Here is a 123,813-nt window from a genome sequence, read left to right on the forward strand (position 1 = left end):
GATCGGCTGTAGTTTCAGGTGGATGAGACAGACTGCAAAACACTGCTGATGTGGCTCAAACGTTACTAAAGCTCTTCAGCTAAATGTGTTTTACATCAGCCCGGTCAAGATTTAATCCAGTTAAATAACTTTAACCAACCGCTTAAACATAAAGTGGCCACAACTGATAGTGAACGCAACAGCGTTAAATCTCAGGGCAGCCAATCACGGTGATGCTCCAAAGAATTATCGCCTGTGTTTTTCACTGTTCGTGTCTTTGTTTTCAGCTGCAGTGGGCAGCGGTTTACACAGAAAGCTGCTGTAAACAACCTGCTCAACATAGCTAAACGTAAGGTAATGAACAGCTGGAGGAGTTAGCAGCTAAACAGAAGATGGTGGAGACCAAAACTGAGCTAAAAAAGGCTGAATATTGGACTTTAGTTCATTACACACTTAAATGTGTCACCTTGCTCTCTGGGTTTCAAGTATTAAAGCACCTACATGCTTGGAAAAGGTTAGCTTTTTATGTAACAGTGTATTTACAGCAGCACTGAATGAAAACTTTGAAAGCCAGTTTCCTCCTTTGTCTCTGTTTGATCTCATCTCAAAAGGAGGAAGAAGGTAGTTGTTCACAGTGTTTATTGCCACAGTGAGAACACTTCAGTCTCCTGACTCATGCCACAGGAAGGGATGAGCAATTGGACTGAACTGAACTCTGAAATCCAAGAAGACATGCAGTCTAATCTGTTTTCTGTGAAAGCTCGAGGTCCAAACACAGATCCACCGGGTGACCTCACAGACAAGGTCACTGTCAATAGGAAGGATATTGATCACTCCCTGGAAATCCCAGAGTGAGACTGAGTCCAGGCCAAGATGAATTCATGAGAATACAGGGCATCGATCACCGGGGTAGACCTCGCTGAAAATAAATTGTCTCATTATGAGTCCTCCTTGTTTCTAATGGAAACAAATAACCTACTTCCAGCTCATCTGCAGCTAATTTATTTGTATTACTTATGCCAACAACACAACACCCACTGATGTATATCCAACCTCGCTGCAGTGTTTAAAAGCTCTTATGCAATGCTGCACTGTCATTAACAGAGAAGGTCACGCAGTCAGCTTGTTTGTACGCACTTAAAAATGCAGGTCCTCCTTGAGATGAAGCATTACTATCATCAAGCCCCATTAGGCCCAGGGGCAGCACAGAAATATGCATCTAATGTACGATATCCTCCAAGGACTGACACTGTGCTGTACCTCACTTAGTGCCAAACAAGAGGTTTATGTCACCATTTGGAGGCTGCATGAGCACAGCATGCATCACCGACAGTGCAGGAGGTCTGAGGAGAACTCAAAGTTCTTTTTCTTCTTCCCAAATATGCAAATATGTCACATTTTAAGATGCATAGATCAATAATTTCGTATTTGCAGTGGCTCAAATGACTAAATGTCAAGTGAGAGGGCTCAGTGAAGACATAAGCCAAAGAACTTGATGAAGATTTTTAGCATCTTTCAGCTTTGTTTTGGTTTAACAGCTTGTAATTTTGCTGTTTCTGAATCCCTGCCTCTCCTGCCGTGTCGATCAGGTAGACTTTGCTTAAAGCCGCACACAGTGACCGACTAAAGGAGGACAGGGTGATGGCTCATGAGCTGGATGAGCTACTACATCACCAGGATGAATGTATGTAAACTTTGACTGCACCATACATACAATACTTTTAGATTTAGTAAGTTTAGTAATCAGTATTGAAGTTTTCTCATTTACATGCAATGGTTTTTTCATCACAAGAATTTATCTGCCTATAAAAGCAGACCACAATATAACAGTAAGAATGTATAATACTTTCTTGGATTATATGCCCCTCTACAACGTGGAGATCTGGGGCGGTGCCTCTGGATTGGCAGACTGGGGTAGTGTTCCCATCTTTAAGAGAGGGGACCCGCGTACATTCCTCAGGCTCCTCTCTACGCCAGGGTACTGGAGAGGAGAGAGAGCTGAGCGTAAAAGCTAAGCTGTCAAATTATCGGTCGATCTACGTCCCTGCCCTCACCCATGGTCACGAGCTCTGGGTAGACACCGAAAAAACAAGAGCATGAGCAGTGGAAATAGAGCTGCCACTCCTCCACCTCAAAAGGAGCCAGTTGAGGTGTTTCGGGCATCTGAAAATGACGCGTTTTGGGCATGTCCCACTGGGAGGAGGCCCCGAGGCACACCCAGGACATGCTAAAGAGATTACATCTCTCAGCTGGCCTGGGAACGCCTCGGCGTTCCCTCGGATAAGCTGGAGAAGGTGGCTGAGAAAAGGGAGGTCTGGGAATTCTTGCTCAGGTGACCAGGTCAGGATAAGAGAAAATAAGAGAAAGTGGATGGATGGATAAAGGACTGAGATGGAGTAACAAATGTTTATTTGCATCATTTAATGGGGTTTATTATAGTAGTATTAAGTATTTATGGGAAATATGTTTAAAGAAAGGAAATGACATCAGGGAATAAAACATCATTGATTCAGATCATCAGAAAATATTTACAAAGAAGGTTTAACATTTGATTCGCCCACAGATCCTGTTTACAGCATTTAAGAATTTATGAAAGCTTCATGTATTTTTAAAGAAGTTTCTCCTGACAGAGAAGAAGTTGGATTTTCAGCAACATGTTTCCCACACCGGGCTTCAGCAGATCAGCTCCCAGAGTCTCCTGGCTCTGCGTGAAATGTCAGGTAAATATCAGGAACATCAGTTTCCACTGACCGTAATACTTCCTCAGAGAGCTGCGTCTCATAAGAGCGGTGATGAAGCGCATGCAGCAAACAGAGCGGGCAACAGCTGGCGGGCAGATATTACAGCGATCTGTTTTCCAGCCCTGAGAGAGGAGAGACTGCTGAGCCGAGATATCACCCACCGGGCAGCCTCGGAGCTGCAGGGTGCCGTGATAAATTATTTGGGTGAAAGTAGTCTGAGCAAACAAATAACCGTCGGAGGGATTGCAGTGCGGAAAATAAACAGCTTCATCTCAGGAGATTTCCCACAAATGAACTTTTACTGACATCTTATGGTGAATTGTCGTCACTGCAACCACCTCTAAAATCATCTTTAAATCGTCAGCTGCTGAAATCTTTTCAAGTTAAAGATCACATTTGAAACCATTGCCTAAATCAAGCCTCCAAGTATTAAACTTTAAAGAAGAATCTCTGAAAAAACAATTATTTGAGCTGTAGGAAAAAAACACAAGAAAAGATAAGTGCAAGTCCCACACAGATGCACTTACTTTCACAGTTTATGATTCACGTTCACAGATTTATTTAATTTTCATTCAATGTTTGGCACCAACACTGTTCAACTGCAACTATAGTGGCTATTGCTCACATTCAAACTGAAAAACCACCATTTAAAAGGACACTGATGCATGATGAGCAAATATGTATGTATAAGTATGCAGGAAAAAGAACTCAAATAAAATCAGTGGAATTTATGGTTTATTTCATCCTTTGCACTGCTAAATAAATGGATTCTTTAGTGCATGCTGGTCCTGTACCTCTCTACCTTCTCAAAAACAACTAAACAACCAAAAGAAAAATAAGACTAAATAACAAGCTAAATAAAAATAACCTAATCAAAACACATAAACGTGTATAAATACTTAAACCTTCAACATATTCTAATCATTCAGCTACAAACTCCTACAGCAGCAGCTGCCTTGTTTTTTAAAGCTCTGAGGTGGTTTGGAAACAGACGTGCTGCAGACTCGTGCAACACTGAAGGTTAAAAACCAAAGTAAAACATGTCAGTTTATGCACACATTTTGTCAGGAGACAGAGATCCACCGAGATAACCACTTCTAGCATGAGCTGATAACTCGACAGCTCTAAGCTTTTATTCAAATACCAAGATGACGATGACAAAGGCTTCAAAAAGGTAGTCTTATAGACCAGGGGTGGGGAACTGTCCTGGGCCGGTGTCCTGCTGGTTTTAGATCTCACCCTGGGTCATTAGCAGGCCTCTGGAGAACCTCAGGACATGTTGACGAGGTCATTTAGCCATTTCAACTAGCTGTGTTGGATCAAGGACACATCTAAAACCTGCAGGACACCGGCCCTCGAGCCCAAGAGTTCCTCCACCCATGTTATAGACTGTACATAAAAGATGGACACAGCCACTATGACGTCAAGCACGGGTTTGGAGAAGTTCTATTTTGAACCTCCAGGTGAGTATCGCTGTGTTTTCAGACCACGATGATGACAAGAGACAGATCTGAGTGCAATTACCGACGTAACTGCGCTCTCAGACAGGCCGCGGCTGAACGGGACAAACTGGCAGGTGTTCCAAATTAAGGCTGTCCAAATCTCAAGGAGGAAGATGTCGGACCGTTCACAGAGTCGCAGCCCAAAGTAGGTCTGATTGGATGGTCACGGCATTATCACTCATAATCCAAATGGGATTGGTTCTCTCAATTTACAGCACACTATAAGGCTACGTTCACTCTGCAGGTCTTAATGCTCAACTCCGATTTTTTGATCAAATCCGATTTCTTTGTCTGCTCGTTCACACTACAGATAAAATGCGACAGCAAACGTGCTCTAGTGTGAACGCTCAAAGCAGCCGCATGCGCAAAAGAAGACGTCACACACAACGCGCTCTGTTTAGACCCAGACCGAACAGTATTGTTTGACTGATGGCCTTAATATAAAGACTTCGGACTTTACGTTTCCCAATTTTTGCTTTAAGTTATTTTGTTATTTACATAATAATGTAAATAACCTAATAATGATCCTTATTGCTGTTTTAGAGGAGCGGTGCTTCAAAGGATAGTTGCAGATTTCTGTCAGAATCTGCAGATTATACAGTACAAAGAAAATGTTCACGTTGTCTTCCCAACAGTTTCACTGGATGGCCAGGAAGCGTTCACGATGTCTTCTCCGGCGCTGATAATTAGCGTCTGTCTTGTGTCAGTGACGTAAAAGACGGATATATACCATAACCTTTCTGTCAAAGGTTATGGTATATGGTATGGTAGATCGGGTCACATTAGGATCTCCACAACATCCAATATTAAAGTTTCAACAATGCCATAAAAGAAATGATCATTAGGAGAGGTACTAGTGACGTTCTTATTATAGCCAGCGCTGAAGGGCATTATTGATACTCGGATACTTGGATTTTGAGTGGAGGATCACTTTAGAGTCACTTAAGAGTGACTTACTCTCACAATCTGGGTTTGAGAGGTTAAAGAGTGTTTGTAGGCGATGGGCTTCTGTGCGCTTTGAAAACTTTAACCAAATTAGCTCAAGTCAACAGTCAGCAGGACTCTTCTTATCCTATTATGGTCGGCCCTTCTCCACTGGACATTTGGAATTTGAATATCCACACAGGCTTCACATCACATTATGTAATGCTGTTTGAAGCAAACTGCTGTGTACGCTGTGTCTGACACCAGTATCAGTCTAACACTCCAAACACAATCAGATTATTCTTATTTACATAAAAAATCTGATTAAAACTACAAAACACGCCTCATCTGTTCTCTGTGTGAAGATAATTAGCAGATATAGTTTCTTATGACCCAGCAGCTCATCAGCAGAATAAATGGGTTTTATTTTTGTCCGTGACATTTAGGAATATTTTTAGAAAGCAGAGGTTGTTACCTTTCCAATAAAGAGTGCGTTTTAAATTTTAAATAAAACCTGGTAAGACTTAGATCATACAAGCTTATAAAACTTGTAAAAGTGTGTGGCATGTCTCTTCAATGAAAGGGATGCTGTTGGGTGGAAATATCTATATTCTTCAAAATTCTTCAAACAGCAGTGGATGTTAATCGAACACTCACCCCCTAAACTTAGATGGGCTGCTGGTGACTACTCAAAAATATTTTGGCCTATAAAGCATCGTCTTTGCATATAAATGTAATGTGGTTCATTTTTTTAGTTAAACAAAAAAGAAACATTTTAATGACCAGATATACTTTAAAATGTTATCAGCCCAGTGAATTAAAGAGGTCCCAGAATGGATCCCTGAGGAACACCTGTAATAGAACAGAAGACATGACCTGAACCATTTAATTAGGATAGCAGCTTTTATTGCATAATGTAATGTTATTAAATATTATATAACTATATTTACAGAAGTGCATTCTTTAGAAAAAGAAACAGGAAACTGGTCTCCCTCATTTAAGTTTTAACCACTTTAGTCCCATTTTTTGTGACTTCCGGTTGTTCTACAGGATCGTCAGCAGATCAGTATTTAAAATATTATTTAGTCGCCACCAGAGCTGTTTGGCTCCCCTTTATAATACTTTTTTTACACTGCTTTACATATCTGTTTTTCCCACAGTGTGCCCATACTGAAGCAGTCATATGGATAAACTGGTTTTGATATATTAAGGCAGTGTGTGTGAGAGACGTTTTGTTGTCTGAACACTAAACTAATCCTGCAGTTTATCTCAAACACACCTGCTCCTCTCTACACTCCCAGTTTCCTCCTACTGAAGCTGCCTGACCAGCTCCCTGTCCTCCTCAGAGTCCTCCTCAGGCTTTTCTTTTCCTTTCTTTTCTCTGCCGACCTTCCCTTTGGGCTTGAAGGCCACAGAGAGCAGCTCCTTCTGGATCCTCCGCTCCCTCTGCCTCCTCAGCAGAGCCAGGATCTCCTTCCTCTGGTCCCCCATGGCCGCGTACCGCTGCCTCTCCTCCTGCCTCTGCCGGGGATCGGGGACTCTTTGCGGCTCCGGAGCGGGACCGGCGGCGGTGCTGCCGCTGCGCTGCGGCCGAGACACCGGCAGCCTCTGGCGGATATCCGCCGACACCAGCCGCGACTCCAGCGGCGGCAGCAGGGACAGGGAGCTCCACAGCTGCCTGGCGTGGGACACATCCTCCGGGGAGGATCCTTCAAACACGATGAAGAGCAGATCAGTCTCCTCCTGCTCCGGAGGATCCGCCTGAACGGACATTTGAGCCTTCGGGCCAGAAACAGAGAAACAGAGAAACTTTTAATCTTGTTTACTGTTGTCACCATGGAAATAGACTACGGCAAGCCAGCAGGAGTCAAGATTTTCTTGACGCGCGTAAGCCTTCAAAATAAATGCAAAAGCAGGATTAATGTTATCATTTCAGTCGCTTTTGTCTGTCAGTGCCAATTTTTAGAAGAGGAAAAAACACAGTGACAGCCCCATCACTTAATCTCATAGATTTAAGCTGTGATCGAGTAAAATTCCCAAAACTGTTTCAGTCTGTGCTGCAGACTACAGGGAGTGCAGAATTATTAGGCAAGTTGTATTTTTGAGGAATAATTTTATTATTGAACAACAACCATGTTCTCAATGAACCCAAAAAACTCATTAATATCAAAGCTGAATGTTTTTGGAAGTAGTTTTTAGTTTGTTTTTAGTTTTAGCTATTTTAGGGGGATATCTGTGTGTGCAGGTGACTATTACTGTGCATAATTATTAGGCAACTTAACAAAAAACAAATATATACCCATTTCAATTATTTATTTTTACCAGTGGAACCAATATAACATCTCCACATTCACAAATATACATTTCTGACATTCAAAAACAAAACAAAAACAAATCAGCGACCAATATAGCCACCTTTCTTTGCAAAGACACTCAAAAGCCTGCCATCCATGGATTCTGTCAGTGTTTTGATCTGTTCACCATCAACATTGCGTGCAGCAGCAGCCACAGCCTCCCAGACACTGTTCAGAGAGGTGTACTGTTTTCCCTCCTTGTAAATCTCACATTTGATGATGGACCACAGGTTCTCAATGGGGTTCAGATCAGGTGAACAAGGAGGCCATGTCATTAGTTTTTCTTCTTTTATACCCTTTCTTGCCAGCCACGCTGTGGAGTACTTGGACGCGTGTGATGGAGCATTGTCCTGCATGAAAATCATGTTTTTCTTGAAGGATGCAGACTTCTTCCTGTACCACTGCTTGAAGAAGGTGTCTTCCAGAAACTGGCAGTAGGACTGGGAGTTGAGCTTGACTCCATCCTCAACCCGAAAAGGCCCCACAAGCTCATCTTTGATGATAGCAGCCCAAACCAGTACTCCACCTCCACCTTGCTGGCGTCTGAGTCGGACTGGAGCTCTCTGCCCTTTACCAATCCAGCCACGGGCCCATCCATCTGGCCCATCAAGACTCACTCTCATTTCATCAGTCCATAAAACCTTAGAAAAACCAGTCTTGAGATATTTCTTGGCCCAGTCTTGACGTTTCAGCTTGTGTGTCTTGTTCAGTGGTGGTCGTCTTTCAGCCTTTCTTACCTTGGCCATGTCTCTGAGTATTGCACACCTTGTGCTTTTGGGCACTCCAGTGATGTTGCAGCTCTGAAATATGGCCAAACTGGTGGCAAGTGGCATCTTGGCAGCTGCACGCTTGACTTTTCTCAGTTCATGGGCAGTTATTTTGCGCCTTGGTTTTTCCACATGCTTCTTGCGACCCTGTTGACTATTTTGAATGAAACGCTTGATTGTTCGATGATCACGCTTCGGAAGCTTTGCAATTTTGAGACTGCTGCATCCCTCTGCAAGATATCTCACTATTTTTGACTTTTCTGAGCCTGTCAAGTCCTTCTTTTGACCCATTTTGCCAAAGGAAAGGACGTTGCCTAATAATTATGCACACCTGATATAGGGTGTTGATGTCATTAGACCACACCCCTTCTCATTACAGAGATGCACATCACCTAATATGCTTAATTGGTAGTAGGCTTTCGAGCCTATACAGCTTGGAGTAAGACAACATGCATGAAGAGGATGATGTGGACAAAATACTCATTTGCCTAATAATTCTGCACTCCCTGTAGAGTTGACTGTGCACATAAACCTTCCTGATCACATACAGTAGCCTAATTATTATTATGTTTTGGCGCTCTCTTTTGAGCCGTTCTTAATGTTTCTGACCATCTGATAAACAAAAATGTCAATTAAGCTTAATTAAATGAAACCCCAGTTAATAAAACTGGTTAAAAATAAGGCTTGCCAAAGGATGGATATCCAGGAAAAATCCAGGAATCTGTCTTTTTCATAAAGGGGATTTCCTTAAACTATGATCACAATGAAAATAAATGATCTAAATAAATGAATAAGAACTGAAATAGTGTGGCAAGGATTGAATTTGGACTTTCATGAAGCAAAGAAAAAGCAAAGAAAAGTAAAATGATGGCATTACTGAGAAACAGATTCGGACACAATAATCGTTTTATTTTAGTTGTTTTGTTTTAAGAACAAAGATGGAGACTTGTTTTTTATGTCTGCACGTCCGGGTCACACTACGATTGCTGTAACCTGTAGTTATTCTCTCCTCGTGACCTTTGACACTTGTCTGGACTACATGACATGTAACTGAGCCATCAGTGCTAAAACTAGCCCAGATGTGTCTGCTATTTAAATTTGAGACACTGTTTAAAACGTCAATAAAACTTAATGATTTGCATGATTTTAAACTGTGTGAATGACCTAAGTTTACACAGAGAAGGGTTTCAGGTGTGGAGCCAGTTTAAAATATTTTATGGACTTTTATTCAGTTTGATCTAATAAGGTGTTTTTAAATTTGTGATTCTCATAAAAGCTTAATCTCGGAGTTTCTGACAAAAAGAGTGGGATGAAAACATGTTTTTTTAAGAAGATGAAACCTGCAGTTCCTCTAATGTCCACTGGAGACTCCTGAGTTCCTGCAGACTCATGTGTTGAAACTTTACAACAGAAATAAAAATGTTTACTGCCTGAAATAAAACAATTTTGGTCTCTATCTTAACCGATATACAAGGAAGAATGTTTGTATAACTCACCTGCTTGAATTGCATGAAGGTTTAAAGTTTGCATTATTGGAGGCGTGGCCTATCTGTGACATGAAGGAGTTCAAAACCAATGGGTGAAGCAGAGGCGGAGGCAGACATTTGACACACCCGGGCTTCTGAAAAAACAACCCAGGCGTCATAGAGACCATGTCCATCTTTTATGTACAGTCAGTGTAAAAGAAGCCTGTCACGTACAAGAAAATGCAGGTAGAGGAGCAGAGTTAGAGGATCATTTAATAACACTGGTTATTGGTCATGTGTGCAACATACTAATGTGAAGCCAAGTTTCTATACTTTATATATTGTTAGTTTTAACAGCTTAATTTATGGATTCCCAGTGTGTTGTCGGCACAAAACAAGGAAGTGCTGAAAAATCCTGAAATGTAGGCACTTTCCAGCACCTCTGTCTAATAACCAACTCAATTTTGTTATCACTTTAGCAGATACATGTCATCAAGCTGAGCCAGAACAACCGTGGGCTCTTAATTTGAAGGCAGACTGACTGAACCTCGTTTGATTGGCTGAATGAAGACCTGCTGCTAACTTTGGATAGGAGGTAGGCAGGAGCCCAAGGGCTCCACCCCCAGGTATCGCGGCTGATTTAAATGCCAGGGGAGGAGGAAGGACATCATCATCATCTTCATCCTCATCACTTCATTTACCTGACATGAGAGTCTCATTTCCCTGGAGCTCAGCCTGCATCCTGCACTGAGGACTGAAGCCCTGAACGGTGAGTACGGCGCTTTAATTTTCATTTTAATACTCCCACAGTTTTGATGCCAACCTACAGCTGCTGCCTTGCTCAGTGAGTTACAGCCTGTGTGGATGCATCTAAACTTGCAGAAATGTGTAATGTTCAGTAGATGAATCTCCAACAGGTGGCTATTTTGTGTCAAGACAAAAGAAATGTTCTATTTTATGAGGTGTAATTAGGAACTAATGGCCTTCTGCATGACCCTGAATCTGTTATTCGTAATTAACAATAATTCCAGGCTGACCTGTTCTCAGTTTAAACTGTGAAAAGTGTCAGAAATGATGCAGGATGCTGATTTCACCTGCTCTGCATAGCCCGTGTGCCAGTAGCCACACATGGATGCTCCCCCCTGACATGTCACCATTTTGGTGTAAACGGTAAGCTTGGCTGGACACATGAGCTGCACCTTATAAGGTAGTATGCCTGCTAAGTCCCTAGCATCCCTCTTTGGGCTACCAAGCTACCAGGAGCAAAGGGTTAGCCAAACATGGGCATTCCAGCATGGCAGCTCACTTGTTTGATACTCGGGGTTATCTGTGTGCTGCTTTTCATGTTTTATTGCCTGCTGTTCAATGGGAGGTCAAAGCAGCCTTGTGACCTGCACGCAGAGGCACAGACGAGGATAAGTGAGTAAGTAGCTGTATGCAAACTTTAGGGAAATATGGCATTTATTTATCAGATGTAATCTGTGAGACAGTTCACTGAAAGTGGATGTAAATGAGCTGTGAGATGCAAAGGCAGCAGTTGGAGCACAGATGGAGGAAGCGTGAGGCAGAAAAATGAGCTAATGAGTCAGTTTTATTGATGCTGGCATGTCTTCATCACTTCTTAGCCTTTATGTGCCCCTGCAAGGTTTCAGAAGTCTGTGAGAAAGATGCTTTTATTTGTCCTCCTCTGCTTGATGCTGTGTGAGACTGTGCTACAAAATAGTTTGGTCTTTAAATCAAGTTGCGCTGAAGGCGTAGGCGTAGTTTTTTCCTTCAGAAAACTGAACAAGTTATGCATTTGTCCTGTTCAGTAAAGGCATGAAAAAAACAAAAACACATCAACAGTAGTCCGTATGGGGAAAAAATGCCTCCAACAAGGTCTTTTTCTTTAAAAATTGGTCTTTTTTACTCCCAAAATATAAAATATGAATCTTGTGTTGGAAACATAATTATCTGCAACGCACACACTGCTGTGAGTCCTGGTGCTGGCAGGTGGAAAACTATGGAGAAACCAGGAGATGGATTTATTAATTTTTTTTTAAGTTGTGAGCTGCTGTTTTTGAATTTGGGAGTTTGAAACTCATTTTTCTTTTATAGAGCACCAGTTCTTTATGCTATGACTCTGGGCTGTTAGTGGGATGCACTGGGCTCAACAAAACCACCATATTAGCCTCTATATATAAAATAATTCACTCTAATTACAGTTTTATAAGATTCCACACAAGCCTGTATATGACAGCTACTCATCATCTGATGTAATAAAACCAAGAGCATCCTGATATAAAAACAAAAATAATGAGCTCAGGGGGTGTGTAGGAAGTTTCAGGGAAACAAAATAAATGTTGTAATTTACATGTACTAAACTGTCCAACCTTCTGGGATGAAACTGGATGCCGATAAAAGCTTTCCTTTAGAGTGTCGTAACACTGACTTTGGGCTCGATTGAAGACGATCTCAGTTATGGGTGAATGGATACACAGAACTCTACTGAAACTGTTTTCAGCATCAGCTTTTCCTTTTTTTCTGTAATGCATTAGATAGCTTGTTGGCATGCAGGTGAGCACAGGTACGATCCTGTAAGCAAAGTGCAGGATGGAAGAAAATTTGCAAAAGGCCAATGATATGAAGCATGTGCTGTAAGGTAAGTACCATGTAATATTACAGAGAAAACTCCAGCAATTAGATCAACCCCTTATGAGCAGCACTTGGCAACTGCGGGAAAGAAGAACTCCTTTTTAACAGGAAGATACTTCCAGCAGAACCAGGCTCAGGGAGGGGTCTGAGAAGAGGAACAGAGAGACACAGAAACAATCATGGGAGCAAAGACATAAGCTAATAGATATAAAAATGTGAACACGTGGGGAGTGAAAAGAGGTCCTCAGTGCATCATGGGAAATCATCCTGCAGCCTGAACCTGTAGCAGCATAAAAATAGATAAATGGCAGGTTTATGAGTACAATAAGGCAAAATTAAAACTGCAGTGAATATAAAAAAGCAGAGAAAGAAAAAGTGTCTTTTTTAATTCAAATTTTTGATTTGTCAGCAGGTCAGAGGTCAAATCAACTCACATATCAGAGGCTGAGCCGGTCCCAATCGACGATTCAAACGTCAGCGTCACTGCCTCCGAACCACCAGCGTTAGACTCCGATCCCGCCGCTGCTGACCCGCAGGTCGATCCGACCGCCAACATGGCCGACACCGACGACAAGTACCTCTTCCTGGAAAACGACTTCCGCAACAGCGGCGTGGCCCAGGCCGACTGGGCAGCTAAAAAGATGGTGTGGGTGCCGTCAGAGAGGGAGGGCTTCGAGCCGGCGAGCATCAAGGAGGAGAAGGGTGACCAGGTATGCATGGAAACAAGAATGATTGACAGGAGCCATCAGGAAACACAAATATGATGTTGATTAAGTCAGAAACGGCGTGAAAAGAAGGAGCTGAAGCAGAGTGGGGTTGCAAAGCAGCTTGCAGACAAACATTTACACCAACTGTTTGTCTTTGTTACTTTGTTACTTTATGAAGAGATTAACAGTGATTCTGGTGTTTTAACAGAGTTTTACCCTTAAACTCTTTAATTAAATTTAACCTGGCACTACAGTACCAGGACCGCTTTCTGCAAACTGAGTAAACACAAGAACAAATGGAAAAGCTTCCACATTTTCCAGAATACTCTATGGGAATTGTTTTGTTATGGACGAACATGAGACACAGCGGTTACAGACATTTCTTCCTCGCGTGTAAAACTTCAGAAATTACTTTTCAAAGATTAGAAAATAAACTTGAGATAAATTAAATGTAGAATTTCAACATTTTTAATTTTCATGTGAGATTTTCTTCTCTTCGTTGTCTTTTTTAGTTTTCTCTCACCTGTTCTCAAACCTGTTTCCTCTGAATGACACAGATGTGCAGGACACCAACATGGTTGTTTGGTTTGTCAGGCGATGTGATGTTTGAATTTTTGTGCTGAATACCTGCCGCTGCTCTGCAGGTGCTGGTGGAGCTCTCCAACGGTCAGAAGGTGACGGTGAACAAAGACGACATCCAGAAGATGAACCCGCCCAAATTCAGCAAGGTGGAGGACATGGCCGCCCTCACCTTCCTCAACGAAGCCTCCGTCCTGCACAACCTGCGCGAGAGATACTTCTCCAGCCTGATCTATGTGAGGAAAACACTCAATGATCACCTGGCGCCTGATTTATCTGGTGCTCAAGTCAAACTTACAACCATGATTTTAAGTCTCTTTGTTATAAACTGTATTTAAATTACATTAAAAAGGAAGTTTGTTCTATAAAAAACACACAGGTCTGTGTTTATAGAATTAAAGTGAAAACTCTGCCCCCCTATGTTGAAGACAAATTGAAAGAATCAGCTGTTAACCTGAATGTGCTGTAAGGTTTTACGTAAAGAAAACTGCAGTAAAGACAAAGTCAGCAGGAGACGGGAGAGCTGAGGGCCCCTCATAAACTCAGAGGCTGAAGAGACTTAACGTTCAGGTGGAAAGTCCTCGTCTAAGGACCGATGTACTGGAAAGATCAGCAGCTTATGTTTGTATTATTTTAGTCAGTCTTTCAAAGACTAATAAGGTACTGCATGTAAAAAAAATTTAAATCCGAGCTCATGCATCTCATACAGACCACCGTGCAGATCCCCGAGAGTTAGGAGGTCCAGTTCCTCCAGTCCTTATATGAGCAGAGGACTTCAGAGCAGCTAAAACCATCTCTGACGTTAACTCGAGCCACCGCTATTGTTCAACCTAAAGTTGGATTATTAAGAGAACGAGCTGCAGGGCCTGTGCAGTTTGAATTAATGCAGCAATGTGAAGTTTTCTCTATAATGTTGTGGTTAGAAAGGAAGCGTGTGATTAGGTTTAAATATATTCAGAAGCAAAATAATCTTGTTTTAATCATTAAAGCCATCAGATTAGACAAAACAGGGCATTGATTCACACAGATTACATTCATTCTTACCATGTATCAGTATAATTAATCCCATCATTTGACTCTAAGGCTGCTTTATTATTTTGTCTCTACTTGCTGTAAAACAAACTGAATGAAACTTTATTGTTATAAAAGACGAAGCAGCAACAAGAAGCAGTCAGGAAACAGTTTATAACGAAAATTAATTTATAGTCTTGACTTTTAAACATGTCAACGAGGTGGAAGTTCTTATAGTCACAGGTTAATAAAGCACATGAACCTGCTCGTGCATGAAAAGAGCGAGGCGCCAGTTCAACAGTTCACACTGTTTTGATCTTGAATGCACCCAGTCGAGGTGTGGCCAGTCCCTTAAGAAGGTGGGAGGAGTCAAACAATCAGACAGGAGCTGGAAGAAGGAAGCAGAACACACCTGAAACTGAGCCACAGCTGAAACAACACTTTTACTTTGGAAGTGTGACCTGCCAAACACGATGACTCCCATTATTAGGAGCACACACCTGTTCATGAACTATTACAGGAGTACTAAAATCTGCATGTACAGCATAAGATAACCTTCCTTATTCCTGCTGTGCGTGAGTAATCAGATATCAAAGCACCAGTTTACTGGGCGATGTCTTAACATTTTAAAAACTCGAGTAGAAAACAGACGTCAGAATGAGCTGGCAGCTCCGACGTGGTGATAAAGTGATGTTTCGTCCCTCCACAGACGTACTCGGGGCTCTTCTGCGTGGTGGTGAACCCCTACAAGATGCTGCCCATCTACTCTGAGAAGATCATCGAGATGTACAAGGGCAAGAAACGCCACGAGGTTCCACCGCACATCTACTCCATCACGGACAACGCCTACAGGAACATGATGCAGGGTAACTGTCTGCATGCACAGACAACAGATCACACGGTAAAACGCACACGACTGTTGTTCTTATCAAGAGTCCAAGAAAAGCAGCTACACACTTTGTGTTTGATACAGAAAGTATTTAAATACTTTTTTATCTCAAACCAACAAACATGTCCATCAGCATCACTGGAAATATCAAAGATGTTCCCAGATGACTGAAAATCAAAGAATTTAGTCAAGTTTATATTAAAGTTAGACCATCGAGAAGTAAACGACAGGTGGGAAATGCACTCAGGTAAATAAATGACAATATTTCACATCGTAGAAAACTTTTTTTTAACCAAAATTACCTTTAAAATTTGTAAATAAGATGCTGAATTATGAATATTTCAATATTTTAGCACATAAGTGACCAGTTTTATAGTAAATATAAAGATACAGATCTCCTTAGAGGCTCTGTGATGATAACAAAAACATTTTTATCCATCCAACTGTTCTTCACCTGTCCCAACAACCGTTAACCTGAGCCACTTCAAACCTGGAAGGTGTTTCACTGCTGGTGACCTGAACAGGTGCACCAGTGAGTCCAAAGCACATATTTTGAGTCCAGGTGTGCCACGGGACTTTAGGAGGCATGGAAACTGTAAGCAAAGAGAGAGATGAGGGTGAAAGTAAAGCTGAGGATCCATCTTCTTGCCTTCACCTGTGAGCAGGACCTCTGTGTCGTGACTAAAAGAATGAGATCACAGATATAAGATGTAAGCAGCACTTGCAAAGGAATCAGATGAGGTGGTTTGGGCGTGTGACCAGAAGAGTGTGAGGAAGTTGGGGACCTGCAGATAATGTGTGGATGGCACTCCCCCTGTTTACCTGTGCATCGCACTGATAAACGGTGTGTTATAGAGCTCTGTCCATGCTCTCTCATATGATATATTACTTGATAAGATTTCTTGAAATTTTTTACAAGGTCAACTTTGACCTTGGGAGCTAACAGTGAAAGTCAAGGTCAAATGCTCAGCCACTCTAGGTACTCATGTCCCCCAAGCTCCAGTATGTTGTTGTAAAGTTGGAAGATGTGAAATAATTACTGATTTTTCACATTTGGTGTGACTTTGACCAGATTTTCACCTAAATTAAATCCACTCCAGCTGTTATTGGTCGATACCATCACATGGAATATGACAGTTACATCTAGACTGCTAACAACCAGACAAATGGAGCGGTGACATACTCCCTCCCTTTGGGGAGAAACAGCGTGTCTCTGTTTTCCCACCTTCATTGAACCTACCGTTCCCGTACAGTTTACAGCATCTATGAAGGCACAAAACCTTCATGTGCAAAGAACTTTTCACTTTCTTTGTGTTTTCATTCCTGTGTAGAAACGTTACCCTCAGAATAATGACTGTCGTAAAATTTCCACACTTTCAACCCTCCAGTGTGGGTTGGATTGGACTCTGTGGTTCTGCATGTTTGGCACCCCCAGTCAGCAGCACTGAGAAAGCCCACCTGGCTTCACCTGGCTTCACCTGGACCGGGGAAGTCAGAGGAGCTGGATCATGCTAACATGCTTTCTTTGAAACACTTGTCAGATTCAGAAGCGTGCTGGTCTCTGTGTCCAGAGACGTGACTTTTGATTGGGTGTAAATGTGAGATCGTGTGGTTGGTTTCACATCTGGGATGTACAACACCTTTTACCCTGTGGCACCTGGGATAGGCACCATCCCACCCCCATGACCCCGAGCTGGATGAGCGGATAAGTCCTGCTCATCCACTCTGCATCATCAGCCAACACACAAACGGACTTTTAAATCGCAGCACGCTGGTCGGACGTTTGACTCCCGGGCAGACCTCTCACAGGATTTTGCACGGCCACCCTTTTCTCTAGTGACATACTCTCTCCACTAAATGCTGCATTTATCATGTGTTTTATGACTTTTGATGTAAGAGTGTTTAAGTTTTCAAGACACATGAGGCTGGTGTGTATCAGATGAATACACAAACACTCATCCTGTCCCCTCAGATCGACCATCACTATCCCCAGATGCCCCCATCTCCCCCCACAAATATGAAAACACATTCAGTCCCATAAGTCCTGCTGCTTCTGACGCTGCTGTACAAAACATGAAGCAGCCACAAACAGTCACATCACAGCTCTTTCTCAGAGGTGAGCGATGGCGTTGAGCAACCTCGACTGAAGCCTCGGAGCGTGCCGTCTGGCCTCCGTTTGGTCCGCCGGTGACCTCAGAGCAGCTCCATACTTTCCACTGAGCTCCAGGATGGCCATACATGGAGCAGTGAGACGAGATTACAGTGACGGAGTCCTGCATCCACCTGCTATTTTTAGAGGATATGAGTGATGGAGGCTAATCTCCCAGTGAGCGAGATCTCTTTCGCTCTCGTGTCCGAGTGTTTGGAGTTTGACGAGTTCAGTGTCACATTATGTCTCTCTCTCTCTCTCTCTCCACAGACCGCGAGGATCAGTCTATTCTCTGCACGTGAGTCAAAACAGACAGCACTTGACCTTTTTCCATCACAGACACATACCACCAGTTTGTTACCCAAACCTTTAACTGGACCAGTTCACCTCATTTCCAGCTACATCTATTTAGACCAGAGCAGCTTTGCATGACTCAGAGTTCAAAATAAGCTTAATTATTCTTACACTGGCCCACAGTGATGCGGTCAGATCAGATGTTCTGTCTGAAACAAGCTGTTTAAGCTTCTTATCTTTTCTCCTGATTGGCTGCCCCTCGCAAGCAAAGTTTAAACGGCAGGTGGGCGGGGCCTCTGTGCCAGAGATGGCCGTTTTAGGGATGTCATAAAAGTCCACTTTACACTAAGAAAAACAAATCAAACGACTTTGTCCTGTTTAATATTCTCACTATTTTCTTGTTTACCGTTTTAATTTTGGGGGCCCATAAAACATTATCAGAACAGTAGTTTCAAAATGTCATTTATTTACACAAAGACAAAGAAAACAACAGGTATTTACATCTGAGAGGGTGGTTCTGGTCAAAAATGGGATCTTTTGCTGTAAAACAATGTAAAAACATAAAAATGGGGAGTCTAAGGAGCTTGGAAAGAAAAGCATCTGGATGTCTTTAGACATGCTCTGAGAGCACTCCCGTCGGGCTTAAAGTCTGTGACTCTCCACCAGTCGCTCTTAGAACTGAAGAAGCTTCTCGGACGAAAGGTGAAACATCTTCAAGTAACCTAAAGACATCCAGATGCTTTTCTTTCCAAGCTCCTTAGACTACAATGACCTGGATATCTAAGAACCTTCACAGAACTTTTATTTTACGATCCCTGTTATTATCGACTTAGTTTCATTTACTCCAAAACATGTGTCCACTTTGGTGCCTGCTTTTAAAAGAGAAGCACTTTTTTATTTTAAATGTAAATAATAACACGACCGATGGGAATATTCATCATAAATCTTTTATAATCTTTAATTGATTATCGCTAGTGTTCAAATATTGTGTTACTTAATCCAAGTTTATCATTTTAAAAGAGCTGCAGCTGAAAACTCTCTTTAAAGAAGCGTTACAGCTGACTAGCAGGCTAACGCTAAAACTAGCAGCTGGGTGTTAGGAGGTTAATCAGTCTCTGCTGCGTCACCCAGAGGTGAGTCTGGAGCCGGGAAGACAGAAAACACCAAGAAGGTGATTCAGTACCTCGCCGTCATCGCCTCCTCGCACAAGGGCAAGAACCCCGTCAACCCTGTGAGTACCAGCGCCTCAAGCTTTCTGACTCTTTTAAAGAAAATAAAACCCAAAGCAGCCAAATAATCAGACAAAAGCTAAAAGTTTTATAAGGTTTCAGGATCCAGACTGAAAGTTCAGACATTATGAAATCAGAAAGAGCTTTAAGTTTGAAAAAACTGCTATAAAATATTAAAGTGCAAACTCTGCTGTGTACGACAGGATTCAGTCGCTGGCGCCGTGGCCAAGGTGAGGACAGATTGCTGCTGTTTGCTGCTGGGGGCGGGGCTTTTAATTCTTTATCTTTGATGATTTAAAAGAAAAATCAAAGAAAAGTCTCCATGTTTCTCACGATCCTCCATAACGAACCTGAGCGTTACATCTGCTCTTCGCTCCGCTGCATTTAATCCAGTCATGAACCATCTTTGGTTTGTTTAGTCAGGATTTATCAGTGCTTGACCTCTGACCCCTGCTGCTCCGCTGCTGCGTTTCAGGCCAATTTTGGAGAAAATGCAAATATTTTATGATTTCTAACCGGCGTGTTTCTCTTGCAGCAGCAGCAGGCGGGATCTTTGGCCTACGTGAGTATAAAATCTCATAAAGACTCGTTTTTACTTCAGTATTAATGTAACAGGAAAGCTTTGTGAGCCTTACATCATGGCCTCTGTTCTGTTTAAAAGCAGAGATGTTTTTAGCTGTTTAACCTCATTTTTGCTGCAGGGGGAGCTGGAAAAGCAGCTGCTGCAGGCGAACCCAATCCTGGAGGCCTTTGGAAACGCCAAAACCATCAAGAACGACAACTCTTCGCGATTTGTAAGAACTTCATTCAGTCTGTCAACGCAGAGATGGAAAAATACCTGTGATATAAAGTTAAAGCTGCTGTCGTCCTCTCTGCTCGCAGGGAAAGTTCATCAAACTCAACTTTGATGTGACCGGCTACATCGTCGGGGCGAATATCGACACCTGTATCCTACTTTGAGTTAAAGTTTTCCTTTTTTAATGTAAGCATTAAATAAGTGGGTCATTCTTCTTAATCCTGGTCAGACCTGCTGGAGAAGTCTCGCTGTATTCGACAGGCACACACCGAGAGAGCCTTTCACATCTTCTACTACATGGTGGCTGGAGCCAAAGACAAGATGAGAGGTGAGCAGCTCAAACCACAGGAAAAAATCCTTCATTTAAAGGGACAAGCTGACATTTTTAAACCATCCTGGGGTCAGATGGGAGCTGTCATAACATAGTAATAACTATAATTTATTGGTAAATATGAATTTTAAGCTCATCATGCTGCAAAACAGATGCTGCAGATCAGAGCCTGACTGAGAAAATCATAACAGATGTTTTTTGTTAAATTGCGAGTCATGTCTCAGTCAAATGAGACTGTGTATAAATGATGGCCGCCGTGACATCATCCATCAGCTTTTGGTGTTTTGAAGGGTGAAGTTCGGTGCTGCTTTTCAGGAGCTGCAAGCAGCAAGAGTGCAGAGTAGATCTACAGACTGTATGATTCAGATACTTGATCATCTCTGAAAGACTGTGAAAACATCCTATTACGTTTCAAGTTTACTATCCAACGACTGAGACAGAGTTTGCATGCAGATGAACATAAATGAATCTGTGTAGGTCGACAGTGTGTTCAAGTCAGCTGTTAGTCAAAAAGAAAGATGCCTTCATTCATTTCCTTCAGTCAATAATATCACCAGCAATCAAATGTTGTAGCTGGACCATCTTTGTCCACTCTGCAGTTTTTACCCATCATAGCACGACGACAGGCAGATGTGATGTCACAGTTTTAACCATGTTTGGACTCCGTGTCCGCACAGCTGGCACTTAAAGCAGCCACACCCCAAACTTTAGGCCTCAGTAAAATCCAGATGGATCAGTTATTTAAAAATATATACTCCTGGAGATGTTATAAAAGAGGAAACTATCCATAGAGGCCAAAACTGTTTTTATATTAGGATGTAAACGTGTTTATTTCTGCTGTAAAGATGGACATTTTAACATGGAACAGCAGTTTTTGCTTCATTTTCAGCCCTATTGATGTCAGCGTAGATATGAAATTATGTGAATGATGCTGGAAACCAGCTGCTTCCTCTGTAGCGACTGCACGGATTAAACTCAGTCAGCGTAACGTCTTCTCTCTCTGTTTGTAGAGGAGCTGCTGCTGGAGGACTTCAGCAGCTATCGTTTCCTGATAGAGGGTCACGTGGAGATCCCCGGGCAGGAGGACAACGAGATGTTTGATGAAACTCTGGAGGCCATGGACATCATGGGTTTCACTGAGGAGGAGCGATTAGGTACAGAGACCACGTAATGACAAGATTCCCAACGATTTATGCAAGACTTCCTATTCAAGCCTACAAAATAAAAGGACTGAAATTATACTTTAGGATATTTTTAAATGAGGAAAAGTTGGGGTTTGGGGGTATTTTTATAAGAAAGTAGACAGAAATCACCTCCAAATTTAATTCTGAGGTGTTGGGGCAACCCAGGTTCATGCTTCTGATGCCCCTTTTTAGTTAAAGAAGTACCCTACTCATCAAAGAATAAGTGGAACATAAGAAGTTATATTTGATCTGAATCAGTTTGATGCTCCTGCTCTTCCTTTTCCTGTCTGCAGGCATGTTGAAGGTGGTGTCCAGTGTGCTCCAGCTGGGTAACATCAAGTTTGAGAAGGAGAGGAACAACGAGCAGGCGACGATGCCCGACAACACCGGTAACTTGAAAACAAAAAAGCACCATCACCAGTTCTGTAAATGAGCATCTTCACCTCTCTGACCTCCTCTCTGCCTCGACTCACAGCTGCGCAGAAGGTGTGTCACCTGCAGGGCATCAATGTGACCGACTTCACCCGCGCCATCCTCACGCCCAGGATCAAAGTGGGCAGGGAGGTGGTGCAGAAGGCTCAGACCAAGCAGCAGGTACCCGAGAAGCAAACCAAACCTCCTTAATTAAACACAGAAGACGGCAGCCTTCAATCTCATGTCCTTTCGATCTCCCTTCCTAGGCTGATTTCGCCATCGAGGCTCTGGCTAAAGCCATGTACGAGCGTCTGTTTCGCTGGATCCTCGCCAGAGTCAACAAGACTCTGGACAAGAGTAAGAGGCAGGCGTCATCCTTCCTCGGCATCCTGGACATCGCCGGCTTTGAGATTTTTGAGGTAACTGATTCCTAAAAACTAACTTTTAGTGTGTGTCATAGGAATGACATGAAACATTTCACTGTTTCATGTCATTCCTATGAGTCAGTCGAACTAATCATTCAAGAAGAACAGCCAGGTTTGCAGTTGCGTAAAAGTGGACCGGCTCTTTATCCTGTTGAGGATATTTGAGGGTATGCATCCCTCGAGGTCCATTGCCGAGAGCACCTCAGGCCCCGTACGACCTGTTGATACGTTTTTCGGAGTAATGTAAGCTGGAAGTCACTGTTTCATTTAGCTGGTTTTCAGTCAACTGAGAAGTGGTGGAAATGAGAATTAAGACCTCTGTCTGTGGGTCTTAGCCAGATACGGGTGGAGAGCCCACTCCTGGTGGAGGACTAAGGAGAAACAATGAGATTTTCGTTCTGTGGAACGCCGGTCCAGCTCTTTATCTTCTCGAGGAAATTCAGTCGTGTTTTATAGACTTGGAGAAGTCCCGTGTCCCCTTCTATGGGTGTTTTAGTGTGTGCACAACCATAATGAGGCCCCACCCTGTCACGTGTCCTCTTCATAATGAAAGACGAAGAGAAGAGGGTTGGTTGGTCTCTGGTTCTTCTGGCTTCAAGCTCCAAGCAGCCTCCTTTGTAGTGGCCAAAATGAGATATAGCATTTCTATCGCTGGTTCTTAACTGGAAAATGGTGGATTGACCACACTGGTTGGGAATGAGCTTCAGAGTCTTGGGGTCTTTTTTCCCCAGTTACCTGGATCGTTGTGCAGACTCACTGGTCTGTTCTACAAAATCGAGGGCTGAGGGTGACAAGTTTTTCTGATAGAACTTTCTGGAGTCAACAGGGCGTTTGCAAAAAAAAAAAAAAGAATCATTGTGTGATCATCATCGTTCTCGAAAATCATCCTCCGTATTGAAAGAAGACAGTTGAGATGGTTCAGGCATCTGACATTATGCCGGTTTACTTGGGACTGCCCCCAGAAGCACCTGAGGGAGTCTCTCCTTAGACTGAAGCCCTTGTGACCTGGTTAAGTTGGGAAAATGGATGTATGAAAGTTTAATTGTGTTTCTGTCAGTTTTTAATCATGAATTTCGATCCCACAGGACAACTCATTCGAGCAGCTCTGCATCAACTACACCAACGAACGTTTGCAGCAGCTCTTCAACCACACCATGTTCATCCTGGAGCAGGAGGAGTACAAGAGGGAGGGCATCGAGTGGAACTTCATCGACTTCGGCCTCGACCTGCAGCCCTGCATCGAGCTCATCGAGAGGCCGGTCAGACAGCTACACACACAAGCAACTTAACATGTATAACAATAAAGTCTACGCCGGTGTTGCACAACTGATAAATGCAAAAGAAGAAAATATGGCATCTAAGTTAACGAAGGATTAATTGAAAGATAACTCAAAGTTTGCCTTTATTTTATGAACAGGACAAAAGCAATTTGATGAATTAAGATAACATTCACGGTCTTTAACAAATGAAGAGTGAGCAAAGAGATCTTTCTGTAAGATTGTTAACAGATCAATTTCAAGAAGGTTTAAATTTAACAAGATTATCTAATTAAGATTATTCTGGACAGATAAAACAAAATGATAAGAGAAGATTTGGACCAAGAAAGTGTGTGTTTTAAATGCCCTTAAAATATGTTTCCATCATGTTATTCCCAAACATCCAACAATAACCCATATGGAAAAGATATATATAAATCTTATAAAGTTTGTATCTGTCTTGTGTGAAACTTGTATGAAAAGCATATAAGTGTGAAAACAGATCCCTTGAAAAATTATATAATGAAACCTGTATGTTTTGGATATTTACTAAAACAATATATGAAAGTAATGAGAAAGTGGCCACTTTCATGAGTAATCACATATAAGTTTTTACTATTTCTTTTCCATATGGGGATAATTTTAGGTTAATTTTTCGAGGTCTTTGAGGAAGGGACTGCGTTCTCTTTGCTCCTATCAGGACTGCTATAAAGGATGTTTGCCTGTATAGGAATGACTTTCAAACATCCCTGTACTCGACACTGATCAAAAAGTAACTGTTTGTAAAAATGTTCTCCTAAACTGAGCCGTGGATCCGACGCTCTCTTCCAGAACAACCCTCCGGGTATCCTGGCCCTGCTGGACGAGGAGTGCTGGTTCCCCAAAGCCACTGATATTTCTTTCGTGGACAAGCTGCTGAACACCCACACTGGTCACGTTAAATTCTCCAAACCCAAACAGCACAAAGACAAACTGATGTTCAGTGTTCTGCACTACGCTGGAAAGGTGAGGACAGCTTCCCGAGACGGACAGTCATCTGTAAAACTTTGCATTTGTGAAAAATATTTAAACACTTAAGAAAAAATGACTCGCAGTGAAACAGAGTGGGTCTGTTTGGTTCTGTTGCTCTTGACTATGATGTGATTTTAATTTCTCTCATGCAATTTTTCTGCAAACAACAACCAATTCAATGGTCTAGATCCAGGGAAGTACTGTGTATATTTGTGAGGTATATGATAAACCAATGGACTCTATGATTTTGAACACGGTGATTTAAATATTTTGAGATTTCTTTTAAAAATTGTGACTCCAGGTTGACTATAATGCCGCCAACTGGTTGACAAAGAACATGGACCCTCTGAATGACAACGTAACAGCTCTGCTCAACAACTCCTCCAGTGCCTTCATTCAGGATCTGTGGAAAGACGGTGAGTCGTCATCACAGTAGAGCAATAACATAAAGCAGGGCATTAAAAGTTGTCATAAATCTTTCCTGTTTTATTTTCCATGTCAGTGGATCGAGTTGTAGGTCTGGAGACCATGACCAAGATGTCTGAGAGCTCAGCGCCCAGTTCCACCAAATCCAAGAAGGGCATGTTTCGCACTGTGGGTCAGCTGTACAAAGAGTCTTTGGGCAAACTGATGACCACGTTACACAACACCCAGCCCAACTTCGTCCGCTGCATCATTCCAAACCACGAGAAGCGGGTAGGTTATTATAGCTGACTCTAGGGCTGCCACGATTAGTCGACTAGTCACGATTACGTCGACTATCAAAATCGTCGACGACTGATTTAATAGTCGACGCGTCGTTTGAAGCTTTGCAAGATCCCAAAAGACGCAGGAATAAGTAGTAGGATTTAAGAGTGTAATAACGGACTGAAACAGAAGATGGCAGCACTGCATGTACAAGGATGCCAGCTGCCGTTAAACACCGAAGAAGAAGAAACTGTGTCCCAGAATTCATAGCGCAGCCCTGCAGAAATTATGCACAAAAGGAATTACTAACGTAAAAAAAAGTGGTTTTATTTGTATATGTTTATATATAAATATATGCGGTGGCCCCTAGAGACAAAACACGTACAAACTCCAAAACACATTTCTAGCATGAACTGAACTTCCAAATCAGAGCTACTAGATCACTTAAATTACACAATTGAAAGCATGTGTGTATTGTTTGTGTATTTATACACAGGCACTCATATATATTCAAATAATTTAAAAAAAAAAGTTCATTTACCTGTTACTACCACACACCAAATCCGGTCGTTGGTACTTGCTGGCTTGTGTAGCCACTAGGTAACAAAAGCTCAACACTGCGCCCAGCATCCTGGAGCACTTCTGTTATCTTTTGTACGTGTTTTGAGTTTTTATGTGCTTCTGAGTTTTTTGTACGTGTTTTGGAGTTTTTACGTGTTTTGGAGTTTGTACGTGTTTTTACGTGTTTTGGAGTTTGTACGTGCTTCAGAGTTCGTACGTGATTTGAAGTTTGTATGTGCTTTGTCTGTAGGGGCCACTGTAAATATACTTTTATTTTTTCACTCAACATAAAATGTAATAAATAAATCATATAATACAAAAATCAACTATTCACATTTCAACTTTTAACTATTTAAATTTTCAGCTTTTTCCTTTTACAAATTTAAAGTGAAAACAACACAAAACACTGCAAACCACAACACAATGAAATATAAATTATAATATGAAAACAAAAAGAAGATGCATATTCTCTGTCATATGGGCCTGCATGAATAAACTTTCTGAATCCTTTATCATCTGCAACCGAAAATAGTTGTGGATGATTACTATACCTTTCTAATGTGACGTTGTTGTCCCTGGCTCTCTTTCTCTCTCTCTCCCTCTGGCTCTGTTCCTGTGCTACTGAGTGTAACTACCGCCCCTCCCCCCTCTGCCCAGCATAAAGCACAAGGCTCAGGTGCGAAGTGAAGCGGAAAAAAAAGTGCAAGAGGGGGGGAGAGAAAGAAAAAAAAAAACTAGTTTCCAACAATGGCGGCAGCTAGTTAGTTTTAATATTACTCTTATTATTCTTTCTGGGTCACAAAATAAACGTTTAACATATTTTCAGGCGAGAATGTAGCTGTGGAAACCTCAAATATCTGCTCAGTTTATCAAGACACCACATATTTTCAAAAGCGCTCCGACGTTTTCGGAGAGGTCTGTTAGCTCGTTAGCTAGCTCGACTAGCTAACGGCTAGCTAACGAGCTCCACTAGCTCGTTAGCTAGCGGGGGGGCAAGGCTCACTAGAGCCCGTGAGAACACCGGACTCCCGGCAAATCGTTTTCAAACCCACCGCCGTCTTTCGTTACTCAGGTTAAACATGATATATAAGTCACTTAGATAACTTGAAATGTTATTGTTTGGCTTTTTTCAGTATTTTATTTGTTCCTGAGTAAATCGGTTTGGCTGAGATTAAAGTTATAGTTTTTACACAGCTGAATAAAGGTCAAGCAGACAGCTGATTATCAGAAGTGTGAGATGCTGGAGAATATACTACAGTGTCCCGTTATATTTTAGATAGCAAGGAGCAGACAGCTGAGTTTATTAAACTTCACTGAAACAATCTGCAAACTTCATTAAAATTTAATAAACTATCATCTTGTCTTTATTTTTAGTTAGCACATACCTTAAATGCTGGTGCAATAAGCTGTACGTTTTACTTTCAATGGATGCATGATCTGATTAGTCGAATAATCGCAAAAATAATCGGTGACTAGTCAACTATCAAAATAATCGTTTGTGGCAGCCTTAGCTGACTCTAACCCCGAGATAAAAGACAGAGTCTGTTAATTCATTGAGGAGTTGTTGGCTTTTTGCTGTGGTGCAGGCTGGAAAGATGGATTCCAACCTGGTGCTGGAGCAGCTGAGGTGTAACGGAGTGTTGGAGGGGATTCGAATCTGCAGGCAGGGATTTCCAAACCGGATTGTGTTCCAGGAGTTCAGGCAGAGGTGAGGGAAATGTCTGAGATCATTTATACTGATAACAGTATCATAGTTCCTTTATAATAATACTAAGTTTGAATGCTAACGACTTTAAAGATTTTTGCTTCCACTGTATGCAGATGATGTTCAATTCTGTATCTCACTTGAGACTAAAACATTGTTTCTTCAGAATGTTTTTATTTCTGTAAAAGTTTGATGGGAGATGCTACCAACTGTGAGCCTTAAGTGTCATATAAATGCTTTTGTTTGTTCCTTTTTTGCGTTACTGATTAACTTCCTCTAAGTAGTAAATAACGTTTATAAATCAGTGTAAGCTGTTTGGTCTCAAAGGTCCATGAATGTCTACTTAATGATATCTTTGGGAATCTACACACGGAATAAGTCAATTATGTGCGGCTCTAAATGTATTTGTAGTTTCAGGTCAGGCACATGCATAAAGTCCACTGTTACTGTCTGTCATGTTACATCAAATGAAACACATTTGTGACGCTAAAATAACTTAAAAATACTTGTCAGCTGTGGAATATTATTAGCTGCTGTGTAAAGTTGGCATGTCAAAAGAATTCCTGCATAAAAAAGTTACTCATGCAGCTGCAGTGAGAGCCCACAGCAGACACACATCTCACAAACCCACAGCTACCTGCATGTACCGATGGCTATTACTAAATATTCAAATAAGTCCATGGACACCTGCCCACAGTCTGAGGCCCTGTGATCAGGTTTCGTTGGTTGTTCCTCACTCTGGACTGAAGGCAGATGCTTCTTCCTCTTTTAGAAAAGTTCCTTCAGATCAAAAATTGGATGAGTTTAAAACACAAGTGTTTTTTCTATTTCTTTATCTTATTTTGTTTTTCTTCATTGCTAGCTTATTGCTATATTTTGCAGTTACGTGAAGGTGATCTGCATCTAAACTAAATTTTAATGGGTTTGCCCCTTACCCACGAGAAAGGAAATGAATAAGCTTGGTACGGGAATAAAGTTTCAAGCAGATTGTGTTTGATATTAGAGTGAATTGGGACCTCATATCTTCCAATTTAGAATATTCTTTGACCGCTTTGCAGTTATACTTCGATCGATAACCCTTTTAAGGAACGAGTACTTTATGTAGTAGTAGGTTTGGTCTCACCGGTAATGTGCTGTTTGCAGGTACGAGATCCTGGCTGCCAACGCCATCCCTAAAGGCTTCATGGATGGAAAACAGGCCTGCAGTTTAATGGTGAGCTCGATGGAGTAAAACGTTTAATGCTTACAAATTTATGCTATTTGAATATTAATTTACTGTGAAAAGGAAGAAGCAGGGTTCATTCCTCTGCTCGTCTCCAGGTAAAGCACCTGGATCTGGACCCTAACTTGTATCGTATCGGTCAAAGCAAAATGTTCTTCAGGACGGGAGTTTTGGCTCAGCTGGAAGAGGAGCGAGACCTCAAACTGACTGTCGTCATCATCGCCTTCCAGGCGCAAGCAAGAGGCTTCCTGGGCCGCAAGTAGGTGGAGCATTAAGACCCAGAAGTCATTTCCTCTACTTTTCGTTGCCCATGATAGATGCAGTCATCAGGAAATAGCAGAGAAGTCCTGTTGGAAGCTTCAAGTTTGATGTTTTGCCACAATCTTTGTTTGGTTTAAAGAACAGAAGGCTCCATGCCCTAAAGCATGACCAGTTTTATTATTTGACTCTAAATGGGACCAGAATTTTTTTTAAGAAACCTTATGTCATATTAAAGAAGACTCTAAACTAGTGATTAAGATCATAAACTCATCAATTCAATTCAATTCAATTTTATTCATATAGCGCCAAATCACAACATAAGTCGCCTCAAGGCGCTTCATAGATACAGAGAAAAACCCAACAATCATATGACCCCCTATGAGCAGCACTTTGGCAACAGTGGGAAGGAAAAACTCCCCTTTAACAGGAAGAAACCTCCGGCAGAACCAGGCTCAGGGAGGGGCGGGGCCATCTGCTGTGATTGGTTGGTGTGAGAGAAGGAAGACAGGATAAAGACATGCTGTGGAAGAGAGACAGAGGTTAATAACAGATATGATTCAATGCAGAGAGGTCTGTTAACACATAGTGAGTGAGAAAGGTGACTGGAAAGGAAAAACTCAATGCATCATGGGAATCCCCCGGCAGCCTATGTCTATTGCAGCATAACTAAGGGAGGATTCAGGGTCACCTGGTCCAGCCCTAACTATATGCTTTAGCATATAGGAAAATGTTTTTCAAAGTCATAAATCCAGTGAGCAGTAGAGTCATTATCCCATAGACTTTGAAAGGCAGTGCCCCCTGCTGGCCATTAGAAAGAATACGTGTGTAGGCTGCTTCCACTTTGTCTTCTGTTATGCATCATTTCTTTACAGTCTGTGATCTCTGCAGGTCTGATTCTTCTTCATGTGTTTTCAGGGCTTTCAGCAAACGTCAGCAGCAGCTCACCGCCATGAAGGTCATCCAGAGGAACTGCGCCTGCTACCTCAAGCTCAAGAACTGGCAGTGGTGGAGGCTTTTCACTAAGGTGATTCAAACAGTTCACACCACCATCCAACCAGAGGCCATATTTGTTCTTAAATGTCTCTCAAATACATTTTTATTTAGGTCAGATGAACAAACTTTGCTTCATCTGTCTGTGGTTCAGGTCAAGCCGCTGCTGCAGGTGACCAGACAAGAGGAAGAGATGGGTCAGAAAGAGGAGGAGCTGAAGGCCGCCAAAGAGGTGGCGGCCAAAACTGAGGCTGAACTGAAGGACATTACCCAGAAGCACACCCAGGTGACACAAACTCGGGTTTTTATCTGGGTTTTATCTGAGCGTTAAGTCATTTTGAGTAAATGTTCTCGCTGTGGTGTTTATAGCTGATGGAGGAGCGGGCACAGCTGGAGTTGAAGCTTCAGGCGGAGACGGAGCTGTGCGCTGAGGCAGAGGAGATAAGGGTGCGACTGGAGGCCAAGAAGCAGGAGCTGGAGGAGGTGCTGCACGAGATGGAGGCCCGGCTGGAGGAAGAGGAGGACCGCAGTAACGCCCTGCAGCAGGAGAAGAAGGAGATGGAGCAGCAGCTACAGGTTTGTCTCGTTATCATTACAAAAACAAGACATGCAACGCTTTTTGTATCACCAATGTAAGGCACAGACACGTATGGTTAGTTTATCTTGTTGTTAATTAAAATACTATCTTTCAAGTCCAGCAAATAAGAAGAGATTACAGGTATAAACTTACTCAATGATGGATAATAACTCTGGTCTTACACTGAAAGCTTGTCCTCCTACTGCATCCTTATATTTTCTGTCCGTTAACTTTGCGTCGTCTTTTCCTGCAGCTGATGGAGGCCCACATAGCACAGGAAGAAGACGCCAAGCAGACGCTGCAGCTGGAGAAAGCAGCTGTGGAGGGAAAGGTGAAGAAGCTGGAGGAGGACATTCTGCTGATGGAGGACCAGAACAACAAGCTGCAGAAGGTATGAAGAGGCAGCTTCACGCTCTGCTCTAAGAGAGCGCTTCGTTCAGCGTGAACGCTGCACTGCACGCGCTCACATGCGTCTGTTTTTAGGAGCGAAAGCTGCTGGAGGAGAGGATGGCTGACATGAGCTCCAACCTGGCCGAGGAGGAGGAGAAGTCTAAGAATCTAACCAAACTCAAGGCCAAGCACGAGTCCATGATCTCTGACCTCGAAGGTCAGTCAGCACTTTGTCTTTGTTTGTTTGGCTCATGAGCTGAATACAAATCTGTGGTGCATGTTCAGTTTACAGCACGGTGCAGACGTTGCAGCAATCACATGTTGGACCGAGGAAATGTTTAAAGCTTTAAACCTGGGGAAGATTTCAGCTGTTACAGTAAATTTCAACTCACAGTGTGAAGTTGGAGTTAAAGGAGTTATTTCAGGAGTGATAACTGACCTTACAGTCAGTACAGAGAGCAAATGTCTCTTTATTGCATTACATCATATTTCATCTCAAGATTAAAATAATATGACAACCCGAATATCAAGTATTTCATTCTGCTGCTTTAGTATGGAGTAACTCGTGTCTGTAACATCTAAAGAAATTTGGTTTTTTTGTGTCCAGTGCGTCTGAAGAAGGAAGAGAAGAGTCGCCAAGATGTGGAAAAGGCGAAGAGGAAGGTGGAGGCGGAGCTTGCTGAACTGCACGAGCAGCACGCCGACCTGCAGGCGCAGTTAGCTGAGCTGCGGGCCCAGCTCGCTGCCAAGGAGGAGGAGCTGCAGGCCACACAGGAGCGGTGAGAAGGACTAACATGAACAGATGATGCATTATGAATGCTGAAGATGTCCTGACAGGTGGAAGCTTGAAGCGAGGCCATCAAACATGGCTTGATATGATCCAGGAGGGAACCAGTGCATCCAGTTTTGAACTTTATGAATGTAGCTGTTTGGAGAACTTAATCGTACCAGGTCAGATGATCTAAAGGGGAAGTGTTTGTGTTTTATTAGCATAAACTTGAAAAGAGACATCATGAATTATGTGGCTAAGCACATACAAAGGAAATCAAATGGGTCTCAAAAATGATCCCTGTGGCACACCATGCCCAAGAGATGCAGATACAGAGTTGTTTAAATTCTCTCCTATTTGAACAGTGTGAATGAAACCATATAAAACTGTGACATTTCTCCAACCTTCATGATTTCCTTTCCAACAAATTTGTGTCCACAGCCTGGAGGAGGAGAGCAGTCAGCGTGGGGCGGCGGTGAAACGCATTCGGGAGTTGGAGGCTTTGCTCTCAGAGCTGCAGGAGGATTTAGAGGCTGAACGGGCGGCGAGAGGGAAGGCTGAGGCAGCGCGACGGGACCTCGGGGAGGAGCTTAATGCTCTACGTACCGAGCTGGAGGACAGTCTGGACACGACTGCTGCCCAGCAGGAATTACGGTCCGTGTCGTCCATATACATCCTCGAAATGAACCACATAATTTGATAAGCAAGCTCATTTTTCCATTATTCATATTCTGTAGGACAAAATTAATGAATCACAAATTGAATGTTTTTCATTTAATTTTACTTTTAGCATGAGACTAGCCCTAATCTGTGTCTGTGAAAATATATATATACAGCAATTCTTCATCCCTGGAATTAGATAATCCAAAGAAAGATACCCAAAAGATGAGGAAATTGGTCCGGCGTTTAAAAATTGCTTATATTTTATCCAGTTACATAAGAATGAGCTTCAGAGCAGGTGTTTCTGCACAGGTATCGGTTAAACATCCATAACAGTTAATGGGACACAAATCTGAAACGTTGCAGTAAATAAGAGTATCATCTGCATAGAAGAGCAGCTTTTAAGTTGTTTTAATCAGGCCTCTGCACCATCTTACCAGATGTTTTGTGTTTATGGTTGGCAGGGCGAAACGTGAGCAGGAAGTGGCCATGTTGAAGAGAGCCATGGAGGAAGAGGGGCGGAGCCATGAGGCCCAAATCCAGGAACTGAGACAGAAACACAGTCAGGCTGTGGAGGAGCTGAATGAGCACCTGGAGCAGGCCAAGCGGGTCAGTTCACCAAAATCAGACACTTTCATTCATCCGAGGTGCAGATATACTTTTGTTTAATATGAGGTACATATAACTAATGGACTGGCACGTCCTTATAAGAACAGTGAGACAGATGGATATTTTCACTCATTCAGCATCTGTTCCTTCTGTCCAGGTAAGAGCTGGTCTTGAGAAAGCCAAGCAAGGTCTGGAGAAGGAGTCAGCAGACCTGAGTGCTGACCTGCGTTCCCTCACCAGCGCCAAACAGGACGTTGAGCACAAAAAGAAGAAGTTGGAGGGTCAGCTGAATGATCTAAATTCTCGCTTCAATGAGAGCGAGCGGCAGAAGAACGAGCTGTCGGAGCGAGTCTCAAAGATGACGGTGAGCCATACAAACAATGGCAGAAGTGAGTCAGATAGGAAGATATCAGTCGGCTATTTATAATTACAAGTTGGCTTTTTTTCTACTCTTTTCCATCTTCATGTTTTAATTCTGAGATTTCTCCAAATTAGCTTTGAATGACTGAGAGTACAAGTCCCCGAGTCTGTCCTCTGAAACAAGCTCGTCACCTTCCTTTAAAGGCCACTGTCCTCTGATTAGCTACCAGTTTGCTTTACTTACACAAACGCAGTCAATAAATGGGAAGCTCCGCCTCCTATGAGGAGTGACTGTGGGTGTTTCTTATGACCATATAAGGAAATCAGTGGCAATCTGACATAAAAGTGCCTGAAACATAATTCAAATATTGACCTAAATCATAATAGTTCCTCTTTAAATGTGATTAAGTAACTAATTGGAAATGTTTTAGATCCTAATTACAGATAAATGAGAAACTAGTACATCTAAAATGCACAAATCAACAAATATTGATTTATAAACTGGTTATTAAAGCAAAGATGAAGCATTGTAAACAAACATATTTAGAAGTCAAAGAATATTTTGAGGTAGAAATAAATTATAGTTACCAACAAGTCTCTGGGTTTAAAGGATAAAGGCTCATCAGGAGGACAGTACGTGAACAGAGTTTTAAATATCCAGGCTGTGTTTGTGTTAGCTGGTTCAACAAGACCTAAACTCCAATCAGAGATAAAGAGGTTGGCAGCAGTAGCTGTAAGCTTTCTCAGTTAACTTTAAACTTTCTGCTTCTTCTACTTAAAGAGAACAAATGGATCTTCATGAAAAGTCACACTCAGATTTAAAGAGACACGCATCTGCGCTTGACTTTAGCCTTTGTGTTTACAGTTCTCGTCTCTTCTTCTCTGTTAGTTGGAGCTGGACAGCGTGACGGGTCTGCTGAACGAGGCCGAGGGAAAGAACATCAAGCTGGGTAAAGACGTCTCCAGCCTGTCCTCTCAGCTGCACGACGCACAGGTGAGGAGCACCCTGACTGCTAAATGCTGTGATGCATGAAGCCAGGTTTCTAAACAGCGTCCTCCTCCCCCCAACTCTTTCAGGAGCTGCTGTCAGAGGAGACGCGTCAGAAGCTGAATCTGTCTGGGCGTCTGCGCCAGATGGAGGACGACAGGAACAGCCTCATGGAGCAGCTGGAGGAGGAGACTGAGGTCAAACGGGCCGTGGAGAGGCAGGTGTCCAGCCTCAACATGCAGGTCAGCTCTGCTCCGGGTCTGGGATTTTTCCGAATGTTTGAGTTTATCCTCTCTCACACTGAAGTTCTCATTCTTCTGACTTTTCTCAGCTGTCCGACTACAAGAAGAAGCTGGACGAGATGTCGGGGACGGTGGAGCTGCTGGAGGAAGGGAAGAAGCGTCTGCAGCGTGAGCTGGAGGCGACCAACACAGAGTACGAGGAGAAGGCCTCCGCATACGACAAGCTGGAGAAGAGCCGGAGCCGGCTGCAGCAGGAGCTGGAGGACGTCCTCATGGACCTGGACAGCCAGCGGCAGCTCGTCTCCAACCTGGAGAAGAAGCAGAAGAAGTTCGATCAGGTCTGGCAGCTCCACAATGGCTGCTTCAGTTACCTACCCACTGATCAGTTTTTCAGATTTTCCAGTTTTGTTTCCACACGTATTAAAGACGGGAGAGTTTGTCCCAGGAACCAGATGTTCCACAAAAGCTTCTCTCAGTGCTTTTTTTTGAGCCTGCAATGATCTGTGATCTCTAATGTCCTCCATGTCCATCAGATGCTGGCCGAGGAGCGCACTGTGTCCTGCAAGTATGCGGAGGAGCGGGATCGAGCGGAGGCAGAGGTGCGGGACAAGGAGACAAAGGTGCTGGCTCTTACCCGAGGGCTGGAAGAAAGCCACGAGGCTCTGGAGGAGGCGGAGAAGACGGTGAAGGCGCTCCGAGCCGAGATGGAAGATCTCATCAGCTCCAAGGACGACGTGGGAAAGAATGTAAAACACTGAACCTGGACACGAGCGACTCCTACTATCCGTGGTCAGTATTTCCGATGAAGGTGGATGTGTTTCTGGTTATATTTCAGGTGCATGACCTGGAGAAGGCGAAGCGCGGCCTGGAGGCCATCGTGGAGGAGATGAGGACGCAGATGGAGGAGCTGGAGGACGAGCTGCAGGTGGCCGAGGATGCCAAGCTGCGTCTGGAGGTCAACAGTCAGGCTCTGAAAGCTCAGCATGAGAGGGAGCTGCAGGCCCGCGATGAGCTGGGAGAGGAGAAGAGGAAGCAGCTCCTGAAACAGGTCGGGAAACCTCGCCACCGCTGCTTTTTACTTCATCTCATTTTGTAAACACTCGCACCTCGTCACAGTTTTAGAATTTATCATCATAATTTAGGTCCTTTAAGAGTTGAGAAGGAGAAGAAGTTTGAATTCTCTGAACTGGCTTCCTCCTTAAACTCGATGATGTTTCTCCACTTTGAGGTCTTCCTGCTTTTTGCTTTAGTGGTGCAGACTTCTCTCTCCCGAATACTGTGAGGTTTATCTGTTTCCTTATCTGGAGAAATAGACCTGGTGGGATGGAGACTGCAGGTAGTGGTTTAGAAAGATTCTGATCCGCTATCATTGATGTAACAGTAAGAACAAAACTGGCCAGTGCGCTTACTGAGAACATTTCTAAGCACATGTTAGGAAAAAAGCGCGAGTTTTCAGACAGCTAATGTTTTCCTCTCGGCGTCCGTCAGGTCCGAGAGCTGGAGTCAGAGCTGGAGGAGGAGAAGAAGCAGCGAAGTCAGGCTTCAGCCGGGAAGAAGAAGCTGGAGGGGGAGCTGAAGGACGCGGAGGATCAGCTGGAGGCCAGCAGCAGGGGGCGTGACGAGGCGCTCAAACAGCTCCGCAAAATCCAGGTCAGCAAACTCTTTTATTGACTTCTTATTTCTTTGAACTCGTCGTTTCTGAAGCCGAGTTGTCCTAACAAAGTCCTAAACATAACCACGTTTGATGTATTTTCACATTTTGCCTGAGCAGGTTGGGTAACTATAAGAGCTGAAGTATTTAGAAACCAGTTCAAAACCCCACATGAGCCTCCTTGCTCTCCTCACAGGGCCAGATGAAAGATCTCCAGAGGGAGCTGGAGGACTCCCGTGCAGCCCAGAAGGAGGTCCTTGCCTCAGCCAGAGAGTCTGAGCGCAGGTCCAAGGCCATGGAGGCCGACATCATGCATCTGAATGAGGTAAGGCCGTAGGAGCTGCCTGCTCTAAACGTTGAATTTTTAGTCTTTAGTTTGTATGAAATCACAGAGAGGTGGATCGACCCAATATGGCCACCTGAGGAGGGGCGGTCAGAAGAAATGTGGTTTAAAGGGCGTGCCTGGAGAGCTAAAGCTGATTTTTATACAGCGAGTTCAATCAGTCAGACGCAGATACTCATTATCGTTATGCGATTAATCACACCAGTCCACAGAATCCGTTTCTTCCAAGTGTTTTTTAGCACTTTTTGGAACGATAAAGGTTTCAGGCTTCACCAGCATTGCACAGGTTGTCCTCTGGAAATCGTTTCTTACACTGCTGTCTCCATCTGTCCAGGCGTTGGCAGCTGCCGAGAGAGCTCGTAAGCAGGCGGAGACGGAGAGAGACGAGCTGTCAGAGGAACTGGCCAGTAACTCATCTGGAAAGTAGGTGTCTTACATTATTGATGCATTTAAAATGAGGAGCATGAGTCTCGTCAAGCTTCAACTTCACTTCCTGGAATTTCAGTCTTTACTTTGGGACGGGAAAAACCCAAGAGATCAATAAATTCACTGGAATTTGTCATCTAGGGATCATTAACATCCACTAAAGGTCGTCCCAGCTGGCTGTCACTGAGATTTTAAGGTTAAATGAAAACATTTCTGAATGTAAATGAATTAATCAGGAATCGGCAAGTACACTGATCATGTTTTTAGATTTAGTTAAATATCTGAGTAATTTATATCTCTAGTCTTCTGATGGCGAAATCAAACTCTGACTTGAATGTCCTCGCTCAGGTCACTGCTGTCCGATGAAAAACGTCGTCTGGAGACGAAGATCAGCCAGTTGGAGGAGGAGCTGGAGGAGGAGCAGGCCAACATGGAGGGCCTCAACGACCGGCTGAGGAAGAGCCAGCAGCTGGTAGGTTCATGATCGTCTCTAATCTCATTTCATTACAGCAGGCCTGACCAGTGAAGCTGATGCTCAAGTTCAGTTCCTCTAACAGCCACTGAAACTGATTTTCCTACAGGTGGATCAGCTCGGAGCAGAGCTGGCCACGGAGAGGTCTTCTGCTCAGAGCAGGGAGGGATCCAGGCAGCAGCTGGAGAGGCAGAACCGAGAGCTGAAGGCCAAGCTGCAGGAGCTGGAGGACCAGGGCCGCTCCAAACTCAAGTCCTCCATCACTGCTCTGGAGGCCAAACTCCGAGAGGCCGAGGAGCAGCTGGAGGTGGAGAGCAGGTGAGGGCGCACGGTGGGAAGAGGAGTGTCGATCCCAAACTCAACATGTGCCGAGCACTGAGGAGATGATTTTGTGCCACTTTGTTGTGCAGAGAGCGGCAGGCCAACGCTAAGAATCTGCGCCAGAAAGAGAAGAAACTGAAAGATTTAACGATCCAGATGGAGGACGAGAGGAAGCAGGCGCAGCAGTACAAAGATCAGGTGACGCAAGATCAAAGGATGAATGACAGTTCAGAGTTTTGCTCATTTACAAACTGTAAATAAAACCGTGTCTGCCCCCTGCAGGTGGAGAAGAGCAACGTGCGGGTGAAGCAGCTGAAGCATCAGCTGGAGGAAGCAGAGGAGGAGGCGCAGCGCGTGGTGGCAGCCCGCAGGAAGCTGCAGAGGGAGCTGGAAGAGGCGACAGAGTCCAACGACGCCCTGAACAGAGAGGTTGCTTCGCTCAGGAGCAAACTCAGGTAACGAAGGTCTCGAGCACAGAGACGTTCGATAAATACGTCACACCCACCGCGAAGCAAAACTAGAACAATGTGAGCAAAGGTCACCTCAGCGCCTTTTCTGCTCTGAAGTTTGAAACAAGACAAATGACAATTGTTTCCTCTCGTATCTGCTGTTCCACAGTAGGCGGGCATAATAAGCATTGCTGCATTTTCTTATCGTGCGATGAGTACACACCAATCAGGCGTGACATCATAAACACCTGTTTGATATTGCGTTGGTCGCCTTTTCCTGCCAAAACAGCCCTGAGGCTGTGCTGTGGTAGCTGCACCATCAACACAGTCCTGTAAGCTCTGAGGCGGGGCCTTCATGGAGCAGACGTCTTTGTCCAGCACATCCCACAAACCCTCGATTGGATTGAGATCTGGGGAATTCGATGGCCAGGTCAACACCTCAAACCATTCCTGAACCATTTCTGCAGCTTTAGCCTGCTGAGAGAGACCACAGCCCTCAGGGAGCATCGCCTCCATGAAAGGCTGTACATGGTCTGCAACGATGCTTCAGTAGGTGTAACATCCACGCGGATGCTAGGGCTCCATGTTCTGGTCTGCAGCTCTGCAAAAAGGACAAGATGTTCACCTGCTCTCTGATATATCCCGCCCACTAACAGCTGGCGCCATGAAGAGAATCAGTGTTACTCCTCTCACCTGTGTGTGGTCATAACGTTGTGCCTGATCAGTGTATGAACAGCAATCCCTCAGTTACTGTTTTGTCCTCTCTTGAATCTGAATGTCGTCACAGAGAGAGGATCTCGCTAATATGGTCACACGGCACAGAAGCCCCGCCTACCTTCTGGTTAAACCTAGTCTTTAAGATAGACAGCCAATCAGAAGAAAGGTGGAGGAGAGTTCGTAACAGACAAATTTGGACGCATTAGCTACTCTAGCAGAAAAACTACCTGTCGAGGTGTAGTCAATAAAATCTTCCTGTTTAGGTGGAGATGCCAAAAGTTACTTGACCAAATTAAATGCTGGAAACTAGTTGGTTAGATTTGGTAAGTTAATAACTCTGCTTTAAAACACTGGTGGAGTCACCACAGCAGGTACGCCAACTAGTTTTTTTTCACTGGATGCCCCAAACAGATGTGTGTCCTCCGGGTGTTAAGGTGGGGCTCTTTGGTTAATCCTGCGCTCTGACAGGCTGGAAGCATCGGCTCCCTCTCAGTAACCAATCAGAGCTCAGCTTTAACAGGACGCTTCCCTCATAAATGAGCCTCAGTGACAGTCTCCACAAATCAAAGTGTTTTGTTGTTGAATGTATCGAACGCTCTCGTGTAGCGGCTGAGCGTCGAAGACGAGCTCACTTGTGATTTTAAATTTCCTTTTCCTCCTTTCATGTCTCGCTGCTCTTGTTTCACGCTCGTCTTCAGGCGCCTCTGATCTGCAAACTCAAAGCCTTCTGGGAATGTTCTCCTCTTCCTCAGCGGGCTTTTTCCCCCCTCACTGCTCTGCCTCCAGTTTACTCCTGCTTCAGGATTTCAGGCCCTACCTCTTAATTATTTTGCTTTGCAGAAAGCCATTTCCTCTTCCTCTGCCGCCTTTCCTCTCTTTCTGACCCTCCTCTTCCTCCCGATGTGTCGGGTGTTCCCAGGCGTGGCAGCAGCGGTGCTGGTGGGGAGATGTTGTACAGCAGCTCCACTCCTCGCAGCAGTGGTGGCGGCAGCATGAGGAGTTTGGGGCTCGGAGGGAGCATCAACCGGAGGAGCAACATCAAAGAGAACTCGGTGGAGCTGCACGAGGAAGAGCCTCCCTCACCTTCCTCACCCGCCCGCACCCCACCTCTGGAGCCCCGTGCCGAGGTCTACACCTGCTCCCCCAACGAGTAGACGACCAGGAGCAGATAAAGAAGTGTTTTAGGAAACAACCAAGCGTAGAGTCACAGGAGGAGCTGGATATTTAATCAATATATGGATTTGTGTTTGAAGCAAATAGTTTTGTTTTTAAGTTATTCCAAACACACTGAGGGACAAACTGTGGACGGACCAAATTTATCCCCAACAAAACAAAACAAAACAAAAAAAAAAAAGTCATTTAATAGCCTGAAGCTACAATTTAATGTCCCAAATATTAGAAATATTAGCGCAAGTATTTCATACTTCATCCATACAATGCTACCAACCTGTTAGTCTGATCATTTATTTATTTGTTAATTATTCTGACACTAAAAGTCAGTAAAATGTTATTTTACGAGCAAAAACTCTCCAAATGTTCCACTTTCACTTCCTCAGTGTGAGAATTTGTTTTACTGTCACATCTGAGAGCATTTTAAAGCCTCTGTGCCTACGCTTTTACATTTTATACATAATCTGTTTCTATAGGAAATAATCTGTGAGATTTGAGACCAATTTAATTTATGATTCTTTGTGGATGAATTTCCCTTCTTTTGTTGTTCCATAAATATGCACATATCTCCAATGTAATGTAAAACACCACAGTAAGGTTCCTAAATTCACCCAAGAACTCTTAAAGCTGATTTTAATGAGTTTCAGATTTTGGGTCCCATTATCCCCCCAAAGCTGCAGCTCCATTAGTCCCTCTAATCCACTGCCGCTCTAGTTTATAGAAATATAGAAATTAATTTCATTGAATTTGTAAAATTTAATTGGCATCTTCTGTCCAAATAACCTCCCACCACATGCTGGAGTTAAAAACAAACAACATGAACTTCAGTTCCAGAGCTCCACAAATATCTGCAGCTTTGCATCTGAGCCTGTTCATCCCTGTCCTGACAGCAGCTCCACAGGAGAAGAATTATTAATAATTAACTGGTGGAAAACATTTAAATCTTCTCACTGTTCCAGCAGTCTACGCTCATATAGGGTTTCTAATAATGAGATGATTATGTACAAGAGTCCCTGTGAGCCCAGAGCTCCGGCTGCTCTAAACGCTGTTTATCACAGTTTGCTCATCTCAGGCACACAAGCCACACACACCTGCTGATGGGCAGCCAATCAGAAGATAGGTGGACAAATGGGACATGAATCATGCAAAGCTCCTCAGGTGGAGTCTAAGAATCATAACGTGGAGACAAACATGAGCAGGATGTGTCTACAGTGCAACACTGCAGCAGTTTTCAGACCAACAAAGAAGGTTTAAGATGAATAAATTAGCTCAATAGTTCTCCTTTAAAGTGCTGTTAGGAGCATTCTAACCAGCAGATGGCAGCATCACCCTTTATTAAAGGTCTACTCAGCCAATCAGATGCAGTGAAACTGCACAAACCCAAAAACCAAACCTAGCAGTTTTGGATTATCTTCATTTTCATTTACAGTAAACTGTACAACAGGTGGATAAAAGCAGTTTTTAAAACCATCTGTGTACCTGTGGGGAGGATCCTGGCTTCACAATGTCAAACTGAATAAAGCGAGGTTCAGACAACAGCTGAAGAGCTGCCAGCTCCAGTCCTGCTGTCACACTTTAACAATCTGCGCTGCTTTAACACACAGGAGGAATTTAGGCTGCAGACTTTAGATGAACATTTGCCGTTTCAGCTTTTGTTACGTGGAGTGTTATTAAGCTAAATAACTCTTATATAAGAAGTCGGCCTTGCTCGCCTCGGTTTGTGTCATCAGTGTGATTTTCCTGTCAAAATATTACCTGTAGATCTCTTGTTTTGTCTAAACAACCTTCTGGCTTTGCCAGGATTCGGGAGATCATATGCAACTCTTCAGCGCACAAACTGAGGCGATCCTTTCTGGACTTCCTTTGAGGGTTTCAGGAATATTTAGAGAAAATCTGTATGTATCCAACCGGGTCCACATTCATTCCTGACACACTTGGTTTTAAATCTCACAGATACGAACGCCAAGGCTCAAAGCCCCACACACTTGGCGAAGGGTGAAGCAGGAGTCTGCGCTCTGTAAACCACAGAAATGATGTCAGACTGAAACCAAACTCTTACAAATGTTTTCTGTTTCCACTTCCTGTGATAAATAAAAATGAAAAAGGACAATCCTTCTGTGCGTTTCAAGTTTTATTGCTTTTTCAGAAGCAGCGCTGAAGGTAAAAAAACAACAAAGGCCAGAACAGGTCTTCAGCACTTCATGTGAGCATGCAAGCACTTCATTTTACAGAGTCACATAAGGCAAAAGAAAAACACCAGAGCCTGTTGCTTTACACCCACCCTGAGCAGCTACTTATAACAGGTCCTGACTCAAGATTTGAGCAACCCAACCTACACATCCTCATCCTACATTTTAGTGACCCTACAGTGAGTAGACAACACTACGACATACTTTTTTAACATAAAACATGAGTAGCCTTCACTGAAGTAATCGAATCTCCTCAGAAACAGAAGATGTTTCAGATTTCACTCCTGGAAAGACAGAAGTAGCCCTGCAGAGGGATCTAACAAACGTCTCCACAGACTAAAAAGTGCCTAAACTACCCGTCTGCCACGCAGATCTCACAAATCTCCATCATTAGAATCATCTAACATCTACACGTTAGCTCTAACATCAAACTTTTGGACGGAACAAATATTTTTATAAGCATAAAAGCTCATCTGAAATATCCTGAGGGTCGCCAGAGGTACTTTTTGTAACTACCGTTTGCAATCTTTAACCAGCAGGGGGCAGTGTTTCACCAGATGTTGCAGCTGCTATCCCAGACCTGCTGCACTGTATCCTGGTACAATTTGGGCACAAATTTATAGCAGTTATTTACATTCTGTTGGTAGCTTTGGTTCGTTTTGGAAGGTTAAAAAGTAATTTTTGTTTTGTTTTTTAATGCAGGAATTTACAATAACTTAAAGTTTCACCCTGTTAGAGGCATTAATGTTACCTGTAAATTTCACGTCAAGCTGGTGATTTAAGTGAAACATTTTAAGTATAAAACTGAACTTTGGTCTGAAGGGAAGTCTCCAGAATCATTAGTAATCATCATCCAGGAACGATGAATATCCACGGCTAATCTTTCCTAATGTTTCCACCACACAGAGAAATAAAACCGGTTTTATCGGGTTCATCTTCTTCACCTGAGCGTTATGGTGCGTTCACAGAAAAAAGAATCAAAGTTTATGCAAAGAAGGAGACTAAATTTTGAGCTGGTGACATGAATGGAGGTAAAAATATTTCAGGCGATCAGCTGAGATTCTCCTGACACCCGCGCTGTTTGAATCTCGAGGCATTACTCAAGTTAACTTGGAGAACGTGGAGAAAAGGAAGACTTCCTGTGAAACTCTGAAAATATGCTACTGAAACGTTATTCCAGCTGTGGGCTGGACTCTTCCTCGTCTCGTTGGCTGTCACGATTGAATAACTGTGGATTTTCATATGACGATTCTTCGATTCTTTAGTGTGAACGCGCCATCTTTCGCTCTGATTTTGAAAGAAATCATTCAGCTGCTTCTTCAGAAAGTTTCATCCTGCAGTCGGACTGCGAGTTAAAAACAGCAAAGTGGTGAAGAGCTGGTTTACGCTGCACTACACTGAGAACAAAGACTACCAGTTACAATCCAGGAGGGCGGAGTCAGACCAGCTCATTATGTCCATAGGTTAGTCTTCGTGAAATAATTGTAGATGACAGAATTATGAACGCCACGTGTGGACGGACAGCCACAAACTTAAACTGTGAGAAAGCCTCCTTCCTCTACAATCAGGTTATTGATGACAAACTGAGCTGAACTCCATAATTAAGACAATAACACTAATAAACCCAAACAAAACCGTTTACTGTGTTCGGCCCACCTCAATCTAGGTTTTAGCCTGACTTTGACAAACTAAAATGAAATTCATGGAGAACTGCCCGAGAACCAGAAGGCAAAGAGTGAACCACAGAACGAGGCCAAAGGGCCACATGGAGCTGCAGAGGAGCCAACTTCTCACATTCAATTAATCATTATAAACACATTTAGACACCTTTGACAGATACATCCCAAAATGGTCACCTGGTGTCGCAAGATCCTTCAAAAATAGTCACAGACAGCGCGTCACCTTTCCGTGACCGTGCCGTCTGTGACTTCCTTATAAAAGGTCAAAGGTAACAACACTATTTCTTCTGAGCTTTGCTGCCTCAGCAGTAAAATCTTCAGTCATGTTAGAGCTGGGCGATATAGACAAAAACATTAATACACATTACATCCTGAGCGGTCACGTGACCGCTCACCAACAGTCTGCGTCCACCTTTCGTTCTGCTGTTGAACATAAACGCTGCTTGTTTGAGGTTCAGTCACTGCGAGTTTAAGTGGAAGCTCTGTGTCAAAGACTTTTCACAGTTGCTCTTTGTGGTAAAACAAGAAGCTGCAACGCTCCACCAGACTCCATTCACAAAAACAGGAAGTTTACCTGCCAGAGCAGAAGCTGCTCATCATTAGTTCGTGTTACTGCACGGCGGTGGTTACTGGCAGAGTTAGTCGTTCAATAGTTTCGGTTGGTGCTAATAAACGTGGTGGCGTGGAAGTTTGGGAAACACCTCTGGGGTATTTCCTGGCTCAAGATGGGCCTTTAGTAGTTGACTTGCCACGCCGCCCTTTTAGTTTAGCTTTAGTTACTATGATAAAGGTGGTTACAGAGGTTTTGCTAGGAAAAGCCATTAATCCCAGCAGCTTGGGGCAGGGTTGTAGCACAGCGGCAGAAACCCTGCAGTCAGTTTGGATCTGAAGTGACGGGTAAATCCGGCTTCCTGCGAGGTAAAAATGTGTTTTTGTTAACGAAGTCTGATTCCCCTCTCCTCAAGTTTTCTGCTACCACAGACATTAAGTTAACATGTACCGTTACATTTCAAGTCATTATTCACACTACACGGATTTTTTGAAAATATATCGACGTATTTACCAAATCGACACATTGCCCAGCCCTAAGTAACGTAGTCAAAGTCTCTGCTCAGTCTGTAAGAATGTGTAAACATATCGTCTTGCTAGGCCACCACGTGTGCTTATCATCTCCTCTCTGTGTGAAATCAGAGACACTCCTGACGGTGGAAGCTTTTTGACTGTCGGGAGGTTTAAAGGCAGTTTTACCCCCCAGTGTGTGCATAAAGGTGCCCGTCCAGTGCTCAGCCATCAGACGTCTCTCAAGCTCACTTTGTGTTTAATCTGAACAAAACTTTAGAGGGAGAGGGGAAAACAAGAAGATCCAAACAAAAGGAGCTGAGAGGGTCCAGTAGATCAGTTCAAAGCCAAGTGCGAGTGCTGAAAAGAGTCCTGTTAACGAACAAACAAAAACATCCCGACGTGTCTGGAGTAACGTGTCCTCAGAGCTTCGGTAGTCTGTGTCCTGAAGAGGCGACAAGGGCGATACCTGTGTCACGTTCGGGAGACCCGGGGTGGACGGAGACGACGGGCCCAGCAGCATTTTTACTTTCACAGCAGCAGCTTGGATCCAGCTCCTAAATCCAACCTCTTAACGAGCCTGGAAACAACAAGTAAACAGTCACAACCTCTGAACGTCTTTCAGTGTCATCTCTGACCAGACAACAGAGTGAGTATTTCCACTTCACAGGACGGACTTTAATAAAGATCAGTAAATCTGCAGAACAACCCGGGGCTGCAGCATCGTACGTTACAGCAAGAAAATCAGTCGTTCATCTCACTAATGCGCTCGATGCTGACCGGCGAGGAAAGCAACAGTGGAAAGTTTAGATGACCAAACACATGCATCCAAATTTTTAGGCCTCTCTCAGTAATATGAAGGTTCCCCTGATAAGCAGGAGACTTACAGTGAGTCTTACGCTGCCTTTCACGGCTGCACAGAAGCTCACCCCTTGTTGTAGAGGCCGTTGGTTGGATGGCTCTCTGAGGAGCTGCTCTGACCCGCCGCTGCCCCCTGTCCACCAGCGTGGGCTCTGCGATTCACCGCCTGCTCTTGGACATATTCCCGACACGATGCCAGCCTGGACTCCAGACTCTGAACGGAGAAGAAAAAACGAAAGGTTCAAATCTCTGATTTGTAGGTACCACTAAGTACCTTCTGGTTTACTTGGGGTGTAATTTTTAAGGCTTTTCTTGCTTTGCTCCCATCTTACTATTGTTTATCTAAAAATATGCCAAGTTACTGTCTTCACTCTGTACCGGTGATTTAAAAACAGAAAGAAAGAAAAATCACTGGCTGTGTTATTCTTCCCAAAAGTCAAAGATAAGTCTGTGTAATGTTTAATGGACTCTGAGAAACTGCCTGCAGCATCACATGACGGTAAGTCAGATGATGAAAAACACGAGCCGAGCTTCTTACCCCGACTTTCCTCAGCAGCTCTCCGACAATGTTCAAAGCAGAGATCCTCGCCGACGTGGTGAGCGGGGTCCCAGACAGGCTTTCACCTGAGAAACAGACACGCAGCTCAGTGATAACGAAAACAGACGAGCAGGATGACCGATTTACACTCGATAAAGCAGTTAGTTAAAGAAAACATTCACAAATAATCAGATTCATGAATATGATCATCATCTGTACCCAACTCAAACTTATCAACAATCATCACACTCTTATTGTGAAAGTTCACTGTTGGCGAGTCCGCTCCGTCCTTTCCTGCCTCGTGTTTCTCTGGTGGAAGGGTCGCCCGTCGACAGAGTCGGACTCCACCGGTGATGTCAGGCTAACCAGAACCTGCAGCAGGATGAGACCCGACTCACGGACCCACACGGACCTAAACTGAAGCTGCAGAACTGAGACTACTGCTGCAAAACCCACTCCACAGGATCAGGGTAACCCATGCAGGACAGCTGACACATACAAATAAAGTAAAATAAAAGCTGAACATTAAGGGTCTTTACTGAGCTCGACCTGTTTCTCCTTCAGGACCCACAGAAAATAAACACCAAAGGGGATTTTCTATATTAAAAGTGCTGCTGCAGCCTTTCCACTGGCGGTTTTGTTCAGAAAAGACAAACAAAAAACATTTTTCTTTCTTCCTGGATACTGTTGCCAAGTACAAAATGAGCCCCCCAGTATTTTCGGTGTAGTTTCCACCACGGGGCAGCTCAGCAACCAATCAGGATCGCCGCTGATCCTTTCCCAGCAGCAGTAAACTGCTGTTTGGTTGGATTTCAGCCGAGCAGTTTGAGCGCTTATCGCGGGCAAATCCATAATTAGCAGCAAGAAAAGAACAGCATTGTTTTTTATGATGCCAGAAGCTTTTATAGTTGTTTTAGTGTCACTAAGGAGAGTTTATCTGTAGGGATCTGAAACTTTATGCCTGATTCTTCTTAAATCAGGCATAAAGTTTGTTCTTGGAATCGCTGTGGCTCAGATACGACTGATTATAGAAGAGCTCAGGTTGTGTTTCAAGCACATTTTGAGAAAGTCACACTTCATAAACAGAGCTGGATGGTAAAAAGGTTAACACCACCACAGAACATAGACTGACCTCTGCTGACGGGGGGCTGCGGGGTGCTGAAGGGCTCTGCGGAGGCGGGGGGTCTGGGCGGCGTGGCGGCGGAGGGAAGGGGCTGGTTAGAGGACGAAGACGCGGGTTTGTCTTCTGTTCTTTTGTCTAATGGGGTGAGAGGAGGGGTGGGCAGCCCAGCCGAGGAGGACGACGCTGATGAAGAAGGCTCTTTGGCTGCACTGCTGAAGGACGGCTTTCCTCTCCTGTACCTGCTGTTTTTGCTGCACGGCGAGCTCCTGCCTCAGGTCTGTGCAGACACACAAAGAAATGATGAAGACGAGCAAAAACAAACACGAACGAAACTGCCGAAGAAAGAGATCTCGCTGCACCTCTGGCTTCGTCCTTCAGTCTCTGGACGGACTCTAACAGGTTCTCCTTCTCGTCCAGCTCGCTCTCGAGGAAGGCGTTCCTCTCTATGACCTGATTCATCCTCTGCTCGAAGTCCTCCAGTGACATGATCGTCGCCCTGAAAGGCACCGAACCAGAAACGTCACAAAACAGACCGTTTACAGGGTCACTGCATTACATACATTGTTCATATTTTATCAATGTTTTATTTCTGTATATTTAATATTTTGTTTTTTGAAAAATATCTTAAGGCTCATTTTTATATTTTAATTGGACGATATCAAAGAACTGATTGGGCGCTGTGATTTAAGGTGGTCCCACAATCATCTGATTTAAGAGCATGTATGTTTTAAATGTCATTTATTTAATAAATCAGTAAACCTGGAGCTCTGCAGCTTTTTGTTGTTGTTTCTTTACATTTGTCTTCTGCTGGTTTCGAGCCCGTTTTGGTGGACAGATGTACAATTTTCCAGTTTCTTTTACCTCCACTTAACTTAAATTTCTTCATTTATTTCTGGAAATTCAATAAAACCATGCTCATGCTGCTCCTGACCTCTTGGCCCTCTCCAGGTCGTCGTTGGCCTGCTCCAGCTCTCTGATGTATTTGTGAAGCTGGTCTCGGACGGCAGTGGTTTCAGCCAGGTCTCCCTCCAGGCTGGAGATCTGCCGACAGGCCTCAGAGTGCTGCGTCTCATACTTATCCTGGCAGGAGGGACGAAAATACAAGAAAAATACAGTCAGAGAGAGAATGAGAAGCAAAATAAAGACAGACCTCGGCGGCTGGAGTGGAGCAGATCTTCAGGAACTCGGCTTAAACCTCAACAAATATTCAAGAGGATTGATTTCAGCTTTAAAAGCAGAAATAAATGAATAAACTTTTAGTAAAAACAAACCGTTTCAAGAATCAAATTCACCAGAGAACCTTTCAAATGCCTCACAAATGAAGAAACCACGACTGAAGGCATAATATTCAACCTTTATAAACCAATGTCAGACTTAAAGAGCTTTTTTCCCTCGTTTTCAATCCAGCCTTTAGACCCGAGCTCTGTCAGAACCTTTTGTTTGTCAAGCTGCTTCACACCGACCTACGAATCATTCAAGCATAAAAGGCTCCAAAGCTAAAGCGACGAGTCAGTCGTGTCTCCATATAAACAATTTAGCAAAGAACCAAATTTCATTTGCATCTTCAGGCACTTGGTTGCACCCAGTCTGTCACAAAAACACTTCACATGTTCACATTTCTTTAGTCGAATCTTTTATGCCAGGTTGAAAGTTTGGGCTCAAATGTTTGATTCAGCAAAGTGTCGCCATGTTTAAGCTCAGTTCTTCAAAGTCTGGTCCTTCGCTTACTTTACTGGAGTTATTTTGGCCTTGTGAGAAAATAAATAAATAAATTCTCATCCAGCACAGCAAAAATCCTTCCAAGATGAAGCCTTTTCTGTGCCGCGAGACCATCTGAACTCTGTCTCTTATTTCGTACACCCGGAAGGTTTTTTTGTGGCAGGGTTCGCCTCCAGGGTGTCAACATTTTCTCATATTTCTTGTGAACGACAGAGCAGCCAGTGTTCAGCATTTATTTCAAAACCTTAGTCATGAATCGTGCTGCATATTTAGATATTAATATAAAAAACAACATCTAAAAGTAAATTATTCTGCATTTCTCTCTCCAACGTTTTGGTGACACCACCGTCCCCATCGATGCTGCTCACACAGGCGGCAACGCCGGAGCCGTCTGCACAGACGCTCCACAGAAGTCTGGGTCCAGCGTCAGGCTGCTGCGTTCTGTATGACGAGGAGAAAACGGCACCGTCATCATTACAAGCAAGCGTCAGGGTTGATGCTGGCTCTGAGCAGTGAGAGCAACAGCAGATACAGCTGTTAAACCGTCTTATCACTGCAGCGTGTGGGGACAGTTCACCATCAAACACAATGCCATGACGTCATTTTCACTGTGCCTGGCACCGGGGGCGCGGCGCCCACCATGAACAAACTCTGCGCCATCGTCCCCTTTTTGCTTTTTAACCGAGCTCCTCAAAATGCCGGCGCACACCCGGCTCTGTGCACAGCAGCGGGACAAACTAATGAGATTTGTATCAAGGATCTTCTGGAGGTACTGCCATCCCCTCCAGACACAGAGGGAGCGCAGGAGGCGTCAGCTGCCTCTCTCTGGCCTGAATCGACCCTCTGTGAGAGCGAAGAGCGCGCTGCTTACGCTGAGCAGCGGCTCCTCTTCACTGCAGGCAAACCGGAGCCAGAAAACCCGACTCGCAATCAGCTGAGCGATATGAAAATCCTCATCAAAGCCGCTTCAACGGTCAGTCGGCTGAATGCAAATTCAAAGACGGCTGAACACTTTAGTTCAAGTTTAGATACGGACTTGCATCACAGAAGCTCCTTTCAGAGTTTCTGCAGGATTTTAAAAGACAAAATTTATGCTTTTTAAACATCAAACACTGTGAAAAATTAGCCATATATCCGAGCCTAATACAGGTTCGGGCACCAGTGCATTAACCCTTTCAACATTTACTTTGTGTGAATAAAGTAAACAGAAAACTGAGGAAAGACAGTGAATTGAACAGAACCTGTCTCATTTGTGGTTTTCACTACTTTTTCTTTATAAATGATGAAACTGACTCCCATAGCATGGCAGCTCAGAGTAAAGCTGCTGCTATTCCACATCAGGATGAGCCAGGTGAGGTGGTGCAGGTATTTGATTAGGTGGAGATTTCTCTTCATTTTGCTTCGTCAAAGATTCTCATATTTGAAATCTGCCCATTATTTTTCTGTGTTTGAAGCGCTGCATTTCCTCAGCACATTAACATATTCACGTTGACTAAAAAAATGATGTGCATGTCTGGAAAATAAGCAAATGATCCTGCAGCAACTACATCACTATTTGTGGAGGAATTTTGAATCGAAAGGACTCTGAAAGCTAGTTGTTAATGTGAATCTCAGTGTACACGGCTCCAGATTTGCACTTTTTGCTGATTTTCCATCTCGTTCAGCTGCACGCTGGTAGCAGACTGACTGTCTTGTTGCTACTGTTATGCACCAAAGTCACTTTGAAGATTGTAAATGTCTGCAGCTGGTCGCAGACCTGCTTCCTGTGCTGAAGTTCATTGCACACAGTTGCAATAATTTTGGTCATGCTGTGGTCTCCCACCACCGTTTCCCCCACTGTGACTGTAGCTTTAGAGAACCAAAGGGAGTATATCTTGAAAATCAGGGCTCTGTTGGAGGTCTTCTCTGCTGCTGAATGCTGGAAAGTCTCATTTCTCCATTGGTGGAGTCTCAGTTTTCAGAGTCTTGAGTTAGCTTGGAGAGCTGAGATGCAGAATACTGAGAACTCCTTGCGTCTCCCGTACCTTATAGTTTTCCAGTTCCATGCGCAACCGGTTGTTGGCAGTCAGAAGCTCGCGGTTTCGCGTCTCATACTGCTTCAGCTCCGTCTCCAGCTCCACCTCGTAGTCCCGACTCATCTGCTGGAACTCCTGCAATTCCTCCTGAGCTTCCTCTGCACTGAAAACACAGAACATGCCCCGCATGTTTGTTACCATTGGATATTTTCACTGCAAATCAATCCCAACTCATAAATGAATACAGCTCGGGTTGTGAGTTTGGTTCTTCCAGTGAAAACAATCAGACCAAGACGATGTTTAAGACAAAGATCTGGATCAATTTAAACCAGATGCAGCTGGACCCAACTTGACCAACATAACCACAGTCAGCATTATGGGAAGCTGTTTAACTGGGGGGGGTACAAGCATGTTGGGATGCTGTGTAAAATAAAAATAAAAAGGCGGCGGCCTTCATTTGCAGACCTCCCTAATTACAAATAAATGTTTAGTCTTTGACAAATCTATTTTCACTTTTCATTTGATTACAGCAACATGTGTCATGTATCAGTAAACTGCAAGAAGACCTGCATCAGCGATGGTCTGGCGGAGCATCAGTGCATGTTAGATTGGTAATATGAACATCTGTGAAGGCCCCACTAATGCTGAACGACATATGCCCCGAACCCTAACTCAGGCTGCAGAGAAACATACAACCTGTTATTATTTGTGTGTTGCTCAGACTCCAACACACAGCTCCAGATTAAAACAGCCCGCCTGCCGTCTGAAAGCTCGTACTAGCAGGCAGCTTTAGGACCCAGGGACGCAGTATTACACATGCGGTTCATCACCATGGTAACTTACGCTCCAGACCTAACCTACTCAGAAGCGAGAACACAAATCAACAGGTATGAAATCACTTTCTACTGGCCAATCAGCTCTCTGGAAATGTGCATCAGCATTGCTTGAAGACAAACAAGGCCGCAGCACCCAGATAGTAAGAGCGTCTGAAGTTTATAAGAGCACCAGTAACAAACAAAGATCCTCTGAAGTAACGTCACTGCTGCTTTTCGTTCCGTTAGGTACGATTTAAAAACCATTTTATTGTTCTATGAGCCTAAACGTGTAAACTTCAAACAGCGTTCTTACTTATTGATAACCCAAATTTGAATTTTGCTTTTGTGTTCTTTGCTCTCAGAGCGTTAAAAACTCCTAATGATGGAGCAGAAATGATACAAAATAAAAATACAGTGAGATTAACAGAAGACTTAACTTGTACAGTCATGCTTTTAGTCAGCTTTCCTTCTGGGCTTCAAATAAACTTTATGAACATAGCAACAGTTTTCTAGCCCGACTGAATAAACCTCATAAAGCCAACTCTCATTCACACGTGTCCACATGCCCTAAAAACCAGCTGCTGCCAGCAGACCTCTCAGTGTTTCTGCTTGGTCAGATGCTGCAAACCCTGCCTCGGCTACGCTGTTAGACCCCAGGTTGATTTATTTGTGGATGTTCGAGTGAAGGCAGATAAGGAAAAAATATCCGGGGTATGTTAAACGTGCTTTAGCGGCCCCTGACCGATCACCTGTCGAAAACATTTGGCACATTATGAAACAAAAACCTACGACAGCTGGAAGTGCTGAAATCCAATATCCCCTGAGAACAGAGAAACATTTGGTTTTCTAAACACTCCGAGCGCTGATAAAAGAAGAACGTGATGCAACACAGTGATAAACATGTCTCACTCCCAACTATTTTTAAACACGCCACCAGCGGTGAATTTAACGTGAGATTAAGATACACATCTACTTCATTCTATATACAGCTTAGGGTTTATAAATTAATAAAATTATAAGAAGATCACCAGGGGCCATACCTCTGTTGGTGCTTGGCAGCCTGCTCCTTCCAGTACTCCAGCTCTTCCTCCAGGGACCCAAACACTGGAGGCTCCCGGTCCCCCATCTCTAGGGCAGGCTCTTCTCTCACACACCAACACTAGTCTGTGGGCAATTTCAATAAAGAGCTGAACTACTGTTTGAAAGCGGCCAGTTTATCTTCATTGTTACACAGGCTTGTGAAAAAACAGGACCTGATGTAGGAAAAAAATTTAGATGATTCTTGTGAGTTTTCGCAATAATCCGGCACGAAAAGAAGCAGAATTTATACAAAATAAATCTGAACTTTCAGAGTTTGCTCGTCGCAGCTATCCGTGGTGTAACGGCGTGCTTGGAGAACATCGTTCAGTTTTAAGTGCAGTTTATCGAACACCTGAGTGTATGCCGAATTAAGGAGCATACCGTGTTGCGTCCAAGAACGTAATAATATTTCCAACTTCCACAAATATTGTAAGCAATTGAAGTAATGTAAAGGATTTTAAATGAAAAACTTACACGGAGTCTGGTCACACTGTGAGCGAGACCAAAAAAGGGAACTTAATGAGCATGCGTTACAGTAAGACTTGCATCAAAACCTAGAACTTAGTTTATCTTTTTTTAAATACTAGTAACACATTCCTTTAGAGTCGTATTGGTTTTTAACTCGTATACAACAAAGTTAGATGACTGCAAACAAGCCACCGCTAGCCACCTAGTTGGGCTAACGGAGTTTAACCATTTAAATCCCGCTGAGACTAACATATGACTTCAGCTACTTACGCTCAACAGTTGTCTCCGTTCGACGACAAATTAACCAGATTGAACACTTCTCTAAATCTTCTCCATGTCTTCTTTAACTTCTGGCGCTTTTGACGATGAAATTTCAAACAGAATCGTTCAAACAAACCAATTTAACGGACTCGCCTTAAGTTGGAGAACCGCAAAGTTGCTGCTCTTTGGGAAGACGTCGAACAATACACTTTGCCATTCATATTGTCCAGACCAATCCACCAATCAGAGGTTACAAGGGAGCCTCGTTGCCTCTCGCTATTGGTGAACTGTCTGTCAATCAAGGACTGGCAGGCGGGGTTTATAATTATTGTCCAATCACAGTAATGATATCAATGTAGAATGGGGGAATCTACCAAAAGGGATCTTAACAGTCCCAAGAGTCTAGACGTTTTTGATGGATTACCAGAGGATGCTGCCTTTAAGTGCTGTTGGAAATGTGTCGAAAAAACAAATATTAAAAAGAAGTTCTAGAATATAGGCATGTAAAAGTTATTAACAAGACCATTATTATTTTTAATTGCAAAATAAAAACATATGTAAATATATTTATGTTTATATTTATTTAATATTTTTTTTTTGTTTCATAAATAGCTGCCAGCCATAAAGAAAAGTGATAAATTTAGATAGATCAAATTTTGTTTGTTTTTGAAAGGGTGGTAAATTACTTTTGCAAAAAAGTTCAGGAAAGCTTTTTTTTATTATTTACTTGTTGTTTATTTTGTGTGTGCGTTCTACTTTAAAGAGCACCTGCTCACGACAGTCCTGTGTTTGTATTGCATATTGTTAAAAGATGGCATTTAAATTATTTTTGTATTCTCTTGGAGTGCACCTTAAGTTTTCTTAATGTTAAAGAAAAAAGTACATTCATGAGAAATAATATTGTTTGGAGAAGATAATAATGTACCATCCATCCAGCATTTGTCCAAGGCATCCTGGTCAGATGTTGAGCCAATACTGAAGGATGCAGCTGTCACTTTTAGAAGATGCTTATTTCTGCTACTGGTATCTTGGTTCTTATTCTTTCAGTCACTACCAGTAATGACGAGGATACTGGTGAGGTCACAAATGTAGCTCAGCTCAGAATCTGTAAAACAAAGGGCTGGTGTGACAGGACAGGATGGTAGTAACGGGGTGAGACAGAAGCCAGACAGCTAAAGGAAGATTCGTTCATTCTTATACTTTTTTGCAAATGTATATGTGCATGTTTTTTTGTTTTGTTTTTTAGTAGAGCCATTCATTTATTTATGACCTCATTATTTTGGCAGTGCTGGTCCCCCCTAGTTGCCTTTGCAGCTTCGGTCTCCCTTCATCTGTCTGCAGGCATCCCTGGCTCTGTGGCCAATTAGACCACAGGACGAGTGTTGTCACCAAGTACTTGCTCAAAAGAAACCTCAGGGTTTCTCAGTGGAAATAAACCACTTGTTGTTTTCACATAACCAGACAAGGAGCTGTGTGATAAAGCTGAAACTGTGTGGATGTGTGATTTAAAAAGAGATCAAGAAGCATGTTAAATATTCAACTTCTTTGTCTGCTTACTTCAAGTTACTTTTATTTCTGCCAACCCAAATGTGAGTTTCAGCTTTTTTAAACAATTTTATAAAAACCAAAATCACTTTCCAACACTGGGTGGCAACAGAAGCTTCATCATGTGATCACTTTTTTACTGAGATGACGTCATTAATGGTTATTTATATTAACCATTGTGTTTTTTTTGTATCAGTTACTAAACCTGTGCTTAAATTTAAGTCCTCTGCAGCCGCCCCCTCACAGTCTGTCGCTTATGTTTCCCAGGGTTAGAAAAGAAGGGCACTTGGCAGCGTCCTTCACTCTGATTGGGTAATAATTTCACTTCCTGTTGATGGGGTCAGAGGTCGGAATGACTGGGTCAACTCTGTCCTTTTGCAAAGGGATTAAGGAGGCCTATCTGATCCTGGTTAATCCACCCGCACATCACTGGAGCATAAAGCTTTTACACACACACACACACACACACACACACACACACACACTGTACCCTTGCTTCATATCTGTGCTGCATGTTTTGAGTCCACACACTGACAGCAGATTATAAACATGAACATGTGACCTTCACTGACATTAGCGGCAGTCTGGTTAAAGTGATGCATCTGTTTTAAGAAATACTTTTATTTGCTTTTAGAATGAAATCTATTAAAAGACTGATGTCAGTACTGTGTGTTGGTAAAATCTAACTTTAATTTTATTCACACTTGTTTTTGGAGTTTACTTACTTATATTAGTATTAGTTGTCTGTGCTGAGCAGTAGAGTTGACTAAACTCATTTAAAAGTAATAATTTGTATTAAGAATACTTCCTCTGTGGTGAGAACAAAGACTCACTGGGCTGTTGATGTTTCACCTCAGATCTTTGATTTAGTCTTCACTTCACTATGATGTGTTTAGACGACCACGTTTGAGACTTCTGCAGTGATCAGTAACTTTAATAAATCCAGCTTTCCTGTTGTCTCTGCAGCGTATGGGTCACAGAAAACAGAGAACCCTGTCTCTGAATCGTAAATGTTGTGTGCATGCTATAAAGTAAATATCCAGCCCATTTATAATGACGCTTTCTTACGTCAGCATGAATTTCTTCACTATAATTTAGCTAGAATAATATTTAGCTCTTCCACTCTTGTTTGCCGGTACATTAAGTGACTTATCCTGTTATGCACACTAAAAACAAAACAATGCATCAATCCTAATTTAAGGTTAGCTAATGTTTTAAGACTCTTTTTAAGAGTTTGTATTAAAGGTTTTAATTAAAGCCAGTCTGTCGATTTTTACAGGATAGCTCGATCTGGTTAGACAAACAAGTTGCCAGAAATTGGAAAACAAAACAAAAACATAAACTTAGAGTGATGTACTTAAGAGTCAAATCTTAGAGAATACTTAGACTAAGTTAAAGTGTTTATTTAATCGTTTTAGATTTCATTTTTGAGCACTGCTGGGAAAAGACTTTGAGCATCAGATTCCAGAAACTGGCCTGAAACACCTCCTCATGGTGCTGCAGTATAAATAGACAGGGACTCTTTAAGATTCCTATATTTAACTGTTAACTGTGGGATGATTAACTGTTTTTCATTTAACTTATATAAAAAGTAAAACCTCTTATTGGACGATAAATTCTAGAAGAATTGGTGCGTATCCTCGTGAGAACCTCGTGAGATTCTAGTCGCTGAGGAAAAAAGTATCTTCCAGATTAACTTTTTTGTGATTTCCTGCCCTTTTGGAGCTAAACAATATCACCAAAACACATGAAATATCACTGGAAAGGCCACAATGTCCTCTTTTTAGCACATCAGTACTTAGTGGGGTTGCTCAAATAACTCAAAAGATAGAGACCAAAAAGAAATGTCCATTACAGAGGACATAAGTGAACAGGCTGGGTCTCAGGAGGGCGGAAACAACATTTACTCCACCCCTGTGACAGTGCCGCTAACTGTGGTCTTTATCTGCTCCGGGAACCTGTTTAATGCTCAACAGTCCAACAGCCTCACTGTTCATGGCTTAACTGGGACACAATTTTCCCATCGCATCTCATTCGAATCAGGACAATAACCCCGTCCACTGGAGACAACAGGAGAGAGCTGTTTGACCGGTTTATTGGTGTCAGGTTTACTCTGTGAACACGTGTCAAAAGGACGCACAAAGACGTGGCCTCGTTGTGAAAATATTAAAGTGATGGAACAACAGAACAGCTGAGGTCATCACAGCTGCTGTAAACTAGTCGCTGTAAGATCCTAGTGATAACTTTTATAAACCACTTTGCAAAATAAATGAACATTTGTTGAGGTTTAATGTTCTAAACATGGAAAACAGGATTTCTAGGTTTATCCACTGAAGGGCTGTTTTTCATTTGATACATGATCTCATCTGATAACACCAAACCAAAAGTCTTTCAGAGTCAGTAAATCTAAACTCGTGTAACTCAGGTAAGTGATGTGAACACAGTAAGGTTTCTGGGCTGATGGCAAAATACAGAACAGTGACAAATTAAATAAAAACCAGTGAAACCTGCGAGGGAAGGCTCGCTGCCTCCTGCTTCATCCTGTGAAGGAACGCTTCCCTCTGCTGTTTCGGGGCCTAGCAGGGCGTTGGGATGAAGATGACATTCATCACTAGCTCTGGCCTTCTCAGTCACATGATCTCAACCCAGCTGACCACAGGTGGGAGATTTTGGTTCAGCACTTTACTTTTCCTTTAATTTGTCACTCACCTGTATTGGATGGTTCAAGTAACAGAACAGGATTCAAATGTTGTAACTTCACAAACTACCAAACACAGCAGAAGTGGGATGCACTGATACGTATCCTGCTCTAATAACTTATAATGAGCCCTCTGGGTTCCCTCCAGGCCTTCAGTGAAGTAAAGTAACCTTCTAGTAATGGTCTAACTCTTCTTCTCGTGTATCTGTATTGATACGTGTCCAGCTGTGCAATGTTTTCTGGTAACACCGCATCTCAGGAAACAGGACATCAGGTCAGTCGCTTCTTCTCCACATAAACGTGAGGTTTAGGTTACGTTTGCACGCTTGTAGGAGCAGGAAGGGAGGAGGTAAGGAGGAAACATCTGTAATTCTACTTGTGCATCAATCCATTTATGATCTCCCACCAATCCAAAGTTGTGTCCAACTAGCAGCAGGCTGCCCAGGCCAGGTGTTCTTAGACCAAATGAGCTATATAATCTCTCCAAGAAGGTCTAGGTCCAGGCCAGGGTCTCATCCCAGTTGGGTGTGTCCTGAAATCGGCCAAAAGGAGGTGCCCAGGACACATTCTACCTGGATGCCCAAACCATCTCAACTGCCTCCTTTAAAAAGGTCCCCACCACATTTCTAAGCCACCCGATGCAAGTAACTGACAGTCATCTATCTTTACTGTCTAACTGCTCACCTGCCTGCTCGATCCTTCATGTATATTTATTTTTAATATTACTTATCTAGCGGCATTAGCAGGTATTCTTTTAAATTCTCAAGTTTGATTACTTTGACATTTACTGAGCACAATCACACAGAGTGAACCTTTCTGAGTTTTTATCCTGCAGATACGTCAGTGCATCCCAGCGCAACTACGTTTTAAATTGTACATACACACATAAATATACAGCAACACACATCTTTCGTAGTATTGATTGTAACTGATGGCAGTCACCAGTCAGCCAAACACATCTGCAGACTTGTTGTCAACAGAAAAAGGCACGACTGGTATAAAGCAGAAATATCAGCCCTTGAAACTGGTCTCAGGAGCTCCGCTGTGCTGCAGGCTCAGATCAGATCAGGAACCAGTAGCCGTGGCTCGATATGTCAGATAAAACGTCCCCGTTTATTTCAAGTGAAACCTGCGATGTTTGAAGTCGAGACGTCACCACAGCTGCAAACATCTGCTGTTCGGCTTTAGCCCTGCAGCTGCTTTAGTGCTGATTCATCGCTGTTTGCTTCACTTTGGTCCAGAGCAAAAATAGACTATATTGCCAAAAGTGTTCACACACCCATCCAGATCATTGAATTCAGGCGTTGCATCACTTCCATGAGCACAGGCGTGTACAGCCAAGCACCTAGACATGCAGACTGCTTCTACAAGCATTAGTGAGAGGGTGAGTCGCTCTCAGGAGCTCGGTGAATTTCACCGTGGTACCGTGATAGGATGCCACCTGTGCAACAAGACCAGGCATGAAATATCCTCGCTACTAAATATTCCACAGTCAGCTGTTAGTGGTTTTATAAAAACAAAAACGTGGAAGTGAGTGAGAAAGAGAGCGACTCAGCTACAAAGAGGTAGACCGACCTGAAATCACAGGTCAGCGGATGCAGAGGTGCATAGTGAGCAGAGGTTGATCGCTGGTTTCCATGGCAACCGAGCCTTACATCACCAAGTGCAATGCTAAGGGTCAGATGCAGCGTGTAAAGCATCTAGAGCAGCAGAGATGTGTTCTCTGAAGTGATGAATCAAACTTCTCCATCTGGCAATCTGATGGACGAGTCTGGGTTTGGTGGTTGCCAGGACAACAGTACTTCTCTCACTGTATTGTGCCAAGTGTAAAGTTTGGTGGAGCGGGGATTATGGTGTGGGGTTGTTTTCAGGAGCTGAGCTTGGCCCTCAGTTCCAATGGAAGGAATTCTTCATGCTTCAGCATACCAAGACATTTTGGACATTTTCATGTTCCCAATGTTGTGGGAACAGTTTGGGGATGGCTCCTTCCTGTTCCAACATGACTGCACACCAGTGCACAAAGCAGGGTCCATAAAGACGTGAATGAGTCAGTTTGGTGTGGAAGAACTTGACTGGTCTGCAGAGTCCTGACCTCAACCTGATAAGAGACATTTGGGGTGAATTAGAGCCGAGTCTGTGAGGCAGGCCTTCTCATCCAACATCAGTGTCTGACCTCACAAAGGTGCTTGTGGATGAATGGTCAAAGGAAGGAAGAAGAGCAAATACTTTTGGCAGTATAGTGCATCTCAGCAGCTTCTTGGTGTGTTTCTAAGCTCCCTGAGGTTGAATGGTGACGACCAGCAGCCTCATTTGACCCAAAAAAAGTCTCAGCTACACATTAAATAACCTGATCTAATGAGTTTAAATGAGCCTTCATGCTTGCCTGAGCAGGAACCAGTTTAATGACCTTGACCTTGACTCACAGTGTACTCGAAGTGAATATAATAACAAGTTTTCACACCGAATGAACCTTTGCAGCGAGAAATGAAGGACAAGTTTCATGTTGTCGCTTGTGCACAGCTAAATCGTATGATTTACCATTGCTTTATATAAAGATGCAAAATAAGGGAGAGGGTTTGAAGAAAAGTGAGCAGAGCTGCAGGACTTTTACCTTTGGTTGCTCCAAAAAGATTAAAAATGCATGAAAAAGGACGGACGCTTACTGAACCCTGAGGCTGACCCTTGTGGATGTTACCAGACTGATCTAACCAAAACTGACTAAAGAGTTCTGGGTACCAGCTGGAGTACTACATTAATGTGTAGCTTTAGAAGATTCTCCTGTAGCTGTGAGAGCCTTTAAATTGGTACGCAAACAACATCATATTTTCATAAATCCTAAAAACGTTCATCGCCATAAAAAGAATCAATAAAACATGCTGGACTCATAAACTTCCTTGACAGACTCCTGCCTGTCAATCAATGCCCTTAATTTAAAAACTCGCCTTCAAAATCCACATCAGTCAAACCTTGTGACAGACAGTGAGAGTATTCAGTGATTTTTCTTTCATTCGCTCCTCAGCTCTCATCGTGCTGGTTTAAGTGGAGGTAACGAACTCTCGGTCTTTCCTCCACGGCTCAACAACCTGAATGACTGAAGCGGCATCCTCTTCCACTCCTTCCTCCTCGCTTTAGTTTTCCCGTTGGGTCTTTTGCTTCTTCCGGGCCAGCCGGGCCTCACGCATCTCCTCCAGAGTTTTACGTGGGTCCATGATGAACGCGAAAGCCACTCCGGCCGTGCCATCGCCGTTCTGCCGAGAGAAGCACAGGAAGGTGGCCCAGAGGAAGGCGCAGCAGCCCATGAAGGCAGTCCGCATGTACAACGGCATCAGGACGAAGTTGAGGAACTAGAAAAGTAGAAGCAGAGAAGAGGACCATCATGGAAAAGGGTCTTCTGAGAGGTTTTCCTGTCAGTGGGGTGCACACTGTGATTCTGAATCTACACACTTCATGTGAAAAAAACAACAACATTTACCAGTAAATAATATCAGACAGCACAGCAGCAAAATCTCTGATTTTTAGTTCCACTCCTCTGAGATTTTTATTTTTTCTGACTTTAAACAAATAAAAATGAAAACAGGCTCACCTGCATGAATGGCCAGTACATGAGTCCAGTCTGAAAGAGAAAACAAGACATGATCAGAGTTTCCATCTCCATGCACACCTGAGAGGATCCCAGGGAGAGGCCAGGGATGAGTGTAGAACTGAGGCGAAGGTGCTGTGATTGGGATGCTTCCGTTCATTAAAACATCGCACACAGAGCTGGCAAACTGCACGCAGCAACATCTGTTGCTTTACTATTTAAAACATTAATCTCTATCAGGTCACTGTGGATCCTTCTAAGGTTAGAAAAGAGGACATATCTCACTCGCAGTTTCAATCCACTCACTTAACGCAGCTTGAAATGGAGAGTCAGCAGCAACGCCTGCACAACTGCACTTCAATTAGTGTGTGCAAATTATTATACTCCTTAGAGTATAATTTACACAAAGGCGATAAAGCAGAAAAGATCTGAATAAGACAGAGATAGAAGGGAGACACGCCAATCTCAGAAAAACAGTGAAGCATGGCCACCAAACATGGTTAGAGCTCAGCACTGAAGCTAAAAGACTGGGGTTAGAAAACATTACACGAAAGAGAAGTTAGGTTTAGGTGTGCGTTACAAGTTAACAGAGGGGGAAGTGCAGCAGCAGCATCCTCCTCTGTCACACTGATCCTCTGCATCTCCTCCTTCACTACATCCATGAACCTCCTCTGAGGTCTTCCTCTTCTCCTCCTGCCTGGCAGCTCCATCATACTTTGTCCAGTAGATCCTCCCTCCCACCTCTGCACATACTCAGACCACCTCAGCCTCTCGAACTCTGAGCTGTCCCTCTGATGGACTGATTTCTAATGGTGCTCACTTTTGTTGTTTAGTGTGTGTGTGTGTGTGTGTGTGTGTGTTTAGTCACTGTTTTTCAAGATATTGTATTATGCATAACTGTTGTCTGCGTGTGAGGATGGATGACTCACGACTGCAAGTACAAATAAAGCAACCCGAAGCTGTTTTACTGTAATCACAGCAACATGACACTATGAGTCACACTTGGCAGGACGTCAGCTCCTGAACGTCCTGAAACCCACTGACATTTTTATCCTCTGGCTGAATTACCCCGCGTGCTCTCCTCCGGGCGCCGAGCCCACTGCGCAAAAGCAGAAGTGCCGGTGGCGTAATCTACATTAATCCGGTTGTGAGCTGGCAGCGGCAGAAGCTACCGTGTGTGAAAGAAAGGCGACTTTCCTTCGTTTCGCGCCGCTGCTGAAGCGCTTCTCACCTTCCAGGTGTTGAAGAACTTCTCCCTCCAGTCCTCAAAGACGTCCTCCTTTCCCTCCAAGAAGCTCACCCCTGCGAAACAGAGAGCAGGTTTAAGGCACGGCTTGGGACGTGCGTCTTTACGCACAAATTTAAAAACTATGGAACAAGACCTCACCTTGAACACTTTAGTATTTGACTGAGAGACAACCTTGACCGGAAACCACTTCACCTTCACACTCATTTAAGATGTTAGAGTCTCATTCACAAACGGACACTCTTTAGATTTTATAGTAATGGTTTGTCCCGATTGTCCAATTATCACTCATTATCAGCGTCATTCTGCGTCTGCGCTCTGGCTCCGATGGCTGGTTGACATTTATAGTTGGAAAAATAATCAATAACTCTCATATTTGATGTTCCGACTAAAGATAATATTTGCTGGCTTCAAACAAAAGCGCATTGAAGGGGGGGGGGGGGTGTTCTCACGCGCTTTGCTTTAACACGAAGCAAACTCTCAGTTCTGTAACCCTTAACGTGGATAAAATGAAAGCTGCCCGTCTTACCGGTGTAGAAGACACTGGTGGCCAAAGGCGACGCGAAGCTTTGGTCCAGCAGCAGTTTGCGGAAAACCATCCCGGCGGACTTTCCAGGGAAGCGCCTCTCCAGGGCGCGTAGCCAGAAGTAGTTAAAGTTTCCCTGGAAGCTGATTGCCACGATGGCGACATTGCGAGTGTGTTTCCAGTCCATGTGCTCCTTCTGAGCGATGAGCTGGTGGACTAGGTCACCGCCGGCGAATAAGCATCCGTACAAGGTGACATTAGCCAGCCAGGGGAATCGCTTGGCGGCTTCTTTGAGTACAGCTCTCCTCATCGTCTTTGGCACCGATGGGGACGCAGGTGCCTACAGAATGACCTGCCCTGAGTGGTTTCACCTCAGCAGTCAGGATGCAGGCATACCGGTTGGATTCGTTTGGCTAGGCCCTAGTGCCAGCCTACTGGACGACAGGACGCAATCCATCAGTGCGCCGTAATCTGGGAGGGATTACACGTTTCCGCTGGCAGCAGGAATATCGCACATCATCAGATCTCAGATGAGAAATGCCCAAAAAACTCCCCGAAAAATGCAATGCATAAAACCTGCCATGGCTTCGCTTTGGTCACGGTAAATTTAAATCCAGATCATTCTTTCTACTTCCCGTGAATCAGGTGCGTCTCCAGCAACAAATCCTGCAGGTCAAGCGCTAATCTGCTCAGGCGTACATCCCGTCCAACTGCGTCACCAACACAGCAGCAGCTCTGCGCTGAGGCACCTGTCAAAAAGTGATTTACGGTAATTTACCAAAAAGAAAAAAAAAGGATTGTCGATATTTAACTGGTTTAAATGACTTGTTGGGCTATCGTCTGTGAATAAAACAAACCTATCTGTCGTGAATGGTATCAAACCATTTTCAGTCAGAAACAGGTTGAAGTTGCAATCAGTTTTTGGCAAAGCGACTTTTATATATCCTTTATTTATGAGTGCAAAACTCTCACTGACATTAAAATGTATTTTTTTAATCAGGCCAAGAATGCAGAAGAAATATAACATATCACTTATAAAAGGATATTTTAAGTGGCCCAGAAGCACTGGACTGATTGTCGATCACAGAGTAGGTACAAAACATTATCATTATTTTATACATAACTCCTTCATAAGTCCTGCTGAATGCAGACTATTTATCAATATAAACAAAGGTATTAAAAGCACATTAAAGGAAGGACAGTACATGGCTGTTCTTTATCTTATTATATGCAAATGAAATATAAAATCAAAGCTTAATTTATTCAAACAATGAATCATCAAGGAAAATGTGTTTGGCATAAACTAAATGTATACCTGGTCAAATTAATTTAATTTGACCAGATTCCATTAAATGTAACATTTTACACGCCAAATATTTAACAAAATTACTCGGGAAATTTACATGTAATTAAATTATGTAAAAGTTAAGAGTTTGGGCAGAATCTGTCTGAGTGTACAGCCAGGTAAAGACTTCGAATACTATGGAGAAAAATGTAGATCTCTCATTCTGAGGGTCCTTGAGTAGATTATCTTCTGTCTTTTCTTAAAGGCCTGTACAGCCTAAGGTTTTCCCTAATACTGCAACTAAATCAAATAAAATCAGGAGTTGTCTGGAAAGACATCACGAAAACTTGAATGATGGAAGGTTGTGATCCAAATGCCATATCCATTACAGAGCACTAGAGGGCGACATCTCTCCACACTGGGGCTGTTTTCCTTTTCTCGCTTGTGAAGTACAAAATTAGAAAATATATACGATATTGTATATATATATATATATACGATATATATATATATATATATATATATATATATATATGACATTTTAATGTAGGAAAAGGTTAAATTGTATACATAACTATTTATAAAATATACAGTTTATTTATTGATGTATTTAGTCAGTTTAGTTTTGGCCTAAGGGGCATTCCATACACAGTCGGTCGCTTAACTTCCATCAGTTCCACTTCGATTAGAAGGTTAGTCTGATTAGGGTGGGGGAAAAGAGAGAATATCTTACTCCTATTGGTTGATTGTCTTGTCGTTCGAAGCGACTTCCTCTGTGATTGGCTGCTGCCCTTAAAGCCTCGGAAGTGTCATTTTTGGACTTGAGTGAAAACTTGGGCATATCGGTGTGGCGGCGGCTTCGAGCTGATTCATAACTCTCGGGAAGAAATGGCCACCAGAAAGCACTAAAACAGGTACGGCTGGGGTTTTTACCGCCGCATGTTAAGAAGGGCTGTTGATTTAGTCGATGTGTCGGTTGTCTTGTTGTCGTGATTAATGTGTGTGTTGTGTTTGTTCTCTCAAGCGTGCTCCGATTTCATTGTCTTTTTTCCACAACAAGCAAGCTTCAACTTTTTCTCAGGTTTCCGACCTTATTCTGAGAAGCTGACGACAAACTAGTCTCAACACCAACTCGTGTATATCTACTCTTTGTCCTCCCTCTTCATCACCTCTTTATTACCAGTTTACGCCTCATACTTTACAACTTTCTCGGCAGTTGGTCGAACGCTCTCCTCATCCTCTTAAATTCAGCCTGACAAGCAGCACGAAGCATCCATTAAGTTTGGGTTTTCATGGAAAAAGTTGCTACCTGCTAAAAATATTCCATGCCGATTTTTTTTAACACATTGTAAATCTTTTCAAAGTAAATAATATTTTACTATGATTGATCGTTTTTGCTGCCACTCGCGTAAACTTGGAAAACTGGTGATTTTCTAACGGAGTTCGGCTCAACCCGACTTTAAAAGACATCCCAGGACCAAAAATGTGAGAAATTATGCGGCGTGACTTACCTTATTAAACATTTTATGTATTCTTGATTTTTTAAAGACGACAAGAGCAGCTCTACATTTTAAATTATCCTGTCATTATCGTATTATCGCCGTCCTCTTTCACTTACACGAACAGCACGTACTGTCCTTTAGGTTAGACTTTCAGTCAAGAGTGTTATTACTTTTAAATAGTTTTCATGCCGAATTATTTTAAACAACTTATTTATAATAAAAAACAATGTACTGTTTTGTTATGACTTATTATTGTTTGCCGACACCAGCACAAACTTAAAAATGGGAGTTTTTCCAGCAGAGTTCGGCTCAACTCAACTGTTGGAGCTCCAGAGCATGAGAAACCACGCAGAGTGAGCTATGCAGTCACACATTTTATGCATTCTCGAGCACTTTTAAAAAGACTGGAGAAGCCCCTGCAGTTGGTGGTGGGCGGGAGTTTATCTAGAAAATAACTGCAAAATACGGAAGTAACAGAAGCGAGCCACGACATGTCTGATGCCTCCTGCGCTGTTAATAATAATAATAGCGTGGGTTTGCACTTGAGTGCCTGTCATAGCTTTCCTGTTGCATGTGCAGCTTGCTCAGAGGAGCTGCCTCAGGCCTCTTTAAGGACCTTCTAGCTGGGCTTTATCAACTTTACATTCAAATCCACACATTTTGGGGCATTTAAATGCAACACTGAGGTTGATTTTAATATATATTCAGAACACTTTTGATGTAGAGGATATGTTTGTGCCTTCTGACATGCAATGTGTCATCTTTATTGTTTTTATTGTTGGCATACGGTATTTTAACCTCTTAGCATCCAAACATTTTATTGACTCTTCACCCAAATGAGACTTCATTTGAAAGGTTGCATCTTCTAGTTTCTTCTTGGAAACTTGTGCTTGTTTAGCATGAAGCTAAAATCCGAACTAAGGTCATGAAAAATGACCTATTTACAGCCTCACCAGCTTAATTTCCTGTCCACGATACAGTATGTAGTACACAGTACACACTATAACCATCGTGATACAAATTCAGTGTTTTCTTTCTCCGTCTAGGGCAGCATTAGATAAGTGTTTACAGCCCTGCTCCCTGATGTGTATTGAAGCAAAGACTGTTGCACAAGTAGAGCATGAGTGGAGATGCACACTTTTAGGATGTCTCAACAATGCACAAAAAGTTGTTGTGGGTAAGGCGGAAGTATTCCCTGTGGAGGAAATCGTGTATAATAATGAGAAAAAGTGAGAAACACCCTGCGTCTGTGGCTAAAATAGTTGTGCTTAGACAGTAAAACAGCTTAATAGTCCAAAAATTCACAAGAGATTGACTCAACTGTCATGTGTGGCAAAGAGAAGCATGCCTTTGTTGATTGGATAATTGCATACCCAACTTGTAGTTAGAGCTTGTTTATAAAAGCTGAACTATGAGGCCTATTTTTGACACACTGTAGGCTTCATTTATTTACACACAGATCTTAAAAAGCATTGATTTTTGACTGCTAAAGTGTCACAGGAGCCCCGCTGCAGCACACATATATTTGTGAGACTGTAAACGGTGCGGGGGAGCTTGAAAGCAGGACAGCGGGTCATGGCTCCATGCAGGTTGACCTAAATATCCCAGAGACACAGACGGCTGAACTCTTTAGAGAATAAATAAAAAGTAGGAGGAGAAATTCCTGTTCATTTGTTTCTAGCCACACCCGTGTCATCTAAACAGAGAGGGAAACCAAGTCGACCTGGCTGAGCGCTCAGAGAGAGGGATTATAAGCCACAGGATTACAGAGACAGAGGGAGAGAGGGCCTGCACCCCTCTCTTTGAAGGATGTAAAACAATGTCTGGGCTGTTAAAGGAGCGTGAGAGTCGAGGAGCAGTGTTAGCAGTGGGCGCTGTTTATGTCAAAGTGACTGCATGCCTGCATACTTATTTGCATTCATGTGTATAAATATATATATACTGGGGTTTTGTTTGGAGGCATGACACTGGATCTCTGGTCGGTTGTCTGTCTGTGCATCAACAGAAAACGTCCTGTTTAGTTTGATTCAGGTGATTGGTATGGCAGGACTGTGCGAAAATCTTGAGCCACCCCTAATTTCTTTGTTTTATTTCAGATGAGCCAGATTTTAGTGTAATAGTTTTTTGAAGTGCTCTTCAAAAGTTCTCCAGCTCTCTGAAGGTCTTTCGAAGTTCTTCACTGGCTGTGTTTTCACTCATTTTCAGTCCAGTCCTTGTACCTGACCATTTTCACAGGTTTACTGGTTTTAAACACTGACCTATTAACCATTCGGGTATAAAAAGTACGCAGCTGAAGGGAGAACCAGTGTTGTGTCTACACAGCAAAGATCCATCTTCAAATTGTATCTTTTTGCATTTTGTTACTAGCAGCCTGTCACAAAAGCACAGCCTGTTCTCATTTCTTTAGATGAATGTATTAAAAATGCTAAAGGTAAAAGTTTGACAGGAATAACAGCAGCAAAGTGATTCCCAAAGAGAGCTATTGGCCAAAAACTTGGCATCTTTTGGCATGTTGTGCAGTGTATCCTTAAAACTGAACAAGTGGAGGACAAAAAGTATCTACAGCAGATGAACAGCATGTGAAAGTCATTAAGAAACGAGAAAAAGGAAAACAGCAAAGAGAGATGCATCTGTACCGTCAGCTGATCCATCTACTGCTCGCTGAAGCCTCATCAGAGATGGTCTCAGTGGAAGGGCGGCTGTCGAGACGCCATTCTTACGAAGGGAAACAGAAAGAAAAGGCTGACGTATAAAAATTACACAAGAACGGGACTGAAAATCAGCAAAACAGGTGTTACAGACGAATCTGGATTTGAAATGTCTCGTTCTAATCATGTCCAGTGTTTGTGGACGAAGTCAGCAGAGAGCTACAGCAGTGAGTCTGCAGCCGTCTGTAAAACATGGTGGAGGCTCTGCCATTGTTGGGAGCTGCATTTCAGCACGTGCTGTTGGACATCCCGTTTTGTTCCACCATGCCGTACCATCTGGAAATCCTCTGAATGCAATGATCTCAAACACACTGCCAATGCAGTAAAAACGTACCTGGATAGAAAAACACACAAACAGCATCAGTCATGGATCAGACCGGACCTCAACGTGACTGAAGCAGCGTGGGATCGTCCTGACAGAGAGCAGAAACATCCAGAGAGCTTTGAATGTCCTTCAAGAATCTGGAGAACAGATACTTAAATCACAGAAAGCTGCCTGAGAGTTCAGGCTGTGCTGAAAAATACCAAATGCATTTATTTGGTAAATGTTTTCTCTTACACACTGTGTTTCTATGCATGATTGCACGTTTCGATACATCGCTGCACCTTTTCCTTATTTTCCTCGGAGCACTAAGTGGTGGCTCAAGACTTTTGCACAGTAGCAAAACTCCATTGAAGTAATTTTAACTTTAGTTTTTGAGGGTTTTTAAATCACACTGGAGTTTACAGTATAAATTATTCGACTTATCTCCAAGTTTCACTTTAATCACCAGGACTCATTAGCAGGGGTTAAAGGTTAAAAAAGCATTTGCTGTGCTGGATTTCTTGTATAGATTATGCCTTTCCTCCATAACCTGCAGCAGCGGACCACATGTGACACTTTGCATACTGTATGTGGCGGGAGCGTGATGCATTTTAGTAACTTCCTCTTTAGATGCTTTAAAGGAAGCGTGGCCGACCGCAGCAGGTAGCGTCATTACTTTCAGCTTTGAGAAGGACTTGGCTCAGACTTAACGCACCTGCTTCACATAGAGACAAAACTCGCGATCCAGCGCGTCACTGAATGCTGCCGAAGCATCGGAAGGTACATGAAGGTCCAAGCCAGATATTCTGTAGCATGAAGATCATTTAATCCAGCGTTTTTGTGATATATTTCATTGTTCTATGTCAACAAAAAGATATTTTTTCCAACACTGCCTTCACCAAAATAGATTCAGAACTGGAGTATTTATACTCCTCCGAGACCTCCTTCCAGGGTCCTAAATTCACTCAACAAGCACCAAATGCAGGTGAATATTAGCCCCAAAGCAGTGGTGTAAAAGCTGTGCTCAGAGGAGTTATTATCATGCAAAAAAGACTCGAAATATATAATTTCTTACTATATATAATGAGTCATTTTTAATGTTTTTTTTATTTTGTTATCTCACATTCACCCCAAAAATAAAGAAGAATACAAAAAAACCTTTAAATGTGGTTTTAAATACAAGCACAGGAACTATCAGATCACATGAGTTTAAAGGATTAGGTATGAATGTTTGTCGGGTAAACATTGAGAGAAAATAAACACCACAATTTCTGGGAAACCTGTGAAATAAACAGATTAATCGATGAGATAAAGGATCGGTTTTAAACGTGTAACCTGTCAGCAGACACCTCTGGCAGGAAGACGTTGAAGGCTGGTGGTAATTCACCTCACCTTCACTTTCATTCTGTCTACAGACATTTTCCGTGCTGCTTTTATCCCCTTTGTGAGGACACAAAGTTGCTGCTTCTCTCAGAGGTTTGTGGCTGAATTTGGTATTTGTTTTATGGTATTAATTTTCAAACTTACAGTAAAATAATTATTAAAGTGGAGGCTGTTACAGTACTTTGACATTACACTGCTCATGTTCACTTATCTCAGAGTACTTTGAATAATTGAACTCAGGTGATGCTTTCCGTCATACAGGTAAGATTAGATATGTTCCTGTGACTAATGTCTTGTCTGTTTGTGGGCTTTGAGTGTCCAGATCCATCCAATAAGAGTCCAGCTACGCTCCTGCAGCTGATTGGTGCTCCTAGGAAAAATCCAGGAAATAAAACCACATTGCATAAAAGTTAAAAAAGGATTTGCATGCTACTGGGAGAAAGAAGTATTTGATCCCCTACAACCCAGCAGGAATAACTGCTTCTCCTGTTCACAACTCGGTGTGTGTTCAAAGCTTACCTGTCCACAGAAAATGTTCCAGCCTCTCCAGCAAGGTTGGGCAAGACCATGCTATGCAAAGGCTGTCAGGGGAAAATGGACGGACCATCAGGAAGACGCTGATAAAAAGACTATCAGTCACCATCGGTCTGGAGCTCCATGCAAGATCTTTGCTTGTGGGGTGAGGATGATCATGAGAAAGGTGGAAGATCAGCCCAAAATGACACGGGAGGAGCTCGTTATCAAACTGAAGGCAGTCGGGACCACGGTCACCAAGAAGACCGCTGATAGCACACTGCAGTGCACTGAAATCTTGCAGGTCCCCCTGCTCAAGAGTGCGCATGTACAGGCACGTCTTAAGTTTGCCACTGAACGTCTAAAACATCAACTCGACCCGCCATGTTTGGAGTAATAGATATGCTGAGCATGACCAAAAGAACACCATCCTCAGTCGAGCACAGAGGTGGAGACGTTATGCTTTGGGGCTGTTTTTTAGGGCTACTGGATGACTTCATCGCATTGAGGGGCCAGTGCATGGGGCCGTTTCCATAATATCTTTGCACTGGTCTTCAAGCATGACAGTAACCCAAAACATAGACAAGTGGCCTAGCCAGACCTCAGTCCAGTCTGAAAATTTGCGGAGCGAGCTGAAGCTTTGAGAAGAAGAAACCCAAAAGATTACAGAGTTTCTGCAAAGAGGAGTGGGTGTAAATGTGTGTAAACGTCTTACACTAATCAGGGTTTCTTCACCAAGCACTAAGTCATGTTTGTCTTATTTTACTCAGTGACATGCAAATCAAGTGAGGTGGAAGTGATGAAACGATTATTTCCAACGCTGTATCCTGAACATAAAACAAAGCAGCACAGAGCTGAGAGCACAGCTAAATAAAGAAGAAGCTAAAATATGCAGACTTCTTGTAAAGCTTTGTGCCAAAGCCTTTACTCTACTACATTTTGAAGCCTTGGTTACTTGTGAGAGCTTGATCCACATTGTGTCAGTAAATCAGGACTATTTCCAGTGCATGCTGGCCAGACCTGCTGTGTGATCTCCTCTTTTGGTGGAAGAAGAGGCTCTGCTGGCCTCGTTACGAGGTAACCTCCAACTTCTGCTGGGATGCTTTGCGGCTGGGATGAGAATCGGCACCTCAAGGTCCGAGGCCGTGGTTCATGGCCAGATTAGGGTGGATTTAAAACTAGTTGCTGCCTCATGTGGAGAATTTCAAGTATCTCTGGGTTTTTGTCATGGTGAGAGGGAGGCTGGAGCAGGTTGATTAGTGATGTGGACCCTTTAACAGCCTGTTGTGCTAAAGAAAGAACTGAGAGTGAAGCTGTTGGTTTAACTGTCAATCTACATTCCTCATCTGTGGCCGTGAGCTATGGGTAGAGTCTGAAGGAATAAGATCATAGATGAAAGAGGCAGAAATGAGACATCTGGGTTCTGCTTTAGACAGAGAGTGAAGACATCAGAGTAGAGCTGCTCCTCCAAACTGAAAGGAGCCAGCTGAGATGCCTCCTGGGCCCCTCCTAGCTGAGGTGTTTGAGGAATGTCCAGCTGGGAGAAGGCTCTGGAGTGGACCCAGGACACTCTGGAGTGATCTCTGCTGGTTTGGGAACGCTTCGAGGAAAGCATCGAATCACACGATTCACACGATTCCTCTCGGTTTCGAGTCCAATGAATAAACTAAATGACTCAAAGTGAAGTGAACGGCTTAGCTGTGAGGGAACTGGATTTTTAGGGAGGATAAAGTTAAAATAAATAAAATCCAGAATACCATAATAATGTTTTTTATTAGGATGTTGTAGGTTTAATAGTCTGTGGATGCTAAAACTGTAGCTTCCTTTAAACGATCGACAAAAACGAGGTCCACAAAAATCATTTGAGGGCTAAAAAATGTCTAAAAATTAAACTTGCTGCTTTAAAACACTCTAAACAGCTCAGGGACCCTCCAGCCTTGATTACTCTGATAAACCTGAGTGTCTGCTGTTGTAAAAGTGGTCTTAGAGGTCATTTGGCTCCCGGTGCAGAGACGTGAAGACGGACAGAGCTGCAGTTTTAAAACTAGACGAACTCCATGCTATCAGTTTTCCAGTCGTTGCTTTTGACATTAAAATGAAGCCAAAATCAGTAACAAAGCATTTTTTTACTGATGTTTGATAATCATATTAAGGTCACAGGAAGAGGCTCATTAAAGCGTGTTTATGATCATTGTGGGGTTTTATTTTCGTAGTTATGTGAGGCCGGTGGACCACACTGAGCATTGTACGTAAAGGTCGTGAAGAATGTGGTCCCACGCCGCTGCAATGAAACCAGAAGTCCTGTGTTTTCGCCGTGTCGTAAAGCGGCTGGTACTGCGGCTGGCTGGCAGCAGAGGAAGTGGTTTACTTGTTTTCTCATTTCCTCTGTCACTGAAAATGCTCAACGCACTTGGTTGACTTGTAGTTTTTCTAGCAGAAGATCGAGTCTGTTACTCTGTTATTGGTTATTAGCCACAGCAGCGTCTCTGCAGAGGTGAATTATGAAGAACGCTGTGGGCCGTTTGTCCAATGAGACGTCTGCATCGATGAGTCACGACCAGCTACAGGACACGCTGGTGTCCGCTCAGTCACTCTGAGTCACTCGCTTTGTGCCGTAAACAGTTAATTCAATGCAAAGGTGCCTTAAGCCTGTGTCCTTTCTAATGGCCAGCAGGGGGCGACTCCTGTGGTCTGAATGTAGAGAAACCTGAAACACTTTACAGCCAGGTTATGGTCCCAGTCTTTAGTTTGCAGGCTTTGTGAACACAACTCGATGTTCATGTTGTAAATTATGGTCACACTCGAGGTAAAACAGAAGATGAAGCAGGGCATTCGGGACACCGTGTGCCTCTCAGGGACAACACGTTTCTGTTTTGTCTGTGATTTAAAAACAACATGATTACTGAGGCCTGATTCTGTTTGCTGCAGTCATTTTTCAGCCTCTGTCATCTGTGCAAATACATCTTCTAAGTGCTTAGTTTCAGGTTACGCTGCGTTCTGGGTGTGTTTAGTAAGTCTCCCTCCCTCGTGTGTGTGACAGCAGGCCGGGAGGATGTCTGTGGAGGTGGACGTGTTGCTGCAGGAGGCGAAGGAAAGCATCGAGGCGGCGCAGAACTACCGCAGCGAACTCCAGCAGCGCCTGCATGGCCTCAACCAGGCCCGTAAACAGGTACTGCATCCTGATTTGTGATCTGTTGTGAAGCTCAGGCCTCGTGTTTCCCTCCTCCTGTGATGCGCTTCACTCCCTCAGTGCTTTCTTTGTCTGTTTCACTGCACCCGCTCACTCTGAAAGACTCGTGCAGGCCCAGGCGGTGTGATTTGTCTTCGCTCCTGACTCAGAAGAATCCCGGGAGAGTAAATTCTCCCCCCTCCCTCCCTCTCTGCTATCTCTTCCTTCCCCCTGCTGTCTAGTTTTACCCCTCCAGCTGCTCGCAGTAAACAATGCTGCTGTTTCCTGTCGCTGTGGACGGACAGCGAGCCTTAGAGGAGAGATTAAAAAAGGAGAGCGGGAGAGAAACGAGGCAGATTTTGGTCCAAGAACATAAAATATGGGATTGTTGTTTTTTCATTCAGAATAAGCAGCAACTGCAGTTCCTCTAATCTCCACAGGGGGCTCCAACAGTGAGTCAGTCTGTATAGATGTGCATGTTAAAATGACGGACATAGACGTGTGCACATGGTGGTATAAAAATGGGTATCTATAGATTATTGAGGGGAAGGCATAGAGTTGGCGGGGGAGGTTATTTTACCATAAAGACCGTCTTCCAATGAAAATGGAGCGACAGAAAAGCTGAGGGACGAGAGCGCCGACTAACCAGGACAGGATGGCAGCCATTAAATTCAAAATATACCTAAAAATGCCGCCACCAGGGGGCAGTAGTGGATGATTCTGGGTTCAAACATCTCTTCTTTTAGTGATTCTTAATTGGCTGTAGGTGTGGGTGTGAGAGTGTGTCGCGTCTCTCTGATTGGACGCGTTTAGCTGTACCCCGCCTCTCTGGCAGCGAGGACAGGCTCCGGCCCTGTGCAGCTGATAATCACCTACACTGTTCAGGGTTATATTTGAAGGTGACCCCACCCCCCTTTGAGCCTAAGCATGTTAGGTTACTTACACATAAAGTGGCTAAAAACACTAATAAAGAAGTTAAAAAGGAGATTTCCTGGTAAGCAGATAAGGATAAGCAGAAGAGGATGGAAGGAACTGTAAGTGCTTTTATTGCAAACTAAATGTTCAGAAGTCGCTGACGCTCTGATGACTTGATGGCGTGGCTGAGCTGCTCCCGTAGGTGTAATATGTAGGTGACCTGGGGCATAATCATGTATTCCTTTGCTCCACGAGCGACTTCCAGTTGGTAAATCTGTCTTTTTTTCCCAGTTTTTATCTTTCTCTGACATGATCTCTATCAGAGGGTTGCTGCTGGTGCTGCTGGTGACGATAACGGTGTCTTTCCAGCAGCTTTAGCCGCTGTGTGTGATCCGGTTACTTTGAATTCCTGTCTGCCTTTCCATCAGTATTTTGTCTCCTGCAAGAGTCGCCACGCTAACTGAATCAGTGCGGTCTCAAACCAGAGCACATAATGTATCACAAAGCAAACCTGAGCCCCTGCAGCTGATCCACACACACGTACAGTTTGCCTCATCCAGAGAAACAATCTGCAGACTTATTAGACTTGTTAGTAAAATTCGATGTGGGATGTGTTTCATTTGTTTTGTTAGTGCAGCTGAGACTCCCTCCACCTCCCTCAGCTGTTCCATCGCACGTTATCCTGGATCGAGATGTGCTTTCTTTTCTTTCCCATGACCCCCCGATTTCCCACAGAGGGAGACGGCACACACACACACACACACACACACACACACACACACACAGAGCGAATGAGGGATACCAAAGTGTGTGTTTGAGAGCTGAGACAATGCTATCACTGCAGCATCTCTCTTCTTGTAAGAGGAAAACTATTTCTGTCCTGCCTCGTGTTTGGATCATATCTTTAGTCTTATTTTACTTTTCAAATCCCAAAATATTGATAATTGCTCATCTGTGTCCAGCTGATAATCCTCAGGATATGATGCCTCTGCTGGAGAACTGCTCACACCCACAAAAAGATCCGAGTGTATTCTGGCAGAGCGGCTTTCCGTCGTCATACAGTCCCTGCTTTATCAGTGCAGCAGTTGTCAATCAGCCTTCCGTTTCCTGCCATCGCTCTCCGTGTACTCATTGTGAAATCTCACTCTGTGTGTTCTGCAAAGAGGAACTGAAACATGACCTCCGCCGCTGCAGATGACGAGTAAGTCAGCTTCCTGATGAGCTGCTGGTGTGTGCAGTCGGTCCGCACCGCCTCTGTGTGAGGTGTAACCTGTCATAGCGCTAACTGCGGCGTAACTGTGGCTGGTCATTCAATGAAACTCTATCGGTTCCTCCCAAACGAAACCCCGGAATCAACCGACTGTGTTTTTAATGTATAATAACTTCAGTACGTGTGATGAAGCCCTGCAGAACTTTACCTTTATACTCTGAATGTTTCCTGATTTATAAGCGCTTAAAGTACAACCCCACAACAGCTGGGACGCTGTGTGCACCATAAATAAATACAGAAGGTGATGATTTGTGCATCTCAGCACAGACTGTGGGTCTCTGTGGCTGCTGGAGACGGGCAAAGTAAACGTTTCTACAACCAACTCAGTATAATCTCATCAAAAGGCTCTGAGATGAGGCAGGTACCCGTGATCTTCAGGCACTCAGGCAGCGCTGCATTAAAAACAGGCACGATTCTGGGATGGAAACGAGTGCACGGGCTCAAAAACACTTCCAGAAATCACCGTCTGTGCGACCTTTCACCGGATGAGCTCATCTGGAGCTTCACGAACCCACAACAGGACAAAGAAGAGCCAGGACTGCTGAGCAGCGACAATCCTCCATCAGGCATTTGTCTCCCGACAGTGCAGCAGCTGCTCAGCTCACAGACGTTTACAGATGTTGAAGGAGAGAAGATGCTCCGCAGTGGGAAACACGACCCCGACCCGACTTTTAGAAACGTGTTTTCACATCAGATTCCAGATGAACTCATCTTTTTCTTGATGGTCTTGAGACTGAACGCTCAGACGACACTGGCAGGTCGAAATTTGGTACTTTTGAATTTGCATTATTGTTGTTGTTATTTTTCAGCTTATGTTACAGTTAGTGTGCTGACGATCTGCCACACTGCCCTTAAAGGTTATATTTTCCCTTCACGCAGCCCCTTTATGTTTACTTTCAGAGCTCACTCTTTGGCTAAAACCTGTTCAGGAGCTGAAACGAGCAAAGACAAAAGAAAACACAAAACAGCAACAATTAGCACCAATAAAGCTAACGAGGAGACGTCTGATGACAGAAACACTCGGTTATGTCGTTCTCTCTCGGAGTCGCGTCCTCACCTGTTTTTACCTTCTTCCTCTTTGATTGGTGGCTCAGATTCGAGGCAGCTCGGGTCAGGCCCGCGAGACCCTCCGGAAGCACTTCGCCGAGCTGCAGGCGGCGGCTACTCGACTGCTGGCGGAGCGGCTGGCTAACCTCCTGACCGAGGTCGACACCATCGAGGCCGACAGCATCAAGCCGCTGGACGACTGTCAGAGCCTGATCGAGCACGGCGTGGGCCAGGCCGACGAGCTGCTGAGAGAGGGTGGGTCGCACAAACGCTGCCACGAACACAGCTGCAAAATATTATTTTCAGGAAGGAGAGACGATGATTTACAGCCACCACAGTTTTCACAATTATTCAGAGCAAAAGCAAGCCCAGAAAGATGATCCGTGCTTATTCTCTGCAGGAGAAGCAGCTCTGCGATGTGGTCTTGGAGAAAAGGAGGACAAACTGGGCAGCTTCACGAAGAAGGCCATGCACATCCAGCTGGACAGGTGATACGGGCGAAGGTGTTTCGCTGCAGGTGTTTAAAGGAAAAAGTTAATCAGCTGCTGTTTAGAACTGTGTGCGTGTTTTCCAGCCTGCCAGAGGTTCCAGCGTTGGTGGACGTGCCGTGTGTCTCAGCCCAGTTTGATGACTCCCTGCTGAGCCTGCTGAGGGACCGGGTGGCTCGCCACGGCGCCGTCTCCTCCCACCCGCCCGTCCAGATAGAGGAGCTGCAGGAGAGACCAGGCAGCATCCTGGTTCGCTGGTGTAAGGTCAGCAGGGGTAAACGGGACACACACGGTGCTTTTCCAGGTGAAGAGACTGAGCAGGAAGCTTACTGGAGTTTGCAGAGCGTAACAAAAGACCTTATCAAGCCCACGCTCTGAGATAATGCTGAGCCTATTGTTTAAAGTCCCATCGCACCACACAGAGGTGGGTAGGAAGATCCAGTCAGCTTTCAAAATAAAAGTTCCCAGGCAGGCTGCTCACTCGCTCCGTAAAACGCTCGTAGTGGTGTGACTTTAAATGTTGTGGACGAAAACCAGACTACTCGACTCAAACAGTGAAAGTTAAGGCCGGTGTAATGAGGAGGTTAAACTGCCAGTGTAATTAAGGGCTCTTTGAACTTACTAATGACATTTCTTGATCATAAATGGACACCAGAAGTTCAGAGAAGTCCTTTAAGTTTGAGTTTTCACAGCATTTAAACTTCACCTGAGTGTCAGCCTCTGCAGTGAAGTCTTCTCTGCACCAAAATCCTTCCAGCACGTCCGTTTGTGTGGATAAAATCATGAAGTTAATTTAGTCTCTGGTGGAAACACACGTGTTCCTTTAAGTTTGTGCCGAGGAATCGCAGCTCGAATATGGACATTTGTTGTTACAATGTAAAACTTGGTGAAATGAGGAACTGCATTATTCTGCATCTTAATTAAAACTGGACATTATCGTTTGTGCTTCAGGTGGACGAGGACTTCGCGGCTGCAGATTATCGGCTGCAGTACCGGCGCTCCGGCAGCGGGGGGAGCCAGTATGAGGACGCCTACATCGGGCGGGAATCGGAGTTCCTGGTTCTCCACTTGGACCCTCACACGGATTATTTGTTCAGGGTCTGCGCCCGCGGGGAGGGTCGCACCGAGTGGAGCCCCTGGAGCATCCCGCAGACGGGCTACACCACGCTGGCACCGCACGGTAGGTGGAGACATCCGAGAGAGGGAAACCCTGTAGCAGCAAACGGTGAAGTTCACTCGTGTCTGAGTTACTAAAGCAAATCAAAGACCTGCATCTCTTCCCAAAAGCCTTCCAGGCTTTTAAGGCACTAAAATCAGATGCTCGTCTGTTTCTTACAGACGAGCATCAGTAAGAAACAGAGATTTCACCTCCTGTTGGCTACAGATAACTTTAAAGCAATAATATTATTACTCTATCGTCCTTCAAGGACCTCTGCCTCGTGTTTGTGACCTTTCTCTAAAATATTTGCCAGTTTTCATTCTGTTTTTAACTCTCAGACCCTTTAACGCCTCCCGGGTTGCAGCTGAAATAACAGAGCTGTGAATGCAGTCGCGTTGGTAATTGTTTGCAGGAACCGTGACATCATCACAGGCCTGTAAGCATTTATGTGCGCAGGACTCGCTGCAGCCTTCTCATGCAGTCACTAGCCAATCAGTGCACCTCTAACAGGAAGGCAGCATCTAATGGAAACATCAGCACGACCTCTGTGTTTCTGTACTATCAGCAGAGACCGTCTCTGTCTCCACTGCAGTGTGGAGCCGTGTTAATATATAGAAACCTAAAAGTTTAAACTGAAGCAGATCAGGTCCGCTAACGAGCGCCGTGTGTTTGTTTTATCTTCCAGAGTGGCGTTCAGGGACCGAGGGCTACATCCTGAGCAGCAGGAAGAACATCGCTCTGCGCAATGACTCCTCCCAATCGCGCTGCCCTGTCCTCTACTCCAAAGCGCCCACCTACTTCTGCGGCCAGACGCTCACGTTCAAGTACGCCCACAACAAAGCTTTAAAGATGGAGATCTTTCCATTTCTCTCCTGGACGTCACGTACAGATCATATGTAAATCCACAGTTAGATGCCAACGGCGTGTTTTTGTGTGTCTGTGCAGGATCTCTGCAGCGGGTCAGATGGATCGGAGGGACAGTCTGGGCGTGTGCATAGACAGCGAGAGTGAGGAGGAGTCACTACAGCGGGACCAGGCTGTCTGCATTTCCACCAATGGTACGCCGCCTCAGATAGACTTGAAAAACTCAGCTTGTACAGGGCGAGTCTGCGTGGCTCACAGCTGAGGATTCGAGCCTGAAAGTCGTTAGTCTCCTCGAAAATGTTTGTTTTTTGGCAGATAAGAAAGGCTCTCACCCCCAGCCGGTTTCTTCCTGTTAAAGGGGAGTTTTTCCTTCCCACAGTCGCCGAGTGCTTTCTCAAAGGGGGTCGTTTGATTGTTGGGATTTCTCTGTATTAATCCAGGCACCTTGAGGCGACTGCAGTTGTGAATCGGTGAAATACAAACAAAACTGAATTACACCAGAGACAATAGTGCACTTGTCAGGGACTATTTTCAGTGGCGGATTCATTTCTAATGGGTCCTTTTCAAAGACTGTAAATAAATGATGAGGCCAGTGCAAGTTGTTCTTGTTTAGACACAAATATAAACACAATGTTTAAAGTCGAGGCTTTAAAATGGGAGGAGTCACTATCAGATGGCGGATCCACAGGGTCTAACCACCACGCTACTGTTTTCCTACAGCGGCACTTTAAGCTTCATTGAAGTATAAAAACAGGCTGCAGACTGTTTAGATTCCATTATTCCAAAAACTGCTCTTGAAGTCTCTAATTTCTGTTGATCAGATCTGAAAAGTCATTTCCTTCAAGTTCTGATGCTCTGATACTTTGAAAGGTTTCTCTTGATGAGGCTTTCTGTGTGGACGCCATGTTTTAGATCAATGGTTTCCCTCCTGGTGGGAGATGGAGCCATTATAGGGATTAGATTTCCGGGCAGGGTTGTGAGTATGGACCATAATTTAATTTATTCCCAGTTATGGGATGTATAATGTTTGAAGCCTCTCACTGAAAGGTGGAGCCAAAATTAAATTAAAAACCCCCACCAGATGTCGAAGAAGAAGAAGAACTGGTGATGCTGCAAAGATGAAGAAACAGCCTGAAGACGAGTTTCAGGCAAATCAACTCAGACTGTTTCTGTGGTGCTGACGTGTTGATGCAGAAGCAAAGAGCAGAGCATCGTCGGAGACGAGGAGACAAAGAGACTTAAAGCAAAATCACCGAAGCTGAAAACAGGAGAGTGGGAAAACCTCCTGAAGTGTAGAATTCCTCTGTGGGAAGCATTTAAACGAGATGCTTGAAAATTAAACTTCAAACTTCAATTTAACTAAAGTTCAGCTTCGATTCTTTTTTATGATAAATAACAAATGTTGAATTCTCTCAAACTTCTTCTCCTCAGGTGCCGTTTTCGTCAACGGGAAAGAGATGACCAACCAGCTGCCCGCCGTCACCGTTGGCTCCGCCGTGACCTTTGACATGGAGGTGGTGAGCCTGTTCCCCATCAGCAACAACAACACGAGCGAGGGCGGCAACTTCAAGCTGAGGGTGACGATCGGCTCGGGGAACCGCGAGGTGGTGTTCGATTGGCTGGTGGACCAGCCGGTGGACTGCCTCTTCTTCGGCTGCTCCTTCGTCCACTCCGGCTGGAAGGTGCTCGTGTTTTGAGACGCCGGCTCCTCCGGCTCCTCCGGCTCCTCCGGCGTCCCAGTCCAAACATTTCTGCTCCTCTTTTTTTTCACCTCACACACACAAAAAAGCCGCTCGCACGTCTGTTGGGTTGAAGCTCAAACAGGAGCCTTTCTCTTCTGGAGTTTCCTCGCTGGAGCGAGTTTTCAACCGGCGGCGTCTGCCGACGTTTCCTTCTGCTTGTCACAAACTGCAGCTCCTGTCTTCGGCTCGGTTCTGCAGTGACGGTTTCTGCTGTTTGTAATCGAGGCCGTGGACAGAGTTTCAGTCTGAGGACTAACTGTCCCCTCTCCTGCAGTCCTCTCACTTTCTGAGTAACACTGATTGAGCTCAGCCGTCCTCCATCTGCACATTTACCCAGTGAGGTCTCATGTGTTCACACCAAATGGAGGGTGAGCCACTTTGCAGCCGCTCAGAACCCCACAGCATTCACCCTGATATCACGTTACATGGTTTACCCTTCACTTTTAGAAACCTCGTCCTGCATTTCTGAGTGGCGGCCATGACCTCTGCAAAGCCTTTGTTTGATGTGGACGCACTATTAAGTCATCAGAGATAATGAGAAGTAGCTCGAGCCCCTAACCCTGAGGTTTGGACATGATTAAAAGGACTGTGTCGTTTTTGGCGTTTGACTTCTGAGAAAATCGCATAATTTCATAGCACAGGGTTACAGGTTAGGGTTACTTGGACTTCACGGGTTATAGAGGAGGATAAAACCAAAACCAGTAAAAGTCCTGAGGAATCAGATTTTATCCATAAACCTCCACGTGGCGTTTGGGAACAGCAACCCACACACATGTCGGCATCATATAAAAATGGCTCGTTCAGAATGCTCTGACCAATCGGATCCTTCAGGGCTGCAGCACAGAAATATCTGAGGTGAAGCGCTCCATTTCAGGACCTTTACATGTTAGCCTGCGGTTAGAGTCCTGCATGAAATCAGACGTCTACAGTGGCTGAAAGTGATGATTATCAGGGCTAAAAAAGTGCCACGAGCTGCAGTTCCTCCAACGTCCACTAGTTGTCTCCAAAAGTCCCCATAGACTCCCATGTTAAAAATGTGCAACTTTAAAGCGGAAATAAACATGTTTACAGCCTGATACAGACGCTGTTTTGGTCTCAGTGCACAATTTTTCCTTCATAACATTTTTTTGAACTTATTTAGATTTTGTTGAGGCTTAAAAACTGACAGACAGCAGGCTGTAAACACGTCTTTCTGCTGTACAGATGGGAGTCTATGGGGACTTTTGACTTGACGCTCTGAGCGTTTCATTCTGTTTTTGCTTTTTTATTTTTTTTAGTTACATGGTTACTTTTAAGCTTGCTGACAGTATTTAAAGCAGGAGGAGGGCGTCAAACGGCAAATGATCCGTTATCATTTCTTTCAGTAGCGAACCGGCAGCCATTTTAACAAAACAGTCAACTAAACGCAGTAAAGTCTGTGGTAATGTACAGGAAGTTTCCCCATGGTTTTTCCTGCCCTGCCAATTTTTTTTTCATGCTCATGTTTGCACTCTGGTGGAGCAGAGGGCCTGATGTGGTTTAAAAATGTCTTCAGATGTCTTAACATTGCGAGTTTTCCTGCGTAGCTTTTTGTTTTTACATACGTGTTCTGCACACACACTGTCATAGGATTTATCTGCTGCACCTGCTCACTTGTCTTGCTTTTATTACACGTCTGGACACATTTCAGCCGCCTGGCGTAATCTGTTATCAGCTGATACAAAGACAGGCCGGGACAGCTTGTTGCTCACAGATGTTCTCCTGTTTTTCTGCAGAACTGAGCACAGTGTTGCGTGTTTTTAGAGAACTGTGGGACTCTGGATTTGGTCCAGTTGATGGTACAAAAGTCCGGAAACCAGCAACCTCAAAAAACCCTCCTTTTATTTTATTTTTCGTCTGAAGGTGGAGGAAACGAACCTGTTTGTGTCAAAGTCACATCAGTGACACCTGCTGGTCAAACCTTTGTATTGCATGTGTGTTCACTGCTGGTCTCTTCACATTGTGTTCAATAAAGATCATCATGTGATTCTCAGTTTTGACATCAATGACATCAGTGCACGTTTTTTAAAGTTTAATTTGCCTGTTTAAGGGGCAAATGTATTCTAATCTGTGCTGCCCCCAGTGGTCACGACAGGAACCACAACATCAGTTTGTTAAACCTCTATAAAGACGTCTGTGCATCTTCACCGTCTTGAGTGGATGACAGCTGTTCATGAAGATGTTTCACCTCATGTGGGGAGTCACTAAGGTCACATGTGGGACAGCATCTGGATTATAGTTGGCAGATATCAATGATCAAGATCACCAGTGTGCGTTTTAGTGTTGATCAGTGTTTGAAGTCTTCACTATGGCAACGAGATCAGCTTATTTCACTTCTATTGGTCGCTGTATTTTAGAAATGCTGCTGCCTGCATTTGTGTTGTAGTTCCTCACTGCAGACACGAGAGGGCAGTAAAAGTAGTTACCAACTGTTGTGTGAGCAGTTAACGTTCATACTTGGAAGATTTGAAAACCCAGCGTGCAGATTGCTTTGATTTTTTTGTCTTTGCAAAAAGTTGTACAATATTATATTGGAACAATCATGCAGGCAATGCTCCAGCCATAATATAATTTATAGAAAATATAAATCAACATTTGTCTATAAATGAAAAGTACCAGATCAGACACAACAGCCTTTATCAAAAAAACCAAACAACAGCTTTAAAGTCAGAGCTCTCAATCCAGCAACATGAGAGGGAAGAGCCACGTGCAATCACTTTGTGATCAAAAGTCACCCAGAGGTTTGGGACGTTGCAGCTCTGGGTGATCAGCTGGTCGCAGCAAGTACTTGCAATCAGTCTCAGACAGCAAATGAAATCAGTGCAATCCTGAAACGGCGACACTTAGTCACTGTTGTCCTATTTTGAACCTAGTGTGACCGAGCTGTGAGTGACGTGTACTTTGGTGAAATGATGGTGAAAGAAATGGAGCATGATGCCAATATTATTACAAAATTGTCCTTTTTAATAGAAAACCATTGTGACTCGAACTAGTTTTACATTATTGTTAAAGAAAAGTCTCGTTTGGCCGACACGGCTCCTCCCGTATTGTGCAAAACGCTGCTGGGTCTCGTGAACAAAGACAAGGTTTCAGATCTGCAGATTTCAGCAGGCTGGATCAGTCACCAGCAGGCATAAAGCTTTTTAAAACAACACAAAAAAGATTGATAAGCTCTAAATACATCCAAATGATCATGTCTGACGTTATGCTCCCATGGCCTCACAGCTGCCCACATCTGGAGGCTCGTACTGCATTTAGGCTAAAATGGCACGGGTAAAACATCAGCACCTGGACTGGCTGACTCTGTTACTAGTGGGTGGGGTGATGAAATATTTTCATTTACAAATGTGTGGCAGCGCCCTCGAGTGTTTTTGGGACCCTCTTGCAGGAGAATGGAAGAACTCCAGGAGTTACTACTCCTGTCGTTTCGCGAAAAACCCACACAGAGGGTCCACAATAGATGCATCCAACATTCATATACAGTCTATACAGGAGCACGGTTTTAATTTTCAAAATAAAATTGCCCGTGGAGACAGAAATGCTCCCGGTGCGATTCGTCTGTCATGTCTAATCTTTACCCGGCGTGTTCTCGAGGTTAAATGTCAAAGTAATGACGGCAGCAGGGATCCAGGAGTCACATGACGCAGGACACATAAGAGCAAAGAAATCTGCAGGAAATGAATCCCAATTTGGTCCTTTAACTAAAAATACCTACTAAAATGTCACTGATGGTGTTTGAGTTTCAAAAACATACATATCACAAAGCTATCATTTGTTTTTTTACAGTCATATTTACATTTATATATAACAGGTGTAGTGGGCGTGTTCAGTAACTACATGTGCCGCCATGCTGGTGTCCCCTCATCATTTTAATGTTGCTCCAGGACCAGTCACACTGTTGTGATGTCACAATTTTGCAGATTCGTGGGGGTAAAGAAAGCTAAAAGATGGACGAAGTTACTGCGCCTTCACCTGCTGGATTCTGGGCTTCACAGTTTGGCCTCCAACAATGTTGATTTTTGGAGCCAGAAGTGAAAAGACTGGATGAAAACTGGTGTACCAAGCTATCAGCTAATGCTAGCTAGTTTGGTTAGCAAGGATACAGTGCACCCTAGGAGCTAACATCTACAGCTGCCTGTGTCAACATGGACCTGTCTAATTCTAATAAACAAAAATCCAAAAGGAAAATCATCCAGTTTTAGAGAGTTTCTTAGCACCAATTAACAGACATGCATGTCTGTGTGCTGTATCAACTTTATGGATATGAAATGTGCTAACCAAGCTGCGTAGCATTAGCCTAAATGTGAAAGCGAGATGACATCATCTACATGAAGTAGATGGTTTGACCCACGTGTCACAGTGGCCACTTTAAGCTGTGCAGTTTTTCTGAAGGAAGAAACCATCCAGAAATTTATTTTTGTTGTTTATATTTGGCTGAAAACATGTTTATTTAAACAAATTAAAGTTGGACATTTTAACAGACTGATCCACTGCAGGAGCCTCTGGTGGTCGCTACAGGAACTGCACATTTTCATACTTATTTCAGTCTCCGAGGGTGTCGCTTGGTCTAAAAGTGATAAATCAGTACTAACTTTTCACATCATGGTGGACTCAAACCCCAAACGTCCTGTGTGAAAGGCCTGGATTTGATCCATCCATCCATCCACCCTCACCTCCTCCAGCCAACTTTAGACTTCCAGGTGGTTTTTTTTTCCTAATCAAAACATGTTTTTTTTTTTGGTTGGAGCAACATTATTTATATTGCATTAACGCCACACCATACAGCGACATCACAACCCTGTGGAACCATTCGTTTTATAAGTGGCTTTTCTCTTTTTTTTTTTTCTTTTTTCAATTTCATTGATCAAATAAAAGAAAAACAAACAAACACAAAACAGACCAGCCAAACTTGTATCAGTCCAAAACTTAAACTATTCAGTTTATAATAATTTCAAAATAAAGCAGCAATTTCTTATTTTAAAGAAACTGGAACCAGCACCTGCATAAACAGTTTAACCCTATAGTTATCAATTTTTTTTTTAGATTACAACAGTAGGAACGTGGCCTTTCCAAGCCTCTCTGAGCTCTGAGGAGCTTTTTTTGTCCAGTTTTGCTGCACAGCGAGTGTTTTTTGTTGTCCTGGGCTCAGAGCACGGTAAAAACAGCACTGTAGGAAAAACAGAGTCGCTTTAAAATAAACGAAACAGACAACTAAACATGCTTCTCGTTGTTGGAGAGCTGGCAGTGGAGATCTGTTGTAAGAAAGGAGATGCACTGAGGAGTAAAAACATTTAGCACCAGTAGTTTAAAGAAAAACATAACTGTAGGGGAGGTGTGCCCACAAGTACAGCAGAGTCACAGGTTCGATAAACCCTCAGATCCGACACAGAGGAAGCTGGAACCTTTAACGATCCAGCGAAAACCTTTTACTTCCAGATAAAACTCGTTGGCAGGAGTCAGTTTTCATCGTCTCGGCTCGAGCTGAACTAAAGCAGCAAAAGAGAGAAAAACGCCTGCAAAGGAAAAAAGTCTTCACTTTATCTTTAACCCTACAAAACGAGAGCATTGCAGCAAAAACTAACCATTTATTTAATATTATCTTGTTTTCATGATCACTGGATGGCAAAAATTAACCCAACCTGAGGATTAACTTCCTGATTGACCCGATCAAAGAAAGCTCGGAGACTTTTGTCTCGTGTTTGAGCTAACAAGCACGTTAATACGAACTTTGTGGCGTCTCCAGGTAAAAACACCTGATAGCAACGGCTCTAACAGGCGTCTCGAGTTGTGATCAGCCACCTCCCGACCATCAGCGGTTCAACCCTGACCTTTCTTGATAATAACGGGTCAAATTTCCTTTTGCAGCAACACTCTTGACACCCAATCAGACGCCGTAACCGTGACACTACTGAGCATGTGCACACACTCCCTGCTAAAAGAAAACCTTTGGTGGAGCTGAGGGTGCCCGGAAGGTCACTGATTGATGCTTCACTCTGAGGAAGACTGACATGAGGTTTGAACGATGGAGTGAACACAAAATGACTCAGAGCACCAACGAAGAGTCTCGAGAGGCAAAGTAGCACCAAAGAGAGCACCAAATACGGATCACTCCGCTGCTGAAAACAGTCCCGAGCAGACGGCCCATCTCCTCCTGTTTGAATTCGCAGCTGCTGCATGAAATGTTGACGCCTCTTTTTGAAGGCAACTCGTCATCCGCAGAAGGCGTACGACCGTCTTCTGCACCTCCAGCCCTAAGACCGAACCTGCTTTGTGCTCACTCCACAGCTGTGTCAGGCTGGAAATAAAACTGGAGCAGCTCAGAGTTAAACACTCAAACATTTACAGAAACAGGACAAACAACATGGAAAAAACATGAAAATAATTAAAAAATAATTCAAAGATCTCAGCGTTGATGAACTGTGAAACCATAAAGCGTCTCTTCGATTTGAATGTGTAACTTCCAGGATGTGAAGTTCATTTTGATCCTGGTGTAACCTGCCTTTGAGAATCCCTGCAGTAACCCGTGTGTGTGTCTAACACCTGTTTGCTGATTCAGGCCTCAGTCTTCCCGCTCTGTCCGGGAATCTTTGTGGCGCTCCAGCCGAGCAGTCACTTTAAAACCGAGCTGAAGCCGGACAATTTCTGCTTGGCGTGCGGCTTCTCGCCGCCGTCCTCCACCAGTTGGTTTCCAGTCTCCAGGGAGCTGTTGGCGGTCTCGTTACTGCAGGTTTTAAACTCCGTCAGATCGGGATCGGGGTCAGGATCCGGCTCCGGCTGGGACTCCGCGGCCGTCTCCCAGTCCTCCTCCTCCTCCTCTTCGTCGTCCTCCTCTTTGTCTCTGTGGGTGGCCTGGCTCTGGACGAGGCAGAGCCGGGCCATGGCCTGGTTGATGGTCAGCGTGCTGATCAGGTTGAAGTCATGCATGCTGATCAGATGGAGCAGGAAATTGCGACACAGGTTGCGTTTGACGATGAAGGCGGCGTGGTGTTCAGCAAACAGCAGACACGCTTCGTTCATCTGGTTATCTGCGATGAAGCTGGGAGGAAGACGCCAGTGGATAAGGTGAGGTTTAAAAAACAAAAACCCTGAAACAAACCAAAAAACTTCTGCCGTTTGATAAAAGCTTTGCCGAGTACATACCCACGCTTCATGACGTGCAGATTCCACAGCTTCATGATCTCCTTCTCCCCCTCGTTCACGTCCATGAAGTCCTCGATTTGCTGCAATCAGAGCACACTAGTTAGCGTTTAGCATGGACTGTATATAAAAGATGGAGGTCGATTTTGAAGCCTCAAATTTATGATTTAGGCGAGTGTCGCATCCTCTGGTATTTTTAAAAAAAAGACTTTAAATGAGACCACAAACTCTTCAGCAAAGCATTTACTGAAGTCAGAACTCGAGTTAAAAATAGGGTCGTTTTCCTCATAGAGTTCTATACAAATCAGATTTAAGAGGAGCCGCTCCCTGCAGATTTAAGACACCTCTGCACTGGCTTCATTCTTCAAACCACGGGGTTACATCCATCTTTTACATACAGTCTATAGCGTTTATGCAGGTTGGAGTCCAACATCACAGAGAAAACTTGAAAAAGAAAACCTCCCCAAAGCAACCAAAGAAACGCAAGAACACAACAACCATTTGTAAACGGTGTGTGTGTGTTGAAATCTTTTTTTATCGTTCATTATAAAACCTGCTTTAAGTCACAGGTTGTTAAGTCATGGGGAGCTTTAATGTTGACATCAATAGGCCAGCGGCAGAAACGTCCACGCTGACTTCTGTTACCCTCACACCAATCTGGAAAAGTTAGCATAATTAACACAGTCACGAGAAGCAGAAGCCGTTCACAGGAGGAGAGAAGCCCGAGCGTCTGCTGAATCGTCTGAATCCTTCAGAGGTTTTTAACGATCAGAGAAAACAGTCGAGATCAAGGTGACATCTTCAACAAAAACTGGCTGTTTCGTCTGAACAACAACCCGAAATGTTTTACTCTCCAAATGTTCTCCTTTTAGAAGCAGGAGAAAGCAAATGTTTCAATATCGCTGTTTGATTATTGGAAGCGTATTTGTTTCTCTGAATTTGGTGAAGATGGAAACAGGGTTATCCTGGATTTTTCCCTTTCATGACTATTAAATTTCCTATCCCAGACTGAGAGAGCCGGGACACACCAATCAAACTTTTTACAGTTCAACCTGTGTTGATATCGAACACCGATCCAATGAAGCTTTCTACTGTTTTTATACCCGGCTTCTTCCTCCTCCTCAGGAGCATTCCTGTGTTTGCTCGTCTGGCTCGAGCTCACCTTTACAGTCTTCTCTTTGAGCCAGTCGGGGTCCCTCTCGTCCTCGCTGTCCACTTCCATCTCCTGGGGCCTCAGCGGCAGGCAGCTGTCGCTGTGGAAGTACAGGCGATTGTGTCCACTGATGTACGTCCTCTGCGCCTCCCGATCGCCATCCTCAGACTCCAGAAACTCCGACAGGCTCGGCTTTGTCCTCTTGGGTCTGAGAGGACAGGAAGAGGATGATCAGGAGTTCCTGTCGCCCTCGGCAGCATGTAAATAAATGTAAATAAATATAAAGGTAGAGGAGAAGTTGGAGGGGTACCTGCAGACCAGAAAGTGGGTGACGGCGGTTCTCTTCACGGGGCCGTTCCTGCTGAAGGCGAAGCCCGGCTGGCTGTGGATGTCCTGAGGATTTCCTGCATACGACCCATCGTAAGACTCGTTGATAGAGACCTCAATCTTTGCTCCTTTGGGATGGGGCTGCCAAAGATCAGAGATGCATATTTAAAGGACACGCTCGACAATATGTTAAAAGATCTCAGTGCTGAATTTAAATAAGAAATACTGATGATACCCCCCAAGTTATACATTGTACGATGTTTTTAAAGTACTTTTGATTTTATTTGTTCTTAGCTTTGATTCTAAGCTTTGTGGAGCACGCTCATCAGGTTGTAATAGAACTTAAAAATGAAACGCTCCTCGATGCTCGTGTTGACTCCAACAGCGTGTCGACTGTTTGAATCCAAAGGATTTATGCTCCTGGGGATATCTGTGCTTCTCTTCCTTTCCTAGAGCTAACATTAGCTCTGACTGACGCAGATGTGGCTGCTGCACTAGATATGAAGTAATCTACCCAAGTTAGCAGGTAAGCTGATGTTAGGCAACATCTGCACGAAGACATTTTTACCTAAGAAACATGTCTGACAGAACAGGAATTTGGTTGGTAGGAAAGCTTTGGTCAAACTGGCAGTGCAAAACATGAGAGCAACAGCTGGTGTACATCTCTCACCACGTAGTTGAAGATGAAGCGGGAGTGGGACAGTTTGAGGTGTTTGACGAGACTGTACAGCTTCCTGCAGTTCAGCGTGCACCACGGACAGTGGAGGTCATCCCTGGCCTCGGTCTGCTGCCGTGTGTTGTTGTTGTATTGAAACTAGGAAAGAAAGAAACAGAGTGTGATCTCAGCTGCTGAGAAGCGACGGACTCGCTGATCTCTGACGAGGAATTCACATCCCGTTGCTACTTCTCCGGAGGTCTGAATCGACATGCAGCAGCCTTCATAAATCCCACCGTGTCTCACACTTTGATCTCGGCACTCCTTTGTTTCGCTGTCACACCTCATCTGTGGTTTTTGGGTCATTTTATCTCACCTAAACTTGTCACAGGGATTCCTGACGCCCAAGAAAAGGGATTACCAATGCTAATGCTAATGCAACAACACAAAAATACCATATCTTTTACCCCATCTGTGCTCAGGTGTTGACTGACATTAACTGGTAGGATATACATGTGCCCCAGACAGAAAATATACTTCCCGTTGACGTGCATTAGAAAGTCGTGCTGGCCAAAATAAAAATTGCGTTTTGTGTCAACGAACACGGACAATTTGCCTTTTCGTGATAACTTCATGTTTCCCTCTGAGGCCAGGCTGAAAATTTGTTTTGTAAATTGAAGTGAGCTCCGTTCATACAGTTCACTCACGCTTGAATCTGTGAGTGTCCAACTTTTCTAACCATCTGTAACACACAGTCTCTCTTTCGCTGGATTCTTCACGGGGGGAGAGCCGAAGCAGTGGAGAAACTAGACAGCAGATGTCCATCAGGTGCGTCTCATCCATCAGCACAGACAGCAGCTGTGCAAAGCCTTTGAATGAGGCTGTGGGAGCCTCGAGTAACGCTTCATGAAATCATTCCTACTGTTCTCTATAAAACTCTGTCACAGGTGAACACACCTGTCAGGTGTAAGATTTCACACACACTTCTGTATTATTCCTTCTTGTACAGGGTACATATCATCTATTAATGGGATTTGCACTCTCAGTCTTACTTTTTACTCTTCCTAAAATCAGTTTTATCATTTATTTTCTTTGTTTTCTTATCACATGTGTACGTTTTTGCACTGTCACAGTATAAAGCCCTCACCACTTGCTCCTGCTGTAACAACAGGCGTAAGGATCCTTTGTGGGATCAACAAAGTATCCATCCATCATAGAAAAATTACATATGTGTGTAAAAAAAGATCCACAATGACATTTAAGGGTCACAGAAATGACTGAAGTCTGTGGGAGAAACGGCAGCGTTAGCAGGTACGGACTGACCTGGTAGAAGATTCGTAGTTTCTGTCGAGGCTCAGATAAGACTTGTTCTCTTCTGGTTTGAACATCTGTATTTACCGACTCTTTCACAGCTGCAGAAGAAAAACAGCAACACTTTCACTGCTGATGTTATAGGTCAGTTTACTGAGGGCCACACTGGGAAAAGGGCCAAACATATGCAGGTTACTAGCACGTCATAATTTAATCTAAATATTAGATCATCCTGGATATAATCAACATGAAACACGAGTTTGACGCGTGTGCTGAAACACAGCACACATTATCTGTGCTACACTCACCTGGTGCGTGCGTGGCTCTCAGGGTGCTGGGTCGGGTGTCCTGGTTGGTTTCGGAGTTGCGGGTGGCGAGCGGTTTGGCCACGGGTGCGGTGGAATGATCGGCGGAGTCGCTGGTCCAGCGCAGTGTGAACTGCAGAGTCGGACCCTGAGAGAAACTCTCAAACGGAGGCAAACGCTGCAAAAACAGAGCAAACACGGGGTTTCACTACACAGATCAGCTGTGTGAACTGAGGGTTACTTGGTTCACGCACACAAACACACACCTTTCCATCTAGGATGGTCTCCCAAGTCGCCCTCTTCTTACCGACGGGACACTCCTCCATCTCTTGCATGGACACCTCGTACTCGCCGTCCAATAACTGCAGACGCCTGCACGCAAGTACACGACAACGTCTTCTCACTTCTGCTGCACAAACGCTGCAATGACACCTTTTCTTTCCTGTGCCAAAAGGTGCTACTGTGTGCGCGTCGGTGTATGTGTGTGTGTCTTTCACCTGTTTTTATCAAAGACTGTCATCTGAGCTACAAATGTGGTTTCTCCCTCCTCCCTGAGAGCAGAGCTCCTCCTTTTCCTGTTCACAGCTTCTTCTGAAAAGTCTGAAAAAGACACACGGTGGCATGAACCTCTGCTCCGCCAAACCGTCCCTCGTTTTCTGCACGGATGTGGAGCTACGAGGGTGACTGTGTTTAATTTTTAAGTTCAAACAGCTGAAGAAATATAGATATAGATAGAGCAGCCATAATAATCTTCTGCAAGTTAAACTGGGTCAACTAAAAACTTTGACTGAATCAAGTCTGAAGGACCCGCTATAAACGAACTCGAAACATCCCTGAACTACATCAAGACTTGCCGTACAACAGTCTCACCTCCCAACATCTGATAATTTCCACTGCAGACCAATAAGAAATCTGAAGTCGTTAAGCAAAGGGAGGACTCTTTGGCATCTAAGAAGTTGGTTTAAACTCGTAATTCTACTCGCTGCTATTCTGATTGGATCCATCCAAAGTTGGCTCAATGTGTGTTACCAAAACATATGACACATTTCCTGTCCCCTGATGATTTAAGCCCTACTGACACTAGTAACTGGTTAACAACTTCCTGTGACAGTTTCCCACCAGTACTGGCAAAACTGTCATGGACTCACGTGAGGGGTGCTTTGGTTTCAAACACTGATGAAGTTAAAGTCAAATCCTGCTTCCTTTCACTATCCCAGTTTACGGCCTAAATCAGGATTTTCTCCAATAGTTTAGTTCATGTTTTCTTTTTCATTGCAGGGGATGAAAAACCTTTCTGCTCCAGGCACTTGATCGTGATCGGATGACAAACAAAGCAAGTTGGCTTTTTGCTACAATCCCATTTTCTTGTCCTTGGTTTGTCTTGCTCCGTCAAGCTTTTGCAAAGCTGCCGAGATGAGACCCACCCAATAACCCACTCTGCCCACCTCTGCTGTGGTGAATCTCGCCATTAGCCAGCCCGTTGATCTGTGTTCGTGGATGCCCGGGTCGTGACACTCTGAAGAGCAGCGAATAAGATTTGACCATGTGAGAGTTGCTGGGTTCAAACTCGCTGCTGGGAACCAGCAGGGAGGGGTAGGAGCTCAGCTTGGCCTGGACCCCGGCGCTCGTGTCTGGGTTCAGAGGGACTTGCTTCTTTCCCGTGGGGACCTGCTTCACCGGACAGCTCACGTCCTACACAGGAAGCAAGAAAAGGAAACTTCATGTGTGTTTCATTTAGACGTGCAAGCTGTAGAAAACCAGCAGAGGAAATTCATGACACACACCTTCCTCTTCTTGTGGCAGACTTTGACCAGGAGCACCTCCAGAGACACCGAGTTCTGCTCGTTCTCGCTGTCCTGAGAGAGTTTTCCTGCAAACAAACAACACAAAAGATTTCCTGTTAGTCACAGTGAGATCAGTGGAAACGATAAAACAAAGTGCCGATATGGAAAAACGTACCAGCTTTATGGAAGAAGCCAGTAAAGGTGAGCTGAAGATTGGAGGCCAAGCTGTAGAAGAGGGGAAAACGTTCTGAGATATTTTTAAAACCAAACATTGTGAAGTTCGCAGCTATAAAAGGAGGCGTGCTGGTGCCAGAGAAAGCAGGATCAAATAAATAAAAATGTGAAACTTGAGAATCTCTTTTTGCTACAGCACTGTTTTCTTGCTAAAAATGGGCTTTTAGGTGTGGATGTACCTCAGCGGGATCGCTCCACATGTAGCTGGTGAACTTTTTACTGATATTTTGTCACTTGATAAACAAAAATGAGCTAAATGTTTTCTAGAAGCTTGGAATGGAAAGCAGAGAGTCCTGCAGGACTGAGCGCTTACCTGTGAGTCTCCTGTTCCCCTCTCATCTTCTCCACTTTGAACAGAAGATTGTCAACCTTGTAATTTTTCCTGCACATGGAGACAAACGGCAGCAGTTAGCAATCGTACAACCAGCCCACTGAAAGTCCAAACATGCAGAAACTCAGTGGCAAACATCTTGTTTCTGGAGGAAGATCAGGTTCTTGTCCTCGGAACAAGGACGTAATCTGGATTACGGCACACTACACCCGGGGTTATACAGCTGCAGGCAGATTGAATGACTCGTTTTTCTTATAAGGGCTAACGACACCTCTCAATATTAGCTTCTGTCATTTAAAATCTTCCTCCTCACACTCATAGTCCTGAACGATCACATCTCAAAGTAGGGGTGGGCGATATATCGAATTCACTGTTTTTCTGCGTACGATGGTTAAAATGGCTTTATCGTAACCATCAAGTATAAATTGCCAAACAATATTAAGCTGTCTGTATGTAATTCACTGTGACTTTCTGTCCAGCACACTGCGCTGAGCAGGCGCTTATATACTACCAGATTCAGACGAGAGGGAATGAAACTCGCTGTCGTTTCGATTCCACGAGGATGACGCCGAACAAAATCCGGTAATTTGCAAAACATGCTGCAAAAAGTAGAAGTAGCACAAAATATCCCACCAGCTGAAAAGTCATCCACTGCAAAGGTAAGGCCGTTTTAAACGCTGCCTGTCAACGTCAATGTTAAATAAATGAGCTGTGATACCGGTGACTGTTCTAGGTCAGTCGTTTTTATAGTCACTGTCTAGACTTTTGTTTTTGTAATTTGAGGTGATCATATTTTTTAATTTTACAATTTGTACATGTTATAAGCACAAAAAAGCACCTTTTTAAATTCAGTTGTTTTATTTTCTCTCATCAATTCTTGCTTGATGTACTTTTTTTTGTTGCTATGATCTTCTGTTTGTTAAAGGTCTGGTGTTGACCACAGAACGAGGTTCACTGTGACAGTGTCGTCATTAGAGAAAACCTCTGTGGGCAACTGATGGTTCAAAATAATGGTTAAAATAAAGCATTTCTATTCATGTAGTAAAATATATGGTTGAAAGTAACTTTTGTTTTTGGAGTTTAGTTAAACAGGGTTAGGGTTGGTTACACATATATCGTGTATCGCGATACAGCCAAAAAGCATTGTGATTTTGTGTTTTCCTCATATCGCCCAGCCCTGTCTCAAAGACCACACAGTACCAGCACTTACCTCTGTGCAGGCTTATACGCGTTTCCTGGAGTTTCTAAAAGTAGGACGCGAGGCAGAGTCTCGTTCTTGTCAAAATGGAGTTCTTTCTCACCACCTTCTCCAAGTGTTGCTCACAGGAGATCATCTGATTGTTGAGGTTTCTGCCGTTAATTTTCTGTTTATACGAACCAGCGTTTTGTGACATAAACAAAAAGGCGTTGTTCTAAAACGGTGCTGCAGCCCACACTGACGGGTCACGGACAGCCAGAGGAAAAAATAAGAGGTGAAACTTAGTTGAATAATTGCATTTCCTTTGGTAAATAACAACTGTCAAACGGAAATATGCTTCATTTAAAACTGAACTGTTTTGTTGATAATATCTTATAATATTTATATATTAAAAAAAAAAAAAAAAAAAAAAACAACTGTTGGAAGTGGGAAGCAAGCTTTTTATCAGACAGAGGATTCACTGAAGACTGCACCAGGCTCAGTGTAAGATAAAGGAGGATTATTTTGAACTGTGAATCATGCAAAGCTGTTTTAACAGTCCAAGAATGAAAACAAATTAGCAGAGTAGGTGCCCTTTAAAAAAAAAAAGAAGAAGAAGAAGAAGAAGAAGAAGAAAGGTAAAGGCCGTCAGTGATCTTTAAAAGCTGAAATAAACTTTTTGTCTTTGAGCTTTTAGACTCGAGTGAAGTGAGGGAAAAGGCACTTTAAACGACGTGGCTGACAAAACTCTTAAATGGTGTGAACGCACAATAAGAGGTATTAGGTATGACATTGAATTAATATCAGCAGAAGGATGACGACATTTCTGACGTTTTGGTTTGTGTGTCTGCTTGAAAGTATTTTATTCAACTGCCAGTTTAAGTCAGCATCGCTGGCAAGTCCTGATGTGTTCTTAAATAAAATTAAATAGAGAAGCACGTCCCCCCCAGCTCATAATGGCTGCACACCGTTTGAGTTTTGTAGTGCATGTACTCTGGAGAGCTAACATAAATAAAGTCCTGTCCAGCTTTAACCTGAGCTGTACTCTAATGAGCCAAAGTAACTGAGAACAGCTGTGAGGTAACCTTCACATCTGTAGGCTGTCTTCAGGCCCGAGCAGTCTCACTTTAATGACCGCTGCAGAGGGAACTACAAAAACCATTAACATCTATACGCCGCCAAGCATCCAGCACCACACTGCTGCTACAGGACTGTAACATTCAAGCTATTATTTTAATGGAAATGCTCCTGCATACAGGAAGTTTCAACTTAATTTACGAGCCCAGTCATTTATATGGCTTGCTATGGATTTTTAAATTTACTTTAGAACTTTTCAGTGACTGATGCACTAAATGTTTTCTGAAACTTTATAGGCTTTCAACTTGTTGGTAATTCTTCCATTATTTGGCATCTTAACTGTATACAGGACATAAACATTGAAACTTTCCTTTCCTGATTGATGTTGATCCATTTGTTCCTTATCAGAGCTCCAAGTTTATCAGACTGTGGCCTCCTGCTTGTCCGATCACTTTTAAAGTCTGCCCATAGATTTTCAATTGGATTAAGATCTGTTGAAATGTTAATTTGATGTGTAGCTTCTTACCAAACTCCTCCTGGATCGCTGGAAGAAGCTGGTGATTGTTTGAGTTTTTAGCAATGCTCAGTTACAAACCTGTGATCAACTTGGAGCTCTGGAGGAAGGAACGGATCACCAATAATAAGACTTGCCCCAGAAGCTGATCTTGAGCATGCTACCAACGATTTTAGAAGTCATGAAGAAGAAGGGTCTAAACTATAAATACTGACTATTTGTAGAGATGTGATTAGTTCGGTAGTAAGTCTTCGAATCTTATTTTTCTCTATAATCATGGAAATATGTAACAATAATATAACTATAACCTAAACAGGAACGAGTATAATTTTGTACATCCTTATTACGATAACGATTTAAATCATCATTAATGACCAGAGAAAATGACAGAATGGCTCCATTAATGCTCATCTTAAAAATTCCAGTATCAGATACTATACCCAATGTTTTAGTAGCTACAACAGCCTGGTTGGTATCTTTAGGGTTAAACACACAAAATGAGCCAAAATACCTGAGACCCTGTACATTTAAGGCAGGCTGTGTACCCCCTTCTTCCCCTTCTTTTCCAAGAAGCCATACAAGAGAAACTGTGTCCTGCTCAGACATTTTATTGCTGCAGAGAGAGAGACTGCAAACTCAGCTGGGCGCAGACCCAAAGATCACCTCTGTGTAGAAGGAGTTACATGAACTTCAGTTTCTGATAATCCAACCATTTAACAACCCTGCTGGTTTCCTGCTTCCTTATCTTCTGGTTATCAATGCTTTAAATAAAACAGTCAATAACTGTGGCGTGGCCCTGAGTCTCCTCATCTCAAATCACAAGTTGCGTTTCATGTGACTGAAGCATGCACCACTGCAGCGCAAAGTGAAACTGAGCTGAGCAGCAGCAGACACCTGGTTCAAAACCTCCAATTCAAATCAAGAACACACACACACACACACACACACACACACTCTAACGGCCAACAAGTCCACAGCAACAAGAGAAAACTACTGTCATGCAAAGAGAGAAGAAGCAAAAATCCAAAAACCAGCAGAAAACAATGTGTTTAACCTCATAGTAGAGCTTAAAACACAAATAACAAGTGACAGCATCTTTTTAACAATTAAATTGGGTTACAAACCTCAAACACATTAAACAAAAAACCCAAAACATTCAACAATAACAGCTTAATCATGACTTAACTTGATATAACTTTTAAAGTTAGATTATAGTAAATGGACTGGTTCTCACATATGACTTTTCTACTCTACCTGAGCACTCAGTGCTTTATACAACATTATTACCTGTCACATGTTAATAGGTGTCTCAGTTAAATGCTGAATAACTTCATCTCTATACTCCTTTCTTTAACACTAAATCCATGATTAATCTGCCCTCTAACAAAAAGCTAAATAAAGTACCACAAACTAAACCAGAGAGACGTTTGGAGGCAGCTCAGCTGCAGCTGTCACTTGCACCATTTTAAACACTTATTGAGGTCTGCAAAATAAAATGCATGTCCTGCAACATAACAGAAGTTGTGACATGCCCTTTGTAATCCAATACAATCCTTCGGTGTGTCGTCTGAACCACAGACAGCCTCATGTGTATCAGCGTGATCTTTTTTTTCCCTTCCCCTGCAGAGTCTGTATGCAAAGCAGCTCAACTGAAAAAACCTTCTCCTATCTCAGCTTTAACCGATCGAGGCGGCCTCCACGTGTCAGTTAGCTCTCACTCATGATAACAACTGACCTTCTTTCTAACAGTCAAACTTTTTCAATAAACTTTAAAACCCGAGAAAGTGACAAGTACAATTTTTGCTGAAAAAACACAAGATCTACACATGAATCACATTGAGATGCAATAAAGGAAAAGAAAAATTATAGCTAAAACTGTAAAAAACAAAACAAAAAACAACCCAAAACAAAACAAAAAAGCTTGTTAACAATCTGAGTTTTTACCTTTTGACGTTATTCCTTGAGTTTCTGTGGGACATGTAAGTGAGTGTCCTGTGCAAAAAGATGGGCTGAAATGCAGAAAAACAATGTTTTTTTTAAATACACATCAGTAATTTATGAAACGTAGAGACTATCTGAACTGTTAAGTTTAACGAAGTTAAAAACTTACAGCTATCAAGTTTCTTGTGCGGAGAAACCTGTAGATTTGGGTTGGTTCTGCAAATAAACAGTCCAAATGTCAGAACATTAATTCATGTATTATTCACTAGAACTGCACCAACATAACCCAGTGATATTTTTTTCCCCGACTACCTCAGTTTATCTACCCTGCCACATCAGTTCAGAGTTGACTGAATATCCAAATATGGTGTTACGAGAAGCTAAAAACCTTTAAAACATTCTTACTTGCTATGACATAAAAGGGGAAATAAGACCATTTTCAAAACACATGCTATGGATCCATTTTAAATATCAGTATCAGTGCATCGTCACGTAGTTTCGTTTCAAGTAAAGTACCAAACATTTGCCACTTCAACCTTCAAGAATGGGAATTTTTCTCCATTTCACAGCTACTCTGACTGTTCAAAGTTTAAAAAAAAGACATCTGGAAGCACAGCTTTTGACATTTACTGAATTATGAAAACTTAGAACTATGAATTATAAATAAGTTAACAACAATCCTGCAGAAAGAGAAAGTTAAAAATCAACAGCAGAGAGACTATATTAATTACTAGGTTTGTCTGGGTCTCTCTGACACAAGTTTCAAGATGTAACATTGAGTGTGATGACCCTCCAGGACATGCAGTTAAGAGTAAATGGACACAGGCCTTGATTAGAATTACTGTGTACAGTACCGGTTTGTAGATAATAATAAAAGTACGGCATTAAGTCAGTTCTCTTCCTCCTGCTACCGCTGCATGGACATGGCCGCGGGAAAGCTTCCTATAAGCTTAAATTAACACTTTATACATGCAACCCGATGACAGCAGTAACTTACTCTCGAAGGCCTGCAGGAACAACTCGTGGTCGGCTTGAATAAGTTGCATGTTGGGCTTCTTGGCTGCAGCCATCGAGGCGGAGGACGGCTGGTGGTGGTACAACCCATTGGGTTTACCCCCAGAGCCCAAGCCCACCGGATGGCTCTGCTTGTGAGGAGCCATTACAACAGTGAAAAAAAATAAGAGAAAGATCAAAGAAACTCTCCCACCACCAAATGCGAGGTGGTGTAAAATGATAAAGAAATGCGGCTCCTCTTCCTTTGTGAAAACAAAAGAGCAGCAGTGGCAGAAAAATCAGCCGCTCAGGAGAAACACCGCCTACTCCCCATTTTACACAACGATTTGTAAAGTTTCTCCTCTTTTATATCTGTCATTGGCGAAACTCCGACTTAATGCTCTCGATGAGGAACAGGTTAAACAGTTGGTGAGGGCGGTTAACAGACTTGAAATGCGCGAAACAAGAGAACAGCCTCCGGCAGGCGGATTGCTAGCTAACTGGCTAACTTCCTTAGCCAGCTAGCAACCACCTTGCGCTAACCGGTTAGCATTGTCCAGCGCTCTGACTTTACCGACGACGACCACGCGCGTTTCTGTCACGCGACATCTCATAAATCACATAAACGATAGTCTTTCTGAGGCTCTGGTGCCACAACAACACCAAATTCACAGTAGCTCTCGCCGAGCGCCTGTTTCCAAGTTGGGATATAGACCCCGGAACACAGCAACAAAGCACTCACACATCCGGTTGGAATTTCCTAAATAAAGTTTTACTTTATTTATGACATTGGCAAATGCATATTTTACCCGTTTATACGCGGTAATTGTGCATAAATTGTAATCAGAAAAAATTAAATAGAAAATCTTACAATACAAAGTAGATTTTCTTTTAAAAACGAAACCTCACGCAATTGTTCTGCTTTTATTAGGAAGGCAAACTTCCTTTATGTGGCCTCGATTCAGCGACTTCACAGATATACGTTGCGTCTTCGTGTTGAAAGAGTCCACCTTCTAAATACCTCTGTCCAATCATCGCGCTCGTCAGCGAGACTCTCAAGAAGGCACGTTTTGCCGCCCGTTGCGTTGGGTAGCGAGCCAGAAGGTCTGAATATGCATACATTATTCACGCAAGTCACTAACTGTGAAAATAAATAATGATAATAACAACAACAACAACAACAACATTATTTATCTAATTTGGGGGCGTCTATAGCCAATAAATCATCACATTTGACTACAGACAAAATAGATTAAAATACTATTCATGTTTTTACATATAAATGGTATCAGTTATTTTTAAGAGATTTACGTTTTTGTTTTAAAAATTCTAAATTACATAGATTTAGAAAATTAAAAAATATTCTTTGTATAATTATTGCTTCCCTTTGAATCAGCACCCTTCAATATCCACATGTAGAAATGTTGGAATTTTATCCTGAATGGAAAATAAATTGCTTTACTAAAAAGGTTAATTAAATAATGTTTTTGATTGATGAGAAATTACACTGGAAATCAGGACTATGAGTACAGTTTGGAGAGACTTTTTATGGCAAACAGTTGCAGTTGCAAGCAGTGCTGTGTTGCCTGCAGACGACTGAACCACTGACCCAAAAATGTAATGAGGCCTAAAATAGCTTGTGAACACTCAGTACTTAGAAGACATGACGTGGAATTCAGTGCAGCTCTTGTACTTTTTATTTTTACTTGCACAATATTATAAATTAAATGCTGCTGTATTTTTCCAAATGGGTTTTCTGTGTCACGATGTTCTATAAGGTAATTATAAGACTTTGGATCCTCTTAGAGATGTATTAGATTACTGCTTCTGTGCTTCCCATAAGAAAATTAAAATTAGAAAAAAATAAAAACCAACAACTCTGGATCATCAATTTAATTAACTTTATTTTTACTTCTATGACAAAAACTCAAATCAGCAGTTGTCTCAGGAGCTTTATAATCTAACTACAGATCCTACAAAATCCATCCTCCCATCTTCTACCCCTCATCCAGGTTGGAGGGACACCAGTCCAAGCAGAGATGATTCTCAGACCTCCCTCTGAGCCTTCTCCTCTTTGGGGAAGACACTAAGTTGTTGATCTTATTCTGTAGGTCACTAGCCACAGCTCGAGGCCATAGATAAAACCATGAAACAACAAATTTGCCCTTTCTTCACCACAACAGACCAGTCGCAGTGTGCCGCTATAACAGCTTCAACCCTTCTGGCAAGGCTTCCCACAGTGTTTAGGAGTGTTTCTGGGAATTTGTGACCATTTTTCCAGAAGCACATTTGTGAAGTCAGACACTGATGTTGGACAAGAAGGCCTGGTTCACAGTCTCTGCTCCAATTCATCTCAAAGGTCTTCCATCGGGTTGAGGTCAGGAGTCTGTGCAGGCCAGTCACGTTCTTCCACACCAAACACTCATTCAAGTCTTTATGGATCTTGCTTTCTACACTGGTGCGCAGTAATGTTGGGACAGAAAGGGGCCATGTCCAAACTGTTCCCACAAAGTTGGGAGCATGAAATTGTCCAAAATGTCTTGGTATGTTCAAGCATTAAGAGTTCCTTTCATTGGAACTAAGGAGCCGTGCTCAGCTTCTGAAAACAACTCCACACCATAATCCCCCCTCCACCAAACTTTACACTTTGTACAATGTAGTCAGACATGTACTGTTGTCCTGACAACCACCAAACTCAGACTCGTCCATCAGATTGCTAGATGGAGAAGTGACTCATCACTCCCATCACTCTACTGCTCGAGAGTCTAGTGGCGGGGTGCTTTGCACCACTGCATCTGACACTTTGCGTTGCGCTTGGTGATGTAAGGCTTGGATGCAGATGCTGGGAAATGGAAACATGAAGCACTCTACACACCGTTTATGGAGCTAATCTGAAGGACACATCAAGTTTGGAGGTCTGTAGCAACCGACTGCAGAAAGTAGGTGACCTACTTACAATTTCACGATTGGACTTCCTGCCCAGGTGGCATCCTATCACGGTTCACGAGCTCCTGAGAGTGACCCATTATTTCACAAATGTTTGTAGAAACAGTCTGCGTGTGTAGGTGCTTCATTTTATACACCTGTGGTCATGGAAGTGACTGGAACACCTGAATTCAATTATCTGGATGGTTGAGTGAATACCTTTGGCAGTATAGTGAGCGTTTGTTGACCACGCCATTCACAAAAAAGCAAAGATGCGATCTCCAACGTCTACAACTTCATCTCCTTGACTTTGCCTACAAATGTTTGTCCATAAAAGTTCCAGTCACACTGGCCTAATTTGACTTATTGCTGGAAATGAGAACTGTGCTTGCACTGTGGTCGTACAAGGACGGAAGAACACGTGACAACAGGGCTAATACCCCATACTACCAAAGCAGTCTTCATAGGAAAAATCCTTTACAATAGTAGAAAAAGATTCCCAACCATGTGATGATCCCCTATGTCAAAACAATTGGCAATGGTGGGGAGGAAGAGCTCCCTTTCAACAGGAAAAGAACTCTTACAGAGCCAGGCTGAAGGAGCAGGGAGGTGAGAGGACAAAAGAAAAGAGGAACAGCGACAAAAAACCGTAAATCAGCAAACACAAATTATGAATAAAAGACAACAAAGTCTGGACTTAAATTCTGATCAGTATTCAAACATATTCCCTTTTAATAGCAGTCGCGGCAGCGGTTCGGCTGGGTAGAGCACACAGTAGTGTTTACAGTACACTGACAATGAAGCCCAGTGTGAGCAGGAACAGCAGTGAGTGAGCCACCAAGAATCGGTTAAATCCTAAAACACACACACATTAGTAAAAATGTAAACAAACAGATTAAACGCACAATCTCCCTTTTCCACATTAAATGCACACTTTAACCTCCATCCTACATGATCATTTCCCTTTGGTGTTTAAAAATAAATAAACCACGTACAGGACAAATTCATTTCCCAGCATTTGAAGCGTTTTTTGAGTTTATCCTCCAAGTCCAGGTGTGTCGGTGGAATCAGGGTAATTACAAACCACAGTTGCCACAGAGCATGTTTTAAAATCTCTGATTATAATCTTTTACAGCAAATACCATGACGGGACTGTGCATGTTGGAACCAGTCTCAGGGATGGGGTAGATTCCAGTATGACCATATTCCCATCAAGCTCAGCAGACCCAGACATCACATTTTTGGCATTTCTGTCCCACTGAATCAATTTAAAAATTAAACACTGCATAAAGTCAATGAAAGTCAAAACCCAGGCTGATGTTACTGTTCCTCCGTCCACATTTACTTTGGTTAGTGAAACAGAAACCAGTAACAGAGACCGATGCCTCCAAACTAAAAGTTGTGCTTTTAGTCTGCAGCTAGTGACCAAAGCATCTCGACAGGGTTTCTTTGCAACTGATTTCAACTGACAACAGCCATCAACCTAAGGCAACCCAGTGAATTCAGGAAATAGACATTTTTCCCCAGCGTCTGGAGGTTGCCAGGTGGTTGGTGGCCGGTTTGTGTGACTGAGACCAAAAAGAAAGTTGGGTTAAATAAAGTTGTATTGGATTAAAGGGGGAGGGGCTAAAACATCTCATTTTAGACAGAAGATGAACTTCAGGGTTGGATCAGAGCGTATGTTGAGCTGTGAATCATGCAAAGCTATTCAATTAGAGTAACTTTGCATAAGCAGAATAAGTCCACTTCACTGTCACAACCTTATTAGCGTTGGGTAATCCCCTCACTGTTGACTTTTTAGCGAAAGACTTCTCTTCCTGTGTGCTTTCCGCAGCTGATTTTGACCATAGACTCCCTGTGACGGTCCGAGGGTTCAAATCATCTACAAAAAAGTATTCTGACACGAGAAACTGAACAAACCACTGACACCATCTCCTAAACTGAGTAGTGCACCTGATGTCTCACACGTGTAATTCTGGCTCGGATCAGTGAGGAGGGGCCCCTAATTAGTCCACAATATCACGTGTCTCATTCAGACATTGCCACCATTTATAAGTCATGAAGATGGAGCTAGAAGATGTAAAGATTAACGGGCAATTTGGATGCATCTCAGATTATTTGTCTTAACAAATAACATGATTCATTTGGAAGCACAAAAGAAGAACTGATCGAGTTAATTATGGTGTGATTTTTCACACAACAGTGTTAAAAATGTAGCAGTGATCACAGTCATTCTGGGCTTCTTCCCTTTTAAAACCGACAATAACTTCATTTTAACTCCTTCGTTACACCTAAACAATGAAGTCCTTCATGTTCAGGTAAACAGAGTGCAAATTCGCCTTGAGAAGCTGTTATGTTTCTTTTAGCAGGATAATTTAACATTTAAACAAAGCAGCAAACAGACAAACCAACCAAGCAGCCACTACCCAAAGTGCACCAGGTTTCAGAAAGCATGTCCCGGTGGAGCTTTGTTGGTCAGACTTAGGAGCCCATCAGTCCTCCCGACTTCATCTGGGACATCCTGACTGTCACCAAACATGCCATCCCTCAGGCAAACGACCTCTAGTGGGTGCTTGTCCTTCGGGTGAGGACGGTTTTAGTGTTTTCTCAACAGTATGTAGGTCATGAGCAGAATGAGGCCTGCTGACAGGCCTGCAATCACAAACTGGTGGATGGAGAGGACGTTCTCCAGTGTGTGGATCCTCTCCTCCATGGCACTGGTGTGGAAGTAGTCGTAGACGCCGGCTGTGATGCTCCACAGCGCCCACACAGCATCCACCACCAACGGCATGGCTAAGCAGGAGGATGGAGGCTCAGCTGTAGATCAGACTCTGTTACAGACTGGAACATGGGAACAACACGTAAATAATTCAGATACAAGATGAAACCCTTAAAAAAAAAACCAAAAACACCAAATCAGTTTGTTCTGATCAGAATATCACACGTGTTAGTGCAGGAAGCCCTGGTTTCATATCATTGATGGTATAAAAGATGCAGCACTGCTGAAACACGATGCACACTATGTTATCAATATGGACTCATGGAGAAATAAAATAATAATATTATAATAAGATTTAACATTATAAAACATTTCTGCATTCAATAAAAAATAGATAATAATTATTATTATTATTATTATTATTATAATAATACAGGTTCATGTTTCAGACAGTTTTAACTTGATGATTTAAATGTAAGTGGGTCAATGCAAAGCACTGAAGCACACGACTTCTTCTATGCTGAATTTTGATGCATAACTCATTCTGCAGCTTTGAGAGCCTCTACGAAATGATTTCAAAACATGCAGCTCGACTGGGAATAACGGGCCATGATTCCCAGTAGTGACTGGTCCCATGTTTTTTATGTAATTCATAAAAAAAAAAAAAGGTCAAAGAACGGCATTCAAATAAAAATCGTCTCAAAGGTCTCTATTGTAAAAACGTTGATTAACATTTAAACAAGTCACAAAACTTTGAACTTCTGATGACCGAACCTGTGTTCTGAAATCTTCTGATGGCACCGTTTTATGACAAAGCTTTCTCCTGTAGTTACACTGTGTCCAAATTTTCCTTTATTCTGATTTTGAAAAACTACATTTCAATCGTTTTATTGCAACACTTTTCCCTCTACATGCACAGATTATACGACATAGCGTATATCGGAGGCCTTTTTGTGCTCTTTCACCTGATGCGATGGGATATATGGTGAAACCAGTTTCAGCTGAACATCAGAACAGGCTGTCCACGAACTCGTCTGTCATGGGGTCACACCACCATCCAGTAATATGCATTATATAAGGTTATAATGCATCAAATGCAGTAAGTATGCAAATGTTTCATATAAATATAGTTTATAACTTAATAATTTTCTTTAGCCAAGATACTTAAACATTTTGATTTTATGTAATATATAGATTTATACTATTACTAAGTATCACACCCTTTTTTTATCATTTCTATATTATTTTTATATTTTATATATTTTTTTATATATTATTTTTTTATTAGAAATAATCAAATTGTTACATGCTTAAATTTACACAAAAAGACTGAAATCTGCACTGTCATGAACACGTTTTTCACCAAAAATTGAAACCTAACCTTTCATTATTTATTGGGTTAAGCCTCTGGGCTCCAGGGTATAACTTTGGTTTGTTTGGTATCATTATTTTCAGCACAATCTCACGTGTCTGAATTTACAGTTATTTTTTCATTAACACAACTGATCTGAAATCACACAAAAACATAAAAATCGAGGAGAAAAAAGTTATCGTTTTTACTGTAACAGCCACGAACATGTTTTGTGAAAGATTTTCATAACTTGAAATGAAAATATAAATTGTAAATTTTAAAAACTTAGGCACAGAGGAGAGGACAACACCGCCGGCCTAAACCCTGCAGGCCTGACAGCAGGAGGTGTATCACTCTTCAGATCTGACGTGCCTGTGATGTATGGCGTCATTTTTGTGCCACTATTCTGAGCGCATGTAAAAAAAATTTTAAAAAAAATTGAGCGCACGTAAAAACAATTTGCCAGTACAAGTGTTGCATTTTGAGGGGAACAAATTCTTTGCTGCGTGCAAAAAAAATGTACTTCAGTGTTTGCTATTATCCATATACACACACAATAGCAGCCCCAGTTTAGCTACAGTAGCTACCGAGCTGATTGGACACCAAAACAGCTAATCAGATTTTTTTTGCATTCAAGTCTGTGATTGGTTGGTTTTGTGGCACAAATAGAACGGTGTACAGAAAGAGCTGAACGCACATGGGCAGAAATGTTGAGAGCGCCAGCGACACACTGCGAGCAGGTCCGCAAAGATCTGAGCAAGAGGGGCTATTGCTATTGTGTGTGTGGAGGGGGAATAACACTATGTAATATATTCAGTTTTAGAAATTATATTCAATGTTAACTGTGGCTATGTTCAAACTGTTAATACTATCTTATTTTAATAAGCAACATTTTCATATGCAAAACTAGAGGCAAGAGATTATTTTAGGGGTCACCCCGTGCCACCCCTGTAGATCCACTCCTGCACACCAACCATGACAACCATTAACATGTTGATATTCTGACCTGTGAGCCACTATTGTTACATGATTATGTCAGTACCACACCGGCCTTTGACTGATTTCGACAGGTGTGTTCAACAACACACCTGCAAAATAAAGGCTACTGTCTTTTGCACAGTTGTGTTGACCAGATCTGTCAAACCGACATTTAGCAATTCATGCCAAAGGTCTGAAAACCTCCTGCAGCCCCATAATTTGCCATAAGACACAGAGACAGACTATCCAGGTGAAAACAAAACCATGTCCTATATCATTACTGCTTATAATACCTCTGCAGTGAAGGCTTGTATTCATGGCACAGCACCCAAAGAAGTTCCAGGCTGTTTTAAAAAAAAGGTTGTTTTTTTTAAAACTGAGTGAAATGACCAACAGGAATTTGGCTAGAGCCACAATAATTCCCTAAATGCTAAGAAAAGAGGCTCTGATGTTTTACACACGGTCTAGAAGCAGGTTTACATGATTATTTAAAACATTCGGTGATTCAGTGCTCCTGGAGCTCAGGTCAGATATTACATCACAGAGACAGTAGGAGATGGTTGTAGCTTCCAGGTTTGAAAGGTGAAGCCAGTGGAAGTGCATTAAACCTGTTAAACCTTCTTTTTAAACGACACCAGGGGGCGACACCTTTGGTTGCACAAAGAGTCCCAGTCCTATGCAAGTCTATGGGAAAACTCTGTAAACACTTTCTAGGCTCGGTCACAGGTCACCTCACACTGAATCAAACAGTAAGACGATTTAGTGAATTTTGCTCATTTGAAGCATCGGTGCTCATTGGATAATGCCTTAAACACAGATTTGGGATCTGGTGATCTAACAAATATAAATCTCCCTCTGTCCATTTTATTTAGATAACTACTGTAATACGAAGTAAATTTCCTGGTTTTAATATTCTTTTCGAAACATTAATCATGTAATCCAATGGCTTTTCCAGGTTTTCCAGGTTGTTCCATGCCCCATTGAACACATAATTCGTTGATGTATTACACAAAACATAAATAATACTACAAAGACGTGATAATGGCCCTGTCAGTAAAATCTCACAAGGAGCGCACATGCAGCAGACTGAAAATAATGCACCTTGCACACAAACTTCTCCCCTGCTAGCTAACAAGCTATCGCTTTACCAGCAAGCTAAAGCTAGCTTTGATTCTTTTAAAGAGGCGCCATTACTCACAGCATTACTCGAGGATCAGACAGCCCTTCCTCCGTGCCATACATGTACAGGAGTCTTTCACATCATCATGCTGACTCTACAGTTAGCGGTTAAAAAGGAAAGTGTGAAATCCCATCTGTCGTGAGCCACTTCATCTGCTTCCGGGTGCGTTTCCCTTGAAGACACCCTTTCATCGCGTGTGTGAGGTCGTGAAGAAACTCCAAACTCCATTCAGAAACATAACGAATTTTCTTACTTCGCACAGACTCAAAAATGTAGCCTATAAACCATAACCTGAGGCAGTCTTTATCAGCAATGCCTTCGACTGGGACACTCGGCTTCATACATGATGTTGTCAGGATATTTTATCTCAGTTTTAAAGAATTTCCGTCCTTGGCTTTTATAATATGACGTGCATTTGCGTGTTGATGATGAGAAAGCCAAAACTGAACAGATTTTGGATGGAGTTCGGAATCGTGATTCTTCTCCGTCAGTGAAACGGTCAAATGAAATCTCAGCACTTACGTCACACGTTGACGCTGTACCTTGAAATTGACAGATACTGCAAGTTTTATATTACCAGGCGCGGTGGCCAAGTGGTAAGGCGTCGGTCTCGTAAACCGAAGATCGCGGGTTCGAACCCCGTCCGTGCCTGTTAAACTGGAATGTACCAACTGTGTTTTTTGGGGTGGGGAAACAAAATGCTATCCTTGAAGTTGTCGAACAGTATTACAAAAGAAAATCAGACCAAACAAAAAAACCCAACACGAAATTGAAATGATAAAGAAATAAACTATAAACATAGCTCGAAAGTAGACAAAACTTTTCATGTTTTATAAAACTTAAGAAGACCACAAGAGGGAGCAATACGAACAGTATATTACAGAGGGTTTGTTTAAGTGTACTCTGCTTACTGGGAAAGCATCTTACTGGGTGGGATGTCCAACATACAGCTCGGGGGCCAGAATCAGGCCTTGCAAAGACTCTGTTTTATACTCTGTCATCCCTTCGCGAAACACTTTGTGATCTTTTTATCTAGAAAGATGCTATATAAATAAAATTTTATTTTTTAGTTTTTAGATTTTTACTTGTATTCTGGTTTCCAGCTTCTCCTGTTGATAAAGACTCCTCCCTGCCACTGAAATTCAGAAAGTAATTAAGCAATAGATAAACAATGACAACAATTTTCTGTGAATTAATATTTTATAATTACACATTACACAGTCTTGGCAATGAAACAGCTGCACTTTTTTGTAATTTTACCCATTTATTATGTGGTTTCACTGGTCTGGACACTTAAGTTCAAAGTGGGCTCTGTGTGTCCCACAACGTAAAATGAAAATGAGCTCTCTGATTGATGTTAATTGGCCATCAGGGAAACATATCAATCAGTAAATCAATGAACAGAATCTTTAATTAAAACATAAGTAACAAGTGTCAATACACGTAAAAAAATAAATAAATACAGAGTCATTTAAGGCCATGCTATTCAAAAAGAAAAAAACAAACAAACCGTGAACGCTACTGTGGTCCAGCCCGCGTGAAAAACATCATAAACACTGTGAGTCCTCACACGTCAGCTTCAGGAGTGTACAGCTCACGAATGGCGACCTCTACGTCCCCGTTAATTCTCAGCTCTGTGCTTTCCCAGTCAAAAACATCTCCTCTTGGTTCTCTCTCCCCTGCAAACATGCCTTGTATCACGCTATCTGCCAGAACAACGTCCCACATATTCACATCACAGATTTCACCAACAAAACTCTGATGTTTATCAAAATCACCCAGATAAAAATCTGGATCTTGTCCCAGGATAACCCTGCCTCCTGGGCTGACAGTGTGACCCTTCCTGTAGATTTTGGATAAGCTCCTCTTGCCATCCAGGAAGAGGGCAGCTAAACCTGAAGTGGAATCCCAGGTGACACACAGGTGGGTCTGCAGGGCTCCGAGCTCAGGGGCTTTAAATGAAACACCATCTCCAGCCATGTAAAAGGACAGTCTGCACACACAAACAATCATTATAAGTCTGCACGCAGGCAGCTTAATGTAAAACCCTACAGTGGCCCTCAGAGGCCAAACGGACTGCAACTTAAGAAAACACCAGCAATAAGAAAAATGCTGCAAAACCACACAAAACACAACAGAAATAGGAAAAAACAAATCTCCAAAAGCACAAGGGAAGTGTTTCTGGGGAGACAATAACCTGACGGACCAGTTGTAGAAACCAAAACATGCTGGGTAAGTGTGTTTTAATCTCATGATTCAAATAACTAATAGTTAGGCTAACACACTTACCTCACAAAACTGATAGATCCTCCACTTCTTTTAAGTGTCTCCCAGTACAATTCTTAGCATATTTTGGTTCTTGCAACTGGTCCCTCTGGTTATCGTCTCCCCAGAAACACTTCCCTTGTGCTTTTGGAAATCTGTTTTTTCCTATTTGCGTTGTGTTTTGTCTGCTTCTGCAGCATTTTTCTTATTGCTGGTGTTTTCTGAAGTTGCGGTCCGTTTGGCCTCTCAGGGCCACTGTAAAAACCACCTGACCCCCGACTGTGCTCCACAATAACTTCAGTATATTTAATAAACCACATAATGGGAGGTCATGCTGTGGGCTGTTTTTCCTTCATAGATTTGTAAGTACAGGAGAAATCCATCTGTAATTTTCATTTTGACACATTCTGTTGAAACCAATCCATTCTCTTATGCTGAACATTATCAGGGCCGTGAAGGCCTGGAGTCTATCCCAGCATGCCTCCATTAACAGAATAAAGTTAGTGTACATGAAATACGTGAGTGGGAACTTTTCAGATTTGGTTGATATTATTTTTGGGGGAAGCTCACAGTGTAGATGCTGACTTTGAGATGTCCTACCTTCCATCCAGTTCACGCCACACATTCAGCTCATCGTAGTTTCCAGTCCGGTATGCAAAGAGGATGATCGCTCGCTGGCCGCTGAGCTCCGTGGCCACTCGCATGCACAGAGTGAACGCAGTCAGGTTCAGCGGCTTCTGAGGCATCATCTCAGCAAAACTGGTGCATGACTCAGTGGGGAAAACCAAGGTCTTGATGGGAACACTCCCTGAGAGGCAGGAAAATTAATAAAAACATTACTAAAACTTTGAAATGGTTTAAAAAAGAAACTGTGGTAAAACTGTGTTTTTCTGTATAAAAATAATTAGATGGTATAACTAAGTTGACAGGCAGGGGAAAAACAGAGGTGTCACACAAATTTAACGAATTCTTAAAATGAAGGTCACTGAAATCACTGTTTAAAAGCTGTGTTTTCTCCCACTGAAAGCCTGAATACCAGATAAATGCATTTTAAGTTTACAAATAACTCAAAATGTGCACAAGAGGACGACATGGAGAGGTATACAGTTACCGGCCAATGCTGTCATGAGGAAAAGGATGACTGGAGGTCTCATTTTATTTTGACAAACCTGCAGAAAATCAGACTCCTTCGAGATATTTTCATGTGTTAATGCAATCTAACATTTGTACACAGCATTGATTATTAAAAAGTCATATGAAGTTACAAAATAAAAGGAAGCTGTATACATACTGAGCTGCTACAAAGATCCTGCTGCAGACAGACGACTGAGCTGTGACTGAACTCTCCCCATTTCAGATTCTTGCTACGCAAATAACATCTCTGCAGCTCTCTAAACTTCCTTACTGGTTTCAGGCTTTGGTGTTCACTGGTACTGGTAGAAGCAGCTGCTAAAATTACAGAGTTCTGTAGTTAAAGGTCATTTAGATTAAAGTTCTAACTGTTTTTTGCAAACCATGCCTTTACCTGTGGGTGTTTTATTTATTAGCCATTTATTTCAAAGGGAATATTTAAAAAATAAATTCTGATTTGAATTCTTTCTGTTCACAACGCACTGATGGTTATTTGAATTTTGCAAATGAGCACGAGCGTGTCTTTGATTTCTATCAAAGAGAAAAGCAGACAATAGTTTCTGCAGAAGAGAAACTGCTGCTCATTTGAATTGTTTCTGTTGTATTTTTTTGCAATTCAAATGTTTCTTATTTGAATTCTTCCTGTAAATGAGACACTGATGCTCATTTGAACTTTTCAGACTGATGCAGCATGATTAAAATGTGGTTCCCTGAATTATATTACTATATTCTAACAAACCTCTCAGTATACATGCAGGAGATATGGAACAAACAAATATGCATACAATGCTACAATCATCTATGTACCATAGCACATGGAATGATTGTAGCAAAGGTGTGTCAAAATGTCACCTTTATAATCTGTAATTTTACTCTGTATTATGACTGCTGTCAGGGTCCCTGGATCGAGGGCTTCGAGTTTTTCTGACTTTTAGGTTTTCTCTAGTTTAGAATTTTTTTGATTGTGTTTGGATCGTGGTTTCGTACTGTTGGTGTTTAGTTTTGTATTTTCAAGTTTCTTTTGGTTATATTTCATGGCTTTAGTTCTGGGTCAATCTTTAGGTTCATTCTGCGTTTTGTGACTTCACAACGTCCTTTTGGTTTCAACTTCGGATTTATGTTAAAACTCCACACTTTTTTGTTTATGGTGTTTGCCCTCATGGTTTTGTGTTTCCTTGTTGCACATTTCCCCGAGTTTACTAGTTTTGGGATTGTTTGCTCCTGATCATCAGTGTTTGCGTTCTTGTGTTTCTAAATAAAAGCTGGGATGTCGTGCTTGGAGAAGACTATCCTGAGTTTCTCGGATCAATTCATGTTTATCAGAGAAACCCAAAGTCAAAACTCCCCAACACAAACTAAACAACGTTGTATATGCTGTGCAGTGAAGCAAGGAATGCTCACACCTCTACACTGGAGAAACCAAAGAATCAGTTCATAAACGCATGGCACAACATAGAAGAGCCACCTCATCTAAAGGTCAAAGGTCACTCTTTCAAGGATGCCAATGTTCACATTTTGGACAGAGAGGACAGATGGTTTGAAAGAGGAGTGAAAGAAGCATCTATGTCCACTGTGAGCGACCATCTTTGAACAGAGGCGGGGGTTTACGACACCAACTGTCTGCCATCAGACACCTTAACGCCCACTCACATCCTGGGCCATCTGACCTCAGGAAATCACATGATAGGGTGGGGCCAGGTTTCACAATGAGCTCACCTGAAACTCTGGCTGATTGTGACCCACACCTGTTTTTGGCTCATGTGATTAGGTAGATGATCATCAGGGGGTCCTCTCGGGGGGGGGACACTCCCACAGAGCTTAACTCTGGGACTCTCCACCATTTGACCCTAGAACTGAAGAAGCTTCTCGGATGAAGGTGAAACGTCTTCAAACAACTTAAAGAAGTCCAGACGCTTTTCTTTCCAAGCTCCTCAGACTACTGTTATTAATGTTGCAAACGTACTCTGTAAAACAACGTTTAAAAAACAAGAAAACCTGTCATATTCCAGCTGTTGTAGTGCCAAAACATACAGTAATTTCCCATAATTATAGTACTGAAAACTGATGTACTTTCACAAGGTGGTAAGTTAAAGTTTGGTGTATTTCTGTGGATTTTTCATGTTAAATAGAAGGTATGTGTGAAAACAAAATTACATAATTATATATTCAAACACTGCTGCAATAAAATTAATCAGGTTTAAAACTGCTGAAGAGTACTATTATCATGTAATAACACAATATCCCACCCATAAAAAGTAAAAGTTATTGAATTATAATATTATTACATATAAATACATCATGTGTATTTAATAAGTATAAACACTGAAATAGCTACAGGTAATACTAACTTTACATTGTTTAATAATGCCATAATATTGCTAGAGCATTACTACAGTTCAACTTGATATACTTGTCTTAAAATGTTTCATCACATCATATAAATTTTACTTAAAACTGCAAGGAAATATTTGCGCTCTGTCACTAAAATAAAAATTACATCGAGGGGTTTTTGCTTTATAATGAAAAATGTCACGGTCCTGGGTCCCGCAGTGTTTGTGTTTTTGTTCAAGTTTTTCTGTGTGCCACTGAGTGCTTTGAGTTCTCCAGTACTATAGAAAAACACCATATCAGAACAGAGATACTTATGAGCCTGAAGACCGTGAAGTCAGCGTTCTCAGTGACACTGTGTTGTCTCGTTAATTTTTTAAGCCCCTGGTGATAAAATATGCCGATGTCACAAGCTGCATATTATTTCAGCTGTATGGAGTGTAAAGCTGAGGATTGAAATGCAGACACAGGAGGCAGCAGGGTTTAATAGGACAATCTTTAATAAGCTGATGGCACAAGTCTACAAAGGAAAACGTAAAAGTTTTTACGAAACCAAATCCACAAGTGCATGGAGAGAAAACATACAAGATATCGTCACAGACGTTAAAACAAAAAGTGTGAGGGGAAGATGGCACACATACAAGGGTGAGTAGGGTAAGTAGACACAGGTGACAGGAGGGGTAGTAAAAATGAAGACAAATAACGAATGCAGCGGTTAGACACAAACCCACATGTAGCAACGTTAGACTGAGACTGGGGAAGGAAACTAAAAGAACTCAATGCATGGAAATAACTGACAGAAAAGCTCTAAAAACTCTCATAACACAACAATGGGACTATGACAGTGTGATTAAAAGTAAGTACAAGTAAGTGATAAGAATAATCTAGAACAATATGAATCTGTGTTGAGTATTTAATATATAATTAAAAACAGGTGATGTCAGGACATGTTTGTTTTCTAAAAACTTAAAGTAACGTTAGTGATATTGACACACAGTTTGATTAATAGCCATTATTTCATACAGCAGAATGGGGTTTTCCTGTGGGTGAGCATTATAAGTACAGCTCACGAATGGCGACCTCGACGTCCCCGTTAATTCTCGGCTCTGTGCTTTCCCAGTCAAAAACATTTCCTCTTGCTACTCTCTTCCCTGCAAACATGCCTTGGATCACGCTATCTGCCAGAACAACGTCCCACATGTTCACATCACAGATCTCACCAACAAAACTCTGCTGCTCATCAAAAGAACCCAGGAAAGAATCTGGATCTTGTCCCAGGATAACCCTGCCTCCTGGGCTGACAGTGTGACCCTTCCTGTAGATTTTGGATAAGCTCCTCTTTCCGTCCAGGAAGAGGGCAGCTAAACCTGAAGTGGAATCCCAGGTGACACACAGGTGGGTCTGCAGGGCTCCGAGCTCAGGGGCTTTAAATAAAACACCACCTCCAGCCATGTAAAAGGACAGTCTGCACACACAAACAATCATACGTCCTTTAGTCATGAAAGTCTTAGCACACAGGCAGCTTCATGAAAAATCATAATTTTACTACATTTGAATCAAAACAATTTTACACCAGGACCAATAAGATCAAATTTGGTTGATATTGTTTTTGTAAAGCTCACAGTGTAGATGCTGTTGACTTTGAGATGTCCTACCTTCCATCCAGTTCACGCCACACATTCAGCTCATCGTAGCTTCCAGTCCGGTATGCAAAGAGGATGATCTCTCGCTGGCCGCTGAGCTCCGTGGCCACTCGCATGCACAGAGTGAACGCAGTCAGGTTCATCGGCCTTTGAGGGATCATCTCAACATAACTGGTGCTCGTCGCAGTGGAGAATACCAGGGTCTTAATGGGAACACTCCCTGAGAGGCAAACAGAGTTGTCTTTTGTGTTGATGAAATTGTAAACGAATTAATTGTAATTAAATTGTATGAACTAATTCATAATTTTTATTCTCTTCGTAATGTTAAGCACTTTGGTCAGAACTTGCTGTTCTTAGAGCACTTTATAAATAAAGTTGGTTTGGCCTGTGACCTTTGAAAGGTTCAAAACACTCAGCTGCAACAAACTGCATGTGTTTAACTTTCCCACGAGAGCTCAGAGGCGCCTCTTTATGTCCACTGTTTATGTACATAAATGTGTTTGTTGCTGTTAGTTCTGTGTTTTAACTGACATCACACAAATTTAATGAGCTCTTAAAAATGAAAATTATTGACATCACTGTTTAAAAGCCACTGAGAGCCTGAATGACAAGAAAACCATATAAAGAAAAATAGAAAATGAGATAAACAATAAAAAGTAAATAATGACATAATTACAAACTTGCACAGAGATGGACAAAAGAACAGAGAAACAGTTACCAGCCAATGCCATGGAGACGGCGATGAGGAAAAGGCCAATCAGAGGTCTCATTTTGTCTCCACAAACCTGCAGAAAATGAGACTCACATGTTAACATGATTTTAATTTATACACAGAATATCAGTGGGAGTTTTTTTGAAAGTTATGTAAAGTTACAAAGTAAAATGAAGCTGTATACGTACTGTGATGCTCCAAAGGTCCTAATGCAGACAGTCAGCTGGGCAGTCTTATAACCTGAGTACCAGAAATCCTCCCCGTTTCAGAGTCCTGCGATGCAAATAACAGGCTGTCATTGATTGGCTGGTTTTCATTGGTTTTGGTAGAAGAAGAAGAAGATGCTAAAATTACACGAAGTCTTAACAAATACAAACACTTCTGTGGATTATTTATTGTGATTATTTTTTAAGTTTTTTTAGCATCACATTATGAGTCATTGATGATTCTGCTTTTCTTTCTTGTACATATTAAATTTGGATTTGATGAGTGTTTGTCTTCGATCATGAATGATTTTACATAACATCTTAGATTAATGTGGTAACTGTTATTTGCATCATACCTTTACCTACGGGTGTTTCGTTTCTTAAGCATTTATTTCAAATGACAGAAAGGCATTTTGTGTAAATTAAGATGATTTCTAACCTTAAGACCTGAGAGACTTATTTTCATCAGCGCACCTCAAAAATGTTTGAAAGCCATTTGTTGTAGTGAAACAATGTTTGTTTTCTATGTTTTCTGAAGAAAAGACACCGCTGCTGTTTGAATTGTTTCCGTTTTGGTGTTTGTTTGTTTTTTAATTCAAATGTTTCTCATTTAAATTGTTTCTGTAAATAGTTTCTCATTTGACTTTTTCAAATGAGCAGCGGCATCTCTTTGACAGAAACAATGGTCTGGTTGAAAGGCGTCTGTGTTAGAGAAGCAATCAGGCCATTGTTTCTGTTTTGGAGACGCTGCTGCTGATTTGAATTTTTCCAGATGTATTTTTGGATCATTTCACTGAAATGATTGGCATTTAGTTCGATTGCATTAGATTATCATATATATATATAGGGCCTTCAAATTTTTACAGTTATTTCATTTTATCTCATATCAACATTTTTGAGAACATTTTCTGATCAATAATCTACAATTATCCTAAAAAATTACTGTCCAAAATTTGGGCACATATATTGATGATACTGTGAAAGTATACGTTAAATATACCAACTACTTTAAACAGAGTACTGGCTAATATGAAAAGAAAAATTGTGAGAAAAAGTTTCATATACTGTATTTCATAAAAAACTTCACATTGCAAAACACAACTAATGACGTTGCTTCAGGTCAAAGGTCATTATAATTCACATAGTATGCCATTCCACCCATAGGTAAAGGCATGATTTGCAAATAACAGTTAACAAAACCAAAAGTTAGCACAAACTATACACTGACCTGGAAGAGTCTGATAAAAGTTTAAAATATACTAAGAGGAATTACAATGCAAGAATGTAGGTTTTTATGTAGCTCTGTTTCGTCTATCCAGTCGTTAAGTGATGACGTGACGAATCCTACTTCCGGGCCTAAAGTAGTCTGCGTTTAATACGGCTTTTGTGTTGTTAACATGTTTAATGTTTTGTATTTTCTTCTATTTAATCTCAAAAAGCTCCTAAAACAGTCAGTGATCACTGTTGACCTCCCTCGGCTTTTATTACCGCTAATCATTTATTTAAGCTCAGTTTTTAAACCCTTAGGATGTAACTACAGCCCAGCCCATGCAGCAGTATATGAATGACTAACCTCGTATTGTGGATGGATTATCTCAGTTGTTCTCCTGGCTGAAGTTTGGTCCTTTTACAGCATCCTGCCATGCGATTACATTTGTTCCTGACCACCGAGAACACTCACGTTAACTTTTATCGAGTGGAAAAAAAGTTAGCTTGTTTATATTATGCTAACATAGCTGTGTCGCTAGCGGTCACGTAGCACATCATTATATACCAGCTAGACCAACTTCAGTAACCCTACAAACGTCACTGCTGTTTAGTTTTCTGTCTTCATTTATGCTGGAAGTGATAGCAGAGCTGTACGTTTTAATTTGTTTCCAAAACCCCGCAGTCAGGACATGCTATATTGTATTTAGATAGAAGCTAGCGAGCTAACTCCCTGCTAACTTCTAACTCCGTTAAATGTCATAAATTCCGTTTTCATGGATGCCTGGATGTTTAACTCAATTGTTACACCTGGTAGAGCAGAACGCTGATCATTTTATTAAAGATGAAAGACTTTAGACAGTTTTTCAACTCTCAGTAATGCCATAGTGATCGTTTGATATAGGGCTGGGTATCGTCACTGATTTCTAGAATCGATTCAATTCCAATTCACAAGGTCCCGAATCGATTCGATCCACGATTCGATTTAATTCGATTCGATTCGATTTGAATCTGGGAAATTTTGACAGTCAGAAATATTATAATTCAGATCAGTACATTTACATATTTTTGTATCTATTAAAAGGAAGCTGACACACGCAAGACTTTATCAAAGGTGTGAGCATCACAGCAGAGGCCTTTGTGTCAAAGCAGCTGAAGATAAAACACAGAAAAACATGAAGGTGATTTTCCTGGCCTGGGATTTTATAAAAATATTCTGCAGTCGATCAAAAACAAAAGAAAACCATTAATCAACACATGAACATTACCTCTGAAGTTACAGCGGTTTTATTAGAGACATGGCTAAGCGTTTTGCATTTTGCTTAATTTTAAAAAGTTTAAATTTGTTCAATATTGAACGGCAGAAATTAGGTTTACTTTTCGGAAGTAAGTAAAAGGGGAAAAAAAACGTCGGCCGACAGCCTGTAAACAAGGGCAGACTGGTGCTCAACAAGCAAGCGAATAATGCAGAAAAGAGAGAGAGAGAGAGAGAGAGAGAGCTGTGCATGAAGTGTGATTTTTATCCTGAAAAGTCAGCAAAAGTCAGAGGGAATTCATGACGATGTTTATGTGAAGCGTAGTTTGGATCTTCTTTTGCTGCTGGTTCGGTCAATATTGTTTGGAGAGAGATAAAACTAACAGCCATATGATCAGCGCAAAAAGGGCGTAAACACACAGCGCGGACCCGCGGACCAGAATCAGCGAGCTGTCGGCTTTCAGCCCCGACTGCCAGCTGAGAAAGGCGACATCTCACTGATTCTGATCCGCGGGTCCGCGCTGTGTGTTTACGTCTTTGTGCAGAAGCCGTGTACCTGCTCTCATTTACTGTCTTAGCTGTTTGGTGGTTGTTGAAATTTTGTGATCTTTCACCTGAGATTCTGGCATTTCGGGCAAAATAAATTAATATTAAAAAATCGATTCAGGATTTTAATGAATCGATTTTACGTTATCCAAGCCAGAATCGATTTTAATCGATAAATCGATTATAAAAACCCACCCCTAGTTTGATATATGGACCTGCAGCGGAGTTTAGGTCCAGACACGGCTAGTGATGTCAGACTGAACGACTGGATAGGTTTCGGGTTTTCTTACTTCATGTGATATCTTTCTGTATCTTGTATGTTGTGCTCTTCATACAAAAATAAGAACCTAGAAGGATTCTGTCATTGATTTTTTTAACCAGTTTTTGCTGTGCGTGGGTACCACCACCACCAGCAGCAGTTCAGTTCCCAGGCATTCCTGGAAGGAGTATGTAATTGAAGAAGAGTTTTCCGGTGCGAGCTATTCCAGCAGTTGTCTGGTTTTAGTTAACGAGTAGTGTTTGTGTTGTTGGGCTAACACGACATAGAGAGCCTTTTCACAAGCTATGTGTTAGCAAGTGTTAGGCTAGCACTAGCTTGTTAGCTGAAGTGCCTAGCAAAGCTCAACTAACGTCACAACGAGGTGACTCTCATTGTGACTAGCTTGGCTTTAAGCCCGGTGTAGTCTCAACCCGTTCCAGTAACCATGGCTACAGCTCCCGCCACAGGCAAACAGTCAGAACCGAAGCGCAAAGAGGCTGCATCTGTATCTGTTTTAAATAAACACAGGAAAACTAGACATTCACAACACTGGGTGAATAAAGTGCTCTGTTGATCAGTTCATTGAATGTTGTTAAAATAAACCTGTCATACATACTTTTGTATCATCATTTAGCCTTCAAACAGAAAATATCTCAGGTTTGCTTATCCGAATAAACAGAGCAGGTGATCAGAGACTCCATTGTTGTCCATAAATCAATTCATAAAGCTTGACTTCAAAATGAACCTGGGGAAATATCTTGAGCTTTGATGGGTTCTGTCTTGTTCGTAAACATCCTCAGTAGTTTCCTCTCACCTGAGGGTGACAGTTTGGGTTTTCTTCCAGCCCTTGGCAAACTGTTGACACTTCTGAATAACTTAAATAACATATACAGCTGATTGAAGTGAGGATTTTGGAATCTGCAGTCATTTGGAAATGCTCCGGGAGAAACCAGATGTAGTCAATCGTAACCACTAATGCGTTAATACGTCCTGTTGAATTAAAAGACATTGTAGAATCTTCAGCACTTCTTATTAAAATATTTGAGAGAATATATAAATGAAATGACACAGTGTAATATAGCATGAGTTGTTGTTGATGATGACTTTTTTTTATTATGTTCAGTTACATTAAACTCTAGAACAGAAAGATGGCGTGCTTCCTTTGTCACATGACTGTCAGAAGGTCCGGCATTTCTGAAATCAAAATGGTTTATCAGGCATAGAGAAGGATGGAGCAGATATTTTTACTAGGTCGCAAAACACATTAATCTGAAGTGATGTCAGTATTACTGATGCACATTTTGATCAATAAAGTATCAGATTTCTTACAACCCTATGGGTGGCATTCACTGACTGCACAAGTTTTCCTGTGGGTGAGCATTATAACTACAGCTCACGAGTGGCGACCTCTACGTCCCCGTTAATTATCAGCTCTGTGTTTTCCCAGTCAAAAACATTTCCTCTTGGTTTTCTCTCCCCTGCAAACATGCCTTGTATCACGCTATCTGCCAGAACAACGTCCCACATATTCACATCACAGATCTCACCAACAAAAGTCTGATGTTTATCAAAATCCCCCAGATAAAAATCCAGATCTTGTCCCAGGACAACCCTGCCTCCTGGGCTCTGTGGCCACCCGCATGCACAGAGTAATGCACCAAATGTAATGGTGTGTCCTGTTACATTTGGTGTAAAAGCATCACAACATTTCAGGAAAGGAACATTTTACCAGCAGCAAAATATGGTGTTGGTAGTGTGATGGTCTGAGGTTATTTTGCAAAACACAAATGTTCATCTTAAGAAAAACTAAATGAAGACTTTGGAGTGGCATAGTCCTGACCTGAATCCGATTGTGACGCTGTGACATGACCTTAAAAAAGGTAGTTCATGCTCAAAACCCCTTCAACGTGGCTGAATAACAACAATCCTACAAAGATTAGTGGGCCAAAATTCCTCCACAGCACTGTGAAAGACTCATTGCCAGTTATCGCAAACGCTTGATTGCAGTGTCGCTGCTAAGGGTGGCCCAACCAGTTATTAGGTTTAGGGGACAATCACTTTTTGGTGGGGATTGTGTCTCCTCCCCCCGTCTTCATCATTAATGATCTAATCCAGTCTTTACTTGGGTGTGACTTAGCTAATTAACCAATACCAATCTGCTACATGTTTATCTATGAAGATGTGATTGG

The 123,813-nt window shown here is 42.8% G+C and overlaps 8 protein-coding genes and 1 non-coding gene across 15 annotated transcripts; 3 read left to right on the plus strand and 6 right to left on the minus strand.

Moving 5' to 3' along the window:
* Positions 1-5,534: 5,534 nt before the first annotated feature.
* Positions 5,535-6,941, minus strand: hoatz (HOATZ cilia and flagella associated protein). Its single transcript, XM_040040741.1, has 2 exons — positions 6,426-6,941; positions 5,535-5,998 (listed from the first exon to the last, which is right to left on the minus strand). The coding sequence occupies exon 1, from the start codon at positions 6,917-6,919 to the stop codon at positions 6,455-6,457; it is 465 nt and encodes a 154-aa protein (XP_039896675.1). The 5' UTR covers positions 6,920-6,941; the 3' UTR covers positions 5,535-5,998; positions 6,426-6,454.
* A 3,285-nt stretch (positions 6,942-10,226) lies between these two features.
* On the plus strand, positions 10,227-42,324 carry LOC120740009 (myosin-11-like). 5 transcript variants are annotated; one of them, XM_040042077.1, is made up of 44 exons: positions 10,227-10,502; positions 12,777-13,077; positions 13,719-13,889; positions 15,374-15,530; positions 17,973-18,000; positions 19,128-19,227; positions 19,429-19,455; positions 19,761-19,787; positions 19,927-20,019; positions 20,108-20,171; positions 20,251-20,349; positions 21,363-21,506; positions 21,830-21,925; positions 22,012-22,130; positions 22,217-22,369; positions 23,461-23,634; positions 24,463-24,636; positions 24,944-25,058; positions 25,145-25,338; positions 27,477-27,598; positions 28,739-28,808; positions 28,916-29,076; positions 29,994-30,102; positions 30,223-30,354; positions 30,438-30,644; positions 30,899-31,036; positions 31,129-31,252; positions 31,643-31,814; positions 32,246-32,458; positions 32,929-33,073; positions 33,231-33,437; positions 34,323-34,427; positions 34,511-34,663; positions 34,753-35,001; positions 35,197-35,409; positions 35,499-35,711; positions 36,152-36,313; positions 36,511-36,639; positions 36,992-37,080; positions 37,432-37,555; positions 37,665-37,873; positions 37,966-38,074; positions 38,159-38,331; positions 39,962-42,324. In XM_040042077.1, the coding sequence occupies exons 2-44, from the start codon at positions 12,922-12,924 to the stop codon at positions 40,194-40,196; spliced, it is 6,054 nt and encodes a 2,017-aa protein (XP_039898011.1). In that variant the 5' UTR covers positions 10,227-10,502; positions 12,777-12,921; the 3' UTR covers positions 40,197-42,324. The 5 variants fall into 5 exon arrangements, with proteins under 5 accessions (XP_039898011.1, XP_039898002.1, XP_039898021.1 ...); XM_040042068.1 differs by having other exon boundaries at positions 12,780-13,077; XM_040042087.1 differs by having other exon boundaries at positions 12,780-13,077; positions 19,764-19,787.
* Positions 42,325-42,328: 4 nt separating this feature from the next.
* LOC120740032 (nuclear distribution protein nudE homolog 1-B-like) lies at positions 42,329-54,421 on the minus strand. The gene is given in 10 exon segments (XM_040042116.1): positions 42,329-45,719; positions 46,069-46,214; positions 46,539-46,624; positions 47,671-47,893; positions 47,895-47,938; positions 48,021-48,157; positions 48,593-48,741; positions 51,405-51,558; positions 53,251-53,463; positions 54,029-54,421. Coding segments are annotated over 9 exon segments (1,074 nt in total). The 5' UTR covers positions 53,337-53,463; positions 54,029-54,421; the 3' UTR covers positions 42,329-45,670.
* Positions 54,422-54,690: 269 nt separating this feature from the next.
* Positions 54,691-64,357, minus strand: LOC120740094 (mpv17-like protein). The gene is made up of 4 exons (XM_040042217.1): positions 63,618-64,357; positions 63,074-63,144; positions 61,846-61,875; positions 54,691-61,606 (listed from the first exon to the last, which is right to left on the minus strand). Exons 1-4 carry the CDS (start codon positions 63,922-63,924, stop codon positions 61,391-61,393), a joined length of 624 nt encoding a protein of 207 aa, XP_039898151.1. The 5' UTR covers positions 63,925-64,357; the 3' UTR covers positions 54,691-61,390.
* Positions 64,358-65,679: 1,322 nt separating this feature from the next.
* Positions 65,680-83,990, plus strand: crlf3 (cytokine receptor-like factor 3). Of its 2 annotated transcripts, none has more exons than XM_040042157.1 (9): positions 65,680-65,813; positions 74,350-74,478; positions 77,758-77,965; positions 78,111-78,198; positions 78,285-78,462; positions 79,150-79,378; positions 80,043-80,181; positions 80,303-80,415; positions 81,653-83,990. In XM_040042157.1, the coding sequence occupies exons 2-9, from the start codon at positions 74,362-74,364 to the stop codon at positions 81,916-81,918; spliced, it is 1,338 nt and encodes a 445-aa protein (XP_039898091.1). In that variant the 5' UTR covers positions 65,680-65,813; positions 74,350-74,361; the 3' UTR covers positions 81,919-83,990. The 2 variants fall into 2 exon arrangements, with proteins under 2 accessions (XP_039898091.1, XP_039898101.1); XM_040042167.1 differs by having other exon boundaries at positions 65,691-65,813; positions 74,353-74,478.
* A 934-nt stretch (positions 83,991-84,924) lies between these two features.
* LOC120740042 (polycomb protein suz12-B-like) lies at positions 84,925-101,663 on the minus strand. 2 transcript variants are annotated; one of them, XM_040042125.1, is made up of 16 exons: positions 100,925-101,663; positions 100,097-100,143; positions 99,931-99,995; positions 95,201-95,269; positions 94,829-94,878; positions 94,654-94,739; positions 94,315-94,561; positions 93,367-93,469; positions 93,136-93,241; positions 92,873-93,047; positions 92,577-92,665; positions 91,269-91,412; positions 90,582-90,739; positions 90,281-90,479; positions 89,122-89,201; positions 84,925-89,017 (listed from the first exon to the last, which is right to left on the minus strand). In XM_040042125.1, the coding sequence occupies exons 1-16, from the start codon at positions 101,085-101,087 to the stop codon at positions 88,591-88,593; spliced, it is 2,208 nt and encodes a 735-aa protein (XP_039898059.1). In that variant the 5' UTR covers positions 101,088-101,663; the 3' UTR covers positions 84,925-88,590. The 2 variants fall into 2 exon arrangements, with proteins under 2 accessions (XP_039898059.1, XP_039898068.1); XM_040042134.1 differs by lacking the exon at positions 100,925-101,663 and having other exon boundaries at positions 95,201-96,653.
* An 8,989-nt stretch (positions 101,664-110,652) lies between these two features.
* trnat-cgu lies at positions 110,653-110,724 on the plus strand. Its single transcript has one exon. It is a non-coding gene; the product is annotated as a tRNA-Thr (tRNA).
* A 575-nt stretch (positions 110,725-111,299) lies between these two features.
* Positions 111,300-113,660, minus strand: LOC120740073 (pentraxin fusion protein-like). Its single transcript, XM_040042180.1, has 4 exons — positions 113,630-113,660; positions 113,450-113,525; positions 112,939-113,146; positions 111,300-112,066 (listed from the first exon to the last, which is right to left on the minus strand). The coding sequence occupies exons 2-4, from the start codon at positions 113,490-113,492 to the stop codon at positions 111,640-111,642; spliced, it is 678 nt and encodes a 225-aa protein (XP_039898114.1). The 5' UTR covers positions 113,493-113,525; positions 113,630-113,660; the 3' UTR covers positions 111,300-111,639.
* A 2,598-nt stretch (positions 113,661-116,258) lies between these two features.
* LOC120740079 (pentraxin fusion protein-like) lies at positions 116,259-118,427 on the minus strand. The gene is made up of 4 exons (XM_040042193.1): positions 118,341-118,427; positions 118,159-118,225; positions 117,453-117,660; positions 116,259-117,262 (listed from the first exon to the last, which is right to left on the minus strand). Exons 2-4 carry the CDS (start codon positions 118,208-118,210, stop codon positions 116,851-116,853), a joined length of 672 nt encoding a protein of 223 aa, XP_039898127.1. The 5' UTR covers positions 118,211-118,225; positions 118,341-118,427; the 3' UTR covers positions 116,259-116,850.
* Positions 118,428-123,813: the final 5,386 nt, after the last annotated feature.

This window comes from Simochromis diagramma, unplaced genomic scaffold (assembly GCF_900408965.1).
Source record: "Simochromis diagramma unplaced genomic scaffold, fSimDia1.1 OVJJ01000321.1, whole genome shotgun sequence".
NCBI lineage: Eukaryota > Metazoa > Chordata > Actinopteri > Cichliformes > Cichlidae > Simochromis > Simochromis diagramma.

Excerpts from the sequence above, each read along its gene's own strand:
- hoatz (XM_040040741.1), bottom strand. The coding sequence starts at position 6,919 with ATGTCCGTTCAGGCGGATCCTCCGGAGCAGGAGGAGACTGATCTGCTC.
- LOC120740009 (XM_040042077.1), top strand. The coding sequence starts at position 12,922 with ATGGCCGACACCGACGACAAGTACCTCTTCCTGGAAAACGACTTCCGC. Across the intron at positions 32,459-32,928 it reads GCTGCCCAGCAGGAATTACG|GGCGAAACGTGAGCAGGAAG; the intron begins GTCCGTGTCGTC and ends TATGGTTGGCAG. Across the intron at positions 37,081-37,431 it reads GCCAGTAACTCATCTGGAAA|GTCACTGCTGTCCGATGAAA; the intron begins GTAGGTGTCTTA and ends GTCCTCGCTCAG.
- LOC120740094 (XM_040042217.1), bottom strand. The coding sequence starts at position 63,924 with ATGAGGAGAGCTGTACTCAAAGAAGCCGCCAAGCGATTCCCCTGGCTG. Across the intron at positions 63,145-63,617 it reads CACCAGTGTCTTCTACACCG|GGGTGAGCTTCTTGGAGGGA; the intron begins GTAAGACGGGCA and ends TCTGTTTCGCAG. Across the intron at positions 61,876-63,073 it reads AGTTCTTCAACACCTGGAAG|ACTGGACTCATGTACTGGCC; the intron begins GTGAGAAGCGCT and ends TTTCTCTTTCAG.
- crlf3 (XM_040042157.1), top strand. The coding sequence starts at position 74,362 with ATGTCTGTGGAGGTGGACGTGTTGCTGCAGGAGGCGAAGGAAAGCATC. Across the intron at positions 80,182-80,302 it reads GGCCAGACGCTCACGTTCAA|GATCTCTGCAGCGGGTCAGA; the intron begins GTACGCCCACAA and ends GTGTCTGTGCAG. Across the intron at positions 80,416-81,652 it reads TGTCTGCATTTCCACCAATG|GTGCCGTTTTCGTCAACGGG; the intron begins GTACGCCGCCTC and ends TCTTCTCCTCAG.
- LOC120740042 (XM_040042125.1), bottom strand. The coding sequence starts at position 101,087 with ATGGCTCCTCACAAGCAGAGCCATCCGGTGGGCTTGGGCTCTGGGGGT. Across the intron at positions 94,562-94,653 it reads TCTGCCACAAGAAGAGGAAG|GACGTGAGCTGTCCGGTGAA; the intron begins GTGTGTGTCATG and ends CTTCCTGTGTAG. Across the intron at positions 93,048-93,135 it reads AGACCATCCTAGATGGAAAG|CGTTTGCCTCCGTTTGAGAG; the intron begins GTGTGTGTTTGT and ends CTGTTTTTGCAG.
- LOC120740073 (XM_040042180.1), bottom strand. The coding sequence starts at position 113,492 with ATGAGACCTCCAGTCATCCTTTTCCTCATGACAGCATTGGCCG. Across the intron at positions 113,147-113,449 it reads CCTCATGACAGCATTGGCCG|GGAGTGTTCCCATCAAGACC; the intron begins GTAACTGTATAC and ends CCTGCCTCTCAG. Across the intron at positions 112,067-112,938 it reads TGGCGTGAACTGGATGGAAG|ACTGTCCTTTTACATGGCTG; the intron begins GTAGGACATCTC and ends TTGTGTGTGCAG.
- LOC120740079 (XM_040042193.1), bottom strand. The coding sequence starts at position 118,210 with ATGAGACCTCTGATTGGCCTTTTCCTCATCGCCGTCTCCATGGCATTG. Across the intron at positions 117,661-118,158 it reads CGTCTCCATGGCATTGGCTG|GGAGTGTTCCCATTAAGACC; the intron begins GTAACTGTTTCT and ends TTTGCCTCTCAG. Across the intron at positions 117,263-117,452 it reads TGGCGTGAACTGGATGGAAG|ACTGTCCTTTTACATGGCTG; the intron begins GTAGGACATCTC and ends TTGTGTGTGCAG.